Here is a 144,179-nt window from a genome sequence, read left to right on the forward strand (position 1 = left end):
TTAAAAATTTATTTTTTTAGAAAATAACAAACTTAAAGTTCAGTTTTATGTTTTTATCTTATAAATGACTTTTTTAGTACATTTTGCAACATTTTTGATAGAAGAAATAGTGAGAAATTTTAATTATTTTCATAATTACAGTAAAAAATGGTAAAAACATAAAATTTTTCGAAATTTTGGTATTCAAAATTCCGTATTGAGATATAGGTTCTTCTCAAAATAAGTTTATTTGTACATGTACGAAATTTCTGCATCAAGCTATGACAAAATAAATCGATTAAATCAAACAAAGGTCGATTTATAAGTCAAATTTAGCGTACAGGTAAAACTCCAAAATCTCATGAAAATAGAAAACTTCAAAACGCAATAAAAAAAAAATCGAGCTAACTTTTAAAAACCCAGCGAGGGTTTTGCTATTGAATAGGTATATTTTCAGAAAAAAAAGGTCCGGTGTGGTTTGATTTTGATGACCCCAAAATTGTCGCACAGTGTAATCTATGGTATTGATATTTTCTTTGAGTGATTGACAGAAACATTGTAAGATATTTATCTTCATACAGTACTTACGCCAGCTGGCCACAGATCTGCTCTAGATAACTGTCTATCATAACTTGGTCTTTGAACTACTCAAGATCATTTGTCACACTTGGAAATTTCATGTTATTGCTTTAGCAACGGGCACGAGCTTTGCCATAAACGAAGTAGTAGAGTATACCTTTCTTTCAAAAACCGGTAAATATACCGTTTGTTTGGGTATCGCTCTTACACTGCTTTTTACAGCCTTAGGTGTACTCTTGGGCTTGCTGCTTTTAACAATTTTACTAAGCTTTTGCCGAGTAAACTTTCGATTTACTACTAAATCACCCCTGATCATATTTTGACTATTTTATTTAGGTGGCAATGCCGGCATCTTCTTTAGTGTTTTAATTTAATTTATTTGGTTATCTTTCCGCCCCAAGGGCATTTAAACTTATCCCCTGACTTGTGAGCGAAGGAATCGCACAAAATGCCCTTGCATGGTACCTCACAACCCTCAAACCCTCAGTTATTCAGGGTTCTCCTCGCCAAATTTGAATCGGTACACAGAGTTAATCAGACTTAATTCTTCCCAGTATTTCCATATCGGACAGGTAGGTGGCCCCTCCCCTGATCACCTCATACTTTTCTATGGCAGTGCGAGGAATGAATTAAGGGTTTAATACAAATTTGTTTCAGTTCTTTATTTAGAACAAACTTCTTTGCACCGAAACCCCAATCGCAACAGTAATGCCAATATCTGTAGTTTGAAGATGTCTAATGAGTTGGTATAAGTTCATACCACTTTTGACCCTGAGGTTTTTGAACAAATCACATGCCGAGGTGTCTACCAACAAAAAAAAATTACCCCTTTGGGTGCTCTGGATATACAGTGTAAAAGTGAGGCTCTAATCCTCCCATGTTGTCCAAGTTGTATTTTACAACCAAAAATTCAATATATCTTGTTTGACTCAATGTCATTCATTTTCTATCATAACAATACTTGATTTCGTTCCAAAACTTTTCATTGCGAATTTCTACATTAAACTAGCTTTAATTTCATCTATTTTGTTTTTGTTCCTTTTTTAAATGCTCTTTTTGTGAAACGCTCTACCTACCTATTTCTGAACAAATTAATTCTGTACCCTCTTCGACTGCTTTAACATCTCTAGCATTTATTATTTTGTTACAGTATATCTCTCTGATAAGCTATAAGATCAGATAGAAAAGCTATTAGAAAATGTTTTCTCTTTAAATGTACACAAAAAATCACTATATGTTATAAGCATTCCGCTATTCGGAGTCGGCTTAAATTTGTAGGTCACTCCATTTTTGGCACAACATTAAGACGCACGCCACACATAGGAGGAGGAGCGCGGCAAACACACAAACAGGATGTAAGCGCCAATTACATATATACATATATATATTTATATATTATATATAACTCAATAGGTCCATGAATTCTTTTTTCTTATAAGACTTAGGCTCAAGGCCATCTTTAATTAGCAAATGCACGATCTGGTGGCTCATTTTAAAAATTTTGGCGAGTTTTCGTACCGAGACGGTGCACTTTCTACGAATCCGTTTACGCACAGTTTTAATAGTCTTCTTAGTTCGTATGGATCATTTTCGTCCGATTTTTTTCTTTATGTGCACACTTCCGAGATCGACAAATGTCGAACGATCCACTACAAACCTTTTGCTCACATTGAGTATTTTTATGTACTTTACAATTTCATAAGGTGTCTTACAAATGCAGTTCTAAAACTAGTTCACATTCATGCTGCACAATGAAATGTGAATTATACAATTAAAGCTTATAGTTTTCAATAAGTGGGATAAATTCTTGGGACGAAAAAACTTTTAATTTTCGACTGAATGCTCATAGCAGTGAGACCAACACACATTTGAAGTCATAACAGCAAATAAACACGCAAAAATAAGAGGAAGAATATCAGCGATAGAATGGCCTCCGTCTTCTTCAGACTCTAACCCATTCGATTATAGCAGTTGGGGCTATATGCTTATATGATATAAACTTGGAAACTTAAACAACATATCTTTAGATAGTTTCAGAAATAAGGAACCAAAAGGAAAGGAAAGGAAGCAAATTACCAAATAAAGTAGTGCCTGAGTTACGTCACATGAAACGCCAACCACAATTCCCATCAATTTGGAAACATAAGAAAAGAAATTCGAAACGAAAAGTATTGCAATAAGTGTTGGAAAGAAATAAACAAATAAGAATAGCAACAGCAGCAATTTTTATTTTCTTATTAGCATAATTGCAATGTTTGCTTTTAGACAATAAAATAAATTCGAAACCAAAAATATTGCAATAATAGCAATATCAGCAATTTTTATTAGCATTATTGCAATGCTTGCTTTTGGAGAATAAAATAAATTTGAAACCAAAAATATTGGAATAAGCTTAAGAAAGAAAAATAAACAAATAAGAATAGCAATAACAGCAATTCTTATTTGTACAAGTGCGTTTTGCAATTTTACCAACATAGAAAATAAGTATTTAAGCAACCAAAAATAAATTGTAGTCAGTCGATAAGTAGAGTTGAATAAAGTAACTCTTAAAATTAAACAAGTGAAAATTGTTTTTTTTTCGAACGGCTCGGCTCGGAAGACGTTATTGGCGAAGTCGGTAAACCTCAAATCCGAAGATTTTAAATAAATAAAAAAAAAATATATATACATCCTTCTTAACTAAGGACTAATTTTAAATAAAAAAATAAAAACGCGAAGGGAAATACCATTTTTAAGAAAATTTGTTTTCCTCATGCCCAAAGTGCATAAACAAAAAGAGAACTCGAGACCATACGGTATTCTCAAAGAGAACGATTTAATTGAACAAGTGATAAATATAAAAAAAACATCAAATATGCAACAAACAACGAACACACAACCTACAATTGCATTAAGCATACCATCTAGCGAACTAATAAAGGAAGCCGGCAGAATTAGAGAATTCAGGGGAGACAACGAATATGATTTAACATCGTTTATTTGCGAAGTAGAAGTCATCCTCCCTCTGTTCGAGAGCAACCCAGCGCTGCAGCTCTTCATATTTCAAAGGTACATAATAAACAAAATTCAAGGCGAAGCCCTCAAAAGCATTCGGACATTAGGGAACAACCTTACATGGGACCAAATAAAAGAAGAACTCATCAAGAATTTCGGAATCAAGAATACTTACTTTAAACTACATCAGAAGGCCCTATATTTAAGAAATTTCAATAATGTAAGTGATTATTTTAACAAACTAAAAAATATGTTAGATGATTTAAACACAAAATATGAATTTGATACACATTAACCAACTGAATTCTCGCCAAAAGCAAACGAAAGTGCCATTCTTAGTATATTTTTATCCCTCATTATCAAGCATTATACATAGTAGGAACATTAAAACATTTAGAGAGGCATACCACACATTAGAACAAACTAACGTGCTCAGATACTTAAACAAAAAATTTTACAATGAGAAAAATTATAAAGGGAACAACTCTTTTAATCTCAATCACCATCAAGACAATCCACATATTCAACATAAAAACCCACATTCAGGCCCTTCCCAAAGCACAAACGATAGAACAAACGCTAGAAATAACCAGTATAACGACAGGGTACGACCAATAAAAACACCTCAAAATAACTACCAACAAAATCGTAGGGAAAATTCTACCCAATCCAAACAAAGCTTTAATAGTCGATCAAGACAAACCAATCGCTATCAAGATACACCCCAACCAATGGACGTAGACCATATTCAAACACACCTCGACTCGAACGAAAACGATGAGACTAATAACAATATTTACACGGAGGAAAATTTTCAATTGCCAAGCCAGCAACAAATTTACCGGTAGTCGAACTGACGGTAGTAGATGAAAAAATAAAATGTCTAATAGACACAGGGTCGACAACGTCACTGATCGATGAAAACAAACTACTAAAATATAAAAGACTGAATTTAAAGACACCCATACATTTCAAAACACTTAACGGACTAACCGAGATATCAAAAGAAACTATAACTGAACTACCATTGGAATTTAAAGAAAGAAACTTAATGAAAGGAAAGTTACGAAACTTTCAAACAAACCTTTTGACGCTATAATAGGACATAATATCCTTAAACCAATGGGAGCAGTAATTATTCTTACAGATGAAGTCGTAGAAACACAAAAATTGAATTTATTAAGGCTTGGCCTTATGATATAGATCAAATCTGTGAATTGGAAAAATGTCAACCAAATGATGAAATAATGAAAAAACTTATTCATCATGAAATGAATAAAGAAGAAATATTTCAACTGGAAAAGATAATATTATATACAAAAATACCGACCTATTCTTTAAAAAAGGCGATAAACTTACTCACACACACGAAATTCAGCATGAAATTATTACAACAATTAGTAAACCAGTTTACGCGAAAATATATAGATATCCACAAGTACACGAAGCAGAAATAAAGATGAAAATAAACGAAATGTTAGAGCAGGGAATAATCAAGGAAAGCAATTCACCATTATTTATTTATTTATTTATTTATTTATTGTCTTTAAATGGATACATTCTAACAGACTATATTAAGCTGATGTACAATAGTTTAGTAGTTACTAAGAAAAGAACGATTTAAGATGATTGACTAAGATCCCATACGGCCACGTAAAATCAGCATCGGAAGAATTGAAAAACATATTTAAATCTGCACATGCCCTAGGAATCGGAGCATTCACCCCATAGTTGGTTCTCGAGAAGCCAATTTTAAAGGTTTCGTACTGTCGGAGCCTCATATTGGGTATATTAAATTGAATTTTACTTAAAAGAGAAGGACAATCAATAGATCCAGAAATGATACGAATAATAAATGAGCACGATAGAATAGATCGTCTGCTATCAAGAGGTTTTAAGTCAATCAATAAACATCGAGAGCGGTACGATGGTACAGGTTCAGAAAAGTTTAAAGATCGGAGCGCAAAACGAAGAAATACTTTCTGAACTCTCTCAATCCGATTAGACAGTCCTATTTGGTACGGTCTCCAAATAATAGCGGCATACTCTAATCTTGATCTAACAAAAGCACAATACAATGTTTTGAGAGTGTATGGGTTAGTAAATGCAGAACAATTTCGGCGTACGAATGCTAGCATCGCATATGATCGTCTTATGACGTGGTTAACATGGCTGGTGAAATTCAGCTTAGAGTCGAAAATAACGCCTAAGTCTTTAATTTCCTCAACGGATTGCAAAGGGAAGCCAGCAATACTATACGAAGTATGCAAAGTATTGTTTGATTTAGCATATTTTACGTGAAAGCATTTGCTAATATTTAGTGACAAACGGTTTAAATAGCACCAATTCCGAACATTGTGCAAGTCAGCTTGCAACTTTTCAGAGTCACTAAGACTGTTAATCACCGCAAATATTTTTAGATCATCAGCATACAACAAGTGTTCTGCAAACGAAAAGCAAGAACCAATATCGTTAATAAAAAGTATGAAGAGAAGGGGTCTTAGAATACTTCCCTGTGGGACACCAGAGGACGCAATAAATGCACGAGATGTCGTATTATCAACGGCTACAACGCAGTGCCTGTTGGACAAATATGATTTGATCCACGACAAAAACGTGGAGTGTATACCCAATGATGCAAGCTTCGACAAGAGTATTCGGTGCGATACTTTGTCAAACGCTTTAGAGAAGTCTGTATAAATTGTATCAACTTGGGATCTGTTCTGGAAGGCTGAAATGCAGTAACCATTGAAAATAGATAAATTAGTGACAGTGGAGCGACTTGCAACGAAACCATGCTGGTTGGTAGATATTAGGCCTTTGACAGCAAAATATAACTTATCATTTACTGTTATCTCAAAAAGTTTTGAGACAGACGAAAGCTTCGAAATCGGTCTGTAATTGCTAACATCGTTTTTATTTCCACTCTTAAATATAGGCGTAACGGAAGTAAATTTCCAATCGTCAACAAAGATACCGGAGGATAACGATTTATTAAATATAATTGTAAGAGGTTCAGCGAGACACAAGCAGTTTTTCAGCAAAATGCCAGAAAGGCCATCCGAATCAGTTTTCGTTGTAGACTTGAGCTTCATAATACCCTTGACGACATCGGTAACAGATAGGCACAAGGTCCCAAAATTGAGAGGTGAAAAACTGTTAGAGGGCAAACTAGAATCGAAGTCTAAATCGGGTTCAAGTTAGAGCAAAAAAAGTCGGCAAATAAATTGGCAGATTCTATGGCAGAATTTGCATATTTACCATTATAAAAAACATTGTTTGGCACCATTGAGCAAGACTTTTTTGATTTGATGAATTGCCAAAAGGCCTTCGGATCCGAAATAATATTGTTTTCGAAATTCAAGATGTAATTTCTATATAAGAACTTGTTCAAACAGTTAAACTCTTTAAATGGCATTGAAATTTTGAGTAGTGCATTGGGTCTCCAGACCTTTTATACAGTTTAGAAAATTTGTTTTTCAGATTCTTTAGATGCTTAAGCCGCTTGGTATGCCAAGGTGTCTTATATACTTTCTTGTGATAAATAGGAATGTGCTTCAAACACAGCTCAGAAACCTTAGTCTTAAAAAAATGAAAACAGGAGGTAACATCATTGTCGAGGAAGGCATTATCCCAGTCAATACTTAATAAAATTTCGTTAAAAATTGTGAAGTCGCATGAGTTATAATTAAATTTGATGTTAGGTTCATCGGATACCTCAGAAAATTCATAAAATTCCAACTCAAGAGAAAGAGGAACATGATGTTTATCAGTTAAAGATATGGGAGCAATGCCTTCCGACAACGTGTAGTTGATGTTATTTGAAATAAACACTAGATCTAGGATTCTATTAAGGCTATTATAAAAACCATTAATTTGTGACAAATCAATGCTTAAAAAGCTATCAATGACATGCATTTCGCCTGAAGAATTTACGTTAGAAGCCATAAAAGCAGCCGAGTTTCTAAGTGGGGACCAACTCAGGCGACATAAATTAAAATCACCGAGGACACAAAGATGACTGTCACCGGCTATGCTTGATGATAATGACACAACATTGTCAGCATGTGCAAAGTATAAATAATCCGGACTATTCGGCGGAATGTAGGATGCACACACATAAACTGTTCCAGATGAGCCATAAACACGAACACAAAGCTGATCGATGAGTGTGTCAGAATTGGTAAGTGTAACCAATGATGCCCGAAATTTTCTCCGAACAGCAATGAGAACACCACCTCCTCTGGAACATCCAGATTTGACAGGGTCACGGCCTTTACGGAAAACGTCGTACAAATTGAGGTCAAAAATTTCACAGTCAAAGAAATTTTCATTCAGCCAAGATTCAACGAGTACAAAAATATCAAAGTCTAAGATAGAACTTTTCATATACACCGAGGAACATTTAGTTCGAAGTCCAGATATATTTTGAAAATACAATTTTAATAATTTACTACTAGCGATGGAGTTAGCTGCAGAAGTTACGGATTTAGAGGTGGAGTGACGTCTTTTTGAAAAAAAGTAAATGGCCTAATTTTTACGTTCGTAGGCCATATATCCGCATTTAAAAGCTTATCATAGGAAAATTCAGATACGCCTAGCTTAAAATTGATTTTCTTGAAATCCTTTACGAGGGTATCTTTTTTTATAAGCATATAGCAGGAAAGAAATTTGCGGTCAATTTCTGCATGTTTCGCAACATAGTCCACAATATCGGCAGCTGTCACAGTGTTTGAGAAGGACGATATGTGCAGCCACTTCATGTTAGGAACTACACTTAATTCACTATTCTGGTTTGAACCGATAACTAAAGGTTGTTTAACCTTTTTTCTGTTAGCTCTAGTTACGGTTTTCCATTCACGTGTACGATTTGATGTAGGTGCCAGAGAAGCCGGCATTGCCGACGCTTTTTTGCAAGTTGATGTTGATGGGAGAACGGACGTAGTAGCAGTAGCGCAGCAATTGGCGTCAGCTTCACTTTAGCTGTATTAGTAACAGCAGCGCTGTAAGAGAGCGGCGCATCGCCAGCAGCAGCATGAGAGTGCGAAGCAGAGGAATACGAATTAGTCTCACCAAGCGGAGCAGCAACAATAGACGCGTTTGCAGGCGACGTAGCAGCAGTCACTGGTAGTAGTGGCTCCTGTCTCTTCGATTTGCTTTTCGCATTTTTTGTGTTCCTTGCATGACACTCACATGCAAGAACACAATCACTAAGGTACTTCACCTCAGCGGTTAGCTGTACCAGAGCAGAGGAGACATCAACCGTTTGATGTTTTCGTAACTCCTTTACTTCTGCACACAATTCACTTATTTGCGAAATCAGCAACTGCTTATCCTCTTTGAGAGAGCTAATTGCAGCCATCGCACGAGCATTTTCCGATTTCAGAGCAGCAATCTCTCTGATAATTGTTTTCAGACTGATATCAGATTTGTTTACGTCATCAGCTGATGTTGATTTCGGCAGTTGTTGATGTGGTGATAACTGTGCACTTAGATTAGCTGGATTCACAGGTACATTATCAGCAGAGGCAATATCGTCATCCAGGTTGATGGGAGTTGATGGTGCTCGAAGGGATTGGCGTCGAACAGCGGCACACTTATCACAGATAAATTGCTTACCCGTTTTAAGTAAAAATTCCAATTCAACAGGTTGTAGGTTGACACAATTTAAATGATAAAAATCATTGCACTTGGCGCACTGCACTTTCTCTTGTGTACACTCAACCTTGATGGCACAGAGACACGGCATTGTTAGTTCGGTATAATGAATAAATGTAATAAAATAGAGTCACTGTCTCATAAATGAAAATTACACAATTTTTAATTTAAGATGGCTTAGGTTCATAATTAAAACTTCGATAGCGGAGCAATCAAAAAACACGACCGTTCACGTTGACATGCACATGCATTTCTGATTGTACCAAAGAATATGGACAATTCTGGGAAAAAGAATTCTGCCAAAACATTGAAGGAATTCTCGAAAAGCTCGGAAGAGCCCAATATTTCACAACGCTCGACCTCGCTAAAGGCTTCCATCAAATCCTTATTAAGGAAGAAGATAGAAGAAAAACTGCATTCTCAACACCCCTAGGCCATTATGAGCTTGTAAGAATGTCGTTTGGTCTGAAAAATGCACCGGCAACCTTCCAAAGACTCATAAACTCAATACTCAGGGACTATATAAACAAAATATTAGTAGTATATCTTGTCGTCATACTAATTTTTGGCCCAAATATCCAGGAACATACTGAGAATATACAGAAAATATTCAATAAACTAAAGGAGCATAATTTGAAAATACAAATAGATAAATGTACATTTTTTGCTAAGACAACAGAATTTTTGGGCCATACTCTGACGCAGGACAGTATTAAACCAAATATGGAAAAAAATCAAAAAAATACTGAAATTAAAATTGCCGGAGTCAACAAAACAAATTAAATCATTCCTGGGCATAACAGGATATTACAGGAAATGCATCAAAGATTATGCCAACATCGCTCATGGGATGACAAAATATTTGAGGAATACATATGTGCCTTCGAAAAACTTAAACAACTTCTGACCAATCCTCCTGTCTTAAGATATGTCGACTTTAATAAAAAATTTAAAATTGCTACAGATGCAAGCGACTTTGCAATAGGCGCCGTCTTAACACAGGAAGAACATCCGATAAGTTAGGCCAGTAGAACACTTAACGATCACGAGATTCTATACCGAATTCTACAACCGAACGGGAGTTACTTGCTATCGTTTGGGCTCTTAACTATTTTCGACCTTACATTTATGGCAAGCCATTTGATCTTGTAACAGATCACCAACCACTAAGGTGGTTCCAATGTAAACAGGACGGAAGACATAAACCCTCGACTACAGCGATGGATTTTAAAGTTGGGAGAATACAATATAAATATAAATTATATAAAAGGAAAAGAAAATAACGCTGCAGACTTCTTAAGCAGAATCAACACAGATACGTTCGAAATAAACACTGGAGCACAATTTGATAACATGAGTACCTGTGCAACCATTCACTCCCAAGAAGAAGAACAGAACGATCATTTTCCAATCTTATATACAACAGTTAACAGATTTCATACCCAACTAATACTGACGAAAGAAAAAACATGGGAAATCGACATAATCAACAACAAACGAAAAACTTACAAGAGCCCCGATGACATACAAAGTAATTTTATGACAGATATATTTAGGCGTTATTTGCATAAAGGTAAAATAGGAATACATTCAATACTCACCGAACATCAATACCAGCTAGTTCAACAAAAATTAATAGAACTGTTTGACACACAATTGAAATTTCATAAATGCACATATCATGCTAAAGGCATGGCGAATGAAGAAGAAACTCTAAAATTCATAAAAATGAAACAGGACATGCAGGTATAAATGAAAATTATAAGAACTTAAAAAGCATTATATATTTTAAAAACCTAAAAACAGTAGTCCAAAAATGTATTAATAATTGCGATGTTTGTAATAAAACGAAATACGACAGAAACCCATTAAGGCCAAAATTCAATCTTACGGAAACCCAAATGACATCAATCAGATCGTACATGGCGACACATACACCAATAGCAAACATCGCTTCTTGACATTTATTGACAGATTTTCGAAACATGCGATCACACTTCCGTTAACGGATAGAAACAGTATAACCCTAGTAGAAAAAATCAGGACCTTCTTATCCATAAAAGATCAAAAGCCACAACTTTTGATATTAGACAATGAATTTAATTGCGTCAACATAAAAGAAATTCTCAGACAGAAATAAATAGACGTTCATTTTACTAAGCCAAATAGTCATACAGGCAATTCAGATATCGAAAGATTTCACAGCTCAATCGGAGAAAAAATAGGTATTTCAGAAGCTGAAAACTCACGAATTACTATAACTGAAAAAATTTAAAAAAGTACCGAATGGTATAACAAATCAATACACCCAACCATTAATGCTAGACCAATTGACGTAGTAGAAGGACGAATAGACAAACAAAAACTTCACGAAAAATTGAAAAATGATAAACAAAAGAGAATTTCAAAACAGAATGAAAATAGAGAAGATTATCAACAATCACAAGAAGAAGGTTACGTAAAAAATTACAAAGCACTAAGGCACAAAAACGAACCGAAATACAAGAAACTAAATTTAACAAATATACACCCAATAAACATTAAACGACCAACAAAATTTTCAGGTGCACTGGATACTAATAACTATGCTAACGATAAAGATACAACAAATAACCGGTAACGATGGATTCGCGCAAATAAAATTAAATGACGTCGATATTATAAAGGAATACGACATTGTTTTACACCTCATCGATCCAAAAGAAATATACACTATTTTGACATCTATAGAGGACCTATTTTTGACACTAAATTAATAGAATATAAACCTTTACTCGAGAGTGAAATTAAACGCATCAGGATGAAATTACACACAATTGTACCAAACAAACAAAAAAGGGGACTTACAAACATATTAGGAACCGGTTTGAAATGGTTATACGGGATAATGGATGACAATGACAGACAGAATATCGAAGATCATTTAAAAATTATAGACGAAAATACTCATATGACTATCTCCAACATTAACAAAAATATACAAATTAGCAGCCATTTCAATGAAACTTCCAAGAAATTAAAAACCGCTACAGAAGACGACAGAAAAAAGATAATAGGTAAATTTAACGAAATTTAAAAAGGATACACTAATCTGAGTAAACAGTTTATCTACCTTGATACTTTAATGAAAATAAAAATGTTAGAAGACAATGTCGAACACATACAAAACAATATAGTTTCCGCAAAATTAAACATTATGTCAGACAATATACTCACAAATGAAGAAATAATTAAATATAACATAGACATCAATAAGTTACAAAATATAAAATTAGGAACAGCCCGATATAGGGAAAATAAAATAATTTTAGCAATTAAAATTTCTTATAAAGCAATAATAGCAAAGATATCAATTTTTACCCCTATAAGAAATGATAACTATGAAGAACTAATTTTTGAGCAAGAAGATGTTATTGAACTGAATAATACGAGTACATTTTATAAACACGGAAAAGATTTCTACAAAAACAATTTAAAACAAGCTAAACTATGTATTTTTAACAAAAATTGTAACAAAAGAAAAAATAATAGAAAGGAAACAGTAAGCATAGAAAACGGCTTGATATTATTAAAAAACCATAAAAATAGCTATATAGAAAGTACTTGCGACGAACGAAAAATGTACATAAAGAAAAATTATCTAATACTCTTTTACGATTGTGAAATATATATTAACAATGAAACATATAAAAACCTAAATAGGAACTTTAAACTAAATTTCGAACTAAACAATATAAATTTCAATATTAATAATACAAAACTGAAACCAACTTTTGATGAAATTATTATAAAACAAATAAAGCATTTTTCAGTAAGAGCGCTTCAACTTTTGAACTTTTTTGAATAAAACACAAACGGTTTGACTTTTTTAACTAATTTTTTTTTTATTATCGAGTTTGAACATATACATTTAAGTATGAAATTCGATTTCTTTGCATGAACCCAATTTTCGACCACTCTTTTGCATAAATCGGCCGAAATTCCAGCAATTTCGCGTTCAATATTGGCTCTGAGCTCACAAATCGTCGGCGGCTTGTTACTGTAGACCAATGACTTCACATAACCCCAAAACAAAATAGTCTAGAGGCGTCAAATCACATGAGCGCGGCGGCCATTCGACCGGTCCATTTCTGGAAATAATGCGCTAATCGAACTTACTCTTCAACAAATCAATTGCAGCGTATGCTGTGTTTCTTGTGGCCCCGTCCTGTTGAAACCACATGTCGTCTAAGTCCATACCATTTAATTGCGGCCAAAAATAATCGTTTATCATGTCGCGGTATCGATTTCCATTCACAGTAACGTGGCGATCGTTCTCGTCAACGAAAAAATATGGGCCAATTACGCCGCCGCACAGTGCGGCCGATTCCCGAAAAGCTGGCCAAAATTCAAAAAATTAAGTAATTGATTCAAAATTTCTTACTCGGGGGTTGTCGGGGTGGCTGATTACGAATTTGATCTTAAAATTTTGAAAATCCACCCCCTTCCACCTCGAACGAAGGTCACGTTGCGACTGAAAATACAGAGGATACTTAGGGTACAGGACGTTGCTATGAACGGTTTTCACTACTCAGGGCATTACTGTAGCCAACCCAAAGACAAAAAAACTCTATCTAGAAACTTTTTTTTTCGACTTTTGGCCAGCTTTTTGGGAATCGGCCGCACTGTGCGCCGGCATGTGAACCGCACCAAACAGTGATTTTTTCGGGATGCAACGGTGTCTCATGAATCACGTGTGGATTGCTTTCTGCCCAGTAACGCATATTTTGCTTGTTGACAAAGCCATTGAGCCAAAAGTGAGCTTCATCACTGAAGATGATTTTTTGGAAAATTTATAAATTTTCATAAAAAATTTGCACGATTATTTTCATAAAAACTTTGCACGATTTGCAATCGTTGCTCAAGTGTGTAGCGTTCCATGATGAAATGTATACTAATAAAGTTCACAAATGACAAGCGAAAAATAAAAAATATTGCGTCGTTCGCCCTACCTATTGAAAAATGCTGTACAAAATATCGAGAAAATAGAAGAACTACAATACCACAAAAAAATTCACACAACTTATAACTTACTAGCATTTATTGCAATTCTGACAATAATAACAATTTTAGTACTTTTAATCACTTACCACACAAAAAAGAACAAAAAATTTGCATAAATATAGCTCTGAAAACTCAGGAGAGTTCTCAATCAAAGAAGGGAGGAGTTACGTCACATAAAACGCCAACCACAATTCCCATCAATTGGGAAACATAAGAAAAAAAATTCGAAACGAAGAGTATTGCAATAAGTGTTGGAAAGAAATAAACAAATAAGAATAGCAACAGCAGCAATTCTTATTTTCTTATTAGCATAATTACAATGTTTGCTTTTAGACAATAAAATAAATTCGAAACCAAAAATATTGCAATAAAAGCAATATCAGCAATTTTTATTAGCATTATTGCAATGCTTGCTTTTGGAGAATAAAATAAATTTGAAACCAAAAATATTGGAATAAGCTTAAGAAAGAAAAATAAACAAATAAGAATAGCAATAACAGCAATCCTTATTTGTACAAGTGCGTTTTGCAATTTTACCAACATAGAAAATAAGTATTTAAGCAACCAAAAATAAATTGTAGTCAGTCGATAAGTAGAGTTTAATAAAGTAACTCTTAAAACTAAACAAGTGAAAATTTTTTTTTTTCGAACGGCTCGGCTCGGAAGACGTTATTCGTGCGAATGTTTTTCAACGTTTTTAGCAAAATACAAAAAAATCGAAGGTGAAATAATTGAACTTAATGGGTCTTGTTTTAAATAATATACATACCTATGTAACATATTTAAAAAAAAATTTACACGCTAAAGTATAAATATGCAGAACCCAGTGCATGGACCAAAATTCAGTATAACTGTTGATTGGTTTCTGTGCACTTGAACATTGTTGCATGTACATATATTTATTTTACATAAAATTTATTTATATTTAATTTTTTTTATTTAATTGAAGCAGTCGGTCGTTTCATAACGAATAATGTCTCTAGCTACTTAGAACTAAGTAACCAATTGAGTACTGTGGAGATAGTTGATAAATATAGATATGTTCTCCCCGAGAATTTACTTGTACATTCATAAATTTGTTGTCAAATAAATATTTAAAGTGTAAGTGTGAGTCGTTACATTGGCGACGAGGTAAATTTGGGAAACAAATAATAATAAAAAACAGCATATATACATATATAAAGCGGAAAAAGAAAAGAGCAACTGGCATGCAGGGGAAATGCCAGCGAGCACCACAGTTGACATAAAAAAAAAAAAAATAAAAATACGCAGATAACCAAACAAACTGGCATATAGAGAGATATGCCGGCGAGCAACACAAATGGCATAAAAATTAAACGCCAACAACCAAAGCAACTGGCATATAGAGAGATATGCCGGCGAGCAACACAAATGTCATAAAAATTAAACGCGGGCAACCAAGGCAACTGGTATACTTAAATACAGGGCGAATTCACTGCACAAGCTGTTATTGTAATAGCAATTGGTTTTGACTTTGAGTTTCGAAAGAAAAATAAGGAAATACGAACAAATGTTATGTTGAGGCGAATTACAACTTAATGAATTTCGCTTAATATGTTTACTATCAGCTGGAGTGAACTCGCCTTGTATGAATGTGTGCAGGTGAGCTAAAAAAATAAAAAGGGGAAAAGAAAAAGAATGAGAGAAGATTAAATTAGAATTGTAATAAACATGCGTTAGCTGCTACTAGGAAAGGAAATAATATTTGCTTTCTTCTATCGGCAGAAATAGGAAGTTGCAGCATAGCAATACAGTGATTTAAGTACCCAAGCATATTGGAAAAAAGCAAAATGATGAACGCAACTGGAATAACACCATGCAATTGACAAAGCACTCATCAGATCGGAATGGGAAAAGTGGCACCGCGCTTTCTGTTTATACCTGGAAGCCGAAGACATCCAAGATCCCGTGAAAAGGAAGAACAAGCTGTTACATTTAGGGGGAATGCAACTTCAAGAAGTGGTTTACAATATACCTGGTGCGCTTGTAGATGCGAAGGAGGGGATCGATGTGTTTAAAATTTTAGTTGACCAATTGGACCAGCATTTCTCTCCTAAGAGGAACTCCACCTTTGAACGCCACTTATTCCGGGCGCTAAAACCTGAGGAGGGAGAGAATCTTAGCAAATTTATACTCAGACTACGAAATCAAGCCGCTAAGTGTCAATTTGGGGAAGCGAAAGAAGAGGTTGTTCAAATTAACTTGAAAGATAAACTACAAATGTAATTTTGTAGGCCATTTTCTAGAATGTGCAAGACAAGGGCTCACAAACGGAAACAAAATGATGAAAACGGAAAAGAAATGACGCAACCAAAATCCACTTCGTTGCCGAAGAATGTAAACCGTATTGTGATCATAGCAGATTTCATGAATTTGATTGTTTTAAAGTATCAGATGACACCATTGGAAGGTCGAATGAACTTATAGATTGTTTCGTTGGTGGTCAGGAAATTTCGATGTTAATAGACTCTGGCTCGCGAGTCAATTTACTCACGGAAAATGATTGGAATTATCTGTGTAATAAAAATGCCACAATATGGAACATCCGGGGCGAATCAGATGTACAATTTCGGGCGTACGCAGGAAGCGACCTGCTGAAAGTAAAACTGGTATTCGAGTCTGTTATTGGTACCGATTTAAACTCAAATACGATTTCTTCATTCTATGTTATTGAGAGTGGTAGACAATCATTGCTAGGTAGAGATACGGCTATAAAACTAAAGGTTTTAAGGCTAGGCATAGGGTAAATGCTGTTAACAATGTGGTTCCTTTTCCGAAAGTAAAAGGAATACAGATATCGTTGACCATCGACGAGTCGGTGAAACCAGTACAACAACCACTCAGAAAAATTAGATCAGAAGTTGCGAGAGGCGTTGGCAAAAGATATTATTGAATCTGTAACAGGCCCAAGTGCATGGATTTCGCCCGTGGTAATTGTATTTAAAGAAGATGGTGACATTCGTCTATGCATAGACATGCGTCGTGCAAATAAAGCCATCCTAAGGGAAAATTAAACGTTACCAACGTTTGATTCATTTATGACACAACTCAAAACAGCAAAGTATTTCTCTAGGTTAGAACTTAAGAACGCCTACCACCAGTTAGAATTAGATGAGAGTAGTCGGGAGATAACCGCTTTCATTACAACAAGGGGCCTTTTCAGATACAAGAGACCTTTGTTTGGGGTGAATTCGGCTCCTGAGATTTTTCAGCGAACTATGGAAAATATATTAGCCGGGCAGAAAAACGCCCTTAACTACCTAGATGATACGTACCTTGGGAAATTTCTGCCAGACTTGGCTGACACCACTGAGCCACTGAGGAACCTGGTGAAAAAGGACGTAAAATTTGCTTGGGGTCCACAACAAGATAGCGCGTTTGAAAAGTTAAAGCATAGCCTTGCAAAAATCCCGACATTGTCATATTTTGATCCGAAGAGACGTACTCAGGTAATAGCTGATGCAAGCCCAGTGGCGTTAGGAGCAATTCTCCTGCAATTTCAAAATGAGTTACCTGAAGTAATTTCATTTGCCAGTAAGTCGCTCTCTGAAGTGGAACGCCGATATTCGCAGACTGAGAAAGTTTAGCGTTGGTCTGGTCAGTTGAGAGGTTTTATTATTACCTGGCAGGCATAGACTTCGAACTCGTTACCGACCACAAGCCGCTGGAGGCAATTTTCAAAACTACATCGAGGCCCCCAGAGAGAATAGAGCACTGGGTTCTCCGGTTGCAATCGTTTAAATTTAAAATAGTACCGCCCGGGAAAATACAATATTGCTGACACATTTTCGAGACTATATGTAGGGAAACTTTCGAACACATTCGATCAATACGGAGAACAGAGTATTTGTGCCATTAACAAAAAATCGGTTCCGCGAGCCCTCACAATTTTGGAGATATGTAAGTGTAATTCATCAGATCCTGAACTATTGGAAGCAATAACATTGTAAAGAAGATACCTGGGGTGGTGAGTCTATAAATAAGTTTTCTCCTTATCGGTTGGAATTGTGCACAGTTGGAGACATACTTCTGCGAGGAACAAAGATTGTTATACCCATGCCATTGAGGGCTCGCGTTCTTGAACTAGTCCATGAGGGTCACCCCGGGGAGACAGTGATGAAGAGAAGAGTTCGGTCCAAAGTTTGGTGACCTCTAATCGACCGAGATGTTGAAAAATTCGTCAAGAATTGTCGTAGTTGTTTGCTAGTATCAAGACCCAACAATCCAGCTCCAATGAACAGGCGCGCCTTGCCAAAGGGGCCATGGTTGGCAGTCGCAATGGATTTGCTAGGCCCTCTACCAAATCAGGAGCATATTTTCGTTGTCATTGACTATTATTCGCGATATTATGAAGTAAAACTTCTGAAAAGAATAACTTCGACAGCCATAATAAATTTTCTAGACAAAATATTTTCAAGACTCTGATACCCAAAGTCCATAACGGCGGATAATGGTCGACAGTTCATAAGTGAGGAGTTGAAGAGTTATTGTTCAGAAAATGCGATTGAGCTGATAATATCTCCACCGTACTGGCCACAAGCAAACAGGGAGGTAGAGAACTTAAATCGATCATTACTTAAGCGCCTGCAAATCGCCAACGCACAGGGAGCAAACTATACGAAAGAACTCCAAAAGTTTATTCTTATGTAAAATGTAACTCCACACGGTACAACGGGAAAATCGCCATCATAAATGTTATTTAACAGGTGTATACGAGATAAAATCCCATCCTTAAGAGACATTGAAGAACCTGCCTTAGATTCAGAAGCCAGAGACCTAGATTTGCACAATAAAGAAAAAGGGAGGAGGAAAGGGGATGAGGACAGTGGAGCTAAAGAAAGTGGAATTTCGGTTGGAGACAAGGTGCTGGTACGTAATGCCGTACTTTCAAACAAGTTATCGACGACTTTTAATCTACAAGAATTCGAGGTTATCAAACGAACAGGAAATGATGTTGTAGTGCGTGGAGGTGGTAAAGAGTTTAGGCGAAACGTGAGCCATTTAAAGAAGCTACCTGAACCGGACACGACAGGAGGTGGTAAAGATGCAGCAGAGCAGGAGGCTAATCCACCGTTGAAGATGACTCTGAAAAATATAGGAAGGATGTGGAGATCTGGCAACGCAGTTGGTTCTGACAGCAACGGGAGCAAGACAGTGTAAGTGGGATTGTAAGAGGAAGAACGAATGGATTGAACGGGATACGAAATAAATGTGTATTAAAATAAAGAGTGTTCTCTTATTATTCGGCTATTGATAATCTGGTGGTAAGTGTGAGTCGTTACAGTGCGCATAAAGACGGGTCTCCTCGAAAAAACAATGTCGTTAGATTTAATTGAATTGGAGTGTCGACTTGACATTTTGAACTCTCATAGCGAAAAGCTTATGAAGTGTCCGTCGAAAATTTAAGAAATCGACGAGGAAGACATGGCCCGTTAGGGGCCTAGTAGTGGAAACTAAGTCCGTTATAAAATCTATTTTGGTGAGAAATAAATCGTCAACAGCCGAAACATCTTTTGTTGCACCTCACAGCTCGTGACTACCGAAAATATCGCTATCTAAATTAAAAAAGGGATATTCATAATTTAAAAATTGTATGAGCCTGTTCGAGAGTTTAGTGCACAACGATCCTACAATCCCAGACATCGAAAAACTTAATCACTTGGTTAACTGTTTGTCTGGTGAAGCTTTGGGAACGAGAAAGGCCTTCCAAACAGCCGGTGTGTTCATGCTGTAAATCAAAGGATCATAGTATATCCGCGTGCTAGAACTCTCTCTGCTCAGCAGCGATTTGAGTTTGCTAAATCAGTCCCCTTATGCATAAATTGTTTGCGAAAGGGGCACTCAGTTTCAAAGTGCAAAGCTGATCGGTGTCGTGTTTGCAACCGTTCGCATCACACGTTGCTGCACCAGTACCCTGGTGCGCCAAATCGCGTTTTTGGCTACAGCTATAGTCCACGTAAAAGATAGCTCCGGAGAGTACCTTCCAGCACGAGCCTTGCTGGATTCTGGATCCCAGGTGAATTTCATGAATGAGGATTTGGCGCAGAAATTACGAAATCGTCGCGAAAGTACGACCTTAAATATTATCGGCATCGGAAATGCAACTAAAGAAGTAAGGGCTAAAATAAAATCCGTTCGTAAAATCGCGGGCCACTAATTACGAGTTTTCGTTCCATTTCAGCCAGCTATCCAGATCGTAACGTAAATATTAATGGCTGGAAAACTCCTAAAAACATTAGCTTAGAAGACCCAGAATTTTATAGGGCTCAAAAAGTAGATCTTCTTTTGGGTGCTGAAACATTTTTCGAGCTTTTAGCTGTAGGCCAAATCAAGGCCTGTCCCAATCACCCAACATTGCGAAATACACTTTTGGGCTGGGTTGTGTCTGGCAAATACGCCACCAACCAACGTCCTCCTCCCACAGTCATACTGAAGAAGATGTAACAAATATAGATTCCATTGTCCAAAGTTTCTGGGCGATGGAAGAAATACCTTCAGAGGCTAGTTCCACAAAATTCACACCTGAACAAATAGGTGGTGAAAACTTTTTCTTAAAAACTACTAAAGTTTTGCCGGCAGGAAGGCTTCCACTTGGTAATTCCTAGGAAACCGCGGCTCGGCGGTTTCAGGCCCTGGAGAGAAAGACCTTGAAAGATCCAAAATTTCTTCAAATGTGTCTGGACTTCATGAATGAATACATCGAATTTGGTCACATGAGCCAAACAAATTATAAGATCCCGAATGAACCACACGACTTCATTCCGCATCAATGCGTCTGAAAGCACGACGACTAAATTACGTGTTGTTTTCAATGCCTCAAATTGCAAATTCAAATTCCTCTTCTCAAATCGCGTTGAATGAAATCTTGACCTTCAAGAAGAGCTGTATTCAACACTTCTTCGTTTTCGTTTGCATAAATATGCATTTACGGCGGACATTACTAAAATGTACCGCCAAATTCTCATGCACGAAGAACACAAAAACTTTCAACTTGTAGTGTGGAGACGGCACCCCTCTGAGCCACTTCAAATCTTTCGAATTCACACCGTAACATACCGCACTGCGCCTGCTCCATTTCTTGCTACACGGTGTTTACAAATGTTCAGAGATGCCAATACAAATATGTATCCACTCGGTTCAAAGGCCATAAAAAGAGATTTTTATGTCGATGGCCTGCTTACAGGATCCGAAAATTTCGAATCTCTAGATCTTATTAGAAGTGAGGTAGTCAAAATATTAAACTAGGCAGAATTCAATTTATCTAAGTGGTTTTCAAGTCACCCATCATTTTTCGATTGTGAGAGTTCTGAGAAGGCTTTAAACTTCAATGACACACACTCCACAAAAACACTTAGAATCCATTGGTAGCCGAAGAAAGATTTGTTTCAGTTTGCCTTAGGTGACAACATTACCCGTTCACGAGCCACTAAGCGAAACATATAAGCAATTTCGGCTCGGATTTTCGATCCTCTTGGTTTACTTGCCCCATTAGTTATAAAAGCAAAAATCTTATTTCAAGAGCTTTGGTTGCAAAAACTAGATTGGGATGAGTCGATTCCATTGCGCCTCGACACCAGCTGGGAAAATTTCAAAGCCAATCTACTGCAGCTATAATCAATAAGCGTTCCTCAGTTTGTACATACCGAGTCGAGTGCAAGCTGCTAAATTCATGGCTACGCCAACGCCTTAATACGAACGTATGGCTGCTGCGTATACATACGTAGACAATCGGCTGGTGGAACGAAATGTACGCTGCTTACTGCAAAGTCTAGAGCGGCTCCGCTGAAGACTAAATCTCTTCCGCGTTTAGAGCTCTCGGCAGCCCACTTGTTGGCCAAATTATGGTCACGAATAGCGCCAATGTTGAGTCGTCCAATCGAAAATATAAACTTCTGGACAAAACGCATCTATCTGTACTGCAGACTTTTGTTGCAAACAGAGTGTCCGAAATCCAAGAGTTGACGGATACTTGGGATATGTGCCAACTTAGCAAAATCCCGCGGATCAAGTGTCTCGGGGTTGTAACGTGGACGAATTGAATAATTCTATTTGGTTTAGCGGTCCACAGTTCCTCCTAGAAGACCCTGCGCTATGGTTGACAAACACCCACTTCCAGCTCTCTCCAGAAAACGAAGTATTAGAGAATGAACGAAACGCAACAGTTTTAGTTGCTCAACCAAATGAATCGCATCCAATTTAATTTTTAATTTTGTAATTTGTTTAATTTTCTAATTTACTCTGATTAGGAGGCCACCTATTAAAAGCGCCTCTCTTATGATGCCAATTTCCCACTGCTCTTAAGCAAGAACTGGCACTTCGTTACCACATACTTACGGTAGCTACATTTTCGAAATCAACATATTTATTCTGGTTAAAATTTATATTTTAAAAAACTTTTAACTTATAATTAATTAAAACAAATACACATGTGTAGGGACATCCACCTGCACCTTCAACGAACCGACGACTACTCTTTTCGAATGTCAACCAGCGAATGCCCTTTCACATGCAAACTATCGGTGACAGCCCGGCCTTTCCTGACATTTCGTCCTGCATGGACGAATCATCGTCGTCGTCGATACCATCAAGTTCAGGAATTAATGCACACCACGGTTTTATGTGATCTACACTTCATATGTTGCAATAACGTCTTTGTGTATGCGTTGAGTCTGGTAGATCTTCGATAATGTATCTGTCGTAGTTAAGTACTTTCGTAACAATATATGGTCCTTTAAATGCGGGATCCAGCTTATGGGGGAGACCTGTTTCATTTGGAACATGATCAATGACCACTAAGTCGCCAACATCATATTTCGTTGGAGTTTGATGTCTTTTGTCATAACGCTCTTTCCACTTATTTCCCGCTGCCATGATATTGTTTGCTGCTTCACCACGCTTCACCTCGATATCTGGATTACCTTTATCATCATCGTTTATAGCTTGTATCATTCGGTTGTATGTTACATTTCTAGGATTGAAATAAAACACAAGTTCATTAGGCGTGTATTTTGTTACCTCATTACGTTGGGAATTAATCGTCCATTGGATGTTTGGAAGCATTTTATCTCATGTTTTGGCCGTTTCGCTCATACATTTCAAAGCGTTGATAACTGTTTTATTTACGCGTTCGGCCTCTCCGTTAGGCCTCGGTGTTCGTACTGCAGTTTTGTTGTGTTGAATATCATGCTAGGAAATGAATTCTTCAAATTGTTTCGAAGTGAACGCTGTACCTCGATCTGATGTTATTTTAAGTGGTTGACCAAATATGACCATGGATTCTTCTAATGCTTTTATGACTGGTTCAGTTTTCGTAGTTCTGACTGCCTTTAGTATTACGTACTTACTGAATCCGCATACAACTACTAATATGTACGAAAACCCTGATTTGCTGCGTTGGAATGGACCCACATGATCCATAAAGATGTGCCTAAATGGGATCGGCAACACATCGCTTAAGTGCAATTGGCTTTGAGGTTTATCTCCCTTCATTTTATTTAAGCAACACTCTTCGCAAGCTGCTATGTATGATTTTATATACCTCCGCATGCGTGGAAACCAAAAATATTTGCATAGTCGCTCTAATGTTTTTTCTAAAGAAAAATGCCCAGAGTCATAATGACATGACTTAACAACTCGCAACCTTACTGCCTTTGGTACTGCTAATTTCATTTCGTCTTTAGCCTTTCTAAATAATCGACTGTTATGCATCGTATAATCGGTTTTCATTTGCTTAATTGTAGCTTCATCTGCCGCTTCTTTTCCTGTAATTATATCGCTTATTCGTTTTAAATTTTCATCTTGAAGTTGCATTGAGTAAATCCAATCATTAGTTGTGGGGCCTCGGTTAAGGTTCAATACCTTTTCTGCAACAGTGTTTGTACTTTTCGATATTTCAATAGGCGCTCGACTAAGTGAGTCTGCGTGCTGCATCTTAGACCCAGGTCGATATTTACATGTAAAATCAAATTCTTGTAGTCTTAGCCACCACCTGGCAATGCGCAGCTTCAATGCTGTAGTGGACTTAGTTGTTGCAATTGCATTGCAGTCCGTTCGTACAACAAATGGTGTGCCGACTAAATAAACTCGTAATCGTTCAAGTGTCTCTACGATCGCCAATACTTCTAATTCATGTGATGGATACGTAGACTCAGCTGCATTACATCGTCTGCTGTAATAGTGTACCGGCTTCCAATTCTCGCCATCTAGCTGTAACAACACTCCAGATAGCCCTACGGAACTAGCGTCGGTGTGTACTTCGTGGCTCTTTGTTACGTCAAACAAAACTAACACCGGCTGAGTGCAAAGTGCAAGTTTTAATTTTTCAAACGCTGTGGCATGTTCGTCTCTCCACACGAATGTTTGTGCCTTCTTTAGTAAAGTTGTTAGCGGCGTAGCGGTACTACCATAATTTGGTATAAACTTCCTGAAAAAACCTGTTAAGCCAAGGAATCGACGTACTTCACTTACATTAGTGGGTTGAGGAAAAGCTTTAATTGACTTTGTTTTCTCCTCACTAGGCTTAATACCATCTTGGCTTACGACATGGCCTAAGAATTTAACATTTCTTGACATAAAAGTACATTTACTTTGTTTTAGCGTGAGACCAGCATTTCGTACTGCCTCCAAAAACTCGGCTAGGACATCAATACCTTCACTAACATTCTTTGTTGCAATTATAACCTCGTCAACGTAGCTTATAATTTTGTTTCGGCTTCTCAAACCACGTACAAGTTGAATAATCATCTCCTGAAATACCATTGGCGCATTTCGAAGTCCAAATGGCATTGCATTATACTCAGGCGTCAAAAACGCTGTGAACTTCTTACTCTCCTCATGTATTGGAATTTGATAATATGCTGCAGTCATATCAAGGGTGGTGAAAAACGTATTACCCCCAAGCTTTGACAACTGCTCTTCTACTATTGGCATTGGAAATTGTTTTTTTATCGTGACCGCATTCAGTGCCCTAAAGTCAACGCACATTCTATCTTCCCCGTTTGACTTCTTCACTATTACAACTGGAGCTGCGTAAGGCGATGAGCTCTGACGAATTATATTGTGCTTAAGCAAGTCGTCAATTATCGTGGAAAGTACAGGCCTTTGGATGAAAGGCAGCTGATACTGCCTACCTGTAATTGGTTTCTCGGTGCTGACAAGGATTTCCATAGTTGTTGTTTTACAACGTCCAAGCTTTCCTAAATCTTCTGCAAAACAATCATCGTATTTTTCAAATAAATGAAGTACTTCATGCATTTCATCTTTACTTAATGATACGTCCATATTAAAACCGTTTGCACTATTTTTCTGTATTTACATATTTCTGTACTGTATAACTAATGAACAATCTTTTTGACACAAAACATCTCGTCCAATGAACGCCAGGGTGGGCAAGGAGGGAATTTTTGGTCCCACAGTCGGAAAATTCAGCCTACACAACGAAACATCCGGTAACGGACAGAGGCTGATCGACTTCGCCGGGGCCCGAAACATGGTAGTCTGCAGCACCAGATTCCAGCATAAAAAGATACACCAAGCTACCTGGCTGTCCCCTGATCGAAAAACGCGAAACCAGATCGATCATGTTGTGATAGATGGAAGACACGCTTCTAGTGTATTAGATGTACGTACGATCCGAGGACCCAACATTGACTCGGATCACTACCTTGTTGCAGCCAAACTGCGCACGCGCCTCTGTGCAGCAAAAAACGTGCATCTACCTACGCAAAGAATGTTCGACCTCGAAAAGCTGCAATCACAACAGACAGCCAGAAGATTCGCCACTCGACTCTCACTCCTGCTCTCAGAGAGTACTGCCCAACAAACCGGCATCCACGAACAATGGAGCAACATTTCTCGTTCCCTACGTACCGCCGCCGAAGAAGAAATCGGATTCCGGCGAGCCCGAAAAAACAATTGGTACGACGAGGAATGTCATGCTGCCGCAGAAAGAAAGGATGCCGCCTATAGAGCCACGCTGCGATCGGGCGCAACGCGAGCCATGTGGGATCGCTACAGAGAGCTGAAAAAGGAAGAGAGACGTATTATCCGACAGAAGAAACGAGAGGCCGAAATACGTGAGTGCGAAGAGCTTGAGATGCTGGCCAACAGGAACAACGCCCGAAAATTCTACCAGAAAGTTCGGCGGCTTACAGAAGGTTTTAAGACCGGGGCGTTTTCCTGTAAGAACAAAGACGGCGAACTGGTGACCGACGTACAGAGCAATCTTAAATTATGGAGGGAACACTTCTCGAACCTATTAAACAGTGACAGCTGCGCATGTCACCGAGAAAGTGAAGATCCCGATACCCCAATCGTTGACGACGGAATTGTCGTTCCGCTACCCGATCATGACGAGGTGAGAATAGCGATAACGCGGCTAAAGAACAACAAAGCCGCGGGCGCCGACGGACTGCCGGCTGAGCTAGGTGCATGCATCAGCTCCTATGCAAAATATGGTCGGATGAAAGCATGCCTGCCGATTGGAATTTAAGTGTGCTCTGCCCAATCCATAAGAAGGGCGATCCTGCAATTTATGCCAATTACCGCGGGATTAGTCTTCTAAATATCGCCTATAAGGTTCTAGCGAGCGTATTGTGTGAAAGGCTGAAGCCCACCGTCAACCAACTGATTGGACCTTATCAGTGTGGCTTCAGACCTGGAAAGTCTACCATCGACCAAATATTCTCAATACGCCAAATCTTGGAAAAGACCCATGAAAGGAGAATCGACACACACCATCTTTTCGTCGACTTCAAAGCTGCATTCGACAGTACGGAAAGGAGTTACCTGTATGCCGCGATGTCTGAATTTGGTATCCCCGCAAAACTAATACGGCTATGTAAGATGACGTTGCTCAACACCAACAGCGCCGTCAGAATTGGAAAGGACCTCTCCGAGCCGTTTGATACCAAACGAGGTTTCAGACAGGGTGACTCCCTGTCGTGTGACTTCTTTAACCTGATGTTGGAGAGCATCGTGCGAGCCGCAGAACTTAATCGATCAGGCACAATTTTTTATAAGAGCGTACAATTGCTGGCGTATGCCGATGATATTGACATCATCGGCCTTAACAACCGCGCTGTTAGTTCTGCCTTCTCCAAACTGGATAAAGAGGCAAAGCGAATGGGTCTGGTGGTGAACGAGGACAAAACGAAGTACCTCCTGTCTTCAAACAAACAGTCGGCGCACTCGCGTATCGGCACCCACGTCACTGTTGACAGTTATAATTTTAAGGTTGTAAAAGACTTCGTCTATTTAGGAACCAGCATTAACACCGATAACAATGTCAGCCTTGAAATCCAACGTAGAATCTCTCTTGCCAACAAGTGCTACTTTGGACTAAGTAGGCAATTGAGTAGTAAAGTCCTCTCTCGACGAACAAAACTAACACTCTACAAGACTCTCATCATGCCCGTCCTAACGTATGGCGCAGAAGCTTGGACGATGACAACATCCGATGAAGCGACGCTTGGAGTGTTCGAGAGAAAGATTCTGCGTAAGATTTTTGGACCTTTGCACGTTGGCAACAGCGAATATCGCAGACGATGGAACGATGAGCTGTATGAGCTTTACGACGACATAGACATAGCGCAGCGAATAAAGATCCAGCGGCTACGTTGGCTGGGTCATGTCGTCCGAATGGATACAAACGCTCCGGCTTTGAAAGTATTCGATGCGGTACCAGCTGGTGGTAGCAGAGGAAGAGGGCGGCCTCCTCTGCGTTGGAAAGATCAGGTGGAGAAGGACTTGGCTTCACTCGGTGTGTCCAACTGGCGCCGGTTAGCACGAGAAAGAAACGACTGGCGCGCTTTGTTAAACTCGGCCAAAATCGCGTAAGCGGTTATAGCGCCAATTAAGAAGAAGAATGACCTGCACAACTCTCCTTGTTGGACCCTGACCTACAACGTACGACAACATTTTTAGGTTATCGTTGCGCTTCTGAGAATACGTTTATTTAATTTGACCGCGTTGCTCTGATAATAGCGAGCAGACTGAGCAAACCGTTCGCGAGTGGTTGTGGTTTCTAAGTCCACGCAGATCTGATTACTATAACTAGCCTGCCTGTTTTCCTCTAATATCGAATATTTCTCAAACTCTTCCAGAGTTGAATCTTCTTCTACTTGCTTAACTACCTTACTATGCATGCATGGATGTGTATATTAAGCTTTTCAATAGGCACGGAGTATTGAAATCGACATCCAAGCATACGATTATCAGTTTATGTATGTACAGTGAACCAAAAAGAAACTGAGACACTAATATTTAAAAAAATATTCACAGATTTATAAGAAATAATAATATTGACGGTAACTCCGTTTATTTTTTCTTCACTGTACATACATATATGGAGACATAATAATAAATTAATTTACTTACCCAAGTTTAAAGTTGGAACCGCTCCATTCTTAAGATATTTTGGTCCCACGGCATCCTCCTCAAAATGTTTAATGCATACAAATGAATTATGCATTGGCATTTGCATTGAGGGTGAGATCCTCAAATTCTCCTTCCACAAATTTAATAATTCCCGATTTTTTGGAATTGGAAACGAACGAACATTTTGTTCACTATTACACTCCCGAACACGACATTTCGAAGCTTTAGGCATTTTTTTCTTTTATTAATTACTTATTAACAATTTCAAAATGTTTCCTTCACCGCGCACGTGCACTTACAATTGCTTTTCTTTTCGAATTAAAATTCAAACCAAAGTTCAATTGGTTACAAGCAATCATAAGAGCTTTCCAATATTTGGCGCAATTTTCATATAAACCTAATATACATATGTCCTTTGCTAATATATATATGTACATATATAAACATGCATACATACATGCATTTCTTTTCGAATTAGAATTCAAACCAAAGTTCAATTTGTTACAAGCAATCATAAGAGCTTTTCAATATTTGCCGCAATTTTCATATATGTAAAGCTAATATACATATCGCACCATAAATACAAAAGGGTCACAACTCAAAATGTACTTCTGCTCAAATATGAACGAGACGTTATCAATAAAACGGTCCGCGGATGACATATGGCAAAAATAAATTTTTTGTTTTTTGGTAGGACTGTTATAAGCTTACATGGCAAATTTCAGCGTGATATGTCACATAGTTTGTTTTCTGTGCTACTGTAAACAAGTCAAGCTCGAGTGTGGAAAATTTTGAGTTGTGCCCCTTTTGTATTTAGGGTGCGATATGTCCTTTGCTAATATACGTATATAAACATGCACACATAAAATTTCGCGCAATTTTCATAACTTAATTACATACATATGTCCTATGCTAATGTATGTATATAAACATGCATACATACAATTTCATTTTCTTACCCGTATTTTGTTAGAGCCCAAAATGAGGAACGGGCCGGGACTGCGCCTTCTCTATGAATTTACGTTCTCTGCAACTGGTTTACTTAAATACAGGGCGAATTCACTACACAAGCTGTTATTGTAATAGCAATTGGTTTTGACTTTGGGCTTCGAAAGAAAAATAAGGAAATACGAACTAATGTTATGTTGAGACGAATTACAACTTAATGAATTTCGCTTAATATGTTTACTATCAGCTGGAGTGAACTCGCCTTGTATGAATGTGTGCAGGTGAGCTAAAAAAATAAAAAGGGGAAAAGAAAAAGAATGAGAGAAGATTAAATTAGAATTGTAATAAACATGCGTTATCTGCTACTAGAAAAGGAAATAATATTTGCTTTCTTCTATGGGCAGAAATAGGAATTTGCAGCATAGCAAAACAGTGATTTAAGTACCCAAGCATATTGGAAAAAAGCAAAATGATGAGCGCAACTGGAATAACACCATGCAATTGACAAAGCACTCATCAGATCGGAATGGGAAAAGTGGCACCGCGCTTTCTGTTTATACCTGGAAGCCGAACACATCCAAGATCCCGTGAAAAGGAAGAACAAGCTCTTACATTTAGGGGGAATGCAACTTCAAGAAGTGGTTTATGATATACCTGGTGCGCTTGTAGATTCTAAGGAGGGGATCGATGTGTTTAAAATTTTAGTTGACCAATTGGACCAGCATTTCTCTCCTAAGAGGAACTCCACCTTTGAACGCCACTTATTCCGGGCGCTAAAACCTGAGGAGGGAGAGAATCTTAGCAAATTTATACTCAGACTACGAAATCAAGCCGCTAAGTGTCAATTTGGGGAAGCGAAAGAAGAGGTAGTTCAAATTGACTTGAAAGATAAACTAATAGACGCGTAGGCGACAACTGAGCTTAGGAAACGGCTGCTAGAAAAGCAGTATTCTTTGGATGAAATAATTGACATGTGCCAGGTGTATGAGCAGATTAAAACCCAATCAGAAACTATGGTATTGCCTTCACAACCAGAAAGCATTAATAAAATTTCTCCGGTGGTCCCAGATAAGAAAACGGATGCAGAATGTAGCAGGTGTGGTCGACAAGGGCATACGAATGACAGCGTTGGGTGTCCAGCCAAAAAAGTTAAATGTAACAAATGTAATTTTGTAGGCCATTTTGCTAGAATGTGCAAGACAAGGGCTCACAAACGGAAACAAAATGATGAAAACGGCAATAATGCAAAGAGGAAAAGAAATGACGCAACCAAAATCCACTTCGTTGCCAAAGAATGTAAGCTGCATTGCGATCATAGCAGACTTCATGAATTTGATTGTTTTAAAGTATCAGATGACACCATTGGAAGGTCGAATGAACTTATAGATTGTTTCGTTGGTGGTCAGGAAATTTCAATGTTAATAGACTCTGGCTCGCGGTTCAATTTACTCACGGAAAAGGATTGGAATTATTTGTGTGATAAAAATGCCACAATATGGAATATACAAAGGAAGAGGAATGCCTCCTCTGCATTGGAAAGATCAGTCGGAGAAGGACTTGGCTTCACTTGGTATGTCAAACTGGTGCCGATTAGCACGAAATGAAAACTAGCGCGTTTTGTTAAGCTCGGTAAATCGCTTAAGGGGTTAGGGGTAGTCAGAATTTTCAAAAAATCGATTTTTTTTTTTTGCATTTTCTTAAAGTATAATGTTTTAAAAATATTGTGTAAAAATTTGAAGTGAATCCGACAAATACTTTTCAAGTTATTCAACAATTAACAAAGGGCGCTCGGCCGCTCCGGAGCCGATAGCAAAACTTTAAATGCGTTTTTCTCAAAACTATGTTTTTCAAACTGGTGAACACTGTAACTTAAAAACCGCTACGTAGATTTCAATAAAATTGATACAGCTTTTGAAAAACATAAAAAACTTGTGCCTGATCGAAGGATTTTTTTTTTTTCAAAAATTTCGATTTTTTTTTAACAATTAACTGTTGGTTTTTTTTTCTAAAATCTGGAAAAAATTTTCTGAGGCCGCCATTTCGTTCATTTTGAAAAAAAAAAAAAAAGCTTCGATCCGGCTCGAGATTATCTATCAATAAAAATAATTTTTCTCATCCGATTGGTTTTAGATGAATCTGCAAGGACTTGCGATGTTCACCGCAAGGGACTTCTGGAGAAACGGGCTTCACACAAACAGCGATAACTTTTGCAATTATTAATTTTTTTTTTTGAAATTTTGGTGAAGTCAAGTTAAAACATGATGTTTTTATGTTATGTTTTTATTTTTGTTAAATAAATTAATTAAGTAGCAAAAAAAAATTCGTGAAAATCATCATTTTTTCGGGCCTCTGACTACCCCTAACCCCTTAAGGGGTTATAGCGTCAACCAAGAAGAAGAAGGCGCTCGTTTCGTTCAATTAGAAACCGACAATGCCTACAACTGAGGATTTGAATATATTCGAAGTTCATTTTCATATATGTAAGTATAGGGTGATCAATTTAGAGGTTTCGAAATTAAAATTGAAGTAAGTACATAAAAATTATTTTAAAAATTAAATAAAAAATTAAAAAAAAAAAAACATTAAAGTGAACGTAAACTAAATGAAAGACTTATTTGAAGCATTCGCGACCAGAGTAACGCAGACTCTCCAGACAAAAATAAACAAACTTAAGAACAGAATCAAAAATCTAGAAATTCCATGGCAAGTGCAAGAGTGCAAACCGGTGGCAATCCGACAAGGGGGCTCGTGCGGCGAACCACTTGATATAGTAAAAACGTTACCCGAATTCAATAGGGACGAGACAAAATATGTATGTGCCCTGGCGGCATGCAGCCGCCTGCAGATTGTTTGAGCCTCATGCTGGCAGTTCCAAACACTATCAAGCGACGGCAATCATAAGATTCAAAGTTAGAGGTCATGGGTTATGCTCTTTTTAGCATCATTTAGCACCACCTCAAATTTCTACGCAATTATAGCGAGACTTGACTTCTCGTTTGCGGATAAGCGGCCAATTTATTTTGTAGAACAAGAATTGTCTACACTAAAGCAAGGCCGTTTGAGTAATGATAAGTTTTATGAGTCAGTTGAAAGAAAACTGACTCTAATAATAAATAAGGTCGCAATGACAAATGACGGCAATTGAGCTTTAATAAATTCGTTGGATGAAAAATATAGGGCGAACGCACTTTGTGTGTTTATATCGAGCTTAAATAAACCGTTGTGTAATATTTTATTTTCATCAAAACCGAATAAACTGCCTAGTGCAAATCACAACCGTTTCGCGTTCGCTAGTGCCTTTCATAATAATGATTATAGGTCAAAAAAATGAAATGTTTCCTGAGGTTATCACAATAAATCCAGTAATTCACGTTAAGATGCATGCATAAATCAAGATCCAGCCCCCATGGAGGTAGACCCCAGAACCTTAAAATATAGAACCAATATGAACCGATATTCGGGCTACAACCCTCGGCTCAGTAGAAATAGGTCTAACGCTTTCCGCAAAGTGGAGAACCCCCCGATGCAGGCAAAGAACAGATCAGATGTATTTAGCAATGTGGCGATGACTCCGACACAAAGCTCACAACAAGTAACGTCTAGACAACAAGGAATAAACTATGATGAAACTGACGAGTGTATTTTTTCTAGGATCGGGTTGCAACTGCCAAATACGCGAATGACAGACCGCTTAGATGTACACGCAGTACAAAGAACTATATAAAATACTAATCATTTTTGAAAGGAGTTAAGAAACTCGAGCACCCGTTCATGTTAAAGACAATTAACAGTAAATTCATCATAGCTCAAAGATGTCTAATAAATTTGTTTTATGAAAATACATTATTTTAGCCCGAACTAGAATCGTTTGAAGGCATTATAGGCTATGATCTTATGAAACAGTTAGATGGGATAATACTTGGAGATTACCCCTGTGGGTCAGGGAATTTGCCCGAGGTAAGGTGTGCCTTTAGTAAGAGGAGACTAAAATCTATAAATCCCCTATCCAAGAGGGAACAGCATATGCCGATGGATGAGTGGCTAGGGGGTATCTAGTCGCTAATATGCGAACTTGGAGCGTTCAGGCAAGAAGGCATATCCCAAAGTTCTGCTTCCCATGCCCGCAAGGAAGACAGACGCATTAAGCCACGTCCAAAGCGGCAGACGTCTACATCCAAGACCGCAGCAATAACAGAAACAGCAGCTTCAAAACAAGCAGCTAACAGTGCCACCACATCCCTCAGGAGGCAGCCCTCTGCCTCCTACAAGGATGTAGTGACAGGTGTCAAAATGGCAGTGCTCCCAAGGGACTATCCCAATACGCCCCTAACAACAGAGCGAATGGAATCTAGAACATGAAACCGAAATTTTTGGGTTCGGTCTACACAGCAAGGTACATAGTCCTGCAATGTAAGGATGGCGCTTCCACGGACTGGTTAAAAGAGCTATCACTGAGCCGATACCATGGAAGGGTGCTTCACTGTAGGCCAGAGAGGAATCAAAGATACCTCTCACACGGATCGCAGTGGGGTACTTTATAATTACAATTCCCAGTTCTTGGAAACCACGAAGATACCGGGCTTTTTGCAGGGGCAAAATAAAGGCCTCCACATCGACATCTGGCGTACACTAAGAAGAATTGAAAGAGGCTCAAACGTAAAACTGGTTCTAGCAGTATACCACAAATCAGCAGCCAGTTTGATGGAGTAAAATGAAAGGGTAAACTACCGTTTCAGTCAAATTAGCCTCTAGCTGAAGGCTGCACCCGGCAATGCATTGGCGGAAAAAATGGATGATGTTTAGTTGGATGCAGAGGACGAAAGCACTCCATGCAACCCTAACCCGACAGACAATACATGAAGTGTACCCTAGCAAATTTCCATCACGCTTAGGCCGCATCGGCCGAACTTAGCATGAGGTTTCAACTTTTGAACTTTTTTGAATAAAACACAAACGGTTTGACTTTTTTAACTAATTTTTTTTTTATTATCGAGTTTGAACATATACATTTAAGTATGAAATTCGATTTCTTTTGCATGACCCCCGCGTGCACGTTTTACGAAGTCCAATCGTTGAACCCAATGTTCGACCACTCTTTTGCATAAATCGGCCGAAATTCCAGCAATTTCGCGTTCAATATTGGCTCTGAGCTCACAAATCGTCGCCGGCTTGTTACTGTAGACCAATGACTTCACATAACCCCAAAACGGGACGGCTTGTTAAATGGACCGTAAAATGGCCGTAATGCTCTTAAAGTAGCAGCAACAGAACGATTATTTTCATAAAAAATTTGCACGATTTACAATCGTTGCTCAAGTGTGTAGCGTTCCATGATGAAATGTATACTAATGAAGTTTACAAATGACAAGCGAAAAATAAAAAATATTGCGTCGTTCGGCCTCCCTATCGGAAAAAAGTTGAAGCGCACCTATTAAAAAACCCTATAATAGTAAATATGCAAATTCTGCCATAGAATCTGCCAATTTATTTGCTGAGTTTTTTTGCTCTAATTTTGAACCCGGCGTAGACTTCGATTCTAGTTTGCCCTCTAACAGTTTTTCACCTCTTAGGTTAGGTTAGGTTGAAGCGGTTGTCCTATGGGACACACTCAGGCTCATAGCCCATTGTGATGCCGCGTGGGGAGCTTGCCCCTGTCTCTCCTAAAACCAGTGTGGGCTTTTCAAAAAACTTAAAATATCTCTGATTTCTGTAGAACTGAGGTCTTCCAACTCATCAAAAAATTGTTCACCCAGAATAGTAAACCTGCGCCAAGATGGAGCAGGACTGTGGCACAGTAGGTGCGAGATTGTCTCCTCCTCGCCCTCATCCAGGCAACTTCTGCAGAAGTCATGTGTTTGCACACCCATCCTTTGGGCGTGCCTACCTATTAGGCATTTCCCCGTTATGACTGAGATTAATGTGCTAAGACTGTGTTTATTTTGGCTTAGCAGAGATTCTGTGCGTTTAGCATTTAGAGTCGGCCACAGTTGACGGGCGATTTTGCAGGTGGCTTCATTGGGCCATCTTTCGGGGAGCCCAAAACTGATGGAAATCCCCAGATGTTCGGAGTATAAACCTCCGCCCACCCTGCCCTCGAGCTTTGACCCATCTGTGTATACATGGATGGACTCGCTCTGTCTCACATCGTCCCGTTCCCACTCTTCCCTTGAGGGTAGGAGGGTCGTAAACGATGTAACGGCAAGTATAGGCGGGAGTGCATAGTCCACTAGTCCGGGAAGCCCCAAAGTGCCAGCCAGGATTTAACCGTGACCATAATCCGTGTTTGACCACTTATTTAGAGTGTTCAGAATTATTGCCGCACTGCGTGCGTTATATATTGCCTGCAGTTCTACCGAAAGTAGGTTTAATGTCACATATAAAGCTTTCAATGGTGTGGCTGACATGGCGCCGGTTATCAAAATAGATGCTAGTCTTTGAACCTTGTCAAGTTTCTTGATGTTCACACCCTTCTGAAGGGCATCCCACCATATTACAATACCAAAGTAGAGAACTGGCCTAACCACTGCTGTGTAGAGCCAGTGTATCATTCTGGGTTCCAATCGCCATTTCCTCTCAATAAGCCTTCCGCATTTGCTGTATGCATGTAGGGAAGCTGATAGTTTGTCGTTAATCCTTCCTTTGATATGTACATCTAGCAACCGCTCTAAAGATTTTAACAAAAAGGATGATAGGCTAATTGGCCTGAAGTCCTTCGGTTTCGTATGTGTGGTTTTCCTTCCTTTGGGAATGAATACCACTTTTACTTCTGCCCATTTCTTGGGGATATAGTTAAGACGTATTGCTGCCTCAAAAATTAAGGCGAGTGTTGGTGCAATCATATCTGTTGTGTGTTGCAAATCAGCGGGGATGATTCTATCAGGTCCCGGTTATTTGTAAGGTTTGAAGCTGCCAATGGCAAATTTTATGTTGTCCTCCGTTATAAAATCTATTAGGGGATTCTCGTAGTGAACTACAGGGTGGGTTCTACTGTCTTCGTTGCAGAGACAACCTGGAAATTGCATCTGCATTAGTAATTCTAGTGTTTCTTCACTGCTGGCTGTCCAATTGCCATTCTCTTTTATGAGGTAGCTAGGATTACTGGGACTTGTTGGTACTACTTTCCGGAGTCTACTGGTCTCCGAAACACTTTCTATATTTTGACAGAAGTCTCTCCAAGACGCCGTTTTTGCTGCCCTTATGGCATATTTAAATCTACGCTGGCATTCTTTGTATATGTCCCACGAGTTGGTTCTCCTCGCTTCGTTATACATAGTTCTGCATTTCCTTTTAAGGTTTGCTATATCAGTGGACCACCATGGAGGTTTCAGTTTTCCTCTTCTCGTTCTCTGAGGACATGCTGATTTCGCAGCTTGTTGGGTCGAGCTGTGTCTCGGAGTTTATTTGGTATGTCGCGTCTGCGGTTTGTAACCGGCTTACATTGTTTAGTTGGCAATGAAATACTGTACATTAAGTACCTATGATCTGTGAAGGAGTTGTCTGTAGACACTTTCCAGTCTTTTAAAATTTGGGCCTCTCGTTCATCGACACACATGATGTCTAGAACTTCACTTCTCGTAGTTGTTACAAAAGTAGGGGTATCACCTTCTTCTTCTTAATTGGCGCGATAACCGCTTACGCGATTTTGGCCGAGCTTAACAAAGCGCGCCAGTCGTTTCTCTCTCGTGCTAACCGGCGCCAATTGGACACACCAAGTGAAGCCAAGTCCTTCTCCACCTGATCTTTCCAACGCAGAGGAGGCCGCCCTCTTCCTCTGCTACCACCAGCTGGTACCGCATCGAATACTTTCAAAGCCGGAGCGTTTAAATCCATTCGGACGACATGCCCCAGCCAACGAAGCCGCTGGATCTTTATTCGCTGCGCTATGTCTATGTCGTCGTAAAGCTCATACAGCTCATCGTTCCATCGTCTACGATATTCGCCGTTGCCAACGTGCAAAGGTCCAAAAACCGTACGCAGAATCTTTCTCTCGAACACTCCAAGCGTCGCTTCATCGGATGTTGTCATCGTCCAAGCTTCTGCGCCATAAGTTAGGACGGGCATGATGAGAGTCTTGTAGAGTGTTAGTTTTGTTCGTCGAGAGAGGACTTTACTGCTCAGTTGCCTACTTAGTCCAAAGTAGCACTTGTTGGCAAGAGAGATTCTACGTTGGATTTCAAGGCTGACATTGTTATCGGTGTTAATGCTGGTTCCTAAATAAACGAAGCCTTTTACAACCTTAAAATTATAACTGTCAACAGTGACGTGGGTGCCGATACGCGAGTGCGCCGACTGTTTGTTTGAAGACAGGAGGTACTTCGTTTTGTCCTCGTTCACCACCAAACCCATTCGCTTTGCCTCTTTATCCAGTTTGGAGAAGGCAGAACTAACAGCGCGGTTGTTAAGGCCGATGATATCAATATCATCGGCATACGCCAACAATTGTACGCTCTTATAAAATATTGTGCCTGAGCGATTAAGTTCTGCGGCTCGTACGATGCTCTCCAACATCAGGTTAAAGAAGTCACACGACAGCGAGTCACCCTGTCTGAAACCTCGTTTGGTATCAAACGACTCGGAGAGGTCCTTTCCAATTCTGACGGCGCTGCTGGTGTTGAGCAACGTCATCTTACATAGCCGTATTAGTTTTGCGGGGATACCAAATTCAGACATCGCGGCATACAGGTAACTCCTTTCCGTACTGTCGAATGCAGCTTTGAAGTCGACGAAAAGATGGTGTGTGTCGATTCTCCTTTCATGGCTCTTTTCCAAGATTTGGCGTATTGTGAATATTTGGTCGATGGTAGACTTTCCAGGTCTGAAGCCACACTGATAAGGTCCAATCAGCTGGTTGACGGTCTGCTTGAGCCTTTCACACAATACGCTCGCTAGAACCTTATAGGCGATATTTAGAAGACTAATCCCGCGGTAATTGGCACAAATTGCAGGATCGCCCTTCTTATGGATTGGGCAGAGCATACTTAAATTCCAATCGCCAGGCATGCTTTCATCCGACCATATTTTGCATAGGAGCTGATGCATGCACCTTACCAGCTCCTCGCAGCCATGTTTGAATAGCTCAGCCGGCAGTCCGTCGGCGCCCGCGGCTTTGTTGTTCTTTAGCCGCGTTATCGCTATTCTCACCTCGTCATGGTCGGGTAACGGAACGACAATTCCGTCGTCAACGATTGGGGTATCGGGATCTTCACATTCTCTATGACATGCGCAGCTGTCACTGTTTAACAGATTCGAGAAGTGTTCCCTCCATAATTTAAGATTGCTCTGTGCGTCAGTCACCAGATCGCCGTCTTTGTTCTTACAGGACAACGCCCCGGTCTTAAAACCTTCTGTAAGCCGCCGAACTTTCTGGTAGAATTTTCGGGCGTTGTTCCTATTGGCCAGCATCTCAAGCTCCTCGCACTCACGTATTTCGGCCTCTCGTTTCTTCTGTCGGATAATACGTCTCTCTTCCTTTTTCAGCTCTCTGTAGCGATCCCACATGGCTCGCGTTGCGCCCGATCGCAGCGTGGCTCTATAGGCGGCATCTTTTCTTTCGGCGGCAGCATGACATTCCTCGTCGTACCAATTGTTTTTTCGGGCTCGCCGGAATCCGATTTCTTCTTCGGCGGCGGTACGTAGGGAACGAGAAATGTTGCTCCATTGCTCGCGCATGCCGGTGTGTTGGGCAGTGCTCACCGAGAGCAGGAGTGAGAGTCGAGTGGCGAATCTTCTGGCTGTCTGTTGTGATTGCAGCTTTTCGATGTCGAACATTCTTTGCGTAGGTAGATGCACGTTTTTTGCTGCACAGAGGCGCGTGCGCAGTTTGGCTGCAACAAGGTAGTGATCCGAGTCAATGTTGGGTCCTCGGATCGTACGTACATCTAATACACTAGAAGCGTGTCTTCCATCTATCACAACATGATCGATCTGGTTTCGCGTTTTTCGATCAGGGGACAGCCAGGTAGCTTGGTGTATCTTTTTATGCTGGAATCTGGTGCTGCAGACTACCATGTTTCGGGCCCCGGCGAAGTCGATCAGCCTCTGTCCGTTACCGGATGTTTCGTTGTGCAGGCTGAATTTTCCGACTGTGGGACCAAAAATTCCCTCCTTGCCCACCCTGGCGTTGAAGTCGCCAAGCACGATTTTAATGTCGTGGCGGGGGCAGCGCTCATAGGAACGTTCCAAGCGTTCATAGAAAGAATCCTTGGTCGCATCGTCCTTCTCTTCCGTCGGGGCGTGGGCGCAAATTAACGAGATGTTAAAAAATCGCGCTTTGATGCGGATTATTGCGAGACGCTCGTCCACCGGAGTGAACGACAGTACTTGGCGACGAAGTCTCTCTCCCACAACAAATCCGACACCGAACTTGCGCTCCTTTACATGGCAGCTGTAGTAGACGTCGCAAGGTCCTATGTTTTTCTTACCTTGCCCCGTCCATCGCATCTCTTGGATGGCACTGATGTCAGCCTTTACTCTCACGAGGACATCAACCAGCCGGGCAGAGGCACCTTCCCCATTAAGGGACCGGACATTCCAGGTGCATGCCCTCAAATCGTATTCCTTATTTCGTTTGCAGGGGTCGTCATCAGTGTTGGAAGTTCTCATCCGAGGCTTTGTTGCTGTTTTCATTGGGGGGGTTTTTTTAGTGGCGGGTCCCAAACCCAGCGCACAACCAGCTATGCTGGGATGCTTCGCCTTCTCACTTTAGCTCACTCCCGGGCGGGTGTTCGGAAGCTAACCAGAGGATACGTGGGCTAATCCCGGACGTTGTGAGCTGCTTGGACCATATGTAGAAGAATCGTCCTGGCCACTCCCAAGGGAATGGCGATCAGTAACTTTCCCCACTTGCGTGGACTTCTACACATGGAACCATCCTCCAGGGGTATCACCTATGTTACTAATATAAAGATTGTTGCACATAATGAAATCAAAGATATACTCACCACGTGCGTTTGTGTCTGAACTCCCCAGAAATTATGATGTGCATTAGCATCTGCTCCCAGTATGGATGGGGTGCCACACCTCGATACTTTATGAACTGCGTCTCTTATGAGTGGTGATGGAGGAGGTAGCTTATTATTGTATTAGTAAATATACATTCATACATTTCCCATTATTGAAGGGCAGCCGACCACGGTTTGGTCTGCGTTCTCTTCATCGGATGTAGGGGGGAGAGACTCCTCATCCTCCATAGCAGAGAGATCGGAGTATTCCCCTCCATGTCCTCTAAGGTACCCCTTTCGAAGTGTTCGCCTACCATGCCCGAGTTGGAAACCACCTCATCGTTGTCTGCGGAGGTGCTCTTCCTAGCTACATCCTGCCTGTAGACATGGAGAATCAGCGCTTGGAAGCCGTAACTGATCTTCCATTTCCTATTGGCAAGTGGGTCCAAAGATTCCTCATTAAGAGTTATCACGGCCAGTCTCCTCTTGCCGTCCACTTCGCCAATATTTGCTACCTTCCAGTCGCTGGTAGGTAGTTCGGGGTTGCCTAGCTTTATCAGGTCCAGGACTTCCTCTGGATCAGAATGGAAGTTTGGTATCCAGGCTCTAGATCTTGGCCGGTTAGGGATGTCTTCTCGGCGGACCACATCAAGGGGCCCCCCGGCTAAGGTTCCCCTATGCGATTAATCGCTAGGTTCACGGAACGTTGATCAGCGCACCTTATTAATTTGACGCGAGATTGAAACCATCCCGCATCCGAGCAACTGGATGGAGGTCCTGGATTTTCTTTCAGGATGTCCCTGTACACCTTCCAAAGACTCCTGTTTATTAAGTCCCAGTTTGCTTGAGAGATCGGTCCATCATGGGAGCTGCGATCAATCACCGCCCGTATATGGCTTCCTTTCCCTACTTCCGCGAAAGACCTCTTCGTTCTGACATTAGTCACCTGAGTGGCGGACACCTTGGTTCGTTTGGCCTCAGCCGATGTCCCTTCACTCGATCGCTTGCGCTTGCCTTGTGCGGAGTCTATTTTGGCCTTCTCCCGGTGTTCGGTAATGAAGGCTTCAGCCCACGCCGTGGAGTCTGACTGTTCCTCCGTCAGATCCTCTTCTCTAATGTCCTTGAGTCTCTTCAGGATTCTGAAGGCCGATACTACCTTTTTGACGCACTTATATGCTTCCGGGATTGGGTACTACCCGGGGCAGTGATTGTGCCAGAAGGGCAGATATCAGAAGCCATTGGCTGAGCCATGTGGTCCGATGCTGCCAACATTGGTGGGGGTGTTTGTCCTTTCGGAGTTCCCGTGCCACCTGGAGTGACGGAGACAGCAAGGTCTGCTTGTCTTCTGACAGGGCAGCTCTTGCTTCCCAAGGATTTTGTTGCGAGGGGGGGTCTACTGCTGGTATCAGACGTGGATGGTATGTCATCCTCAACTTGTCTTATGACAGGGTGGGGATTGTTGCCAGAAAGAGGTCTCGCTGCCCTAGAGGCAGTCCCTGAAGGGACGGAGCGGAAGTTAGGCCCTGGCTTAGCCACAGGCTTTACTCCGCTTACGTTAGTGGCAGGGAGACCAACTTGATGAGGTTTTCACCTCTTAATTTTGGGACATTGTGCCTATGTGTTACTGATGTCGTCAAGGGTATTATGAAGCTCAAACCTACATCGAAAACTGCCTCGGATGGCCTCTCGGCCATCTTGCTGAAGAACTGCTTGTGTCTCGCTGAGCCTCTTACAATTATATTTAATAAAGCGTTTTTCTCCGGTATCTTTGTTGACGATAGGAAATTTACTTCGGTTACGCCTACATTTAAGAGGGGAAATAAAAACGATGTTAGCAATTACAGACCGACTTCGAAGCTTTCGTCTATCTCAAAACTTTTTGAGATAACTGTGAATGATAAGTTATATTTTGATGTCAAAGGCCTAATGTCTACCAACCAGCATGGTTTCATTGCAAGTCGCTCCACTGTCACTAATTTATCTATTTTCAATGATAACTGCATTTCAGCCTTTCAGAACAGATTTCAAGTTGATACAATTTATACAGACTTCTCTAAAGCGTTTGACAAAGTATCCCATCGAATACTCTTGTCGAAGCCTGCGTCTATGGGTATACACTCCACGTTTTTGTCGTGGATCAAATCGTATTTGTTCAACAGACGCTGCGTTGTAGCCGTTGATAATACGACACCCCGTGCATTTATTGCGTCCTCTGGTGTCCCCCTGGGAAGTATTCTGGGACCCCTTCTCTTTATTCTCTTTTTAACGATATTGGCTCATGCTTTTCTTTTGCTGAACACTTGTTGTATGCTGATGATCTTAAAATATTTGCGGTGATTAACAGTGTTAGTGACTCCGAAAAGTTGCAACCCGGCTTATACAATGTCCGGAACTATTGCCATTTAAAGCGTTTGTAACTAAATATAAGCAAATGCTTTCACGTAAAATATGCTAAATCAAACAATAGTTTGCATACTTCGTATAGTATTGCTGGCACACCTTTGCAATCCGTTGAAGAATATAAAGACTTAAGCGAATGCTCCGATTCGTAGGGCATGTGCATATTTAAATATGTTTTTCAATTCTTCTGGTGCTGATTGTACATGACAGTATGACATCTTAGTCAACCATAATAAATCTTTTTTTTACATTGCATTTACATTACCTTAACAAAGTCTGTAAGAAAGTATCCTTTCAAAGACAAATAAATAAATAATCTGCAGCAGTAGATTCAAATTCCAAAAATGCGAGAGGAACTGAGAGAGGAAAAAACGAGAAGAAGGGAGACAAACACACTCTTTCCCGCCGTTTGGAACTGGTTTATAAACTGAGGACTCATTTGCGAAATGTAGAATTAAACTACAATAAACGAAGAAGGTGGCCGACGCCAAAAAATTATCAGTTTGGATGTTAAAGATGGCACTAAAGGCACAAGAGAATTCGGGAAAGAAATGGACAGCTCTTTGTCCATCTGGGTCTGTGTCGAATAAATAAGCTAGAGTCGACAAACAAGAATATTGGTAAACTGACTGGAGGAGAAGTATCCCACTCAGCAAGCGATCCAATCGAGAAAAAAAAGTACCGATAAAAAATACAAAGTTTCAACAGCGCCCGGACGCTGTACTAACGGGTGATTTTTTAGCTATTATCTTTTTAACCAGTTGGTTTAAACAGCTGACGTACTTTTCGTGTTTTGTTTCACTGCCCAACATCTTCAGTTTGGTCTATAATTTAACCATGAATCGTCTTACAAACGAACAACGCTTGCAAATCATTGAATTTTATTATAAAAATGCGTGCTCTGTTAAGAAAGTTTATCGCGCGCTTCTTCCATTTTCTGGTCAGTTTAATCGACCCACTGAAGCGGCTATTCGAGCTATTGTGACTAAATTTATAACCAAATTTACATTATTGGACATCACACCACCAACACGCTTACGTAGAGTGCGAACTGAAGAAAATATCGCAGCAGTATCGGCCAGTGTTAATGATGACCATTAATTATCGATTCGTCGCCGTTCGCAGCAACTGTTATTGGGACTCTGTTACTGAACAACGTGATGAATGGGCTCTTGGAAAGTTGGCCGAAAATCCACTGTTTTATCGAAAAATTGTGTTCAGCGGCGAAGCTCATTTTTGGATCGATGGGTACGTAAATAAGCAGAATTGTCGATTTTGGAGTGAAGATCAGTCAGAAGAATTGCAAGAGCTACCAATGTATCCACAAAAGGTCACAGTTTGGTGCGGTTTATGGGCTGGAGGTATCATTGGATCGTAATTCTTCAAAGATGCTGCGAATCGTGACGTAACTGTGAATGGTGAGCGCTACCGTGAAATGATATCCAACTTTTTTTTGCCCAAAATGCAAGAGCTTGACTTGTACCACATGCAATACGGTACCACATGCCACACACCACGCGTAAGAATGGACTTGTTGAGAGGCGAGTTCGGTGAACATTTTATTTCACGTTCGGGGCCTGTCAATTGGCCACCCAGTTCGTGCGATATAACGCCTTTAGATTATTTTTTGTGGGGCTATGTTAATGCTCGTATCTATTCAGACAAGCCTGCTTCAATTAACGCTTTGGAAGACAACATTAAAGCATTTATATGTGAGATACCGGCCAAAACATTGGAAAGAGTATGCCAAAATTGGACAAAGCGGATGGACAATTTGAAGCGCAGTCGCGGTTAACATTTGCATGAAATAATCTTCAAACATTATGTTATATGGATTGTACTATCGATTTAAATAAAAATTTCATGCATTTTTCTGAATTTTACGTATGTTTTTTTGAAAAACTTTCCTATAGCTCCAGGAAGCAGAATAACGATTTGGTCTGTGAGAAAATCCAACGTCGGCGATACACTTCTGGAAACTTCTAAGAGTGGAAAGGTGCAAAAACTCTATAACTCCATTACAAAAACATTGAAGGTCGTATATCTATGGAGATACAAGATCTGAATGGTCTTGAAGAAGAACCCGAAGTCGTAGAAGCTATCAGAAAAGCAACTCAGAATTCGGAGGAAGACGTCAAGGTACGCCTGTCAAACGTGAAGAGCAGGAAGCAATGGCGGGCATTCATAGCTTAGTTTTGAACATTTGTCCAAGTGGGTCATAAAAACTACCCTGTGGACACATAAAAGTACCCTGTAAATGACGCGACACGAAGAGTCAAGGGTTATACATGCGATGTGGGGAAATCGGTCATAAGTTAAAGGACGAACGAAAGTGGTGCTTATATATTGAAAAGAAACACAAACCGACTGACCCACACATATACGTACGTGTATATATATATATCGGATGCGCTTCTGCGCCATAAGTTAGGACGGGCATGATAAGAGCATTGTAGAGTGTTAGTTTTTTTCGTCGAGAGAGGACTTTACTACTCAATTGCCTACTTAGTCCAAAGTAGCACTTTGTTAGCAAGACAGATTCTCAGTTGGATTTCAACGCTAACATTGCAATCGGTGTTAATGCTGGTTCCTAAATAAACGAAGTCTTTTACAACCTCAAAAATACAACTGTCAACAGTGACGTGGGTGCCCATTCGCGAGCGCGCAGACTGTTTGTTTGATGACAGAAGATACTCTGTTATGTCCTCCTTCACCACCAGACCCATCAACGAAGTCGCGTGTCCACTCACGGGTGGTGCGCAGGTAAGAGCACCTCTGAAAGTGGCACCAGCCATTGCAAGAATTGCACTGGACTTTTGTCAGGTTCGGAGGGAGCCTGGACTGACACACGGAGCAGACTGTGCGGGGGACCAAGAGCTGTTGGTTTGCCCCCGCACTGGGATAGGAGCAGGAGGGTTGTGGGTCGTTGGGCAAGTTGTGTTGCGCATGAGGGCTCCTTACCCTTCAGGTGCTGTTGGTGGCGGCAGCTTGAAGTGCCGGCGCTGAGGACGGAATCGCCGTTGAGGCAGGGCCGCCTGACTGCGGGAGCAACACGTGGCCACATATCTTGTAAACCACTCCCTGTGAGTCTTAAGGCCTTAACAGGTCTTATGATGGCACCACCCGTTGCACTTATTGCATCTTACCAAGGTGGAGTTCGGGTGGAGCCGTTTGTGGCAGGTGCAGCAGTAAAATACCTCTGGCCCAGGGTTGGGTTCAACGCCAGCCCTAAAGAAAAGTGTTTGGAGCAAACGTGCTTCAAAGTATTGCTCCTGTGACGAAAGATTGGGGGCGAGATACGGTACACTAGACAGGGCTAGTTTACTGGGGCGGCAGCCCAAGTTGTTCCGGACGTAGAACCGGCTGTCATGGGAATGTAGCGCAGTTGCTAAAGCCGATGACGTCAATAATTTTACCAAGCGCACAATCAGCTGTTCTGGGATGCTTCGCCTTCTCACGTTAGCTCGCTCTCGAACGGGTGTTTGGAAGCTACCCAGAGGATACCTCGGCTAATCCCTGAAGTGGTGAGCTGCTTGAACCATATATAGAAGAATCGCCCTGGGCACTCCCAAGTGAATGGAGAACAGTAACTTTTCCCACTTCCGTGAACTTCTACACATGGAACCATCCTCCATATGTATATATAGTATATTTATTTGCCACATATACCCGTTTTGAGTACTTGACCGAGCTCCTCCTACTATTTGTGGCGTGTGTCTTGGTGCTGTTCCACAAATATAGGGACATACAGTTTAAAGCCGGCTCCGAACGGCAGATGTTTTTTATGAGGAGCTTTTTCATGGCAGAAATACACTCCGAGATTTTTTATTCCCTGCCAAGGGCGACCGCTATTAGAAAAAACTTGTTCTATTAATCCATAAAAAGAGTGATACTGCAATTTGTGCCAATTATCGCGGGATTGGTTCTAAATATCACCTCTAAGGTTCTACCGAGTGTATTGTGTGAAAGGATGAAGTCCACCATCAACGAACTGATTGGACCTCAACAGTGCAGCTTTAGACCTGGAAAGTCCACCATCGGCCAGGTATTCACAATACGCCAAGTCTTGGAAAAGAACCATGAAAGAAGACTCGATACACACCCTCTTTTCGTCAATTTCAAAGCTGTCGGAATTTGGTATCCCCGCAAAAGTAATACGGCTATGCAAGATGACGTTGCTCAACGCCAGCAGCGCCGTCAGAATTGGGAAGGACCTCTCCGAGCCGTTTGATACCAAACGAGGTTTCAGACAGGGTGACTCTCTGTCGTGTAACTTCTTTAACCACATGTTGGAAAAGATCATGCGAGCCGTAGAACTTAATCGCTCAGGCAGAGTTTTTTATAAGAGCATACAATTATTGGCGTTTGCCGATGATATTTAAGAAGTACCAGTTATGATTTCGAGGTTGTAAAAGACTTCCTATATTTAGGAACCAGAATTAACACCGATAACAAAGTCAGCCTTGAAATTGATTAGTAAAGTCCTCTCTCGACGAACAAAACTAATACTCTACAAGGCTCTCATCATGCCCGTTCTAACGTACAACACAGAAGCTTGGACGATGGCAAAATCCGATGAGGTATCATTTGGAGTGTTGGAGAGAAAGATTCTGTGCAAGGTTTTTAGACCTTTGCACGTTGGTGACGGTGGATATCACAGCCGATGCAAATTGAGCTATATTAGCTTTACGATAACATAGACATAGCGCAGCGAATAAAGATCGAGTGGCTAAGTTGGCTGGGTAATGTCGTCCAAATGGATACAAACATTCCAGCTTTGAAAGTATTCGATGCGGTACCAGCGGTAGCACAGGAAGAGGAAGGGCTCTTCTGCGTTGGAAAGATCAGATGGAGAAGGACTTGGATTCACTTGGTGTGCCCAACTGGTGCCGGTTACCACGAGAAAGAAGCGACACGGACAAAATCGCGTAAGCGGTTATCGCGTAAATTAAGAAGCAGAATTTATAGATTTAAAGGTTATTAGTTTATTTAACTTGAAGCGTTACAATTTTCAGCCAAGTTATAAAATAACATAAACAATAGGTATTAAGATTATACTAAATGTTGAGATGAAAGATAAAATTGTTATGCATTGTTCAGCTATTTTCATTATGGTTTAGTATAAAAGCAACAAAACACGAACGTAAATAAAAAATACGGTATTTAAAGTTATAACAATTATAATTGTTATTAGAGTATAGGTACTGACTATTTGCTATTAATAGTTACAAAGCGACATAATCATCTAAATGGAGAGTATCGCACGAAAAAATTCCCAAGGAACGGTGTGCTCGAAACCGTGCCGAGGACTGAATGACGCAGGGAATTATAGCATGCGCATCGCCAACAAATCCTCCCTCTCGAATACATCCATGGTATGGGGCGCTGCCGCGGAGGACCTCATTATTTCCCCATTGTAATCGTTGGTTGGGGAATATCCTTACCAGCTTGAGTGAAAACCATAACGTTACATTAATCTGAATCCAGGGTCATTAGAGCATTGCAAGTAATGCAATAGCAGACGAAATGGCAAGAAGGGGATCTTGCAGAATCAGTATTCACACCATTAAGTGCAGTCAAGAATATAATTTCCCTAAAAGACCTCCGAATCGCGGATTGTAGATGGAAAGACCAGACGAAATTCAAAATTATCAGAACGTTATGGTCTACTGACAACCTCAAGCAATAATGGCAGTCATAACTGGCTTTTGGTATGTCGGAGAACAAGCAACCAAAATGGGCATCCCTCACAATACATTCTGTCACAGTTGTTAGCAACCGGAGAAAAAGGGAACATTCTTCCATTTCCTCTGTGAATGCCCTGTCCTATGGAAGGACAGAATATTAACCCTGGGTCAACCGCTGTTCGAGAGTCTCGAACAGTTCTCTGGCTTAGATGTCAATAACCTAAAAAGGTTATTTTACCGCACAGACTTGTAGAGTCATGCTGCAAATAACTGTTAAACAAATTGGTAGCGGGGATGTGGCAACAATTCTGCATTAATCACCACTTTAACCAACCAACCAACCAATCGTTGGTTGTGGAGCTTGGCGGACCGTCAGACAAAGCAACAGTAAGGATCAGATGATGTAAAATCAAAAACAAACCCACAACAAACGAAACCCAAAAACAATAAATTCGTGCTGCGCTGAAACATATTACCTTCCTCAGAAAAGGACAACTTGCTGGCTTCTACCTAAGATACGGCTGTGTCAGTAAAGAGTAAGGAAAGCACCAGCCATAGTACTCCCTTACCGAACGAACAACAACAAACAATTCAACCAAAAACATCACCAGTAGACGGCACTGAGAAAAAGTGCCAAGTCGTAAACAAACCCAGGGCAGAGGGCCTCATCAAGAAGTCTCGCTACACGAAGACGCGATTCATACTAAGCAAAATTGTTAAAATTGAACTCCCTAGAGCAAGTGATAAGCGTATCGCGTTTGACAAAATGAAATGCCAACAGGTGGTAAAAGAGTATGAATACTTCATATCTAAAAGCCCAAAAAAGGAAACAAGACAAAATAAGCTGCAGCGAAAAGCAACAGATCACAGGATGTGATCGATCAGTCACCGAAGAGAGGCAAGGTGTCTAGCAGCTCGTGCAAGCAACAAGACAACGACCGTTTAGCGAGGTGGTTAAAGATAACCTCCTCTTTGCACTAATAGATGAGAACACCAACAGCGGCAGAGCAGTCCTGCAAAAGGGGGGGAAGGTGGAGGCCAAGCTGCCCAAGATCGTACTAGAGATGCCTGTAGTTGAAGCACAGGGTGGTGCTCTCCCTTCCCTCGATTCCGCTGGAGTACTTCGCGGCTATAGGGTTATCAAATGCGAAGGCGGCTGGTCAAGGGTTGTCTTCGAGGAGTACGCAATTGAGATCAGCAGCGCTCTGGAAGGCTTAAAGCTTAATGTCATTGCAGCTAAGGACATACCTTGCCCTCCCTTGCCCTTGCTAATACAGTTCAGATGTGCTGAAATAACTTAAATTACACAACCCTGAGGTGCCGATGAACAACTGGGAAATCGTGGAAACAAAAAATCTGCGTGTTGCAGTTTAACTATGAACGCTAAAATGAACTGTGTTGTGAGAGCGATTTGGATTCGCTTAAATTATTCAAATCAATTCGACTTCCTGACTAAGCCAGCGTTTTCTAGGCAGAACTACACTACAACACTACAAAGAAATTGGTGTAAGAGTAGTTATCTTTTCAGAGAGTCAAGCAGCTGTTAAGGCCTTAGATTCTAATTCCATTTCATCCAAACTATATTAGTTCTACAGTGTAGAGAGGAACTAGAATTGTTTGGTCATAGGCTTCAAATTACTCTAATATGAGCTAGCAAGAAAAGGTTCGGCACCAGACATAACAGATGTGGTGGCAGTAGCTGCCCTATTCAACACAATAAAGACATCCATTAATTAACGAGATAAATGGCATAGAGATAACAAGTTTGCTGATATACGAGTATTTGGATCAGATGAAAAGGATCTAATTCAAACAAAAAACAGAACAAAAAAACAAAGACATCACACGAAAACAGTGGTAGTAAAACGGCGCTAGTCGCTAATTAAAAGTATTTACTCAACCACTTCAAAAACAACAACAGAGAACGGCAAAGAGTAAAAATAAAATATCTATATGTAACATGAAAAGAGAAACAGTGGAAGATCTTCGGAAAGACTTTAACCATAACCCTTCGGGCCTCGGTTATAAGGTTTTTATGAAAACACTTGCAGCAAAGTCACCAATAACAGCACTCAGATGGAAATCGTATTTCCGATGAAGATCGAACGCAAGAACCGGAACAGCTCACTGAAAATTTACCCCCGCGTTTTACGGAAGAAGAACTTGCACGCTAAACAACCGTAAGTTTTCTGGATCTGAGGGAATACTGTCCGAAATACTAAACATTTTTGCAATCAAACGACCTCGTGTACTATAACGCCAATTTGACTGAATGAGTATTTCCTGAAATATGGAAAAAACAAAAGCTTGTGCTTATAAGTAAAGGTAAAGGAGATCTCGAGAGTCCATCATCGTACATACCAATTTGCTTGTGTAACACAGCGGGCAAGCTGTTAGATTGACTTTCTAGGCCTACCAGAGAGACAGCATGGATTCAGACCAGGTATATCCACAATTGGTGACATCAAAGACGTAGCGAAGAGTGTGCAAATCACACGCAGCAAAAATCATTATCCCAGACCCATCGGACTTGCGCCTCTCGATGTTAAAAATGCGTTCAATCCTGCGAAGTTAATAAACATGATAACAGAACTCAAAGAAAGGTTCCAAACTCCGTCTTGTCTCATGAAAATAGTTTGGAACTATGTGAAGGAAGAAGAGAACCACACCGAAAACCCATTACATCAGGAGTCGCCCAAGGATCGATCCTTGGCCTGGACTTATGCAATGTAAGCTCCGACGAAATCCTTCACTTCGACATGCCACTTGACTGTTATCTGTTGGCTATGCAGATGACATAGGGACAGCTATCAATGCACTGAATGCAAAAAAAGCGCAGGATAAACAGAACCAAGTCATGATAAGAACGTAATACTGGCTTGACTCACATGGGCTTAGTCGAACTGAATAACATGGGCATACTGCACAGGATCAGAATCTGCAGCATAAGTCATAAGCGGATCAATCCCGATAGACCTTGTAGCGTTGGAACTCAAATAAAGAAAGAAGCCAGAACACACTAAACTACAGGAAGATGGGCACATCGAAGAATCGGCGGCATTCAACATTGGTGCAGCAGAAGTACACATTTAGTAACCTTTTACATATCACGCAATTTCTCTCCGGCCGCGGATACTTTAGGTAATACTTTTACAAGAGAGGCAAAATGGATTCTCGCAACTTTATATACGGTGACAGTTTATCAGATGACGCAAGCCTCACACTTTTCGAATACAAAACATGGCAAGAAGAACGCGACCGACACCAAGCCGAAGTAGGAAAGGTAAAAGGTGTACCTAAGTCTATAATGAGGAGACTATTTTTTAATGGGTGCGAGTCCCACATACTACTAGAGCGACAGCATCTTTGAGAAGCATAAGGCATTTTTAACCCTTGTGTTGCCACACAAAAAATCTAAATACTCTGCCACCCGGATCCTGATCATGGTCTCCTTGCCGCGGGGATGAGGCTTAAGTGCTGGTTTAGCCCCATATCATGAGGGTTAACGCACCACGAACTAAGAGGGAAGCTCCACATGGGTATTGGATGGCCAACCATCCGGAGAACGGCGGAGGTCAGTCAATCACCATGCGGAGAGAACCCTACCGACGACCTCCCCACTGTTAATCCCTAACCTGGTATCCTATCACCTCCTCTCTTGTACCCCCCTAATCCAGGGTGTTACGCGTCACCGTGCCCAATGGATGGTTTGCAGCCAGGGGTATCCGGCTGTATATTAACGGCACCCTTCTGAAACTGGGTCACCTCAGGAGGTAGAATGACCTTGCCATGCTAAAGGGGACTGACATAGTCGACGCCTCCCCTTTTCCCCCTAAAAAATCCTAGTCCGCCACGCTCGCCACGTCGAACAGTGCGGACGATTATGAAAAATGAGTATGAATAACAAAAAAAAAACCTAACCTCGGACAACCAAGGCACCCAGAAATCAAGACCAAATCCCTCAGGAAGGTCAGGTCTTTCATTAAGGAAGACCATTAACGTAAGTGGAGTTAAGCCTGTGGCCAAGCCAGGGCCTAACTCCCGCTCCGTCCCTTCAGGGACCACCTCTACGGCAGCGAGACCTCTCACTGGCAACAATCCCAACCCTGTCTTAAGACAAGTTGAGGATGACACACCATCTACGTCTGGTGCCAGTAATAGGCCCTCCTTCGCAACAAAATCCTTGGGAAGCAAGAGCTGCCCTGTCAGAAGACAAGCAGACCTTGCTGTCCCTGTCACTCCAGGTGGCACGGGAACTCCGAAAGGAGAAACACCCCCACCAATGTTGGCAGCATCGGACCACATGGCTAATCCAATAGCTTCTGATGTCTGCCCTTCTGGCACTATCACTGCCCCGGGTAGTACCCAACCCCGGAAGCATATAAGTGCGTCAGAAAGGTACTATCGTACCTGGCGATCGGCCTTCAGAATCCTGGAGAGACTGAAGGACACTAGAGAAGAGGATCTGACGGAGGAACAGTCAGACTCCACGGCGTGGGCTGAAGCCTTCATTACCGAACACCGGAAGAAGGCCAAAATAGGCTCCGCACAAGGCAAGCGGAAGCGATCGAGTGAAGGGAAATCGGCTGAAGCCAAACGAACTAAGGTGTCCGCCACTCAAATGACTAAAGTCAGAACGAAGAGGTCTTTCGCGGAAGTAGCGAAAGGAAGCCATGTACGGGCGGTGATTGATCGCAGTTCCCATGATGGTGCGATCTCTCAAACTAGGACTTAATTAATAGAAGTCTTTGGAAGGTGTATAGGGACATCCAGAAAGAAAATCCAGGACCTCCACCCAGTTGCTCGGATGCGGGATGGTTTCAATCCCGCGTCAAATTAATAAGGTACGCTGACCAACGTTCCGTGGACCTATACACCCTAGCGATTAATCGCATAGTGGAGCCTTGGCCGGGGGCTCGCCTTGATGTGGTCCGCCGAGAAGACATTCCCAACCGACCAAGATCTAGAGCCTAGATACCAAACTTCCATTCCGATCCAGAGGAACTACCGAACTACCTACCAGCGACTGGAAGGTAGCAAAGATTGGCGAAGTGGACGGCAAGAGGAGACTAGCCGTGATAATCCTCAATGAGGAATCTTTGGACCCACTTGCCAATAGGAAATGGAAGATCAGTTACGGCTTCCAAGCGCTGATTCTCCATGTCTACAGACAGGATGTAGCAAACAAGAGCACCTCCGCAGAAAATATAACTTCATCTGCGGAAGCGAACGAGGTTGTCACAGACAACGATGAGGTGGTTTCCAACTCCGGCATGGTAGGCGAACTCTTGGAAAGGGTTACCTTAGAGGACATGGAGGGGGAATACTCCGATCTCTCTGCTATGGAGGATGAGGAGTCTCTCCCCCCTATATCCGATGAAGAGAACGCAGACCAAACCGTGGTCGGCTGCCCTTCAATAACGAACAAAAGCGATGGTGAGGATTGTACAAACCAATCCTCACCACAGTAAGGCGGCCTCAGCCGCACTCATCCTCCGCCTCGCAGAAAGAGAAGAGGATATCGTGTTCATCCAAGAACCATGGGTCGTAAAAGATCGGGTTTGCGGTTTGAGCCGCAGAGAGTACAAATTGGTTTATGTCACGGACAAAGGTAAACCCAGGTCGTGCAAACTAGCAAAGAAATGTATTAATGTATATTTACTAATACAATTTAGCGATGTGGATAAATTCATCACGGCGGTGGAGTCCTGCGGAAGGACGATATGGCTTGCCTCCTCTTATATGGCACACGTCGCGGAGCAACCTCCTCCATCACCACTCATAAGAGACGCAGTTCATGAAGCATCGCCACATCTCGATTCATATTGGGAGCAGATGCTAATGCACATAATCATGTCTGGGGCAGTTCAGGCACAAACGCACGTGGTGAGTACATCTTTGAATTCATTATGTGTAACAATCTTTATATTAGTAACATAGGTGATACCCCTACTTTTGTAACAACTACTAGAAGTGAATTTCTAGACATCACGTGTGTCAATGATCGAGGGTCCCAAATTTTAAAGGACTGGAGAGTGTCTACAGACAACTCCTTCTCAGATCATAGGTACTTAATGTACACCATTTCATTGCGAAATAAACAGTTCAAGCCGGTTATAAACCGCAGACGCACAAACTGGGGGATGTTTGAAACCACGTTATCCAGCAATCTCCCAGCAGCGACATACCAAATTAACTCCGAGCCACAGCTCGACTCAGTGGTTGATGAGCTGACTTCAGCATTTCAACAAGCTGCGAAATCAGCATGTCCTCAGAGAACGAGAAGAGGAAAACTGAAACCTCCATGGTGGTCCACTGATATAGCAAACCTTAAAAGGAAATGCAGAACTATGTATAACGAAGCGAGGAGAACCAACTCGTGGGACATATACAAAGAATGCCAGCGTAGATTTAAATATGCCATAGGGCAGCAAAAACGGCGTCTTGGAGAGACTTCTGTCAAAATATAGAAAGTGTTTCGGAGACCAGTAGACTCCGGAAAGTAGTACCAACAAGTCCCAGTAATCCTAGCTACCTCATAAAAGAGAATGGCAATTGGACAGCCAGCAGTGAAGAAACACTAGAATTACTAATGCAGATGCAATTTCCAGGTTGTCTCTGCAACGAAGACAGTAGAACCCACCCTGTAGTTCACTACGAGAATCCCCTAATAGATTTTATAACGGAGGACAACATAAAATTTGCCATTGGCAGCTTCAAACCTTACAAATAACCGGGACCTGATAGAATCATCCCCGCTGATTTGCAACACACAACAGATATGATTGCACCAACACTCGCCTTAATTTTTGAGGCAGCAATACGTCTTAACTATATCCCCAAGAAATGGGCAGAAGTAAAAGTGGTATTCATTCCCAAAGGAAGGAAAACCACACATACGAAACCGAAGGACTTCAGGCCAATTAGCCTATCATCCTTTTTGTTAAAATCTTTAGAGCGGTTGCTAGATGTGCATATCAAAGGAAGGATTAGCGACAAACTATCACCTTCCCAACATACATACAGCAAAGGCAAATCAGTGGAAACAGCGCTCCATGAGCTAGTTCACACAGTCGAGAAATCACTTCATTACAAAGAATTTACCCTCGCTGCCTTTCTAGACATCGAGGGTGCTTTCAATGGCATATATCCGGAAGCAATTACCACTTCGCTAACAGAAATGGGAGTAAGCAATGCAATAGTATCGTTCATAGAACGAGTGCTAACTGGGCGAACGATAAGCGCAAATTTGGGTGACACATTTGTTAAAAATTTCCGATCAGGGGTACACCCCAAAGTTGGGTAATATCTCCACTTCTGTGCAACCTAACTGTCAATAATCTTCTACAAGAACTTGAAAAAATTGGAGGTAAAATAATATCATATGCCGATGATATTGTAATAGCAATCTCGGGGAAACACCTTCCAACATTATGTGACCTCCAACAAAGATCTCTCAACAGACTATCACTTTGGTGTAAAAGTCAAGGACTAGAAGTAAATCCGGAAAAAACGGATCTGATACTTTTTAGTAGGAAACACAAAACACCTGCTCTTCAACAAATATTCCTAGGAGGGAAACCACTTAGAGTAATAGAAAGGGCAAAATATCTAGGACTTATACTAGATAGGAAGCTAAATTGGGGGCTCACAGTCGCAGACAGAGCACGTAAAGCTATGGCCGCAATGTACTCCTGCGGGAGGGTTATTGGAAAGAAATGGGGATTGGAATCCAGAATGATACATTGGCTCTACACAGCAGTGGTTAGGAAAATTCTCTACTACGGTATTGTAATATGGTGGCATGCCCTTCAGAAGCGTGTGAACATCAAGACACTTGACAAGGTTCAAAGACTAGCATCTGTTCTGATAACTGATATGAATATTTTTGGATTCTTGCTTTCGTACGAGTTTAAACTTTTGAGTTTTTGTATCGTCGAATAAATTTGTTATTCTTTTTTCGAAATAAAACATATCATTTTTTAACGTTAAATAAATAGATATTATTATTATATGCATATACGGAATAGTTTTTTATCTTATATATTTTTAATCTAATTTATTTCCATTTCATTTCAATAAATAAATATTTTTATTATATGCATATACGGAATAGTTTTTTAATCTTATACATTTTTAAACTAATTTATTTCCATTTGTGGAACAACATCAAGACGCACCCCCCAAATAGGAGGAGGAGCTCGGCCAAACACCCAAAAATGGTGTACGCGCCAATTATTTACTATATATTGTATATAAAGGTTGGCCAAAAAGTCTTCTGGTATTTCCGCAAGCTTGTCTTTGCAAGCGCGTAGTTCTAGTTGTATTCGTCGCATCGGTTCACGCTAGAGCTTTTTGGAAAGCTCTTTTCACATGCTAACACGCGTTTGATTAATTGTTGTTTGCTTTTAGTCGTTCGTGAGTTATAGCGTCGCAAACATGGAGCAAAATAAAGAGAAAATACGGCATATTTGACAGTACTACTACCATAAAGGCAAAAATGCATCTCATGCTGCCAATAAAATTTATGCAGTTTATGGACCCGATACAGTTTCCATTTCCACCGCACAACGATGGTTTCAACGTTTTCGTTCTGGTGCAGAGGTGATCGAAGATGCGCCACGGTCCGGAAGGCCTGTCGTCAAAAATTGCGATAAAATCGCTGAATTGATCGAAAGAGACCGGCATAGTAGCAGCCGTAGCATCGGCCAAGAGCTGGGCATGAGTCATCAAACCGTTATAAACCATTTGAAGAAGCTTGGATTCAAAAAGAAGCTCGATGTATGGGTGCCACACGACTTGACGCAAAAAAACATTTTTGCCCGCATGGATGCATGCGAATCGCTTCTGAATCGCAACAAAATCGATCCGTTTTTGAAGCGGATGGTGACTGGCGATGAAATGTGGGTCACTTACGACAACGTGAAGCGCAAACGGTCGTGGTCGAAAAGCGGTGAAGCTGCCCAGACGGTGGCCAAGCCTGGATTGACGTCCAGGAAGGTTCTTCTTTGTGTTTGGTGGGATTGGCAGGGAATCATCCACTATGAGCTGCTCCCCTATGACCAAACGCTCAATTCGGACCTGTACTGCCAACAACTGGACCGCTTGAATGCAGCACTCATGCAGAAGAGTCCATCTTTGATCAACAGAGGCCGAATTGTCTTCCATCAGGACAACGCCAGACCACACACATTTTTGGTGACACGCCAGAAGCTCCGGGAGCTCGGATGGGAGGTTCTTTTGCATCCACCGTATAGTCCGGATCTCGCACCAAGTGATTACCACATATTTCTGTCCATGGCGAACGAGCTTGGTAGTCGAAAGTTGTCCACAAGGGAAGCGAGCTTCTATAAGAGGGGCATTATGAAGTTGGCATCTCGTTGGGAACTCGTCATCGAACAAAACGGCGCATATTTGACTTAAATCGCATTATTATAACCAATTTTATGAACAATTGAAAATTCAATAAAAATACCGCAAGACTTTTTGGCCAACCTTTATAAGTTAATTTAAGGTTTTGTCCAACCTTTTATACGGAAAACTGCATTAGCGGTTAGTTAAAACTTAGTTTATCCTGAGAAACTTAGAACATATAGATTTTAAGTTCTTAAATACCGGTCTTACGTTAATTGAGTGCGGTTTGCCATATCTTCACTTTAATATTGTTTTAAATAAATGAATATACAATAGAAACTATTTTTATGAAGAAATTTTATTGTGTGGCGAACTGTAATGGAACATACAAAAATAAAACAATGAGGTTTTTCTTTAGTACAAACATAGATACAATATAAAATACATAACAATGTTTGTTGATAGTGCAACTAGTTACACATAAACTAACGAGCAGTACAATTTTGGTAAAATAAAGAGAATTTTGTGAAGAGATTTTCGTAGTCCCTTCTTTATGCCAGGTCATGTGGTTTGATTCGATGGAGTCGTCGGGTTAGGCCTGAGGAGTTGAGGAGTTTGATAGCTTCCTCATTCACGTGCCTTTGAACCCCGAGGGAGTGGGCTTCTGCTTGTTTTTTTAATTTTTTCAGCGACTGTGGGGATCTTGCAAAAGAACCAAGGTGAGTTGAGAATATTTCGAAGGATTTTATTCAGAAGTCATTGAAGTATATTTATATTACTTTGTTTGGCGCATACTCCTAGGTGAGCGCCATAGGACCACACAGGCTTTATAATTTGTTTATACCTATATATTTTGTTATATTATATATGAAGCCCGAGGGAGTGGGATTCTGCTTTTTTTTTAATTTTTTCAGCGACTGTGGGGATCTTACAAAAGAACCAAGGTGAGTTGAGAATATCTCGAAGGATTTTATTCTGAAGTCATTGAAGTATATTTATATTACTTTGTCTGGCACATACTCCTAGGTGAGCGCCATAGGACCACACAGGCTTTATAATTTGTTTATATATATTTTGTTATATTATATATGAAGCCCGAGGGAGTGGTATTCTGCTTGTTTTTTTAATTTTTTCAGCGACTGTGGGGATCTTGCAAAAGATCCAAGGTGAGTTGAGAATATTTCGAAGGACTTTATTCTGAAGTCATTGAAGTATATTTATATTACTTTGTCTGGCGCATACTCCTAGGTGAGCGCCATAGGACCACACAGGCTTTATAATTTGTTTATATGTCATATTGTGTTATATTATATATGGATAGTTTTGATCTTCATCCAATTAGCCATTTCATGTTTAGTATAATATCTTCAGATGAATTACATACCGTTTAAGTTTTATATACTCCTTCCAACGATGCTTAGCATCGAGCGTTATATTTTACAATGATTGCATGTGGTATTGCGACACCTAGCAGTATTATTGGATACTGATTCACTTTTTATTGGTGAAGTTTACATGAACTGTCGCAATTTGAAGTTTGGCTGCAGCTTCTTCAGTACTTTTTCCAATTGCTAGGGTGGTAGTGTCGCCGGCAAAAGTGGCGATCAAGCTATTCGGGGGTATCGGCAAGTCTCTGGTATATAGAAGGTATAAGAGCGGATCAAGAATGCTTCTTTGCGACACATCTCCATTTGTTTCTTGCAATGTGAGTAATCACCTCTTTTATCAGATTTATATATTTATTGATTCATTTTTAATAAAATTTATTTGAGTTCTTGTGATGCTTTGTTTAGTTTGGTTTTGTCACTGGGGGAACGAGTTTGTTGCCATTTTCGGTTTAATTTTCTTTTGTTTGTGATGAGCTGCTTAATTTCTTTGGGGTAGTTAGCTCCAGTTGTTTTCCTTTTGAAATTGGGTGTACTCATCCAAGCGGATTTGTGAATTTCTTGGACAAACTTTTGAACTTCTTCTTCTAATTGATCTTTGATCTTCCAGTCAGTATTTTTATTATGGAGCGTCAGATAACTTTCTTTCTCGATTATTGTTTCACTGATAGTTAAAAAAATTTGTGAATGATAAAAATTGAGATCAGAATATTGAATAAAATTCGTTGACAGTTTTTGTTACAATGAAAAAGTCGATCAGGTCCAAGATTTATTGACATCAGTTGGCCAATATGTTGGTTTCCCCATTGAAATGAAGTCACATCCAGTTTTTCGCGCTGCTTTGTACAACTCACATCCTTTCACTGTGGTTAAACGTGAACCCACAATAAACATTTTTTGCGTTAAAATCTCCACCAACTACGAACTTAAATTTGTGCGTGTTGATGAGTTTCTTGAATTCGTCTGAGGATATATTGTTATTGCCCATATAGCAGTGATTGAAAGAGGCTTAACAACTTTTACATTGGGGAATCAGATTTGAGGCTTTGATGCGTTCAGTAACAACGATTAAGTGGATGTGCTCCACTTACTTTTACTTTTTAAATCTTGTTGATAACTTCACTTGAATCAAAGGTAACCATAAACATATTTAAAGCTTATTTACTTTTCCATTTTAGCTTGTTGACGGCATTTAAAGCAATAAAGCCTTGATTATTTAGGTCACCTATAATTTCTTCAGGTCCACAAGTGTGGTGCAAGGTTTTCCCCATCACTTTAACTCGCGCTTGCTTATTTTGGTACGAAAACCAGAATACTTCTGATTCTGTTAGCATTTTAGTTACTGACCTATCTTTTGTCGTCACTGTGTGTAACATTTATTTTACACATTGATTCATAATTTTAGTTGCTTAGTTTTAGTAGTTAGTGATATTTGATGCAATGATTGGCAGAGGGCGAGGTTCATATAATATTTTTGGTTGCCATTTTTCGTGGCGGATGGTTTCTCCAATTCTTTTACATCAGTTTCATATGTTATATTGACCTCATTATTTATCGGATGGAAATTGGCGAAGTTAAGAGTAGTGATGGGACAAGGGTAAATACCCAAATGGAAAATTGGGTATTTAAATGTAAATACCCAGGTATTTACCCAAGCACCTGGGTATTTACCCAAAATGTGGGTATAAATCAGAATAAAGAAAAATTTAAATAAATTAAAAGAATTTAATTTTTTATTATGAATTAGATTTTTTAATAACAAATGAAATAATTTTTAAATTTAATCGTAATCGCTGTCGCTGTCGCTGTCCGTATCCAATAAAAACTCATATCGAGTAGAGTGCGTGATTCCTGTTGAGGTTGAAGGGATATCGTCCTGAGTACCTTCCAGTGAAGAATTCATGTCATTTTCAAATTGAGTGGAGTGCGTGCTTTCTGCTGAAGGTGGTAAACTATTTTTAAAAAGCAAGTTCCAGTTACACGGTATACAATATATGTTATTTTTCCTGCTCTTTGTGTTGTTAAACGGTTCCTTTTTTTTGAATGAATGAAGCTGTGGGTGCTAAAAGAACGTTCAGGAGCAGCTGAAGTACAGGGAGCTGTTAAAATTCGAACAGCTAATTTGCTTAATTGCGTGCTTCCACAAATTCCTTTCCACCAAGTTACTGGAGAAATTTCATCCAAACAGCTCCAGACAAAAGTTTTTGCCCAGAAATCATTTCTGGCCTTGTAATTCGCAAAATCTGCCATTACATTTATGTTTAGCGCCTGTGACATTGTGTGAATGAATTCCAATGCATCTACCTCCTCAGAGGGATGAAGATCACTTCCTTGTGCCTTAGGATCTAGCAAATTCGTAGCTAAATGTATCGGTTTTATGGTTTTTTTAAATCGTGTATTCAATATGGTTGATAGCTCAGTTTTTTCGGCATCATTCAGTATCATAGTTGAAGCAAACTCTAATTCAAGCTTACTTCATTAAACGCGAAATATACCCTGTGTATATTAAATTCATTTGATTCGAGCTTACAAATCCATTCTGTAATGCAACCGAATATGTTTGAGCTTAAATTTAATTGCTCCCAAAAGATTTCGCTAAGTAACTGTGATTTTATATCGGCTTGTAGATTAATTTGCTCATGAACTGCTAAGACCTGAAGGGATGCTTTTGTTTTTATTACACTCTGCATTGAATAGAAGTAACTTCCCCACCTTGTTTTGGCTGGTAGTTTTAATTGTTCACCGATTCCTTTTTCTTTCACAATTTTAGCTAAAGTTGCTGTTAGAACTTGGTTGTTTTTAATTGTTTTGATTATATTTACAACATCTAAGTAATTCTTCTGTAAGGTATCGCATTTTAAAAAATCCTGACAAATTAAATGAAGACTATGCGCTACTCAACCCATAGGCACAACATTCGGGTAGGCTTCTTTTACTATTTTGAACGCCTTTTGCATATTTGCAGCATTGTCACCAATTAACACAAAAAACCTTTGTTCACCGTATTCATTCATGATTTTAATAATTTCCTCTGATAAATAGTTAGCTGTATGCCGATTGGCCTGTGTTGCCAAACTTTTCACAAATACAGTTTCTGGCTTTGATATGAGAAAGTTTACAACACCTTCATTACGAATGTTACTCCATCCATCATATTGAATATGTAAAAAATTTGCTGTTTTTAGTTGCAGAGTAATGTCCATACTCATCTCGTTATAAATTTTATCCAAATATGTGGAGGAAATTGCTTTTCTAGTTGGAGTCTTGAAATGTGGATTAAGGTCCTTAAAAAAGTCCTTCCACAATGGATGCTCCACCATAGCTAAAGGAGCGCCGGTTACAAATATAGCCTTAGCTAAGTTGTATTGTGCTAAATTTGAAGGAAGATGCATATGTAAATCAGATGAAGGCGGAGGATCAGTTGCTGTCTGTATCTTGCTTATTGTCACATTGGTTGCAAGCATGTCTTGAACTCGTTGCTTTATTAATAATGGACACTTGATGCACGTTATTAAATGTTTTGCCATTTTATTTACATTTGCAAATTTTTACCGCTGTTCGCAATGTGAGCATGAAACTTCATTGCTTCCTCCGCTTCTGTGAAAATGTTTCCAAACAGTTTCATTTTTTGGTCTTCCCATCATTTAAAATATAATTATCAACCCGCGCACTTTATTTCATTTACTAATCGCTGGGAACGAATATTTAAGAATGAGTGAACGAAATTCTTTTTATGCACCTGATGCTCAAGCTTGGGTTTCGAAACTTTGATCTTTCTAGTTACTTCAGCATTGTTGTTGCCATCGCTCCCACTCATTACATTGAATTGCCATAAGCACACTGATTAGCGGTTCTTATTAAGAATTGTTGTTGTGTTCGATGCAGACAAAACTGCCTTATCTGAGCAAAACGCATCAAGAAATGTATAAACAATTCAAAATAAATTCGAAAATGTTCATATTTCTGTTACTCTACGTGACAATGAGTATTTACCCGAAATTAGGTAAATACCCGGGTATGAAAATGGGTAAATACCCAGCGTTGGGTAAATACCCAAGTCTAAACCCATCTCTAGTTAGGAGTGATTGGCCATAATATGAGAGTTTGAGAATACACCGCGCATTGGAAATTTCTCCTATACCATTTTTTTTTTAGTTTTTCTATACCTATAAGTTGGACTAGGTCTCCATAAAAGAATATTTAGTTTTTGTTTTTTTTGTTACACAGTGTTATTTGTCTTAAATTTATTTATATTGGAACGTAATAATTTAAATTGAAGTGAGTTTTTAGAATTTTACAAAGCCTCTTACATCTTTTTCAACTTCTACTTTTAATTAGCCTTGTGTAATATATGAATACGAGGTGTGTTCAAAAATATCGCAATTTTTGTGCTTTTTTAAAAATTATTTATATATTCATTAATATCTATTTTGTCCCCTTCCTAGTAGTCCCCATGAGATATTATGCACTTGTGCCTACGTTTCTCCAATCTTCGAGGCACTTCAAAAAATCATTTTTTTATCTTGTTCAGCTCCTCCTTCGATGCCGTCTTTATCTCGTCAATCGTAGCGTAGCGTCGTCCTTTCATGGGCCTCCTTAGTTTCGGGAACAAGAAAAAGCCACAGGGGGCCAGATCTGGGGAATACGGTGGCGGTGGCATCATTAGTGTGTTGTTTTTGGCCAAAAAGTCACGCACAAGCAACGATGTGTAAGCAGGAGTGTTGTCGTGATGCAAGAGCCAATTTTTGTTCTTCCATGAATCCGGGCGTTTCTGGCGGAAGAACTTATGATGCACAACGCCCCTGCAATCGAAGAAAACGGTTAGCAAAACTTTTACATTCGACCGAACTTGGCGCGGTTTTTTCGGTCTTGGTTCGTGCGGCAGCTTCCATTGAGATGATTGAGCTTTGGTTTCCACGTCATAACCATAAACCCACGATTCGTCGTTATGCCCAAATCATTGAAAAAAATCGAATGGCACGAGCCAATCGATATGTCTAGGTTTTCAGCAACTTCTATAACGGTTATTCGACGATTGGCCAATACCATTTTCTTCACTTCATCAATTTTTTCGTCTGTTGTTGAAGTGATCGGGCGTCCGGCACGCTTTTCGTCGTTCACATTTTCTCGGCCTTCTGAGAACATTTTGTACTACCGATAAACGTTGCTTTGGTCCAAAGTAGCTTCTCCGTATGACACAGTCAACATTCGGAATGCATCCGCGCACTTAATTTCATTTTTCACACAAAATTTGATACAGGTTCTCTGATTCATCTTTTTGAATAGGTAAAAATCGAAGACGAGCCGAAACACGTGCAAGCAAAGCAGCTGTAAACAATTAACTGAAAATTCAAAATGGTCGAACTCGCCGGCATGAGTGAGAGACATGAGTACCAACATATCGCCACAAAAAAATCGAAATAGGAATATAAGTAACCTGCGAAAATTCAAAATTCGCTATGCTTTTTGAACACACCTCGTACATTTTACATGCATGTAATTTTATTGAAAACTGTGTGTTGGCTTATGTCTGTAAATTTGTATTGTATATACGTAAATATTTTATGGTAGAAAAGCGTAGGCTAGGGAATTGAATTTGGGATTGAGATATTTTACAGAGATAAAGGGTTATTTGCTATATCTTATTGTTTCAGCATTTTATTTTTTGCTACCTATTTTTTATGTATAGTAAAACATCATAATATTTTATGTATTTATTTATACTTATGTTTTTCGTGTTCATTACTTTATTATCATTACCTATATGACTTTTGTATTTCAATTTTGAGAAAATTCATTTACACATAAATTTTTGATTTTTTGCTTATTTATGTACATAATCTGGATTGTGCTTATTTTTTATATGTAGGTGTATACAGGTGATATAAGGCTACTGGGCAACCGCACACTAAATACTTACCTCAATGGTGGCGTGGAATTCTTATGGAAATTTTTTATATTCAAGACACTTGTAAATGCTATTGTGATACCATCTTGGGTTCAGAAGACAAAACACCACCGCGAAAAACTCACATAATATATTATTTGAATTGAAATGTCTTTGCTTGACTGTTTCCCCTTTATTTTGCGATTACTATCTATAAATATTTACGTTATATTGGCGGGGTAAGACCCAAGTAACACATGAACATCATGAGAACATAATCGGTAGATAGCTAACAAAGTGATTCCTAAATGTCTGGTTAGCGAGCAATTGCCGGTAAGCTGCCAACAGAAACTAAAACCAGCAGCTCATGTTATAGAAAAAAGTGAAGTTGGTTTTACCATTTTTTGTGAAGTTTGCAAAGATTTTTTTTATTAATCGACCAATGGGGCAAATTCACCTTCTATCTATGTTAAGAATTCACTTTCCATTTTTTAACTTGTATGAAATGATGAAATGTCTAAAAATCTGGTAGTCGATTTCATGTCTTATCTTTAATCAACTCGAAATTTTTAGGAGAAACAAACAAAAAAGACACATATGGCAGAAAATGGTGCTCGGTATCGCATTTTCAACACATAGTTTTTATGAGTAGTTTTACATGGTTAAAATATACTCGGGATGACGCCCGTGAAGAGGAAACTCTCATGAGTACTGCTATACCGGCATAGCAGTAGCTACACCTGCGTACTTAGCACCTTTTCACTATCTACCACTCTCCCCGCGGAGAGCTCCTACTTATTGTTGACGCCTGCGAAACTCTGCACGTCTTAGATCGTTATGAATCTGTGTTAGATGTGTGCAGATTTTCTTCCAGTTATTAGCTGATTTCAGCATAAAATATATGATATTTTCTCCGATTAAAATTTTAATTTCGGATGCTTTTCGTGGGTATTAACAAGACGTGTTCAACATCTTCTTCCCTCTCCGTTCGGATTGGTTAGTTTGGTGAACTATCATGACCAAATCTGTGGAGGTATATTCTAACCCCTGTGCCCTGAAAGGAATTGAGTAAACTGATATATTAGTTTGTTCGCCCGTAGTTCCTTTTTAACCACGTTGCGAGGGTGAGTATTAGCTCATGCTTCCATCTACCTTTGGGTGACCTATTCCACCGGTCCTGCCAGTGGGTGATGGAACCTTATATAAATTCTTTGCATTCCTTTAGCCAGAATGTCTCCACATAATAACAGTGCAAGAGCCCTGAGTCTTTAGAGACCGCCTCTGTGACTTAAGCACGTTGAAAGGGGCCACGTTATTATATGACAGAAGTTCGAGTAGACCTTATATTTAGTATCACCTCATCTTACTGTGACGGGTTTTTAGCAATTCTGTTACCAAAACCTGGTAGCGGCTGAGGTGTGTTATAGAGATAGACGCGGATAGTCGAAGTTTGTGATTGCATTTGCTTATTTTCCCTGCGAGGCTCTTGAAGGGCCACCACCTGGGAAGGCCACTAGTCTCGTGAGGTTCTGTGAGCAGGGCAATCTGGGCCTTATCATATGTTGCACTGCTAATGCCCAGCATACAATATGGGGCAGCAGTAAGTGCAATAGACGGGGCTCTCGACTATTCGAGCTTATCGCGTCCTTTTGCCTAGCCATATTTAACAAGGGCACACAGCCTACGTTTGTAACTGCTAGAAGGCAGGAGGTGATTGATCTCACCTTATCAAACTCAAAACGTGGGTGGTCAATCAAGAACTGGAGGGTTCTTGCTGAAGATTCGTGCTCAGACCGCAGATACATTGAGTTTCAGTGTGGCAAGGAGGCACAAATGCCATTTCTCTCTAGAAACCCCAGAAAAACAAACTGACAAAAGTTATGGGGGGCATTGCTTTTCTGAAGAAAATCTTCTCTGCATGCCTGGCACTGGCCTACATACCACGCTCCAAACACATTGCGCTCTTGGAGGATGGTGGGGGTCGCCTTCATCCCAAAGGTTAGAAGAGACGACTACACCAGCGCCAAAAGCTTTAGTCCCATCAGTATGAGTTCTTTCATGCAGAAAAGTCTCGAACGACTGGTGGAATTGCGCCTACGTCACAAGTCGCTGAAGGCTCACCCTGTGTCTGCATTTCAGCATGCCTATAAAACTGGAAGATCTTACGAGTCGGCACTGCAAAACCTTGTTGCTAGGGTAGTGCTGGCCATCGACAGGAGAGACTATGCTATGGGTATCTTTTTAGACACACAGAGGGCGTTTGATAATGCCACTTTTGACAGTATGTGTAGCTCTGCTAGTAGGCACGGCGTAGACTGGGTGCTAGTGAACTGGATTCGTTCAATGCTGGCCCAAAGAATCGTCTAGGTGCGAGCAGCGGAAGATCTGCTGGTGTCATCCGGGGTAATAGAGGTTACCCCCAAGTCGGTGTGCTGTCTCCAGTCCTCTGGTGCATTGTGATCGATTCTCTGATCACCACCTTAAGCGACTCGGGAGTCTACGCACAAGAATATGTGGACGATGTTTGCTTGTTTGGTAACAGACCCCTCGCTTATGAACATCTGCAGGAAACTGCAGAAAACTCTGGATATGATTGACACTTGGTGCTGTGCGAATGGGCTATCGGCAAATCCCACCAAGACTGGTATTGTCCTCTTCACCAGAAGGTGGAAGCTTAATGGACTCGTTCTGCCTAAGCTAAAAGGAGTCAGAATACAGCTATCCTAAGAAATCAAATATCTTGGAGTCATCCTTGATAGTAAACTTCTTTGGAAGTCACACGTTGAAACAAGGACGTCCAAAACACTGACAGCCTTCTGGCAGTGCAAGGGGGTTTTTGAAAAAACGTGGGGTCTTTCTCCTTGCAAGGTCCTATAGATCTACTACAACACACCTGAGTGTCAGAATCATGCTTGATAAGAGGTACAGTGTGGTGGTGCCAGAGGCTCAACTGTGGTCAAACTCAGAAAATTAGCCCGGCAAACACTGTTTTTGCATTTTGACGGATAGCTCCAGGACCGAGCACGGCTACCGCTCTGGGGTCTACGCGGAATCCAGAGGAAAAAAACTGCACGTTGCTCTTGCAATGCATGTATTTGTTTCAAGCGGAGGTGTATGCTGTTCAAGAAGCGATGAACTTTGTCGTAGAAAACAGATAGATAGGTAGATCTATATGTGTCTGCAGCGTCAGTCAAGCTGCGCTCATGGCCTTAGACAGCCCCTCAACCCCATTAGAGCTAGTCGAGTCCTATAAATTCAGACTGAACTATTGGTAGACATAATAACCTGTTGCTAACATGGGTCTCGCGATACCCAACTGCAGCTGAGAGAGGCTGTAGATGGACAAAACTGATGTTACCTGTCATGTGGAGAGGAGGATGAGACGGCGGACCACTTTCTGTTCGTCTGCCCCGCCTTCGCTCGAATCAAGCTTGATGTCTTTGGCACTGCTGTGCTAAGAAGCGACCGCCTTGGCTCCTTGGTACTACAAGATCTACTCAGATTTCTTCGGAGGGCGAGTAGATTTAAAAAAAAATTAAAATGGGAACCCGAGTGCAGTACAATGGGCTTAATTGTGTCTAAGTGCTTCACTTGCTAGTCTTTCCCGACAAAAAATTGTTTACTGGGACTAGTCCTGTAATGACGAACGACGGGTCGTCAAAAATTGTGCGGAAGCCGCATATAGTCCGCAAAGCGCTTAGCCGATAGACAACTATTCGTTTTTCGCGTAACTCTTGTTGTTAATTGTATCAGCCCAGATCGATGCCGCATACAGAAGGACCGGACTGACAACACTACTATACAGTATTCTTTTGCTGTGACTAGGGCCCCCGTTGTTTGGCATTATTCGTGCCAGACAGCACACTCGATGCCTTCTTCACAGCATATTCCAGGTGCGTTTTAAAATTTAGACGACAATCAATCTAAACCTCAGTTTACGGTCGAAAAAATAGTTCCCAATTATTCTAGTAATCTAATTTGATCTCAGTAGCTCGTTCTATCAGTAGCACAGATATATGTGTTTACGCTTTACTCGTCTGGATGCGTTGCAAGCTTCTCGTAATCCTTCTATTAGGATTTTAGTTTTATTCTCGACGGAACCACCTATGAGTTGAAATTGCTCGATAATGAATTTAAAGACTTCGCTATCAAGCTTCTTGTTCTTCCACTTTGGACCTGCTAGTTTGCGTGCGACTTTGAGCCTGCTTTTTGTAACAGCCATTATAATAGCCTGATGGTCGCCGTGGGTATAGCTCTCACTCAATCTCCATGTGATCTTTCTAGCAAGAGAATTATGCATAAGTTGACCCGCTATTTAAAATAGTAATGTCAAGCTGCGCGAATGCTTCAAGAAGCAATTCTTCTCTTTTATTTGTTCACCGACTATCCCATTCTGTTGCCCAGGCGTTAAAGTCATCCGTTTTAATTAAAGGCGGTTTTCCGGTAACTTCCAGTACAATATCTTGAAGAAGCCGTTTGTGCTGTCGTTTTGTCAAACTGGGTCTTGCATAACAATTGATAAAATTTATTCCATTGATTTTACAACGCACGAACCCTTCCCCAACACTATACTCTTCCTGCCATTGCCTTTCGAAAGGCGACCGCTGATAGAAAAACGTTTTCTATCATTTGGTGTTTCATGCCCGGAGAATCGAACAATACAACAATGATATAAAAATATCCAAGTATTACGTAAGAAATTCAGATAATTCTGTCACATTCACTGGGAACCGGATAGCGGCTCGCGGAATTCGCTATCTGCATATAAGTTTTGAAGCTTCAGAAACAAACGCGGAGGCACGTAACTTTAATTTTAGCTCGTAGATTACAGATTTTGGTTTCTTATTTTTTGGAATTGTAATTCATTGAAAAGAACAGCCTATGTTAGCAATAAATTTTGTAAAAATCTAATTGATAAATCAATTGAGAGACAATGCAAAGCTAACATGGAAACATTTGGAGAACATTACCGGATCCAGAAAAGTGGAACACGGATCCGCAATCTACGTCCCGAAATTAAGTATACGTTTCTCAGCTCTTTTACATATGTATGTTCGAGTATGTATGTGTAATTTTAGCGATCTCACAGTCCAATGTTTAAAAAGTCTACCTTAAACGGTTAACAAAATATTTTTATACGTGCATACATAGGTGTATAAAACTTTCACTTACATATACGTCAAATATATTTTGCACATTGCGTATTGTTACTTTATTGTATAAACGCACCCTTATTTTTGATTTCACACAAATATACATGTATACATATATAAATAATTCCATATTTCCTACCAAGGCATGCGTCCGGTACCACTGGCGACATTGTTTCATTCCGATGATTTAGCTGTTGTTAGATTTGGTACTTTTATTGTCCATTTGCTGATTTAATACGTTTACATATCATTGTTGCGCTCAACTCAATTGTAAACAATTGGATGCAATGTTATTTGATCGGTAGTGAAGCGTAAAATTACGCATGCTGCTTATTGCTTTATGTATTATATCTTATTATGCATACTATATATTTATGTACATATGTAAATAACGGGTGTTTTTTCGATGCATGGATTTTCCGAGGATACCTGCTAACTACAATAGTTTTACATGTTGACATATGTTAGTATATTATTAGCATTTGCGTTCATTTTAAGCTGGCAAATCATGTTGAACAGAGTTATGCTATGTTCACATTCGTAATTCGCTCTCTCATTCGAAATTCACTTCTTAATTACCAATGCGCATTCATTAAAGGTGGTGGCGCTAGACCAACAACAATGTTTTGTAAGTTTAATTGTCAAAGTAGGAAAGAAAGAATGAATGTTTCATTCTGGGCTGACAACCACATGGACTCGGCGAAAGAAAAAAAACAAATCAGCTGATTTACTCACACCACCTTTAATAGATTTGCCTTGTTAATTACCCAGCCATTTACGTAATTCGCCATATAAAATTTTGGGAGTGAATTACCTAATTTGAAAGTCATTCAGTCCCAACGAGATAGCAACAAATCTTTGTCTTAACTAATTTTTATCAAAAAATCATCGAAAATAGCAGTCAAACAAAAACAGAAGAGCAAACAAAGAAAATAATAACCTGAAATAATAACTATTTCGGCTTCAAAGACAGTGCGGTGAAGCTCATGGCCAGCTACCTTAGTGACAGAACGCAGAAGGTCAAGACCAGTAAATTAACATCTCAGTCTAGATACGTACACACTGGTGTTCCGCAAGGGTCTATCCTTGGTCCACTATTATTTAGTCTTTTTGTCAGTGATGTTTTTAACATTTGTCAGTATGTGAATGTCCATGCGTATGCTGATGATATACAATTGTACTTGTCTAGTCGTATTGGTCTCGTTGAAGATTCATGTTTCAAAATAAACAGCGATTTGTCTGCTATTTCTGTATGGGCTAATGAAAACTCTTTAAGTCTGAACGCGTCAAAGTCATATGCCTTACCTATATGTAATAGTGTTGTGCATGTTGATAATATCCCTAAATTGTGGATAGGTACAAGTTCCCTTACCTTAATGGATAAGGAAAAAAAATTTAGGGTTAATTCTTTACACAAAACTTACCTGTGCTGACCATATAAATAGGGTTGTCACGCCAGAGCAAACGAGGCGCAATTTATTTCTCCAGCTAATTATGCCTCTCATTACCTACTCTGAGGTGGTACACAGCAAACTCGACTACACATCTTGCCATAAACTTAATGTGGCATTTAATAACGCCACGCGGTATGTATATGGGATTGGCAGATATGACCATATCTCTGCATGGCGATCAAGGTTACTGGGCTGTTGCCTTAATAGTTATTTGTCTGCTAGAAATTGCATATTTCTGTGCAAACTTACATTATTCAAGTCTCCTCCCTATCTGACCGAGAAGTTGACACCAGTCAGGTCTCGCAGACACAACAAATTCATCGTTCCAAAATTAAATTACCTACCATGATCTAGATTATTTTTCATTAACGCTGTTAAAGTGTGGAACTAATTACCCGACACTGTGAAGGCTGGACTTAACAGATTTAACTTCAGGGCACAAGTCTATAATTACTTTAAAAGTGTTTGATTGCATTAAATTAGGGCATTAAATTACTCTCTACATTCTCTAATTACTACTTTTGTTCTTTCTTTTCTAAATCCTTTTTTTCTTTTCCTATTGCTTCTTTTCTTGTTATTATAGTTAAGTTAAATATATTGGACTGATTCGTAAATGAACTGGTGTAAAATTTAGATTAAGAAACTTGTATGTTAAAAATATTCCATTTGTTTATAATATTGTTGAAGTACTATTAAAAGACCTTAGTCTTACAATGTACTATTTATATAAATAAATAAATAATCTTCGTAAAAGGTTGTGAAAGTAATTATTATCTGGAGGTTGTGAAAGTAATTATTATCATCTCAAGAATTGTAGAGGATACAAAACTGTCTTTTGAGGAGCTGTCCCACCTCCCAGAGGAGCAGTTGTATCTTTTCAAGCCATTGCATTTTCTAAGAATTGCTGGCTATTCTTCCTATTGTTGGTTAATAGATAATATTAGTACGCAAATATATGTATAAGCATATATATAATTGCGGCTTACACTCTTTTGGGGTGGTTGGCCGAGCTCTCCCTCCTATTTGTGGCGTACGTCTTGATATTGTTCCACAAAAAGAGCTGCCGAAGTGAATGAGGAATTCTCCGTGGAAAGGCAAAAATTATAGAATAAGAGATTGCGCCTTCGGAAATCGCTGTGTCGTCAGGCTGCGAAAATATACAAACAAAAGGAAGAATAATTACTTGTTTGGGGAGAGGAAAAGTGGATACATAAATTACCAAATACAAGAATTTATACATACACATACACACTTTCTTGCCACGAAGTCATCCGCATAAAAACGCAAGGAAACTGCATTTGGGGAGTTTATATTGGGACGGGCTTACTATAATGCGATATGGGTAATTTTAAACCAGGTATAAGTATAATGATTTATTTAATGAAACTTGGTGGAGAAGTTAGGGTGTGATTCAAGAACTACCTTTTTAACTCCCAATATTCCGGAAGTAATAGTTTTGCAATTATTTGCCTTCAAAGTGCCTTCGGGAACTTCACTATAGTTTCACACATTTCGGCACATTATAATGTATTTTTCTCTAAACATCTCTTAAATTCATAAAATATACCATCATACGCGTGTTTTTACTTGCAAAAGCATTTATCAATATTATCACTTTCCAATTTTAAAACAGAATATCAATTTATTGGAACTGACAACCGTATTATGTTGTCTGCAAATGAAAATAAAAATTTAAACACAAATGAAGTATTTAAGTTCGGTGCTGATGATGAGATTATGGTGCCTTATGAGGCTTTAATTTTTAGTTGAATGGTTTTAACTTGAAAAGGAGTAGTCGGAGTTGGACTGATGAGGGTTATCTTTTGAAGCGCGCCCGAAGGTAGCCCTCGCGTAAAGGAGTTCCATGCAAAAAATACTGTGGAAGGCGTATCCTGAGTTGGGCTGATGAGAGTTTTTTTTTTGAAGCGCGGCAGAAGGCTGCCCGCACTAAAATGAGTTCTACGCAAGAATACTGTGGATGGCATATTCGAAGCTGGACTGATGAGAGTTTTATTTTTTTAAAGCGCGGTCGAAGGCCGACCTCGCGTATAGTAGTTCTATGCAAAAACAAAAAAAAAGAAAACACCAGAACCCCTCTGTCAAGTTTATCGAAGCCATACCACACACTTATAAACTGTGCTCTTTTCCATAAAAAACAATGTTTATATTTTCAAAAATATTTCTGAATTCCAAAAACATTTTTCTTCAAACTTCGTTCTTATGTGAGGTGTCTGGTAAGACCAACGCTTAGCTACATTACACAACTTTAACAATAAAATACTTAAAATCTATAAGTCTCCGAAGGGCGTTTTGCAATATACTAGATATTTCCCTATATATAATATTAATTTATGCTTTCACAATTTAACACGCGACACTTTTCGCGGGCTTTCACTAGTTTGCTTTGTTTAAATCTCTCAAATCACAATATCTCCAAGACATTCACTGAATTTTTATGTAATTTCTCCTCCTTTCGTTGTTTTTTTTTTTTTGTATTATAAAGGTGTCTGACGTCAGACTTGTCAAAATCGGGAAAAATAAAATAACTGGTTCGGGAAACGGCACTTTCTGTATTCGATTCGCTTTCGTAATTCGAGAATTACTTACAGAATTTATCATAGGAATATAGCATTATGTACATATAAACAATGTTAACAAGTCGTGAAAATTTTTTATTTACAAAATTCACATTACGAGCGCGCTAATTTACAATTTGATTATAAACTCCTGACCTTTTCATGGAACTGATTTCCATCAACAATGATTAAAACCATGAAACACGGCTTATGAATAGATGGGAGCGTGATGGAGGACGCCAATTCGTTCCGATCTCTGGTACAGAAAATTTGAGCGTCAAATCATTGGTCCAGGCGGTTATCCACGATTAATTTTATTTAAGATTATTATATATATATTAATTACATTTTATTATATGTTCTTTTACTTTGCAACGATTTGTTTGCTGTTTGACAAAGGTTCATTCAATATAATTCTTTGTGCTCTACAAAACTGTGTTAATTGTATTTTTGAGTTATTTAATTTTCTTTATTAGTTTTGAGGCTTTGAAATGGAATACCCAGAGGCAAAATTCAACTTTTTCGACACCTGCTCTTCTTTGCTTTTCATCGAGGTCAAAAAAATGCCGGCGCGGCCCGCGACATTTGCGACGTGTGTAGAAGGTGTCATAGGCATGTCTACAGCTCGGAAATGGTTTGTAGAGTTCAAAAATTCTGACTTTGACGTCTATGACAAGTCCCGCAACGGAAAGCTTTCTGAATTCGGTGAAGAACGTCCCAAATCACTTTTGAAGGAGAACGGTCGCCAAACCAGTCGTGAATTCGCGAAAAAAATGAGCTGCGAAATATTGGAGGTCTGGGTGCCCCTTGAGCTTAACGAAACAAACCAAGTTTGTCGCCTTTAAATTGCTTCACAGCATCTTGCCCACCATGGAGTGACACGCGGTCATAAACAGTGATTTTTGTACCGAATCGTCACGGGAGATGAGAAATGGTGCCTTTACTTCAATATGAACCAAAGAAAAGAATGGGTGGCTCCAGGAAGCCAAAGTCTAGAGTCAAGCCGAATCTTCATCCAAAGATGTGTTTGGTAGGACTGGGAAGACATGTTGTACTGGGAATTGCTCGAAAGGAAAGCCACGGTCAACAAGAAGCCCTTTGCTTATTTGACTGAAAAGACTGACAACACCAGGCCCCATGTTTCACAAGTCGTTAAAGCCGCACTTTATGAGCTCGAGGTCCTTCAGCATTCGCCTTATTCTCCGGACCTTGCATCCTACATAGAGACAGCCGCATCGCACACAGAGATGCCACTTAGACCACGAAATGGGTCCGTTGTGAGCCGCAGGGACTGGGTTACATTTCCCTTCCCATATTGAACCATCCTGCGCTTTTGACAAAGCGTAAAAGGTTGTTGATACCTAAAGTGTATAGATGATCTATATTCATTAAGAAGTAGGATCTTAAATATTGCTTCTGGCTACAGACGGACATGTGCAAAAAAGGTGTTGAGTTGTTTCCAACTCCTGCAGCTACAACAGAAATCATGCATGTAAACGCCTAATCTCCTTGCATGATTTCCTATGAGACTATGTCCTCTGAGGGCCCCTACTAAGGTCCTAATTTGAAGAGTACTCAATTTTATAATATTCTTGTACAGACGTTAGCCTTGGCCATGTTTGCCTCACAGGTATTGACACTAATCCATCTTTGATTTACGGAACTGATTAGAGCGTCCTTAATAAGAAGCTTACAAGTTGAGAGAGGTAGCCCCCTAAAATTACTTATGTTTGGCATTCAGGTACCTTCTCTTGCAAGTTGGTCAACTTTAGAGTTCCCTGCATTTTCTCTGTGGCCTGGAACCTCGCATAAGATGATACGATATTGTTTGGCCATCTCATTAGCAGATTGGCGACATTGTAAGATACTCCTTGATGTTATTTTGAATGCATCCAGGGCCCGTAGAGTAGCTTGGCTGTCTGATAGAATGCAGATATCTGCATTGAGAGGAAATAATGGGAAGAGGGGGGCTTAGGAATAAGAAGGGATCTTCGTCGGTAGGGTGATCTTCGTATAGTGATTAGATCGACACCAATTTCGCCGTAAAGCGGATTGATCGCTAGCCACTCCCCATATGGATCTTTCCTCTTAGCTCATATTGAGTTGGCCCCCATGAAAGTGAGTCAAACCACCACTTAAGCCTCATCCCCGAGGCAAGGAGGCCAACATGATGAGGAACTTATTGACATAATTATAGTTTTTTGTTTTGTAATAAAGGCTACGAACTTATTCCCCAACCTAATAATTATAGACGAAGCAGAATGCAAAGAAGTACCTGATACCCTTTGAGCTTTTTTGTCGGGACAACTAGCAAGTACAGCACTCGGACATAATAAAGTCTATCGTATTGCTCTCGGATGCTCTTTTCATTTTCTACCTGACCTCCGAAGAAATGCAAGTAAATCTGAATGGTGCCAAGAAGCCAAGGTGGTCGCTTCTTCACAAATCAGTGCCAAAGACCTCAAGCCCGATTAAAGCGAAGGCCGGTCAGATGCACAGAAAGTGGTCCGCCGTCTCATCTTCCTCTTCACAAGCTGTCTGAGATGCCTACCCTTTCCACGTGATTCGCCCACAGAAAGTAGCCCGTCATCAGTCCAACCAGCCGGTTGCAGTCATTTCGACTTAATGACAGGAGGCTTTGCGACAGTCGGTCTGACATGACAGGTAACATCAGTTTAGTCCATCTGCAGCCTCTCTCAGCTTGCCAAGCTCGCTTGTGGGTTATAGTAACCCATTGGCAGGGAGTGGCAGAACCGGCTATGGGCCAATAAAGTTGGCCTCATAGCTCATCCGAGCTAAGGAGTCAGAGCTCACGTTACCTACGATACCCACATGTCCCGGGACCCATATTAGCTTCAAGCTATTATGTCTACCGACATGGTTCAGCCTGAAGTTACCAGACTCAACTTAGCTTGATGTAGTTGGGGGGTTGCCTAAGGCCATGAGCGCAGCTTGGCTGCCGCTGCAGACACATATATACACATCGCTTCTTGAACAGCATACTCCTCCGCTTCAAACACAGTTGCATGCATTCCAAGGGCAAAGGGCAGTTTTGTCCCACTGGATTCCACGTAGACCCCAGAGCTGGAGCCAAGTTCGGTCCTGGAGATATCCGTGAAAATGCGAAAACAGAGCTTGACCACGACTGAGCCTCTGGCAGCACTACACTGTATCTCTTTTCAAGTACGATCCCGTAGCATGTAGTCAAAGGGCACGGACAGAATCGTAGGATCGCAGTCAATGCCTTCTCTGTTGCCCAATGCCGGACAGGACACGTACCTCTTCCAATTGTGTTTCAGCCTGCAGGTGGTCTTCAAGGCCTGCCCTTGAATGAAAGCATCAAGTGGTGGTAAACCAACCAGAGCATCTAATGCTGGACCTGAAGTAGTCGGAAAAGCAGCATATACTCTCAGCGCGTTGTAGTCTCGATAAGGGCCTCCTGACTCCCAAGAGGGGGAGTCTGCGCATCCAGACCACTAGTGCATAGGTGATAATAGGCCTTTTCATAGCCGTGTAGATCCATAGGACCTTGCTAAGAGAAAGACTCCACGTTTTCCCAAAAACCCCCTTGCACTGCCAGAAATCTGTCAGTACTTTGGATGTCTTTGTTTCAACCTAAGATTTCCAGGGGAATTTACTATCGAGGACTACTCCAAGATATTTGATTTCTTTAGATAGCTGGATTGTGACCCCTTTTAGCTTAGGCGGAACGAGTCCATCAAGCTTCCACCTTCCCAGTTTTGGTGGGATTTGCCGATAGCCCATTCGCACAGCACCAAAAGTCAATCATATCCAGAGTTTTCTGCACTTTCCTGCAGATCTTCATAAGCGAGGGGTCTGTTACTAAACAAGCAAACATCGTCCACATATTCTTGTGCGTAGAATGCCGAGTCGTTTAAGGTGGTGAGCAGAGGATCGATCACTATGCACCAGAGCAAGGGAGAAAGCACGCCGACTTGGTGGTAACCTCTATTACCCCGGATGACACCAGCAGATCTTCCGCTGCTCGCACCTAGACGATTCTTTGGGCCAGCATCGAACGAATCCAGTTCACTAGCACCCGGTCTACGCCAAGTATACTAGCAGAGCTACACATACTGTCAAAACTGGCATTATCAAACACCCTCTCTATGTCTAAAAAGATGCCCATATCATAGTCTTTTCTGTCGATGGCCTCCTCTACCCTAGCAACAATGGAGAGAGTGGGTGAACCTTCAGCGACTTCTGACGCATATGCAACTCCACTAGCCGTTCGAGTCTTGGCAGCATGAAGAAAGTCATACTGATCGGTCTAAAGCTCTTGGGGCTAGTGTAGCCATCTCTCCAAACGTTAAGGATGAAGGCGACCCTCACCATTCTCCAAGAGCGTGGTATATAGGCAGGAGTCAGGCATGAAGTGAAGAATTCTTTCACGGCAGCAGTCACGGACTATATACCTTCCTTCCTTGTAGCCGCGCCCAGATTCGATGGCAAGTCGAATGGCGGTTCCATTCACCACATATCTGGCAATGTACCTATCATTCCGAGAAGGTGTAGCAGCTCTGAAAACAGCCTCTTTCGTTAAGGGCTGTTGCCAGCGAATGCTTATCTAATTACCTGGAAAGTGAGAGCCCATCAGAAAGCTGAGTGTCTCACTTTGCTTCTCTGTGAAGGAGCCATCAGATTTCCTAAGTGACCCTAACTTTGCGATTGGATCAATTTTCAGGATCCTAACCAACTTTGCCGTGTCACTAAGAGATTCAATACCGCCATTTTCTACTTCCGAATTAGCTTCTTGTAGTTCTTCTGGAGGACGGCTTCATATGTAGAAGTCCGCGCAAGTGGGGAATGTTACTATTTGCCATTCACTTGGGAGAGGCCAGTACGATTGTTCTACACATAGTTCATGGAGCTCAAAACTTCCGGGATTAGCTGAAGTTTCCTCTGGGCAACTTCCGAACACCCGTTGGGACCCGTCACGTAAAACTGCCGTTCAATGAAAACGAAGCTTTGGATGGGAACTATCTATAGTGATGGCGAAACCTGCAAGCGAACTAAAGACTTAGATTTGAGGGCTTACACCTGGACTGTCCGGTCTTTTAATGGAAAAAGTGACTCTACCGGACTGGTTGATGTCCTCGTGCGACATCACTGCCATTTAAGAAATGCGATGGACGGGGCAAGGAAAGAAAAGCGTAGGATCTTGGTGTTGATTTATTATGGGAGAGAGACATCATCGCCAAGTACTGTTGTTCACTCCGGTGGATGAATTTCTCGCAATCACTCGCATCAAAGCGCGATTTTTACCATCCCGCTCATTTACGCCCATGCCCTAACGGAAGAGAAGGAGCGCCTGGGGCGTTTCGATGAGCGCTGCCCCGCCAAGACATAAAAGTCGTCCTTAGCGACTTCAACACCAGAGTGGGCAAGGAGGGAATTTTTGGTCCTACAGTCGGAAAATTCAGCCTGCACCACCGGGGCCCGGGCCCGAAGAATGGTAGTCTGCAGCACCAGATTCTAGCATAAAAAGATATACCAAGCTCCTGATCGAAAAACGCGAAATCAGATCGATCATGTTATGATAGACGGAAGACACGCGTCTAGTGTATTAGATGTACGTACGATCTGAGGACCCAAGATCGACTCGGATCATTACCTTGTTGCAGCCACACTATGCACACGCCTCTGTGCAGCGAAAAGCGTCCATCTAACTACGCAAAGAATGTTCGACATCGAAAATCTGCAATCACAACAGATAGCCAGAAGATTCGCCACTCGACTCTCACTCCTGCTCCCAGAGAGTACTGCCCAACAAACCAGCCGCCAAAGAAGATATCGGATTCAGCCGAGCCCAAAAAAATAGTTGGTATGACGAGGAATGTCATGCTGCCGCAGATAGGAACAGCGCCCGAAAATTCTACCAGAAAGTTTGGTGGCTCATAGAATGTTTTAAGAACGGGGCGTTTTCCTGTAAGAACAAAAAACTGGTGACTGACATCCAGTGCATACTTAAGTTGAGGAGGTAACACTTCTCAAACATGTTAAATAGTGACAGCAATAAGGTGCATGCATCAGCTTCTGTGCAAAATATGGTCGGATGAAAGAATGCCTGCCGATTGGAATTTAAGTGTGCTCTGCCAAATCCAAAAGAAGAGTGATCCTGAAATATGTGCCAATTATCGCGGAATTAGTCTTCTAAATATTGCCCTTTTAGCGAGTATGTTGTGTGAAAGACTGAAGCTCACCATCAACCAACTGATTCGATCTTATCAGTATGGCTTTAGACCGGAAAATACCACCATTCAACAGACATTTACAATACGCCAAGTGAGGAAAAAACCCATAAAAGAGAATCGACACGCACCATCTTTTCGTCGACTTCAAAACGGCAGTCGACAGTACGAAAAGGAGTTACGAATATGCCGCGATGCTTGAATTTGGTATCACCGCAAAACTAATACGGCTATGTAAGATCACGTTACTCAATACCAGCAGTGCCATCAGAATTGGGAAGGACCACTCCGAGCCCTTTGATACCGAACGAGGTTTGAGACAGGGTGGCTCGTTGTCGTGTGACTTCTTTAAGAGTGTTGGCGTTTGCCGATGATATTGGCGAAGAACTTTGTGTCAATAAACAACAAACAATCGATTCAATTTTTATACTGTGCGTATCGGACGTGTTTTACTGTCGATCCGTGTTAATAAATGTTTTTCTGAACAAACTCAAAGTGCATTATTGCTAACAAGATATAGGACTCATAGCAAACTGCATAGAAAGTGCAAAGTGCTTTATCAAGTGAAACTCGATAAGCAAACAAACATTATAATTAAAAAAAAAAGAAAAACTAAAACCAAGCAAAGCAGCTTGCAAAATAAATAAAAATAAATATGAGTGTGTTACGTTTTCCCCCTTGGGAGAGAACAGAATCCAGACCATTGAGATGAAAGTTCTTACTCCACAAAAAATGCCGCTACATACCAAAAACTCGTTCTCAATGCCGCGCACGAATTTAGCACAGAGCGGATCAAAAGCAAACGAATTTATTATAGGTGAGAGCAACCACATATAAGTAAAACCCTACATGTATTTGTTGTTGCGTTTGGTACAAGCATCAAGTCAAAATACAATACAATATGAATGTAAACATACCAATACATACAAAACAAAGCATATCATTTTGACGTAAGCCATATCTATGGCGAAAAATTCAGCTGGGTGAATGCTGTCACCTATAATAAATCCACCTTGGGTCAATACAGTCAGCTCCCATAAGCTGCAACAACAATATGCGCTCTACATTATCGCCATGGAGCGCAGAGAGCATAAGCTCTCATATCAGCAGTCCCGTATTCTCTGCATCATGCGTGGGCACAACTGGTATGCCTACAAATACATCTACAACTTGTTCAACCGTCTCTTTAAATGCTACAACAACAACAACTGCATCAACAGAACTATTGTTAGCGACCCATTTGTCAGCGTCCACGCAATCAGCTGCACCAAAAACGCAACCTGTGATTAAAAGAGCACGAAACTCACCCACAAAGGTCTCAACATTGACTGCTAGTAACAAAAAAATAAAAGCAACATCAACCCTCAATCAAAGTAAGCTGCCAAATTACTGGCTGAGTGGAACTGCTTCTGCAAACAAACTTGCAGCTTTAGATATGGATGATGGAGAAGAATTTACTCAAACTGCAAACAGTGGGCAAATTAAAGATTCACTGTCACAAAATTTAAACAAAGACGAAAAAGAAAAAAATAATAAGCCACCGCCAATATATGTTCAAGGTGTAGAATGCATAAAACCATTAAAGAGTGCTTTAAATCAAGTAGCAAATAACAACAAAATGAAGTTCGCGTTCAAGCAGAAAATTTAGAAATATATAACAGACTAGCGGACCCTCACCCGCTTCGCTGGGTGAAAGAAAAATATAAATGAAAAGTGTTCTTTGTTTTTTTCTTGTTTCATCATTTAATTCATGCTCGGCCATTATTTTGTGACTTATTCTAATAACAATGGTTTATTTATTTTAGTGACTTACTCTAATGATTGTAAACTAACAACTTATTGTAAAGCCTTCTGATACACAAAATTTTTGGTTTTATTTTCATGCGGTGTATAAATATAAAGTAACGATGGTTTCCCTACTCGAGAACATCCTACATACAGTTGCCCATGTCCAAAGCAGGGATAAGTTAGGTCAATTCCAGATAATTGAAGTGTTTGACCTTGAGACTTATTGATTGCATAATAGCAAAAGCAAGGCGAATTGGAAATTGAAGTCGCTTAAAATCAAAAGGTAAAGCTGTTGAAATCATTGGAATGCGCGGAATCAACACATCTGCACCTTTAAATTTGCCTTTCAAAATTGTTGCTTCAATTACATTGTTCATTGTCCGTTTCACTGCTAATCTTGTCCCATTGCATAGTTTCGGCTGATTGATATTTCGCAACATAATGATCACTGCGCCGACTTTCAATTGCAAACGATGTGGTGGCAAGCCAGGCAAATTAATAGAATTCAAAAATTCAATTGGATAATTCACTACATCGTCGGGATTAGTGATTGAATCAATTGATTTATAGGTGACAACTTCACCTGGAATTTTAGTCAAAATACTGGCATTGATTTCATTGACATCGACATTTTTGGCAGCTAATATAGCTCTCTCGCTTAGCCAATCTTGATTTCGATAGTTTTGTGCAATATTTGGGAATACATTTTGCACTAATTGTACTCTTGATTCTGTTACGGTACAAAAATTAGTTGGAAGTGTGATCATGCCTGTATTCTTATCAATTGGCTTTCGCCCATTTCCAATTTGCAACAAATGTTCGGAAAATTCAGCAGCTGTTGGATCATTTTGTAACAGCACACGAACTGTAGTAGTTAATGTGAGTTTTTGAACATATCTCCACAGATTAGAAGATTTAAAGCACGCTCTCAATTCATCAGCTGCTGTTGATTTGGGAATAACAGGCAAAGTTTGTCGAAAATCACCGGCCAATAGAATTAGTGCACCACCAAATATGTTTGTGTTATTTCGAAAATCTTTCAGTGTTCTATTTAAGGCTTCCAGTGATTTTTTATGAGCCATCGTAAATTCATCCCATACAATAATTTTACATGTTTGTAAAACCTTTCCCATTCCAGAATTTTTAGAAATATTGCAAGTTGGTTCTTCATTTACTTGCATATTTAATGGTAACTTTAATGCAGAATGTGCAGTGCGACCGCCGTCCAATAAAGTTGCCGCTATTCCAGATGATGCCAAAGCCAATGCAATATTATTCTGTGATCGAATGGTGGCCAAAATTAACGACAACAAAAACGCTTTTCCAGTCCCACCTGGTGCATCTTAGAAGAATATTCCTCCTCTTTCATTTGCAACATTGTCTATAATTGTGTCATATGCCTGCCTTTGTTCTGTGTTTAATTTTGGTAGGTTTGTTGTTACAAATGTGTTCAGATCATTTCTATCATATTCTTTTTCACGTCTTAACTCTGCATTGTATGCATCATGCATACCTTACTCACTCAAAGTTTTATTTGCAATCATCAGGCAAAAGTCTTCGATTTTAATTAATGCCTCGTTATATAATTCATCTGTATAATTCAAATTTGGATTTGCAGTAATGCGACGTACTTGATGTAGGATATCTTCTGTCATGTATTCTTGGTAAGTACCCCACAATTCTTTTGGGTTTGCTGGGAAACATGTAGCAATAATGATGGCAAATAGTGTTCTTATTTGGTGTGGAGAACTTGTTGCACATGCATCCATAACAGTTGCATCCCACTGATTATCATTTTCAAGCAAATTCAATTCTTTGCATGCTTGCTGATAAGTACAACAAAGATGACCATTAACTCGTTTCAAACTTTCGAATGATCTTGGGCCGGGAATATCAACATTCCACTTTATTTGGATGCACAGTGTAAAGTCGTCCGATTGCATCACCCAAATGAACACCTGAATATCTATCTACAGGTATTCCTCGTTGCCTTCGTACCCAGGACCTTGATGATGCATTCCAAGCACAATATTTAGGAACATTTGAATAAAGCAATGTTCTTGCAAATGAATCTGTTTCACATAAGTTGAAAAATGCAATTAGTGTTGTTGCTGGTGGTCGTTCGGCCATTTGCTGAGCAGTATTTTCAGTCAAATAAACACTAACATTTTCTAAATGGACTGACAAATGAATAACAGCTGTATGGCGATCATGAATCGGAAATGATAATATTCTCCAAACTGCTTCGTTGCTACTAATGTATCTTCCCATTTGGTAATTAGTAATTTCATCATTTCGATTTACAACTCCAAATACTGCCATGTCACTTCCTTTATTGATATATTTGCATATGTATTTGATGGATTTTACGGAGTTACAATATTCAACATTTATATGTGCGTTAAATGTTTTCGATAATAATTTGGAATACGGAACTATTCAACGGTTATCGATCTCCACATCTTGATTATTTATTTTCACAGTGACTGTTTTTCCATTATCTTCTGGTGATCTTCTATGGTACAATAGATATCCATCATTTCCAGTCATTGTTTCAGCAATTAATTGCCTTGGGTAGTTTTTTGAACATTTACTATCAACCATACATGTAGAATTTTGATTTAACGTACCACACGGTTCATGAATCATGTTTTTGGTTACAGCAGTATGTAATTCTGGATCTTCATTTATATCTGGAATTTCAGCACATATAATATGAGCAATTTTATCTGTGGTTAGTTTTTGTGTTAACCAAATCAAAATATGCGCATTAGGCAAGCCTCTTTTTTCCATTCCACAGAATACATGAAACATTGTACATCTCCGTAAACTTTAGGTTTTACAATGAAATCCATTAGAGACTGTAGCTTTCGTCTAAACACTCTCGCAGTAATGTCATGCCTATCAGTAGCTGATTGCCCAGTAGGTATATAAATGATTCTTAATATCATCCCATTTCGGATTGCATGTGAAAGTTATGAATAAGTCGGGTCGACCATAATTTCTGACATAACACATTGCATCTTGGGCGTATTCATGCATATGCCTTGGACTGCCTGTATACGATGAAGGTAATATTACCATTTGACCAATGTTATTAACGTTAGAATCGTGGTTAATTGCATCTCGTAAATGTATGTATTCGTCACAGCGTAATTTTCTTTGGTTGAATCTAATGTCATTCAATCGTTCTGTTTCTATTTTCGCATACATATCAACAAGATACTGATGAAATAATTTACGACATTTTAAAATGTGATTCTCTTGATTTTCTCTTATCATGATTCTGTATGCATAATAATTCATTGCGCTTACAGTTTTATTTGTTTCTTGACCATTTGCTGGATTTATTTGTTTTATACCAATCGAATAACCATCTTCACCGCGACAGAACATAAGAGGATATTGTAATGCATCATATTTTCGATGCGTTTCATTAACGCGTTGCAGTGTATCATTTCTTCTTTGCAAAACAATTTTTCTTGGTTGAAATTCATCTCCAGATATAACAATTGCAACCTCGTTGCTTGAAGTTGGTTGATTGTATCTTCCACGATGTTCGCCAGCAGGCGTTTTATTTGCATCGATTTTAATTTTATGATTATCAGATGACAATCTTTCGATTGTTGTTTTAAAACTTTGCACCAAAACATTGTGTGTGTGTAATAAATCTTGTAACTCTCTCATAATGACTGTTCATATTTCTGGAAAATGCACACCGTGCTTCAAGTTCATCATCGTTGTCATTAATGAAATAAATTTGCAAAAATTTTGGCTCTTGATCGGGTAGTGGTAGTAATGAACCTATTAAGTGATATGCTTGCCCTTGAATCTGAAAAAAGCCATAATTTGTGTCCATAAAATCTAATGATTCATTAGATGTGTCAGCGAATGTTGTTGAACGTTGAAGTTTATGTATTACCTTGAACGTTATCTTGAAGTTATCGGTTATAATTTTTCGGGGTGATGTTCCCGATAATAATGGAGCTAATGGTTCGAGCGGATATTGTATGTCTGGTAAACGAACTTTTCCTGCAGCGCAACACATGCCTGGTGTTTCAGTTTTGAATTTCAATGCTTGACAAAATCCGCAAATTTTATCCATACTTCCAATGACGACGTATTTGTGAGATGAATGTTGTGGATTATATTGAAATGCTGCACCATTCAAATTTACAGAATTGATATTTATTGGCCGATTTGGAGAACGTGACCTAGTACGATCTCTTTGTTGACTTAATCTATCAGCATGATTTACCTCACTTTCATTTTGTCTGTGATTTTGCACATTTCTATTGTGACGTGTATTACGTTCGATGTTAACATGTCTTCTACCTCTTGGCATTTCTTTTACCGAATCAAAGTGGTCTTCTTTATGTCACTCTGAGCTCTTGATTGCTACTTTTCTTGTTTTTAAACTGGAATTCAAATTAACATACTGTTAGCGCCATCTTTTAAAAATATAATTGAACTGTGAGCACGCGTTGAAATGAAAATTACACAGAACAGAAATGGGAAATGATCAGCAAAAATAATATATATTTTTGAAAATTTTCTTGAAAATATCTACGGAAAGTGTGAAAACAATCTCTTTTCTTAAATATCTTAAGTAAAAACTTGTAAAATATTAATTATTTTTGCCGATTTCGGTTGTGTGTATTTTTCACACCATTTATTCACTGTTTCACCAGAGAACGTTAATGCAATGAGAAGGTGCAAATGTTACTGTGAGCTTTTTTTAGTACAATTGAGATTTGAAAGATTTGAAGTAAGGAAATTTAGCACACCGAGTTTATAGACACCTCACTGACTTTTGCCCACACAAAAATTAGAAACACCACACATCTTTCACCTCAACACACAACACATTTCTCACCTCGACATTAAACCAATTAAATTTTTACTATTTTCGTATTTTTGAAATAATAAGCGAATACGTAAAATTTATTACATAATTTTTTTTTTCAATTACATTAAAAAAAACGATTTAAAAAAAAAAAATTTAGAAAAAAAAGTTTGCGCCGGGAATTGAACTCGAGTCTAACATGTGGCGAGGAAAAATAGGCGGTGCGTTTATTTCTTCGACTGCTTATTTTTTACCATTTTGTTACTTTTGAAATGATAAGCGGATACATAAAATTTATTACAAATTTAAAACAAAGAAAAAAAAAAAAAAAAAATTTATACACGAAAAAAAAAAAAATTTCCACCGAGAATTGATGGCGAGTCACGTGGGGAGGATAAATACGCAGAGCGTGTATTTCTGCGCCTGCGTTGTGAACAAAAGGTTTTGTGCATGCGCGCGACGCGAATAAATTTTAATAAAGTTCTGAAAGTAATTCATGAAGTTTTTCATTACACACATATGCACATAAATGAACGTACATATACTTTATATGTAAATAAATGATGGTATATCATAATATACATAAGTACATAATATGTATGTACATATCAATAGGAGGTATTTGCATTCAGAAAAAAAGAACGGTTTAAGATAAATCAACACTTATTTTATATTGTATGTCAATTTATAGTTTATGTATTCGACAGCATTTACATACATATGTATGTATGTACATTTGTATATGAAAAACAATAATGCACAAGCGCAAGAACATCATATCACATATGCAAGTATGCCCAAATAACCTTGACTTATGTATGTACACATGTCATACCACATCACATTCTTACAAGAAATCAAATACACATGCGCACTAGTGAACGAGTTTCTTCCTAACAAGTGCAAAAACAATTCTGCTCTATGTATGCATATATACCGACTTTATGTCCTAGCATACATATATACATACATATAGGAGTATACCTACTTGCCTTCTAAACTTCCTACAAAATAATTGTATTCATATGTTACTACATTCATGCACGTTCATACATTCAAGCATACATATATGCGCGAGCACAGCGCTCCCTTCTTGATTCCGTGTACTTTTGTCTTTCACCAGTCGATACTCCTAATATTGTACTTACAAAAACACAATACTTTGATAGACGCAAATGCAACAGCAAGCGCAACGCGATGGCCGCTTTGCCACCACACATTCTAAAATGTTCTAGAGCACAACAAAAACACATACCTCACATGCGCATGTCGCCCGAAGCTAAAATCTAAGCCTAGCGACTACAAAAACAAAATACATTCGTAGACGCAGTCGCAGCGGCCATGATTCTATCAGCGACGGCGCTGAACAATTTAGAACAAAAACAAAAAGTTCATTCATAAGTTGGAGCTCATATTTCAATTTCATTCATAAAACAAGCCGCCCATATGCCTATTTTCGCGACCATTCGAAAATAGTCAATATTTGATAAATCTTGAATTTTTGTCATGTCGAGTGGCCGCGGCTCCGTATGTATGTATGCACCCTTATATGTATGTAAATATGTCTTCTAACTGTTCGACAGTCGCGAGTTAATGCGACTTAGATTCCTTGAACAAATCCAGCGAATCACACATTTCTGTTCGCAAAGCCGCATATACACATAGTAGAAAAAGTCTGCCTTCACCTATGCAAATATTCTTTGCATTAGAAAAAGTTCAAAACAATAAATATTTCAGAAAATTTTTTTAATGAGTTTTATTTAGTTCACTTAAACGTAACTATCACACATAATTCGCTACTAATAACAAAATCAAATTTAAAATGAGATCACATAAAACTAAAAAGGCCATTCAAACTAAACGGAAAAAGTTTGCGTTCACTTCAATAATAATAAAATAAAAGGCTTAAGATCATAGAAATGTTTTAAAACTAATAGCTAGTTGGATATCCACGCCTTTTTATGACTTCTAGAAGGCGTCTGTTCATTGATCCAACTAGTTCGGCTGTTATTTCTGGACTTATGGCTTCCCATTCCTCTTTAAGCGCGTTCTTAAGCATTTCCTTGCTAGTTATTGTACGCTCTCGTATTTTTTTTTCTAGAACGTCCCATAAGTGCTCAATGGGGTTAAGGTCAGTTGATTGTGCGGGTGTGCGAAGTTGTTTTGGAACATTATACAACAACCACAACCTAACAGTCTCTGCTGTGTGTTTCGGGTCGTTGTCCTGTTAGAAAACAAATCTTTCACCGAGTCTCAGTTTGATTGCACTTTCTCTCAAATTCGTTTTTAAAATATCGAGATAATCATGTCTGTTCATTATCGACTCAATAAACTATATATTTCCAACGCCCGAACTAGCCATACACTCCCATATCATGGCACTTCCTCCCCCATGCTTTGCCGTAGGTACCAGATTTTGCTTTCCAAGTGCCGTTCCGTTTTTTCTCCATATAATTTTCCGACCTTTTATCCCGAAAATGCAAAACTTGCCCTCATCTGAAAAAATCACACTATTCCAAAACTCAGGTGGCTTGTTTACGTATTCCTTGGCGAAAGCCATCCGCTTAAGTCGATTTACTCGCGATATGAAGGGTTTTTTTCGGGCCACTCTGCCGTGAAATCCGATTTTTTTTAGAATTTTTCTTACTGTATCTGGATGTACTTTCTTTTGGTATTTTACTTTCATGTCTTTTGAAATTTGGCTTGCTGTTAGTCGTGGATTACACTTCACAAGAATAGTTATGTTGCGTTCTTCCCTTTCCGTCAGTTTTTTTGGACGCCCAGAACGAGGCTTAGACTCCAAACAATTCGTTTGCTTGAAGTTGTTTATCACTCTTTGGACCGAGGAGTATTGGCTCCCAACAATTTTCGCGATTTCTAGATAGCTCCTACTATTTTGCCACAAACTTACAATGATTTTCCTTTCACCAATATCTATTTCTTTTCGCCTTTGGTCCATAGTAACAAAAAATGTATTTCTAATGTCAATTTTTCCCTCTTTAGATTTGTTCTTAACCGCGTCAACTACATGAATGATTTGAAATTAAATTTAATGTAATTGCCATGCAAATAATCGTCACTATTCGAAATGAACGCACACTTTTTCTGCTCAGCCTATTTTAGTAACTGTACTACAATACAATCCCGTTATCTGAACACGACGCAGCTCAAACTCCAAAAAATTTTGTTCATACCCTCTACGAATTATTTTCTTTGAAATAAGTTAAAAGAAATAACTGAGAGTTTTAAGATAAACATGTTAAATTATTTTAATACTTTATAACAGTGGGTGAACGCAGACTTTTTCTACCATGTGTATGTACCCTATGATCAAACAGTACCGGGAATGTTTAAATAAAACATAACAGAGTTAAATTTCAGGCAAATTTATATTATCTCCTTCAAAATATGACCCGTCTGAAGCAACACACATGTGCCAACGTTTAACCCAGTCCTCCAAACACCCCCGTCAGGCCGACATGGCCTTCAGCTCCTTCGTCGTATTCTCTGTGATCAGTACGATGGCGCGTTACCATCACGCAAAATCCAAGAATTGTTTGCTCACATTTCCGGCCGTTTGCAACATACAGGATAAATAATATTCTTTATTGACTGTCTGGCCCGATGGAAGGTACTCATGGTGGACTATGCCTTGGCAATCGAAGAAAACAGTCAACATCACCTTCCCGGTTCTTTTTGCTCATAGGGTGCACATATCCCATCTTTTCACTGACGGACAAGAAGATGGTCGCAGTTGTTGTTTTTTTATATGCATACATTTTGCGTTCGTTGAAGGTTTGTATATATTTATATATATTTATATACATATGCGTGCATGCGCGTTTGGCTTTCTGGATGGATATTAGAATATTTTCTCATCAATATGTGTATGTAAGTAGTTCAGATTTGACTGAAGAGATTAAATACATACATACATACATATATGAATGCATATTCATATGCATTGCCTTTATGGCTGTTTTACATATAAATCAATTCAAAAGAAGTATGAATAATGTTATATAGAAAATAAATTTCTAAATAACAGGTATTAGAAAACCTGTAAAAACAGGTATTAAATCAATTCTAATTAAACCAAATACAAAAAATTAAATAAAAATATCGAACAAAGAAAAGTGTGCACAGGATTTGATTTGAACCTGAGTCAAATATGGGACGATGTACTGCATACACGACACGTCTTTCACGATTGCGCTAAACTATAATTACTAATGGAATTTTCTAAATCACTCATTTATTCGATTCGCAGTTTTATATGCACATATTCTGCGTTAGTTGAAAGTTTGTATGCGTAATTATATGCATATGTATGTGTGTATGCGCGTTTGGCTTTCTGGACGGATATTAGAATGATATTTTCTCATCAATATAATTTGGATTTGATGAAATAGATTATAGACATATGTACATATTTTCTGTTTTGATTGATTTATATAAAAATCAGGTCATATCCAGTATGAACTATTTTATACCAAAAAGAAATTTCCATTTATGAAATACAAAAAAAACAGTATTTTAAAGAAATTTTAATTAAAATAAACTCAAAAATTTTACCAAACTTTCCTGGCTTGAATTGTTAAAAAAAATGTGCAAGAAAAAAAATATGACTTCAGGACTTGAACCTGAATTAAATACGTGCCAAAAAATAAAACGAATAATTCCGCCGACTTTAGCTTATGCACCACAAACTAACTGCCGAGCGGTCTTCTTAATCGCAAATTTATTCGCTTCGCTGTGGGCATGAAATAAGTCGATTTCCTTAGTAGTGTGCCGAAAAATCTTATGAAATTCCTCAGTAGTTTGGTAAACGCAGAAAAAATCTGAATTCCTGTCCTAGCGTGGTAAGTCAATATAGAAACCCTCCACTCGCGTCACTCGCGTGGTAAATATCTGCAATTCCCCACTCGTGAGGAAAGTTGAATTTGAAATTACCTTATTATGAATCTACAAATTAGAACTCGAAAAAAGCTCATTTAACATTTGCTCCTTCTCATTGCATTAACATTCTCTGGTGTTACGATTAATTATTGCAGGCGGTCAGCTACTGCTGTGCCTGCTAATTTGTATGTTTCTATTTTATGCGAATGCAGGCGTGCAGCCACTGCTGTATGAATATATGTATATGTATGTATGTTTGCATTCCATTGAAATGTATGTAATGGAATGAAAACTTAGGCATAAATACTGCGTTAACTTGTACATATGTGAGTAAAATGTACGCTCCATGCAACCGTTTACAATAACAACCACACGCGTAAAAAGAACGCTACCTCGTGTATACTGTATGTTGACGAAGAAGTAAAGGAGATTTTAACCAAACATAGTTACAAACCTTCTCCACATGTGTCTCTTCAATGTGGCAATGTTTGGTTAAAATCGGTTGAGCCATTCTCCGTAAAGTTCATCACAACGCGAAAAACGGCTGAATTTTTATATATGTATAAAGAAGATAGATGTTGTGATTTTCTTAAGGGGTTATACGCAATTATAAAGCAAATAAAAGACGGGTTGTCAAGGATTTATCCTGAAGAAACTTCAGAATATTTTAATTTGAAAATTTTTGGCGGTTATAAAAGCATCCTTCAAGAACGTAACAAAATTTTTTATTTATGAAAATGTTGATTATAGAGCGCGCTGCAGTCGATTTCTGGAACCTCCTTTAAAAAAAGACGATTTACGGTGTACATCGTAACTCAGGATTGGATTATCTGAAATCAAAAAACCAAACAAATTTTGTTATATTAATATAGTAGATTATCTAGTAATTCATCGTTCGGCTTATCAAAATAGTGAATTTTCACAAAATGGCAGCTTTTAAAAGAAATGATTTAGATTTTTACGTTAAAATTTGGCCGTAAATTGATTATAAAATGGAAAATAAGTATCAGATTTACAAAAGGAACGATTAATTACTAGAAAATGTATCTTTAAAGATTGAGTTAAAACGGTTGAGCGATCAAACAAGCCGTTTTCGAGATATCGTGTACACCGACTTGAAAAATGCCGTTTTGAAAAAAACACGTTTAAAGTTTCAATACCTACCTTAAAACGTGCCGAGGCATCTCTACATATTTAGGTATAACTCCGAAAGTATTGCTTAGATCTACTTCAAATTTGGTGCGTATACTTTTGAATATATGTACATTACAAAAATGCTATAAAAAAAATCGATTTTTTTGAAAGTCATAACTGCGTATAACCCCTTAAATCATCTTTTTTGAAAATTTGCATGATAAGACTATTAATTTTTTCATCAAAGTTGCGCATTTTTCGTGCTCTTCTTTTGCATCCTTTAACAATTTCTTTTGTTTTTTCATTTTTTTTTTACCATTTTTTTCACTCATGGTGTATCGTAGCTTATCGCATATGAACCGAAAAAATAAATCCACAAAACATAATTTCATTTGAACATTCGGATTTCACATTAAATTCTCAAATTTCGTAAGAAATTATTCACTGTTCCAAAATCCACTCCAAAAAAATTCACAAAAAAGGTTTACACACTTTGCACTTACATCTTCTCCTTATGGCGTCCAAATCAGAAAGAAATATTGACACATTGTAACTCACACTGTCAATTTGACAGTTCAGTTCCGCCCCAAGCGTTAAAAAAGTAAACGACATTATGGCTGGTTCAAAAGAAAGCTGCACGCGTTGCCGGTGTTCCGAATTACAACCAAACTTTACGAAACCCATTTTCAATACTTACTTAACAATGTGTGTAAGTTATATCTCAAGACCCTAGTCACGGAGCGGCATGAAAATACTCTGTACTAAAGCATTCCCCAACACCTTCCATTTGATATCCATATTGTACAAAAACATCCTAGGGTTACCCGGGACCACGTTTTGGCTTATATCTCGAGCCCCTAGTCGCGGAACGGTATGAAAAATACTCTATACTATAGAAATCATCAACAGCTTCCATTTGCTACCCATATTATACAAACACATCCTAGGGTTACCCGGATCCACGTTTTGGAGTATTTCTCGATACCCTGGTATCCGATTCTTAAAATTTCAAAACACAAACCTTCTCCACATGTGTCCCTTCAATGTGGCAAAGTTTGGTTAACATCGGTTGAGCCATTCTCCGTAAAGTTCATCACAACGCGAAAAACGGCTGAATTTTTATATATTATATATAGAATTACACCTCATGCTAAAAGAAAAAAGGAGGAAACTGTATACATTTAGTCCAAAAAATGAAAGAGGATTTAAAGTAGTCTTACGAAATATGCACCAATCTACAGACCAAGAAGAAATTAAAAAAGGACTAAACGAAAAAGGCCACAAAGTACTTAACATTACTAATATAATACAAAGATCAACGAAAAAACCACTACCATTATTTTTTATCGAACTACAAGCAAGTGATAACAACAAAGACATTTACAATATAAACAAGCTAATGAACTGCATAGTCATTTTTGAAGCACCTCACCATAAGCACACCATTTCACAGTGCACGAAATGCCAGAAATATGGGCACACAAAAAATTATTGTGCAAGGGATCCAGTTTGCGTGAAATGCGCTGGTAGACATCTTTCAATGGAATGCAAAAACCAAATAAAGGAGTTAAATGCGCATAATGTGGAGGTAAGCATACCGCCAACTACAAAGGATGCGAAATTTATAAAGCACTTAAAATGCAAAGATTTCCACCTCTGCGTAATAAAGAACCAACAATAAATACAAATAAAAATAATACACCAATAACAACAGCCGTAACAAACATAATTCCCGGAGTAAGCTATGCTGATGTTGGCCCTAAGGCCCTAAGAGATATGCAGTGACGGGCGGAGTACCGCAGGGATCTGTGCTGGGCCCGATCCTATGGAATGTACTATATGATGGGGTACTGCAACTCCCAATGCCGAGGGAAGTGCAAATAATAGGATACGCAGACGACATTGCGTTAACCATAGTCGCCAAAACAATCCCTCAGATTCAGAGTATCTGCAGCGAGGCCACAACGAAGGTCAAACAATGGCTAACGGCGATTAAACTACTGCTAGCAGGGCAAAAAACAGAAGCAGTTCTCATTACGAGTAGAAAAAAGTTAGAAACGACCACACTAAACATTGATGGGTTTAACGTCACAACACAAGCGGCACTACGATATTTGGGTGTAATGATCGATGCTCGACTAAGCTTCAAGGAGCACATTAAAAAAGCATGCGGAAAGGCAGCCATGGTGACGGCGGCACTGTCAAGAATCATGACCAACATCGGTGGTCCCACTCAGAGTAGAAGAGCGCTCCTGGCTAAAGTTACCCAGTCTACACTCATGTATGCAGCACCCATATGGGGTAAAGCCCTGATACAGAAAACATACGCGAAGAAGGCGGAAATAGTTTTTAGACTTATTTCCCTTAGAGTTGCCTGTGCTTTCAGCAGGTGTCGTTTGAAGCAGTATGTGTCATATCGGGTATCATGCCACCAGATATAATGGCCTCTGAACTGGGAAGAGTGTACGACAAAGCCAAAAGCCTAAACAGGAGATTAGAGCGGAAGAGCGTAAAGAAGAAAGACTGGGGAGCATAATTGAGTGGCAAAATCGCTGGGACCTAGCGACAAAAGGGAGATGGACGCATAAACTTATCAGAAGCGTACAGGCTTGGGTTGAGAGAGGACGTGGTGACACGGATTACTACCCCACACAGTTCCTGACGGGGCATGGATGCTATAGAGAGTATCTCCAAAGACTCGGCCACGAGGACGCAAATGCGTTACAGGAACTGCGAAAAAGGGAATGGGAACGCAGTAAAGAAAGAAGACAAAGAAATAATGAAGGGTAGACGGAGAGGGAGATATAAGTGAAGAGATGGCTAGCTTGGCCCTGCGATGCAATGCTTAAACGGCGGTACCGCAGGGCAAACTAAAGCTACAGAAGTCGGAGTTAGGGTTTAGTACGTAGGTGTACTGTTTCGCAAGTCCAGTTTAGTAGTAATACTGACTGTGCATGCCATCTATAGTGACGGTATCTATGTAAGATTCCCCCTTCGGATAAAAAAAAAAAAAAAGACTCACCGACAAAAAGGGGCGTATTCTTATTAACGCAATTAACAAAAGCAATTGCAGATTTATAAGTACCGGTAGATCCTACCTATTAACCAACTGACGTAAAGAAAATTCCAGACTTGATCGATTTCTGCATAACCAAAAACATAAGCCATAACCAATTGACAATTCAGTCGTGCTATGAACTTTCTTCTGACCACTCGCCGATATTACTTGAATATGTAAGTCATATAAAATCTATAGATACATCTTTTCGCATACTTAATGACAGAACCAACTGGGAAAAATTCCACCACCATATTGACGATCAACTTATACCAAATGTGATATTAAAAACGCAACTTGACATTGAACATGCCATTATCCATTTTAATGACGTAATACTAGAAGCAGGGATCAGATCGGCACCAAAGCAAGCGAATAGAACAAATACACCAACAACTGCCATTACCATTAAAATGCAAATTATAGAAAAAAGAAAGTTAAGAAAAAGATGGCAAAAAACTAGATCACCTGACGACAAGAGAAAACTAAACCTAGCCACAAAAATTCTTAAGGATACCTTAAATAAGAGAAATAACAAAGAAATCGAAAACTATTTGAAGAATCTGACTCCCTATCAAAGATACAAACTACTCTTTATGGAAATGTACTGAAAAATTAAAAACTCAAATAAAACGTCAACCACCACTAAAAAAAGATGACAATTCATGGGCTGTTACAAAAGAGGAAAAAGCGAAAACATTGGCAAATTACTTCGAAAAAGTTCTATCAAATGACGAAGAGAAGAAAATCAACAACCAAAACAATTTCCACTATGATTTTACAAAAATAAAAAGGACGAATAAATATATATAATATAATATATAAAAAAGCACCCGGATATGATATGATACGAAATAATAGCTTGCATCAAAAACGGAATAAAACATAAAAAAGCACCCGGATATGATATGATAACAGGAAAAGCATTAGCGGAGCTACCAACCAAGGCTTATATATACTTGCGAAACGTTTTTAATGCAATGTTTCGCTTATAATACTTTCCGAAGCTCTGGAAAGTGGCAGAGATTATTGCATTGCGAAAACCGGGTAAAGATCCAACTACCGTGCCATCATATAGACCAGTGGTCGCCAACTTTTTCAATGTGTTGAGCTACTTTCAAGATTTTGAAATAAACAGCGAGCTACTTGCACAAGCCAACATAAATTAAATAATACACAGTTATATTCGACATACAATACATGTATTTATTTTACTAATATACGTTCTATATACAATAAACTTATGACTTAGAGTGCTCATACTTATGCAAAACTACATCCATGCTCACACCTATCAATCGTAACAAAATTTTTTGCAGTCATAATGGCAAATCACAAGCGACTTAAAAAAACAACAAAACAGTAATAGTACATTATTATATAAATAAAATATGGGCAGATAAAAAGAGCATATTTAATGAGAAGGTTGACATTCTGCCTCATCGATAATTTTTTTAATATTTGCAGTATAATTTGATACAGTCATTCGAATACAGTTATCCAAATGTATATCTGTAAGCCGATTGCGGTATTTATTTTTAATAAATTTCATATTGGAGAAAGAAGATTCACAAAAATAAGTTGAACTAAATAACGCTTTCACTTTCAACGCAACACGACATAAAACTGAACACTTATCTTTACTTACTAAAGTCCATATACATTTTGTATTTGAACCTAAAGATTTTAAAGTCAAGTCACTTTGAAAAGCAATCAGTTTCATTTCTGTCACAGCAATGTCTTCGCCAAAGTTGTTCATAACACAAGTTGCAAACTGTTGTATATCAATGTCCATGAAGGGTGAAACAACAAATTGTGTCACTAAAGCAATTTTGCTGAAATCCTTGAAACGATTTTTGAAGTTTTCCTTCAAGTTAGAAACTATTTCCATATGATATTTACTGTCATAGGGCTCTAATAGATTTTTGGATATCTTTTCGGAAAGAATAGAAAAATGCTTAGTATCGCGGTTTTTTAGGTTTGTCGTTTCCGCTAATTCTTTATCCCTGCCTTGAAGCTGCAAGTTAAGCTCATTTAATTTCTCTGTAATGTCCACAAGAAAACCAAAATCTCTGAGCCAAGTCGAATTTTCCAGTTCAGGAATCGGTTCATCGCGTTCTTTGAAAAATTGGAGTATAGCAGGCAGGACATCATTGAAACGTTTGAGCACTCGTCCTCTGCTTAACCATCGCACTTCAGAGTGAAGAAGTAGCTCTCCGTATTGACAGTCAATTTCATCAGCCAAGATTTTAAATAATCTTCTTTGTAACGCTTGAGCTCTAATCTTGTTCACAATTTTCACCACCAGTTTCATAACGTTGTTCAATTTTAGAAAATTTCCGCATAATGCTTGCTGATGTATAATATAGTGGTAACTAAGAAATTGTGGAAAACTTTCATTCTTATGACATAGCGCCACGAGCCCCTTATCACAACCCACCATAGCTGGAGCACCATCAGTTGTCAGGCCTACCATTTTTGATATTGGAATTTTCTCAGAAGAGATGAGATTTTTTAAATGAGAAAACAGCTTTAGCCCAGTAGTATGTCCTTTGAGTGGAATAAACTTCAAAAGATCTTCTTTAATTGTAAAATCACTAAAAGCCATCCTGACAAATATGGCCATCTGTGAGGTGTCAACCACATCTGTTGATTCATCCAGTTGCAGTGAAAAATAAATACAGTTATCTAAGTCACTTCTTAACTGTAAAAAAATATCATTACTTCTACTCGCCTCATCACTGTATTAAAATTCGAATGTACAGTTTTATGAAGCCTCTCAATATTTCCTTTTTTAGGAACTGACACAGATGTATTACATAACAAACAAACACTTTTGCCTTTAACTTCTGTGAAGAAGTATTGTTCTTCCCATTCCGAATGGAAATGGTATGTCTTCGCCTTCTTACTACTGCTTGCCATAATGTTTCGAACTCTAACCCAACCGCTGCACGCAGAACGTTTATAATGCCGTTCAGTATTAAACTGAGCGCAATGTCGACATGCATTGCGTATATATAAAGCCAAAAAATTCTCGAACACGCTAATCGGTTCCAGCCGATCCTAGAACGGAGACGCGACTTCGCATCGTGTTTGTCGGCGCGAAATCGCTTACCGCAGTGTTGCCGCTGTTTATCTATTTATTATGAAAATTTCTGAAATTTGCTAATACTGGTATGATTTTCAGACTTTTGGATTTTTTGCAACGTGAGCAGTGCGAGCTACCAGAATTGCCTTTGAGAGCTACCGGTAGCTCGCGATCGACGGGTTGGCGACCACTGATATAGACCAACAAGCTTATCACCGACAATATCTAAAATTGCTGAAAAATTACTGCATGATCGAATAAGCCAACTTCTAGACCAAAAACGTATAATACCTGATCATCAATTTGGATTTAGAAAAAAACATTCGACTATTCAACAGATCCATAGAATTACAAATAAAATCCAATCAGACCTTGAAAACAATCGATACTGTACCGCAGTATTTTTGGACGTAGCTAAAGCGTTTGACAAAGTGTGGCACAAAGGATTACTCCACAAAATAAAAAGAATGCTACCTTTTGACTACTATCTCATCATAAAAACCTATCTAACCGACCGAAGCTTCTATATTAAATATGACAATCAATGTTCAGATATTCATCAAATAACTGCTGGAGTTCCGCAAGGAAGCGTTCTTGGCCCTCTACTATATGTTTTATTCACCGCAGATATACCACCTCCTGACGAAACTAATTCTTCAATCGCTACGTTCGCAGACGATACAATACTATTAGCATCAGACAAAAGCTTAATTATCGCTACTGAAAAACTGCAGCGATACACAAACGCAGTTAAGGAATGGTTTGATAACAGGTGCCTAAAAATAAATGAAGACAAAACCGTACAGGTTATATATACTAACAAAACAAAATTTACCGCAGTTCCAATTAAAATAAATGATAAAGCAATTACAATAGAAGCAACTACTAAATATCTGGGAATTCACTTGGACTCCAAACTAAATTGGAATCACCACATAAAGCAAAAGGTCAAACAAATAAAAGAAAAACTTCGACAACTTCATGGGTTAGTCTGCTCCAAATCCAGACTCACTATACAGAACAAGCTGTTAGTGTACAAAACTATCATTAAACCAATCTGGCTATATGGACTACAGGTGTGGGGAACGGCTAAACAAACTCATATAGAAAAAAACCAACGACAGCAATCTAAGATTCTTCGAATTTTGACTATGTCTGACAGGCACACGAAAAATGATGACATCCACATGACTTTTAATATAGCAAGAGTAGACGAAGAATTCAAAAAGATAACAACAAGGCATTTTGAAAAAATACACACACACAGTAATGCAGAAATCAACAAACTTCTTGAAAGGGAAAGAAACGCCGAAAGGCGTTTAAAGAGAACCCGACCAAGCGACCTAGTATGATAATTGCAAAAACCATAAAAATGTAAAAAAAAAAATTAAAAATAGTTAAAATAGTTGTAAGATGTAATCATGTAAAGTGAAACTTGTGCTGTATTACACTGTGGAACAAATTCAGGTTAGCAAAAATTAGGTCCATTCTGAGAGTGGCGGGTGAAAATAGAGGCGAAATTAGAAGACCCGTATCGCGCCGTTTTTTTATGTTAGTTCGAATTTTTTTTTAATCGGCCTTCGAAGTTCGAAATCGGAGCAAAATTGTTTATATGGTTTTTTGGCTATAACTCGTCGACTAATTGATATTTTTTCAATCTGTAAAAGCCAAATTATTGCTAGAGACCTGTGCAACAATTACAATTTTTGAAAAAATTGATTTCGAAAATTTTTGTGGTATTGTACTTATGAAACAATATACTGAAAATCGGCATTTGACTGCAAACTTCGAAGACCGATTAAAAAAAAATTCGAACTAACATAAAAAAACGGCGCGATACGGGTCTTGTAATTTCGCCTCTATTTTCGCCCGCCACTCTCAGAATGGACCTAATTTTTGCTAACCTGAATTTGTTCCACAGTGTTATTTGACTTTTTTACATTCAGTTTCATGTTCGGAAAATGAATTTTTAGTAAAAATAAACAAAATAAACCAAGAAAAGAAGCTATTTTTCTTGTTGCGGTACAATAATTATTGTATAATATTTAGTTGTATATTATTTCGTTTATTTTAATTTTATCGCTTTTGACACTGGCCATTAAGGGATGTATATAAATCCTGACAAAATTGTTAAACAACATTTTTTTTTTCTTTTTTTTTTTTGTCGGGACAACTAGCAAGTGCAGCACTCAGACATTAATTGAGTCCATTGTACTACGCTTAGATTCCCTTTTAATTTTCTTTAAATCTACCCGATCTCCGAAGAAATCTGAGTAGATCTTGTGGTGCCAAGGAGCCAAGATGGTCGCTTCTTAACACATCAGTGCCAAAGACCTCAAACCTGATTCGAGCGAAGGCGGGGCAGATACACAGGAAGCTAAGGAGTCAGAGGTCTCGTTATCCGCGATACCCACGTGTCCCGGGACCCATGTTAGCATCAGGCTATTATGTCTACCGACATAATTCAGCCTGGATTTACAGGACTTCACTACCCCTGATGTGGTTGGAGGGCTGTCTAAGGCCATAAGCGCAGCTTGGCTGAACTGCATACACCTCCGCTTGAAACACAGATGCATGCATTCCAAGAACAAAGTGCAGTTTTGTCCCGCTGGATTCCACGTAGACCCCAGAGCCGGAGCCACACTCGGTCCTGGAGCCATCCGTAAAAATGCGAAAACAGTGTTTGCCGGGCTCATTTTCTGAGTCTCCCCACAACTGAGCCTCTGGTAGCACTACACTGTATCTCTTTTCAAGTACGACTTTTGATGGCATGGAGTCAAGGGGCATAGAGAGAATCGTTGAATCGATGTCCGTGCCTTCTCTGTGTTCCAATGCCGGACAAGGGATGCCGTACCAGTTCCCACTGTGTTTCAGGATGAAAGCATCAAGTGGTGGTAAGCCAATCAGAGCATCTAGTGCCGGGCCTGAAGTAGTCGGAAAAGCTCCGGTGCAACAGATGGCCACAGTGCGTTGTAGTCTCGATAAGGTCCTCCTGACTCCCACTAGAGAGAGTCTACTCATCCAGACCACTGATCCATAGGTGATAATGGGTCTTATCATAGCCGTGTAGATCCATAGGACCTTGCTAGGAGAGAGACACCACGTTTTCCCAAAGACACCTTTGCACTGCCAGAATGTGTCAGTGCTTTGGATGCCTTTGTCTCAACGTGTGATTTCCATAGAAGCTTACTATCGGGAATTACTCCAAGATATTTAATTTCCTTGGAAAGCTGCATTGTGACTCCTTTTAGCTTTGGCTTAACGAGTCCATCAAGCCTCCTCCTTCTGGTAAAGAGGACAATACAAGTCTTGGCGGGATTTGCCGATAGCCCGTTCGCACAGCACCAAGTGTCATCCTGCAGATGTTCATAAGCGAAGGGCCTGTTACCAAACAAGCAACATCGTCCGCATATGCTTGTGTGTAGACTCCCGACTCGTTTAAGGTGGTGAGTAGAGGATCGATTACCATGCACCAGAGCAATGGAGACAGCACACTTCCTCGGGGGCAGCCTCTATTAACCCCAGATGACAGCAGCAGATCTTCCTCTGCTCGCACCGAAACGATTCTTTGGGCCAGCATCGAACGCAGCAGAGTTACACATACTATCAAAAGTGGCATTATCAAACGCCCCCTCTATGTCTAAAAAGATGCCCATAGCGTAGTCCCTCCTATCCATGGCCAGCTCTACCCTAGCAACAAGGTTTTGCAGTGCCGACTCGCAGGATTTTCCACTCTGATAGGCATGCTGAAATAGAGACAGAGGGTGAGCCTTCAGCGACTTCTGCCGTATGCGCAGTTCCACCAGTCGTTCGAGACTTTTCAGCATGAAAGAGGTCATGCTGATGGGTCTAAAGCTTTTGGGGCTGGTGTAGTCGTCTTTTTCAACCTTTGGGATGAAAGCGACCCTCACCATCCTCCAAGAGCGTGGTATGTAAGCCAGTGCCAGGCATGCCGAGAAGATTTTTTTCAGGGCTGCTGTCACGAACTCTGCACCCTCCTTCAGCGTGGCAGGACATATGCCATCTGGTCCGGGCGACTTGTAGCCGCCAAAAGATTTGATGGCAAATCGAATGGCGGCCTCATTCGCCACAGATCTGGCAACGAACCAGTCATGCCGAGAAGGTGTAACAGCTCTGACAACTGCCTCTATCAATAAGGGCTGTTACCGGCTGATGCTTATCTGATTACCAGGAAAGTGAGATTCCATCAGCAAGCTGAGTGTCTCACTTTTCCGCCCCGTGAAGGAGCCATCAGATTTCCTAAGTGACCCCAGCTTTGCAGTTGGGTCCCTTTTCAGGATCCTAACCAATTTCGCCGTGTCACTCAGAGATTCAATACCTCTGCAGAATTCCCTAAATGAGGCTCTTTTCGATTCCCGAATAACCTCTTGTAGTTCTTCTGAACATCACGGTATCGCTCCCAGTCCTCTGCAAGGTTAGTCTTGATGCCTTAATACTTAGAGCTCTCAATTCCACCACGGAACGCGAGTCCGATCAAGGATAGGTTAAATTAGACAGGCTGACACAAAACATTCAGATAGAGCAGCGCTGAGTTTCTCAACAGCCACCTCAATACTCTCTTCTTTCCGAAGTCTTGGTGGCGTCACGGCAAAGGCCCGCAACGCCCATTAATTTTCTGTTTTTCTGGGATTTCTATATGGCAATGGCATTTGTCCCTGCTCGCACACTGAAATTTAATATACCTGTGGTCCGAGCACGAATCTTCAGCAAGGACCCTCCAGTTCCTGGTTGACCACCCAAATTTTGAATAAGATAAGTTGAGGTCAATCTCCTTCTGCCTTCAAACAGTAACAAACGTAGGCTGTCTGTCCTTGTTGTGTATGTTTAGTCAAGAGGAAGCGATAAACTTGAACAGCCGAGAGACCCTCTAATTGCATTTTCTGCTGCCCCAGCTTGATTGCTTTGCATTAGCATCGCAACAGAGAACAAGACCCAGATTGCGCTACTCACAGAACTTCACGGGACTGGTAGTCTTTCCAGGTGGTGGCGCGTCCAGGGCATCGTAAGGAAAATAAGCAATTGCAATCACAAACCTCATTCACTTGCTTCTACCCTTATAACACACACCAGGTCTTGGCAACAGAATTGCACACAGTGAGATTGGATGGTACCATAAGACCGGTCCTAGGTCTACTCAAACACCTGTCATATAACATGGCCCCTTTCTACGCGCTAAAGCCACTGAGGCAGCTAAAGACCCAGGGATCTTGCACTGCTGTTATGTGGGGTAGTGTGTGCAGCTTGCCAATTCGTCTACTTAGGAGTACAGTAGTGGGTTTGGGATCCTGCAAGTTATTCTGTGTCACCGCGGAGGGTCGATAATAACAGAAACCACAGTTTGAGCTACTCATTTGGGATAGACATGGAAGATGACAGTCCTAAAGAAGAGATTCAGACGTTTCCTGTACCAAAAGCTCATGACATCAACATTGGCCTCATCCATTCACACCTCAAGAGAAGCCCCTTCCTTTCCTTCCCGATTGCTACCTTTGGTATGCAAAAGGCCTCGCAAAAGCCTCGTGTTGATGCCCGGATTGTGGGCACGCAGGCAGGACAGATGACCTTCTTGAGAGATACGCTCTCCTCGGTGTAGACCGCGAAGCGAGTTGTCCTCATGGGGGCCACGTTATTAACCACGGTCCTGATCCACTTGAAGTTGGCCAGAGGCGCATACGTCACCAGCCGGCTTTTGCAGTATTTGATTTCTGCATCAGTCAGCTGATGGTCAGACCCCAGTTTTCTGATCACAGCCACAGGTCGCGGACCAGCAGCCATCTCTCTATAGGATAGCTTGATCACACCCTAAGATGTGCTCGGGTGAAAGTCCAGCTTACCATCCCCCACTAACGAAACTTTCGCCGGGCGGACAGCTGAGTTGGAGCTGCTATCGAGGCGGTTGTCAGACCTTGTGGCACATCGAGAGCGAGACGATTTGAGAGCGCCCGTGCTCACCAAGGACTGGGTAGCTTTTATGGGTGTCACTTCCGCCGATCGAGGCCTTTTGGAAAACACAGGCATAAAAAGGCCGACAGAGCCACATGAAGATTTTTCCTGCATGAGCTTCCCAGCCGTAGTCTCCTTTCCGTCCACGCCTTACTCTTCAGTTTGTCAGCTTCCTTGGGAGGTCGAGCAGCCACACAAGCCCTCTCCGCCCTGAAATGGAGGATATTGCCATAGCAACCCGACCCCTCCAAGATGCGCTCTCGTTCATAAAGGCGATAGACTTGGGTAATGGTTGGGGCGGCCAGACTCCATGCTCCTGCCGTCGAAGCGGGTGGATTGCCACTTGTGTGGGTTCCACCTAGAGTAATCAATCCTTCGTTTTCCATAATCTTTATTAGGTTTTCGTTCGGGACTCTAACTAACCAACCTCCCTAGCCAGTTTGGTGCACGGATGGCACCCTGATTCTATGCCAAATTTGAGTCATCAAACGAGTGTGGAAAGCTAACCCAGCCGGGAAGGCTACTATTCTGATTCGAGGACTTGCCTATCCACTACTTGGGACGCCCCCCATCGGAGATCAGGCAACATTTTTGATCTGAAACCTATAACCTATAGGTTATATGGTACACTAATTTGTATCCCGGGGTGGACTTATCATACAGCGCCTTATGGGCTGCCACAAGGCTGATAAGGCTTTCGTCATCCATTTGTTTGTTACAGAAGATTAATTATTAATTAACACATCCCTAACACATCCTGCATGCTACTCCACTCTAGCCGCGTCAAATCTCAATTCCGAGATGTTAAATTGGTATCACCCAGATGAACAATTCCCGACAACCAGCTGGTACCGCATCGAATGCTTTGAAAGCCGGAGTGTGTGTATCCATTCGGACGGCATGACCCAGCCAACGTAGCCGCTGGATCTTTATTCGCTGCGTTATGTCCATGTCGTCATAAAATTCATACAGCTCATCGTTCCATCACCTGCGATATTCGCCGTTGCCAACGTGCAAAGGTTTAAAAATCTTACGCAGAATCTTTCTCTCAAACCCTCCAAGCGTTGTTTCATTGGATATTGTCATCGTCACCGCTTTTGCGCCATAAGTTAGGACGAGCATGATGAGGCCCAAACTGGTGCTCGGGCCAAAACTGAATCTTAAAAGGACAAAATGTCTGCATGGGCTCAACAGATCAACTACCAGCGTCCTCGTAGGTGTTACAACGGGTCATCACACTATTGGCACCCTAGCCAGCAGAATGGGTGTAACTCACAATGACTTCTGCAGGAGCTCTGGAGATGAAGAAGAAATTGAGTCCCTACAACACCGCTCTGTGAATGTCCCGCACTTTACAGAAGCCGTGCCAAATATCCTGGCGATAATTTCTTTGAAGACATAGGAAATTTGCAAAATGCTGGACTGGATGGACTAATTATCTTCTTAAAAAGATATAAGTGGTATAAGTAAATTAGTTAGGGGAAGGGAAACAAATGCAGGCATCACAATGGGTCTTAAGGTCACCAAGTGTCTTGTGTTAAATAAGCAACCTGACTAACCTCACCTAACCTAGCAGGTAATATAAATTTCTATAGCACTATTAGTTTCGGTGACTTTCAAATGATTAGTGATCAAAAGTACTTATACCTTAAACAGAAAACCGTTACATTTTGTTTCAAATGCCCGGGGAACAGTTATGAGTGATATGGCAAAGGTAAAAATGAAACATTGCATTCAAAAGATGTACATATTAAGAGCATTGCTGAAAAAATTAGTACAACCAAAAAAGTTGTTACGATTAGAAAAAAACTCACCCATGTTTGGTAAAAATAGAACTGCGATACACTCACTTTTAACGAGTCGACAATTGTTATTTTTGTGTACAGTATTTGCCGTTTGCTCTAAACATCTGCCTTTTTTTATTTATTTAAAGTGAAAAAGTGGCATCATATTCAAATTAAATATCAAAATGAGCGAATAGTTGCGTGTTTGAGTGTTTCTTCAATTATATAATATGTACTTCCACAAAGTAAGTAAAACAAAATAATTCTTTATTTGCAAAAAATATTCACTTAATACTTTTATATACATATGTATTGCTTTAGGATACCAAAGAAGCCGCGCAACAGGCGAGCAACTCAACCAAAACTTTCTTGTAGCGCTTGCCGCTCCACTTGGGTCATAGGAAGCAACACCCTTGCGCAAGCCATGGAACGGTTGATTGCTTATGTTACACTATTTATGCTTCGGCTAATGGACGACTGGCTCATGGATATTCCCCACTGCTCCCCTACTGGTCGTTGACAACATGAAGTTACAAAAAATCGCAATGCAGCTAGAGCCGTGTGTAATAAAGGCAGAATTTAGAATTAAATTAGCTTGAAGATGGGCTGTAACGCAGATCGCCTCCTTATGGTGCACCCTGGATAGCGCTAAATGATCTGCGGCTTTTCCGACCTTTTTCTTTTGACAACCTGAACGGTGACGACCCTTTGCTTTCGCTTTTTACTAATCCCACTTTTATTTACGTTTCGGAACTTATTTAAGTTTAGTACACAAGGGGGACCCTGAGGGGGAAGTCGGAACCGACTTCCGGCACGACTCTGGGGGTTAGGGGGATGTCTCTTCGGCTTAAATGGCAGGCAGGACGAAGCAAACGATCCTTCTCAGACCTTCGCCTGGCTACCAAAATCTTGGAGCGATATGGCGACCAAAATTTCTCTCAGCTATCTGAGAAGCATTCTCAGACGCTTAAGAGGGCCAGGAAGGTTCTTGGTGCGGCGGAGGAAGGCAGAGGAAATAGAGTGGTTACGAACACGCCACAACCGGACTCGGGTGTAAAGAGGCAACGTTCTCAAGAGGAGTAGGTTTCCCTCGCAAAAATAGCCAGGACAGATGGTAGTCTGCCAAAATCATGTAGCGAAATCGCTAAACCGGCAGGGTCTATCATTATTAGAGTCATGGACAGTGATATGGAGGACGGCGCCATTTCCACAGAAGAATGGAAGAGAGAAGTGTCCGCCATCTTTGCCATTTTCATGAGGGTGGTAAGGGAAAACCCTGGACTCCCCCATGCTGTGAGTGTGCCGGATAGCATTACGGCACCTTTAAACGAATAATTTGCGTTGACGAACGGTCGGCTACTATGTACAGGGCGGTGTGAGAGGTATTGAAGGGAGCTAAGCTGAAGGCGGTGGACAAGAAGGATCTACCTATGCGTCCGCAGGCAAGTGTCTGGCTCCCTTCCGAACCCTCTACTTCAGAGGAAATGGAGGATATCCTCCGCTACTGCAACCCGAAACTTCCCACGCACAATTGGAAGGTGGTTAAGGTGGAGAGGAGTGAGGGAAGTTATCGGCAAGCGCTGATTTTGCTGAATGCAGAGTCTCGTGGCTGAGAGGTTTGGGCTTCAGGCTCGACCTCACTTGCGGACACTTAAGTATCCTCAGAAATGTTGGGTTCATCCCTCCGATGGTGGAACTTACTCCCAGGTGGAACTTACTCTACTCATATCCAATTAAGGGAGGAGTGGGTCTTTTGCAACACTTGGGAACAGGGCCTGGTTAACCTGTTCACGGAAAGCTCAAAGTTGGACGGTAGGGTTAGAATAGGAGTATTCTGCAAAGATCTCCCCAGCTGACTCAAAATCCGGTTACCGGATCACTGTAGTGTGCTCCAAACAGAGGTGGGCGCAATAAAAGAAGCAGCTGATGGGCTACCTACTTGCGAATAAGCCGTTAAGGAGGTACACAGCTACTCCGATAGCCGAGCGGCAATTAGGGCCCTGGGCTCTATTCTGGTGCACTCGAAGTTGGTCAGGGAATGCCTGGTTTCACTTTCGACTGCATCCGAACTCCTTGACATAATGGTAACCTAGGTGCCTGGTCATAGTGACATTGCGGGAAACTGCGAAGCGGACGAGCTGGTCAGACAAGGGACCTGTGAGGTATTGTCCCCACGAAAGGAGAGAAACTCCATGACAACCTGCGCTCTATTCCTGGAAATATGGGCTTCGCGTCAAGTCAGCGAGCGCTGGGTAAGTAAACAAACATGTAAAGTCGTGAAATCCTTCTGGCGGTCGAGGAATATTCTGAGGATGACACGGGGCACTATTTGCGCCTATACTTTCGATGAGACTCGGAATTACTGCAAGTCCTTTTTGTGGCAGCTGTATGGAGGATGAGGTGAAATCATCTCAGCATCTGCTGCTTAGCAAAAGATTTAAGCATCTTGTGGCTAAAAGAGTGCTAATTAGTCACTGTTCGTAATCCACAAATACCTCCTCTCTCTTTCGAAGTTCCGTCTTCGTGCCAAGGAAAATATTTGTGGAGTCTACACTTTGCTTTTATTGCTTCCTGTTTTATCTTAAGATCAAGCATAGCATTTAGGACTTCGCTGGAGGTTGTACTCATCCCAGCCTTTGCATAGTTCACGAAGTTAGGACTTAACCATAGTTTGTCGCCACCTAACCACAGAGGCATAAGTGATGATTGGTCTAATAAGTAATGTTTACTTATATATCCGCCAGACCAAAGCAGGTTTCAGATCCCAGGTTTTGCCAAAAGGTAGAGCATGGCAGGTAGACATTGTTGAAAAATCCTTAATACGCGATCCAACTTCAGGGAAACATGTGTCTCCCTATTCAGTCATATGTTATCCAGAATTCTCTGCACTTTTATGAAAAGCCTTCTTAGGTCGTTCTACTAGCAGAAAATGGGTTTCAAGTAGAGCATAAATTTCTATAAGATTCAAGTTTGGCTTGCCTCACTTTTTTCTTGTATTCTATCTATGTAAGTCGATGATTGGATCAATCCACTTCTGTTTGGGTTTTTAAGGCCTTATTAAAAAGTTTTCTCAACCGTACACGAAGTTCAGCAATCCACCAAGCTTCTGCGCCATACGTTAGGACGGGCATGATGAGAGCCTTGTAGAGTATTAGTTTTGTTCGTCGAGAGAGGACTTTATTACTCGATTGCCTACTTAGTGCAAATTAGCTCTTGTTAGCAAGAGAGACTCTTCGTTGGATTTCAAGGCTGGCATTGTTATAGGTGTTAATGTTGATTCGTAAAGTCTTTTACCACCTCAAAATCATAACTGTCAACAGTGATGTGAGTGCCGATACGCGAGTGTGCCGACTGTTTGTTTGATGACAGGAGGTATTTCGTTTTGTCCTCGTTCACCCCCAGACCAATTCCCTTCTTTATCCAGTTTGCATAAGGCACAACTAACCACAGGTAGGACAGCCCCTTATTAGCCCCACATTGTTGGAGTCTGCATACTGGATTACTTCTATTAACTCCCTCGAAGAGTATGTAAAGAGCAATAGATTAAACGATATCTTTTGAGAATAGCTCTTTTGTCATTGTTCGATCCACCTTGCCATGGTAATACGTGCTCGTGGGCTCACATTCACCCGCAATGAAGAATTTGGCTCCACGACATATAGCCTACACCAAAGATACGCTTGAGACATACCCATGGATTTGCGTGAATATAACTTCAGTCATCAATCTGAGTATATTTACGCATTGTCCACTGCCTTACCCTGGACTCGAAAATGGATTCGCCTTAGATGTAGGTGAGGACGACACTCGTGCTTCGACCTCAGTGTGAAGACCTTCATTCTGAGCACGGGTGCGAGGAGTTCTTTTGGACTGCAGGAAAGTCCCGAAATCCAGACACTCGCTTTTACTAGCCTTTCTTTGCTACACTCAACAGGAATGAACTTGTTGTTTTCGCAGGCTGGAATTTTGGCTATTATTTTTTCCAGCCATTCTCAGGAAAAAGCATTGGAGTACTCACTTTTACAATGCTGTTACGCATGCTTTCGCCCCGCGTCTTTCGACTTACCGATGGCTTTCTAAAGATAGTCAAGTCCAAAGGTCGTCGAGGTAGTCTTGTTAACCATTGGACAATAGTCCGTCTAGTTTTTGGGTATTTATCTCTACCGTCATTGACTAGTCCGGCACTCTCGCGAATGATGCGCCAGACGTTGACGGAAAAGTGTCATTTGACATTTGAGGTCACGCGACCTTCGTCTATTTTGCCTTTCTCCTCTTCCCGGTCTGAGCTAATGCTTCGGCTTTCTTTGCACCTGCATTGGAAACCCCAGTAACTTCAGCCTTTTTACCGGTACTCTTCTGATTCGCTCCAGGTCCAATCGTTCTCCGAGACTTAGTCGGTACCAGAGATCCATTTGAGTCTATTGAGAGACTCTCACTCATTCGATTCTCTACTGACATAGTCAATGTACAGAGGAATCATCTGTTCTTTTGCGCTTTCCCGTTGCCATTACAGGTGTCGAAGTCGAAGGAGCTTGAGCACTTGCCTTAGCTAATGGTTCGGCTTTCTTTGCCTTCTGTCTTCTTCGTTTGATCTGCACCTGCATTCGAAACTCCAGTAACTTTAGCCTTTTTACCGGTACTCTCGTGATTCGCTCCAGGTCTAATCATTGTCAGAGACTTACTCGGTACCAGAGATCCATTTGAGTCTATTGAGAGATTTTCCAACATCTCCACATACTCCACAGCTTGTTCACTTTCTTCGTATGTATTCGACAGAAGTATATCTCTCTCACTCATTCGATTCTCTACTGACATACCCATCGTTTTGAGAGCAGTAGGATAGCCTTAAAATTATGTTGTAATCTGGTTATAGTTCCTAACTCCGGAATTACGTTCGTGTAAGAGGAATTTCACAATGGGCCAAGTGGACAACATTTGAAGCAGCAAAAAGTCCGAAGGTGAAAGTCATAGAAGATTACAGCAGTAAAACGTAGGTTCACCCGCAAAGATCATCTCTGAAAGCTATTTAAAGTTTTGGGGTAATTTAGCGTTCGGAGGAGCTGTTGCTCCTGCAATGGACGAATGTAGCCATTGGGAAACACTATTTGACCGTGCTCTGACCGAACTCCGAAGGATTCAGCGAAGGTACTCTGGTACTGTTTACAGCCCGCAAAGAAAGAATGGGACTTCTAAAAAGTTGCAGGCATACTGGAAAGGCCCATACAAGGTGATCAAAAGGTTGAATGATGTGGTGTGTTATATACAGCAATGTAAAACTGGACAGGGGAAAGTCAAACTAGTTTACCTGGAGAGATTTGATCCATTTGGATCGAAGAATTCGGTGTCTTATTGGGACGATCAAACCAAAGGGCAATGTAGCAGCACACGAAATTTCGTCAACTGATTAGCAATTGCGGCACTCCGAACGAATGAGATACTAAAACAAAAATGTGAATTCGACTTCACACCAGATCACAAGGCAAAACACGGGAGACAGACGTCGCCACAGCTTACGAGTTGCCAAATCTAAAAATTATGATCGTTCTAAACACTTGTATGTATATAAGCAGAGGTACTTTCGCATCGGGTATTCAGCTGTAAGTTAAACGTGTAAGTGAATAAACGAAAAGTAATAAAGTGATTCACTAAAGAAGCAAGTGTGTTGGCACTAAGTTGTGACTTTTATTTGACAATCTAGTGATCAAACTCAGAGTACTTATAGTAAGACATTTTATGTGGATAAAAACGTAACAAATTCGTCATAATATATATACATGAAAATATATATAGATATACAAGTGTGAAATTTCTTGCACGATTTTACCCATCGTTTTGGGCTAAGCTTGAAAGTCGAGCTAAAAGGAAAATAGCTGACCCCTAAAGAAATTTCCCCGCCATTGGTAGCGGTTTATTTCGCCACTCAACATTGACAGAGGTAGATAAGTCCATATCCTACTGTTATCCATGGTAGCGGTCCTAAGTGCAGCGGCAACGCCAACAACTAACCTACCAAGAGCAGGACCTCCTACAACATCACGACCTACACTATTGTCACCAACATCTACACAATCAACAATGACTTCCATAGCCATAAAAACCCCAATATTTGTATTAGTACCATCGCAAGGCCACCACCGCAAAATCGCAGAAAACGCAGTTTTCAAGATACGATTGTCAAATAAACCACATAGCATGCCGCTAAACTGGCTTAGAAATACTACATTTACATTTGTTTATATATTTTTTAGTTTCCTATTCCCTTCAGAGTAGAAATATTACAAATTGTGTTTTATTGCAAATTTTCTGCTATTTGCAGACGTTGCAATTGAATTTGTGTCCTCGATTTCAATTTCCTTAATGATTTTGTATTTTTATGTATGCGTCAATGTTCTGACAGATTTCAAAACTTAAGATCCCTTAATGGTTTTGCAGCACTTGTGGCGATATTGAAATGAGATATTTGGCTACTGGTATACTTCAGGATTTAGAGCAAGTGCGCTAGTAAGCAAAACCCGTCACTACAGAATTATCCGACGTAAGGATTTCAGCAACCACTTTCCAAACACCTTTCGTCGGCATGACAACTTTTGGCGAAACGAATTATATTATACCTATCTACCATCTCACGATAACTACAATTATAATCCCGTACTTAATGACCACTGATCAATTATTGTCCTCAAGGAATGTCAACTTAAAAAATTAGCAAATGCACCTAATGATCGATATTTAACTCATGCATACAAAGACACACAATACTCGAAGATCCGGAATGGCTCGCGCCTCAAAACGTTTCGAGCCTTGGCTGTGATGAAGATGCGTCTGTGTGATACATACGACATTTCTGTACTTGTTTACGCTAACGCTACTTTGGTGGATGAAACGAGCATGAATGTGTTGCCGCAATCGTTATGCACAAAGAGTTAACGGCTCATTACTTGCTTTTGAACATAAACGACTGATCGATTAAATGATCAAGTATACACAAAATCTAGGTATTCGCCGCTGCTATCCGATTCTTATCTAAAGATGGAAGTAATGTTTTGCAGCTTGCAAATAGTGTAAACACGATTTCCATTAAACAGGTAGTGGAAACAGTTGGCAATTCTCTCAAACCTAATTGTCAATTCTCTCTTGGCTTTGGTGCAAAATAATTTGTAGGAACACAAAAAACTTACGGTATATGGCAGTACAATTTCTAGTTCTTTGCACGCAAAGAGTCCGGTCAACGAGTCCAAAATGTTAATGTTGTTCTTTTGAAACGATTGGTCCGTCGTATTTGGTCACAATATCGCTATGCACTATCCATGGATCGACACATTGCCCTATTATTTAACTTAAAATCTTGCGGCAATTTGTTAAAGTGCAACTTTTATATTTTCCGAAACTTTGACGACCTTTCAAGCTATACGAAAGATTTGCTCCAGCATCTTGAAAGGTAACCTTTCCAAACACTCAGTCATCATATTTTTAGACAATGCAAAACACTATGTATGCTCACTTATGTCAAAAAGGAACTATTTTGAACACTATAGATTAACATCATGGTTCTTATTCGCTTTTAAATTATCATATTTGAAATTGGAATAGTTAACTAAATTAAATCACCGATGGTTTATAAAACAGTGTGCAAAATAAAGTAGTTCTAAATAAGGCGGAACTGAAAGAAAAAACATTTCAACCCCCTCTAATTAAAAGCGCTTTTGCATTTTCTATTTCTATTGGTGGTAAATGTAGCACATTTCTAGCACGGTAAAGTGTATAATATGTGGCATTTAAACACAACCCTAATATCGTAAAACCATAGCTTGTTAAAGTATACTCACATCTTTACAATACTTTGAATACATCTGTATACGCATACGCCCACGCCCACAGTTGCCATGGCAAATTGCGTGGTGAAAATTTAATTATTTTTAAATAGGATTTTATTTTCATATATTTGTACATATGTTAAAATTTTCTGCCGAATACAACCAATATAAATACGAACTCAGAAATGGCAATGCAGTTATTTGCACCAAAAAGCACTAGATTAAGAATTAAACTCATATCAAGTGGGCTCTACCTCTACCTCTAATACCATCTGCTGGTATTATATTGAATATTCTAATGGCTAAAAATTGGGATTATCTCGCAACTTAATACCTACATATGTGCATACGTATGCAATACACAGGTTTACCGGGAAAGTCATCCTTGATACTTAAGGACATTATTATTAAGGTAATTTCTGAATAACTTGGTTACATGAAATAATGTCCGAGGCTAAACCGTTTTCGAGATATTCGATTTTAAAGATTATTTTAAAAAAAGGGTGTAAGCGCCAATTATATAATCATATACATATATATATATATATGACAATCGTAATATCGGCGTAAAATGAGGTGAAAAGTTCTCCGAGAAAAGAAAACACTATGAAATGCTTGTTTATATACGACCCCGCCTACATCAAGCCACCCACTTGCTGCAGCCTCAACCACGGATAAGCTTGAACGGCACAGTGCTTTCGTGCGCTATGGTTTTTGAAATTGTTCAGGCGTTGCAGGCAATAAATGTAGACAACAAACATTTGCGGACGTTGTAGCAAATTGTTAGTTATTGTCATATTATGGGTATTTGCCACTCTTTATTTATATTTAATAATAAGTTTAATTCATGTTCCATTTTTAACGTTAAATATCAAATAAAATATTGAAGCGAACAAATGGCCAAAATGTGGGAGTGTAATATATATAGAAGAGCAAAATCATGGTTCAGATCCATAAGTAAAAAAAGTATCAAATTGCCAAATAAAAGCAACAAATTAATGGCAACACCACCTGCTTTAGTGAATCACTTTATTTACCTTTAGTTTCCTCGTTTAACTTAAGGTTTCATACTCTATACTCGTTCACCTCGGCTTATATGCATATGCTTAGTAACTATCGTTTTGCTACACTGCCTTCCGCTTATGTCTGATCGTCCCGATTAGTTACCAAATTACATACAATAGGGCCACTCCCTCCCGATAAACTACTTTGACTGTCCCCTGTCCAATTCTACATTGCTGTATACGATACACCACATCATTCAACCTTTTGATTACCTTGTATGGACCTTCCTAGGACGCTTGCAGTTTTGGAGAAATCCTTTTCTTTTTTTGCAGATTATAAAGAAGTACTAAATTACTTTCGCTCAATCCTTCGGAGTTCGATCAGAGCACGATCAAATATTGAAGTGTTTCCCAATGCCTACATTCGTCCATTGCAGGACAACAGCACCTCCGAACGCTAAATTACCCCAAAACTTTAAATCGCTTTCAGAGATGATCTTTGCGGGTGAACCTACGTTTTACTGCTCTAATCTTCTTGTCCACTTGGCCCATTGTGGAATTCCTCTTACACGGACGTAATTCCGGAGTTAGGAACTATAACCAGATTACAACATAATTTTAAGGCTATCCTACTGCACTCAATATTCTTCAGCCACAGGTCTTCCCATAGCCGTTTCAGTTTTAGATGGTCTCCTCCAGCGTCTTTCGCTTCCATGATCTTTTCCAGGTCATGATCAATCAATTGACTTCTTTTTATCGCACTTAGTTTTCACTCAGCCCGATAACTGCAACTTCATTAATCTGATTTCAAATATCCCTTCAGCACTCTCGACTTTGGAACACAGCTTACACTCTATAGCAAAAGGTCGCCGAGATAGTGCATCGGCATTTTCATGTTGTTCGCTTTTGTATGCTCGATCTCGAAGTCGTAATTTTGTGGCGTTTCGATCCACCATGCAATTCTTCCAGATGCTTGTACTCGAGTAACCTCAATACCGCAAGGTCTGTTCTTAACTGGAGTCGATCACCGCTCAACTATTAGTGGAAATTCTTTACGCACTCAACCACAGTTAAGAGTAAATCATTTTCGGCTTTCCGAGAACTCTGTTGCATAATCCGAATGGCATCACAGAAAACTGCCACAACCCATCTCCTACTATGTTTAAGGCTGTCTTCTCACGATCACAATCTTTCATTTCCAGCTGCCAGTAACTCCTTTTTAAATCAAGCATGGAAAACCATTTCGCGTCGGATAAAGTGTCGAGAGTGTCTTCTATTCGTTGTAATGGGAGCCTGTCGTTTTTAGTGACTTCATTCGGCTTTCAATAATCCATACAAAATCGGTTGCTGCCATCTTTCTTTTTACCCAGCTCCACGGGCGTATTGATGGCTCAATAACTCCACTTTGCTACATATCCTCGATTATCTGATTGGCTTCTTCGCGCTTTGCTAGTGGAGCTCGGCCTAGAACTTGGCGAATTGGCTTTGCATCTTTGTATTTATTTGATGTTTCACCATGATAGACTTTCCAAAATCGCCATTGAATAGGTAGTTTTTGCGCATTCTCTTAACTTTTACCCTCTCTAGCCCTCTTACTTCCTGTAACCAAGTCCTTATGATAACGAAGGTTGTTCTTCCTGCTTCTTGGAGCTCTTTCCTTTCCTGTTGTGATTCATCGCAGTTAACTACGGCTTCTACAGCCCGACATTTCCCAATTACAGCTCCTTTACCCAAAATAACCGGTGACTTGAGATAATTTAGGACCACTACTGGAACCCTCTTGTCTTTTTCGGACATCATTGGTGTCCTTTCTACGATTATGTTTGCCGTCTCCTTAGCAGCTTCTATGGCCCTCATTGCGTCTGTCCCACAACATCCTTCCACATTAGCCGATATGACTGCTTCGGATTTCGGTGGAACCCGTTGACGATGACTTAGGGTTACCTTTCTGGGCTGCTCACTCGGCTTATACCCGGTGCTCAGCGGTATCTCCATATTCCGGCACGATAGAAACCTTTTACCACAATCCAACGTAAATCCGTGGAGCTGCATGAAATCTACACTTTGATTCCAGCCAGTAAAAATGTGTGAACTACTGGCAAAGGTCCAATACCAACTTCGCAAACTACCTTTCCGGAAATCTTCTGCTCTCTCTCCTGTAGCTGTTTGGAGCTTGTAGCTAATCAGTGGTCCCACATTACCCTTTACCAAATCTGACCGGATGATCGAGTTTGGGGCACCGGTGTCTAAAGTATGCGCCTGGGATCGACCATTTACAGTTCCCCTTGTCGTCATCTTGTTGCTTTTTCGTCCAAATTGCGAGACAGAGACAGCATTCAGTTATGGGAACCAGTTTTCGACCCTTAGAACTGGTTCGTTTTAGTTTACCGGCTACTGTGTATCGGGAGCGCTATTGTCAGCTTGAGCGCTTCGCTTTCTTCCTTCTGGTTTCGTCTTTGGTTGGCTGCGTGGTATACTGCAATTGCAGGCCATATGCCCGGTCTTACCGCAGTTGAAACACTCTAAATGCTCTAAATTCTTCGTGCTAACTGAGAAAAGGACTCATTTGTTAATTTCCTCATGGCTTCCTCCATTGAGGTGGGCTCTTCAAGACAGCGGCTGTTTCCTTTGTCACCGCAAATGACGCTGTTTCAGCAAACGTCCCCCTCGGAGTCTGCAACACACGTCCTCTGCCCGTTTCGTGTCCGGATCTCGTATACCTCTTATAAATGCCTGGCACGTCATGTTCTCAACGAAGTCTGCTGTTTCTTTCGCATACGCCAACCGCAAGCTCTCATTTACCTTCTTAGCAATTCGTCTGTTCCACCTGGAACATTTGATGCCTGTGGTCATTCTCATAACGTCTCTCTATTGCTGCCATGAGACTCTCGTAGTTACCCCGATCGACTTCTAGAACTGCCTGTAGTACTTCGGCGGCGGAACATTTGAGCGAGACAACTAATGCAGCAACTTTATCTGCAGTACTCCAGTTATTTGTTTTTGGTGTTGTTTCGATCTGGAGCGTAAAAATTGGGAATGGTACAGTACCGTCGAATACTGTTTTTACTTTAGGACCACGGATTAACATATTCGGACGATTCAGTTGCAATTCACAGAGGCGAGTCTTCACTACATTTACCTCAGCCTCAGTCGTTTCCAGTTTCGATCTCAGATGTGCCTTCACAGTATTTACCTCGACCTCAATCAGTTTTTAACTTAGATATACGTGTATCCTGTTTTTCCAGTTGCGCATCTAACTTCAGCGACTCGGCTGACATTTGTGACACCTTTTGACCTTGAGACATTTTCGATTCCATTTGTGAAAATCCAGCCATAATCACTCTCATGTCTATATCTGGTGAAGATCCTGAAAGCCTTCTCCTCAATTTTGGTTGATGACTCTGCAACTCCTAGCTGGAGCACATATTCGTCCACATCGACACCCTCTGCCTCAATAGCCTCGCGCAACGTACTTGTAACTCTGCCTTGTTCCCAGTAGTTAATATGCCATGCCTTCCAATTCTTTCTTAGCTCCTGAACTTTGAGTTCGCTCAACTTAACGATTTTCACGATCCTGTTCTTGGCACTTTATTCAACAACCCCATTTCTGACACCAATTGTTACGAATTTTCTTACGAACGAGTGAAAACTTCCGAAGAGCGAGTGATGCAAATGCAATATGCAATGGGGAAATTGCATTACTTAAGACTCAGCTGGATGAGTGCCAAAAGTGATCTCATCATCAACGGTTTGCGCACATGAATGGTGAGAATTTTGAAAATATTTTTGGTAACCTGTGTCATTCTCTTAATATGTATGCTTCACAAGTTTGCTCCGCCTTTTGACTGCGTAAGCAGAGCAACTCCAATGCGTGTGCTGTTATTATTGAGTTATCATCTCCTGCTGATCGCTCCAGAGTATTCACATCAGTGGCTAACTATTGCAAAGCCAAAAAGCCGCCACTGTTACTCTGTGACGCTGGGCTCAAATCACAATAGAAATTATACATACACGAGTGTCTCACAAAAAGCAATCGCGAGCTAACGCGTTTTGCAATGCAGCTCAGGAGAGAACAAAAATCACAGCTGTTTTCTCAATTGGTACATACACATATGTATAGCGTTTTTCAATAGGTGCGCTTCAACTTTTTCCGATAGGGAGGGCGAACGACGCAATATCTTTTATTTTTCGCTTGTCATTTGTAAACTTCATTAGTATACATTTCATCATGGAACGTTACACACTTGAGCAACGATTGCAAATCGTGCAAATTTTTTATGAAAATAATCGTTCTGTTGCTGCTACTTTAATCCAGATTTTTTCCAAAAAATCATCTTCAGTGATGAAGCTCACTTTTGGCTCAATGGCTTTGTCAACAAGCAAAATATGCGTTACTGGGCAGAAAGCAATCCACACGTGATTCATGAGGCACCGTTGCATCCCGAAAAAACGAGAACGATCGCCACGTTACTGTGAATGGAAATCGATACCGCGACATGATAAACGATTATTTTTGGCCGCAATTGAATGGTATGGACTTAGACGACATGTGGTTTCAACAGGACGGGGCCACAAGCCACACAGCATACGCTACAATTGATTTGTTGAAGAGTAAGTTCGATGAGCGCATTATTTCCAGAAATGGACCGGTCGAATGGCCGCCGCGCTCGTGTGATTTGACGCCTCTAGACTATTTTCTTTGGGGTTATGTGAAGTCATTGGTCTACAGTAACAAGCCGGCGACGATTTGTGAGCTCAGAGCCAATATTGAAGGCGAAATTGCTGGAATTTCGGCCGATTTATGCAAAAGAGTGGTCGAAAATTGGGTTCAACGATTGGACTTCGTAAAACGTGCACGCAGTGGTCATACAAAAGAAATCGAATTTCATACTTAAATGTATATGTTCAAACTCGATAATAAAAAAAAAATTAGTTAAAAAAGTCAAACCGTTTGTGTTTTATTCAAAAAAAAAGTTGAAGCGCTTTTACTGAAAAACGCTTTACATGTTCGCCCTACATGCAGAGCGGTTAGGGTGCTTAATAATGAGTGTATTCAAAATGTATGATAGTTGCTACAGCTTCGTAATGAGCTCTTTTTAAAACTATTCAGCATTTTTAATATGTTGTTTATGCTCTATGCTGATGTTCTATCTACATTCTTTTATTTTATTCCCTTATTTTACTGCCTTTCTTTTACCTTCCCACATCTTGAGGTACTCGTACTTCCTAATTTTCTCTGTTCTTTTAATAACTGCAATTTTTCTGTCTATTGCTTTTCTATCTTTGTTTATGCCATGCAGTTTTACAAGCATACTTACATGTACTCTATTTTGTTCATTATTGCTTTAATTTATAGGTCCGTCCGGTAAACTGGGTTCCAGCGTTAATGAAAATAAGAAAATTCTCATTGATATTATATGCAAACAAAATGATGGCTTTAACAAGGTACATTTTACTTCACGTAGCTAAACCCAAGAAAAACTTGATTTTACTAGATGCTCTTTCGAAGATTTTGCAGTCGATGTAATTTGCATTTCTGTGACCTGGTTTCACAGTGACCTCCCTGAATTCTACCTTTCTTTCAACGGGTACAATTTATTGAGGAACGATCGTAATCTTAATAAAAAAAGAAGTGTACTGTAAAAAAGGCTCAAATTTAAACTGATAGCAAAGTCAAATAACTGCGAAAATGAATACTTGTTTATTGAAATATCTGATGGCATGAATAAACTTTTAATTACAATCTTGATACACTATTTGTTGACCTGTCTGAATTTGTCTTAAACTACGGGCGGATCCTGTTGTGTGGTGATTTTAATACAATATAAACTCTTTAAGAAATGAGCCTAGTAGTAATAAACTATTCGACCAGTTGTCAAAAGCAGGACTTTGATTATTTTATAACCTGTGACTTGTTACACATTCTTAAATTCAACCAAGCTGATTTTATCCCCGGCCTTGACATAATATTTTGTACCTTAAATGCTGTCATGAATCGTCAAGATTTAGGTGCTACCTACGAGTAGCGTATCCTGTTGCGTGGTGATTTTAATATAAACTCTTTAAAAATGAGCCTGGCAGTAGTAAACTACTATACACGACCAGTTGGCAACAGCAGGACTTTTGTTGTTGACGGAATTACACCAAAGAGATATTCAAATAACTCCCAACCTAGTCTTCTTGATTTTTTTATAACCTGTGACTTGTCACACATTCTTAAATTCAACCAAGTTGATTTTATCTCTGGCCATGACATAATATTTTGTACTTTAAATGCTGTCATGAGTCGTCAAGATTTAGGTGCTACCTACGAGTATCGAGATTTTAAATCGTTGAATGTTAATTCTCTGTATAGTCCATTCAAATTAGACCAAATCGTATAGGTGAAGCTACGAAAACTCTTAACAAGCTGAAAATGGATGAAATTGTTCAAAACATACGTAAAAATAAAACTTTAAAGCTCCCAATCGATCCGACCGGGGAGAAAAAATGACTCGAGGGGAAATGTTAATAAAATGGGGTTTTCGTGAATTTCTCGAAAACGGCCAGTTTTATCGCAAAGTTAACACAGACAAAAATTGTAGATCATAAAATTATATACAAAAAAGGTATCTCGTGAGCGAGAAGGCATTATGTATACCTATACTACACTACCTTATACTTGCTTAGACCAGTCGTACGTCTGTGTAATATACGCGTTACGACGCTCATAATAGCAACCGCGTGTGCTGTATTGCGTCCGTATTTTTATATTCGTAAATATTTTCATTTTTAAATATTTACCGCAATTATGCTGAAAAATAATGCAGAAAAGTGTCGTGAATATCGACAGAAAAAAGAAAATAAAAGTAAAACAGTTTTAATTGTGGCAATTTATATTTCACCGAATCAATCAATAAATAGCATCACGGGATTCATTCACGAAAATTTAATAAAGTATACACCAGAAGTATCGCGGATACTTAGAAAGGATTACGATAAAGTTTCAATGATTTTAAGTGGCGATTTTAACGTAAATTTTGCATTGGACACAGCGGTTCCTTTAATTGACTTTCTCAATACAACATTCAATTTAAAAATGTGTAACAATCGCACTGAATCGACAACACGATCAAAAACAATAATTGACGCGGTATTTCAAAGATATGTTGACAACATCGAAACCAAAGCATTTGTATCATATTTTAGCTGCCATAAGCCACTCGTATCATTTGTTGAAATTGAAAACATTGGGGATTAATAATAATAAAATGAAGAAAATAAAATATGAACTTTATAGCAATATTATAATGAACCTATAATTATCCCGCTCCTAATGCTGCTTTCGTCTCATTCTCTCTCAGTTTGTTTTACGGAAGGTTTCACATCTATCGGGTGTAACCGTTAGACTGGTATTTTTTTTTTAACGTGGTTTCCCCAGTAGGCCTATTCCACGGGTCTGTTGGGATTAAAATAAAACAAACGGAAGTAAAAAATGGATTTTCCGGATGTAAAACGGAATTAAAATTAAAAAATCGTAGATAAAAAATTTATTATTCTAGGTTACAGTCATATATGTTACAGTTTTCTTCTTCTTCCTCTTCTTCTCGATTTTCTTCTTCTTCTTCATCCTGTCTACAAATTAATTGCGTCAATAACGAAGTATCGCATGCCAGTTCGTCGGAGCCGAACGAATCTTCAGCTCTTGGGGATTCAACATTAGAACACGATCGGCCTTGACAATTTGTGCACGCCAGAGACCAATACAGACCCACTTTTTTGCAACCACATTTGGCACTGCATCCTTTTTTACAGTTGCAAAAAATCGTGTTTAGTATTTTCTCTGGTGCAGTTGGCAGTAAAGTCTGAATCGGTTCTAATGTATCATCGACCAACCTCCAACCCCAATCTGTTGGGTCTAGCTGATTACCAAGCCATACTTGAACTTGGTAGTACACCCGGAAAAGATGTTGATGAGCACCGACAGACGTTGGAGGAAGACAAGTTAAATGCACTTGTTTTCTATTTCGAGTATTCTTAACAAAACATGCATATAGATATTTATCTAAGCAGCTAGTTTTTTTAAGCGCTCCGTACATACAGAGAAGAAAACGAATTTCGCTGGTAACTCTTGTAGAGTTGAATCAACTTTTTTGAAAACTTCAGCACATTGAACTAAATCCTGCTTTTTAAACATTTTAAAGACAGTCGTTTTACCTGTGCTGTAAATGCAGATGTTGTGTCACAGCCAGTTATTGCGTGTAAAAATAATATTATCCGTTATTTTGACACTTCACAAAAGTTGATAGACTTTTGGATGAATATATTTCCGACTGACCTTGAGCTTTACCTGGTTTTAAGAAGAAAACTGTTTTTTCAGCTGGAATTCGAGCAGTGAGTAATAATTCACCAACAACAATATTTGTTTTCGTCTAACTAAATTGCTCTATTGCTGTTTAAATCATACCACGTTCGACAGTAACAGTTCCACTTTCAGTTAAAAGTTTAGCACAAATAAAACAATATTCTGACATTTTTATAATAAAAATTAAAGCAACATAAAATAGGTTAGAATAAACATGTGTTTTCTCTACGGAGTGACGCTCAAGACTAACGCTAGTTCATTTAGGGGGAATTCTCACACAAAGCAGGTATACGACCGTAGCCACGCACACAATTGAACAGATGGGCAGCTATCGTTTCAATGTTACACTAGCATATAAAATAAGGGACTGGGTTTCATTATACCTAATATTCTGAGAATTATACTTATGTTTATGTATGTTTTAAATTTAGTTAAAATCACCGATAGAAAATGATGTTTACTTATATTACAGGTACAAATATGTAAATATATACGTGGCGTGCTTATGCATATTATTACACTTGCAACTCTTTACTTCGTTATATCTTAGTCTACAATTTTTGTCCGAGTTAATTTTGCGATAAAACTGACCATTTTCGAGAAATTCACGAAAAACCCCATTTTTTTAACCTTTGACCTCGAGTCAATGTTTTCCCCTCGGCCGGATCGATTGGGAGCTTTAAAATTTTATTTTTATAGGGTTATTCAATAGGTGCCCTTCAACTTTTTTCCGATAGGGAGGGCGAACGACGCAATATATTTTATTTTTCGCTTGTCATTTGTAAGCTTCATTAGTATACATTTCATCATGGAACGCTACACACTTAAGCAACGATTGTAAATCGTGCAAATTTGTTATGAAAATAATCGTTCTGTTGCTGCTAACAAGTTTTATGCGGAGAAAAAGCTTGACGGATACTTCTTAGCACCGGTACAAGGAAATCCGAAATGAAACCACTACAATAACACTGTGGAACAAATTCAGGTTAGCAAAAATTAGGTCCATTCTGAGAGTGGCGGGTGAAAATAGAGGCGAAATTAGAAGACCCGTATCGCGCCGTTTTTTCATGTTAGTTCGAATTTTTTTTTAATCGGTCTGATATGTTAGCAAAGAAAGAAAAATATATAATATAAGTAAAATTAACAAAGATAGGGCAGATATAGAATTAGAAGAAGGAACCTATTATGTTAAAGAAGTGAAAGGCGGGAAAAATTATAGAAAATACAGGGAAATTAACGCTGATAAGATAGACGATGATGATACAAACTAACCGGACCAGACACATATACTACAAAAACACATCAAGCCCAAAAGAAAATATCAAGACAGGGACAACCCTAACAACAATTGATAAGCTAATCAATTTTCTTTCAGATGGCAAACTTAGTACTTATTCTGACATTTCTCACAAAAATATACTATAAATACCTTGAATACAACGAACGCCGAAGCAAAGGCTTTATAAGATACGACGAACAAAAACTTCCTTTTACTTGCAGCTAAAATAGCAAGAGAGAAGCTAAACGTTGGTACAGTTACTCAAGACTTAATTCGCCACTTCCACCAAGAGAAATGTGGCGCCACCTAAAAAATTTAAAATTCATGGCAAACCAAGTCCTGAATGTGAGATTGACCTTGATGAACTTAATGACTACCTTTTTAAAAGATTCCTCATCTTGTGCTTTTCTAAAAGAACAGCTTCGTTTTTTTTTTTCAATTGTTTGTTTATTCATTTAGTAACTCTAGAAATACAATGTTTCTTACGGACTGCATAGGGCTAATAGTGTTTGTAAGTATTATATACGTACATGTTTCGATACTACTTAAATTTAGATAGCGATAAATAAAAAGCCAAAAAGCTTGAAATATAGTTGAACACATTCAATGTCCTAAACAGATCTAACCCTCTCTAGGAAGAATAAATCATTTCACCGAATATTTATGTGAAAATGAATGCGCTCTAAGATTAAAGCAGAGTCAACTATCCCATTTATAATATCAAACACAAAGCAGAGTAAAAGTAAACTTCTTCTACTTTGTAAAGGTTTTAAGTTTAGTAACGCACACCTTGCATTATATGAAGGAATCGTATCAATGATGTTCAAAGATCTGAGTGCAAAACGAAGAAATTACTTTTGAATGCGTTCAAGTCTATTGATGTGGCGCTGATGATAAGACCTCCAAATAAAGACGGCATACTCCAACTTGGATTGTACGAGTGAAGTAAATAGTGACTTCAAAGTACAAGAATCCGTAAAGTCGGAAGCAAACCACCGAATGAAGGCAAGTGTTGAATGCAATTTGGCGATGACAAAATTTATATGACTAAGAATCAGTAATTTCATTAAGAGTATTTAGGCGCGAGTTTATTATAAAATATGAGATTTCTTATTGTAATATTTAATTGAAGTAGATTCCTATCACACCATGCCACGACGTTGTTGAGGTCTGATTGAAGATCATATGAATCAGACAGGTTTCGTACAGTTTTACAATTGTTTAATTGGTTTGCATTTAAAAGAAACTCGTAGAAGTGAAAACATTCAGATTTGTCATTAAGAGAAAAATTATAAAGAACAAAGGCCTCAAAATTCTGCCCTGAGGGGCACCGGAAGAGTTAATAAAAGGATGAGAAGATACATTATCGATAACAAAGAGTGAAACCCAAAACTTATTAGTTTAGAGATTAAGGATGAGTGGTAGACTTTATTAAAGGCCTTGGAAATCCTTATAAACCGCATCAACTTGAAGGCTCTTATTGAAAGCCGACGTACAAAAATTTGAGAAAACATATTAGCGCTAGGTAGGTAGCTGAAATGGTTGAAGTGCACTTGTCACTCCTCAAGTAGCACTAAAGTGCCATTTTGATATCATTATGAAACCTCCAACAGGCAGATATCTACACATCTAGGCTGTCGAAGGAAGAAACTCCTAGTGACCTTAGTCTTCTAGCTGTCAAACCCGGACATTTACACAGAAAATTCGCTACGGTCTCCTTCTCTGAAAGGTCCCCAGAGCTTCTGCAATGGGGGTTAAATAGTAACCCTAGCTTTTCCGCGAGTGTGCCGATCGTCCAGTGACTGGTAAACATGAATGAAAATTGAATGGCGAGGAGTCCAAAGAACTTTCTGAGTCCTTCGTATATCGTATTGGGGCCAATGGGTTTTCGAAATAGCACATGAAGAAATGGAGCTCCATCTTTTCTGTGCTTTCCTGAGAAATAATTTGTGCAGTTCCCTTTTAACAACCATCAAGGGATGCCGTTGACCGTGTAAGAGGTCTCTGAGGCCATTTCAGTCCCTTTCCTGGCAAGCTCATCAGCAATTTAATTTCTCTCCATGTTCCTATGTCCCGGAACCCAGATCAGAGAAATGTTGCCTGCACACCAAAGAGATTTGACCTCCTCTTCAGAGAAGTTTACTAATTTCGTTTTGCACCATGGCGTCGTCAGAGCCTTAATCACGGCTTGACTGTTAATATCTCCCTCGCTCCCGCGTTCCGTAAGCATTTTGCATGCCCGCATGATCTGTTTGAACAACACTAGCAGTGCTCGGCAGTTTAAAGGAGATAGATAAATTGACTGATTTAGAGAAAATCCTGCTCCGACTCCCGATTCCATCGCAGAACCGTCAGTGAAGACACAGGTGCCAGGTTCGGTGCAGATTTTCCCCTCGATCCAACCCTGCCTATTTGGAAAGATTGCTCTAGCACGACCCTGAAACTCTAGTTTGCGGATGGAGAGATCTGTTCGAAGTTAAGAGAAATACGTTGTTAACTGCCCGAAAATGCTACCATGTCCTTTGAGAGAATGTCTCCAGAGGCCAACCTCCTTTAACCTGATTGCACTTTCAGCTGCGATGAAAATGACGGAAAAGTCGATGGGAAGTAAGTGCACAAAGGCATTCAGGGCAGCACCGGGCAAGTTTTACATGCTCCGGTGATGTCAATGCATGCAGCGCTCTGCACCCTCCCCAGTTTAGTGATATATATATTATATATATTGGCAAAACCACTACGTTGTACATCCACAGCTCGACCTGTGGCTTGAGTCCCCATTTTTTACTGAACATAGATTTGCGGGAGTAGAAGGCTATACTGGCCCTCTTGAACTGATTTTCAATGTGTAGCTTCCAATGGAGTTTGGAGTCAAGTACTACTCCAAGATACCTAACTTCCTATGAGAGCGGTAGAACGTGGTTGTTTAATTTGGGAAGTCGAAAGGGTAGAGGTTAATATTTTCTGCTAAATAGCACCAGCTCCGTTTAGTCAGAGTTGACTCGGAGGCCACAAGTGGCAGCCCAGCGACTGAGTACAGACCTTCCCAAAATCTCAGCCGTGACTGAGGGAAACGGTGCCCATATCATCAGCACCAAGCCATCGACGTTTGCTACTACCTTAACCCCACCCTTATTTAGCATTATCAGAGCTTCGTCAATTACAACTAGCCAAAGTAGGGACGAAAGGACACCTCACAGCGGCGTCCCCCGCATATTAGCTGTAATCATTCTGGTTTGTAGCATAGAGATGATCCAATAGCTGATACAATTTTCCACCCCTAAGTCTATTAACGCCCTTTGGATAGCATCAGTGCTATGTCTAGAAAAGCTGCAATTGTATACAGTTTGTTAACAAGAGACCTCTCTATTGTTCGGATTACTTCGTGAATCTGTCCTCGTAGATTTGCCTTTGAGGTAAGCGTGTTTTGTAGTTTATATACTAGAGGTCTCCAGCGACCTTCTAATGTCTATGTCTCAAACCCGTTCAACTGTTTTTAAGAGGAAGGACGAAAGACTGATTGACCTAAAGTTCTTCGATGATCCATGCCCCTAACAAGCTTCCAGCTTTTTGGAATATAGCCTAGGTTTAGACACGCTATGAGAATTTCCATTAGGCAAGGTAGGATTTTTTGCTATATTTAATTAGACACGACGATTTGAAGGCACTACTAGTATCTGCTCCAATGTTGTAACCCTACTCCCAACCTATTTTTCACCACATTTTTGAACTTTTTCCAATTAGTTCTTAGTGGGTTTCGTTACGGCGTTCAGCTCTGGTCGCAGTGCGTAATGGCCTTCTAATAATAATAATAATACGGTAAGGGTGTAACCACCCTCAAATCCAGCTCGTAAAGGATCAAGCTATTATCCGAGAAAGAATTTTTGTTGGAAACCCTCCATTTGTCTACCCTTACTGAACTGCTTTCGGACAGTTAAGTAGCATCAATCACTTCCGCCCATTCCCTACAGTACTAGGTAAGGTGAAGGTGGGTGTATTACCTCTGTTAGGAGGTATTACCGTCAGGTAAGTATTAATATTAAGAAAGAGGATCACCTCGATCGTGCGTGTCCGAGCTGTCCCATAGAGAGTGCCTCGCGATGGCATCACATCCGAGTAGCAGGTTTTTGTTCTGAGCTTCAAGTACAAGCCGACGAGCCTCCCTGGATTATGCTGGCCGATCATGTGCCATGTAGATGGAAGCAATTGTTATGCCGACATCGTCAGCGGCTTCCACCTCAACAGCAGTCACATTCTATGAACAATATGATGGGATTAAAATTATATTCAAATGTTTCTTAGCTTCAATACAGGATCTGGAACTACCTTCAATCCGTTTGTAGATGAGGTTATGGTTGTTTCCAGTAAAGCCCTTCACCTCGGTGCTCTGCATCCAGGTTTCCTGGATTAATGTGATGTTGAAGTCCTCCTCCGCCAAGAGGACGGTTAGGTGTCCGTTGCATTCCGCGAGTACTGCAGGTTTATCTGGACACCCTCGAGACCCATGTTACTGGTCTTTTAACAGTTTATTGACGTCGTCAAGTTACACTGCCGGAGTGCCATAATTTTTGGTAGAAACTTGTTGGCGTCGTCAACCTTGTCCGCCAACTATCTGAGGCGTCGTCACGCGTCAACGATTTTTCGAGACCAAACATCAAAACAGAAGAAGATCAAGCAGGGTGTTCTGCAGGGTGGGGTCCTCTCACCCTTGCTGTTCAACTTCTATATCTCGAAACTCCCCCAGCCACCAGAGGGAGTATCCCTGGTCACATACGCTGACGACTGGATGACAATGGCGTCGGGCAATGGCATTGATGGCCTGTGCTCCAAAGTGAACAACTACCTCACCGACCTTTCTCGCTTTTTCACTGCGAGGAATGTCCAATTTTCCCTCACTAAGTCCACGGCGACCCTCTTCACCACCTGGACAAAGGAGGTCAAGCTGCCCCTCAAGGTAAAAGTTGATGACCCACCAATTCCGACTGTAAAGGATCCCAACATTTTGGAAGCACCCTTCGGCAGTTTGCTCTCCCTCTCTGCGCACACAACCACAATTGCCACTAAAGTCCAAACTCGCAACAAGGTCCTCAAATCGTTTGCCGGCAGCACTTGGGGCAAAGACAAAGATACCGCCATTCGGACAGCGATGGGCTGCCTCCCGATGTCAAACAACACCTTCACAACGAGGCCAATATGCTACCTTTCAAGGGGCATAACAAACTGCTCAGCAAGCAGTTCCTGTTAGGGCGCTACGGTAGGTTTCACCCTTGCATACACCTGCTTGAGCCAGAGCCGCCTCCCAGGCACGTCAGGAGACATCTACTACAGTACGCCGACGAGATCCAGGACAAAACAAACAGAGACCTACTGGACCGGACAGTGTTTAAGCAGACATTAAACGACAATCACCGGGAAACTGTTACCATCTTCATAAGCTCCCGTCCAGTGAATGTCGTAATCGGAGTCCAACCACCACCCATTGCAGATCAAGAGCTCCAGCTTCCCCGTGAAACCCGCGTAACACTGGCACAATTATATATACTATATATATATTATATATATATATAATTGGCGCGTACACCCGTTTTGGTTGTTTGGCCGAGCTCCTCTTCCTATTTGTGGTGTGCGTCTTGATGTTGTTCCACAAATGAAAAGGCTTATCATAAGAACTGGTATTGTAGGAGGTTAATCTCCTACTTATCCAGAATTGACCTTGACATACCTAACTTATGCCCGACATGTAAAGGCACCCCGCACGACACTAACCACCTTTTCACATGCCCCTTAAAACCCACTCATCTAACTGCTACAACAATAACAACTACCAGAAAATTAACACCTCAGCCAAGTTATGTGCACACTGGTGTTCCGCAAGGGTCCACTTTTATTCAGTCTCCTTGTCAGTGATGTTTTTACCATTTATCAGTATGTGAATGTACATGCATATGCTGCTGATATACAATACAATTGTACTTTTCCAGTCGTATTGGTCTCATTGAAGATTTATGTTTCAAAATAAACAGTGATTTGTCTCCTATTTATGTTTTGGCTAGTGATAACTCTCTATGTTTGAATGCGTCAAAGTCATATGTCTGACCTATATGTAATAGTGTGGTGTATGTTGATAATATCCTTAAATTGTGGATAGGCACCGGTACACTTTGCTTTACGGATAAGGTGAAGAATTTGGGGCTTATTCGTAAGACAAATCTTACCTGTGCTCACCATATACTAGAAACAGGGTTATGAGAAGAATGTATATACATATGCTACATTGCGTAAGTTGAGAGTCCCTGCAACATTCACGCCAGAGAAAACGAATCGAAAATTAGTTCTCCACCTAATTAGTACTCTCGTTATTCATGGCAGATCCCCCTCTTGCCAGTTCATCCGCTTTTTCGTTACCTTCAATATTCCGATGTTCCGGGACCCAGATTAAGGTAACAGTATGGTTTTCACTCAAAATGGAAAGGCTATACCTACTTTATTCCACCACCATAGAGGTTGTTGTAGCTGAATGCAGTCCATGGATTGCAGCTTGGCTATCTGAAAGAAAGGCGATATTGCCCTTAAAAGAGAAATCTGCGATTAGTAGCCTACAAGCTTCCCCAATTGCCAGTACTTCCGCCTGAAAGACACTGAAGGCATTGGGGAGACGCACAGATTTTTCCATTTAAAGTCTATGAGAATATATACCTGCTCCAACACCACAATCTATTTTAGAACCACTTGTATAGAGTGTAGTGTCGAAGTTGTTTAGTGAGAATCCCTTATTCCATTTCTCCTTAGATGGAAAGAGAGTGGCAAAAGTCCTATTGAATGTTACCGCCGGGACGATATAGTCAGTCCACTCCGAGGTTAACTGAGTTTGTCGTCGATTGAAATAACGTGTGTCAGTGCGTTGAGAGACTCCCTAGGACATGATCTGATTGCACCGACCGTTATTGCAAATGCTAATCTTTGTATTCTGCCGAGTAATTTGGTACTGTAATCTCTCCTTAGAGCTTTCCACCAAACTACCGAACCATACTATAAAATTGGTCGTATAACCGCCTTATACAACAATAATGTATGCTTGTGTTGAAGATCCCATCTTCTTCCGAGCATACGTTTACAGGCATATAAAGCAATTTTTACTTTCTTCGACGATGAATTTCCAGCTAAGTTTGGAGTCCAAAATTACCCCTCAGTACTTTGCACTGGGTGAAAGTATGAGGGTTTGTACGTTAATATTTGATAGGGTAAAGATTTGTACCTTATATCTGGTGGTAAAGAGCATGAGTTCTGTTTTACGCGGACTTAAACTTAGACCACAGCCTGTGGCCCAAGCATTAAGCTCGCCTAATGCCCCTTGAATGGTCCCACTGGTCGTATAAGGACACAGTCCTGACGCCATTAACACCGCATCATCAGCGTACGCCACCGCTTTTACACCACCTCTATTAAATTTTTGCTAATCACACATACACAAAGAACTGGAGATAATATTGCCCCCTGTGGAATACCGCTATGGACTCTCTTAGTTATGTGTAGAATTTTCTACCCCTAAGTCTATTAACGCCTTTTGGATAGCATCAGTGCTATTATTAAATGCGCCTTCTATGTCTAGAAAAGCTGCCATTTTTTTTTTTTTTTGTATACTGTTATACTAGAAACCCCTTTATTGTTCGGATTACCTCGTGAAGCGCTGTCTCCTTAGATTTGCCTTTGAGGTAAGCGTGTTGTGCTGTTTATATACTAGAACTCTCCAGCGAACTTCTAATGTGCATATCTAAAAGCCGTTCAGAAGTTTGTACAAGGAAGGACGATAGACTGATTGGCCGAAAGTCCTTCGCTGATTCATGTCCTCTTCTACCTGCGTTTGATAAAAGACGACTCTAACGAGTTCCCAGCTTTTTGGAATATAACCTATGTTTGGACACGCTTCGAAAATTTCCATTAGCCATGGTAGAATACTATCAGGAGTTTCCTCTAACATCTTAGGAAAGACCTCATCAGGGCCTGGAGATTTGAAAGGTGAAAATGATTTGATTGCCCATTCAACCTTCTCTTTCGTAACTATTACATCGACAAGATGATGTGGGTCATATCGGCTCCACCGAATTCTCCCAACATCACTGTCATGGGCGCTACATCCCGGAAAATGAGTATTTAAAAGAAGTTCTATAGACTCTTCTGCCGTAGAAGTCCAAGTAGCATCTGGCCTCTCGACGCAAGAAGCCTTTGAAAGATCTTTGGACAAAATACGGCCAAGTCTCGCAGAATCTCTGGAGGATTCGATAGAAGAACAGAAATCTCTCCAGCTTTCTTTCTTGGTGGCCCTAATTGCCTTCTTTTATTGCCTCCGACTTTCTCTGTTCAATTACCAATTACCTGTTGAGTAGCTGAGATTGAAATTTGATCTGGCTTCTTCCGTTAATTTTGAGAGCTCATTACTCCACCAAGGAGAATAGCATTTTTTGCTATATTTAATTGGACACGACGTTTTGTAGGCCCTACTAAAAGTCTCCTCCAATGTTGTGACCCTACTCTTAACGTTTTCTGTGAGAGTGATTTGATGGATCGGAATCCTTCCTATCCTGTTCCGTACTGCATTTTTGAACCGTTTCCAATTTGTTCTAAGTGGGTTACGATATGGTAAGGGTGGATCTACCTCAAGATCCAGGTGATAGAGGATTCAGCTATGGTTCGAAAATGACGTTTTGCTTGATATCCTCCAATTTTCTACCCTCACTGAAGTATTTTCAGACAGTAATGCTATATCTATTACTTCTGTCCATCCCCTAAAGCATTCCGTCAGGCGGTGCTGGTTGATGATATGTCATATAGACGGGGGCAATTTTGATTCTGACACAGTCAGCAGCCTCCATTTTGCTGACATCCAATGAGCTATAAGAGCTATAATTAATTAATTAGTTAATTAATTAAATATGATTAGAAGTGTTTTTGCTGCAATACATGCCCTGGGGTTACCCTGGGTCCGCTTATATTACAAGTTGTAGTTTTTGCACTGCATCAGTGCGATGTCTACGTCTTCCTCCGATTGGACAACCTTGAGACCCATACTTATTGGTCGTTTTTAAGGGTGTGAAGCTGCATGCCCGTATGCTGCTCATTAGCGCCGTCGTTTTTGGTAGAACCGGCTTCTTCAAATTGCATGCACATGGACACCTCATTAGTGTCGTCAACCTCGTCCAGCTCATCCTGCGGATTTGCAGAACGGAATAACTTCAGATGCCCTTTCCTCACGCCAAATCGAAGTTTGTTGTCCACTTTTTCCAGTGGCTCAATACTCTTCTCCGAGATTTGGAGAAGGAAGGACACACTATTCTTTTGCGGAGCCTCCGCTTTGATGATGCTCCAGTCGTCCATTGGAACAGTTGTGTGCGTGTAAATATGGTATTAACTGCTTAGCTTAGAACTCCATGTTCGGTATCCAGATACGAGCCCTTGGTCATCGTGGGATCTCACTGGCTGGGATCAGTTTGAGCCTCAAGCCTTCCCAGACGCTCTGGATTTTACTAATAGCGTTTTGCAGGAAATCAACCGAGAACTGATCGTCGCATTTGATCACCCTGTATCCACGAACCACCTCCATTGAATCATATCCTGGCACTTGATCCTCCGGGCTTGCCATGACGTAATCAACGACAAATCGAGACAGCCGTGCCTCGACGTCGGACCACCTTTGCAACACAGGTTTACCGCAGTTCGTTAATTCGTCCACCAGCGCCGTTTGCAGGTGATCCCATGCCACCTCGTTAAACGCGCGTTCGGTTGGTGTGGGCTTCAAAGCAGTGTGTGACGTCTTATGTTTTTTCGCAGTTTAATCGCCCTCGTTCTGCGAACGATTGCGTTTTACGGCTTCTGCCTTCTGGGTGGCCTGGAACGCCAGGTGCTCATCGGCACCTTGACTTATAGGCTGCGTCGACCTCAATTTTGCTTATTCTGCCGAGAATAGTGAGAGACCTCTGGTAAAGCTTATACCTAGACGGACCTTTTTTAAGTTATTGACGCTTTTGCCCCTTGGCATCAGCGGGTGTAGAAGGTTGATTTAGAGATGATGGCGTTCTGTGGTCCACAGCTTTGCCATCAGCTGTCTCTTGACTAGAAGCCAAGAGCTCGTCCTCTGAGTTCCGAACTTCCTCAGCTCGATTGTGTCCATCCGTTTGTCTATCCGACTGTCCATTAGCTTTGTCTTTGTGTTGGTCCGTTTGCCCGTCTTCTTGTCTGTCCGTTTGGTAGCGTTATCCGAATTTTTTGTTTGTTGTTGTTTATTCACATATCTGTTTCTTACGATCACCTGCCTTTCCGGAGGGCTGCCCATGTCGCCATATGCGGTAACCAATGCGGATAAAGGGGAAATAAACGGTCCGCCATGGCAATGCCCCATATGGTATGGCCACCGTTACAACCTGAGGTGGCCAGATATCAGGAGGGCTCCGTTAAGATACAGCCTAATTTTATCCCCCGGCTGCCAAACCCACCCAATAGGCACGGATCGCGTTGCACCTTGGGTTGAGGGAGTTTTTTTTAACGAAGTTTACGTCTTCGTCCAATGGGGTTTGCGGAAGACAATATGATGGGATTAAAATTATATTCAAATGTTTCTTAGCTTCAATACAGGATCTGGAACTACCTTCAATCCGTTTGTAGATGAGGTTATGGTTGTTTCCAGTAAAGCCCTTCACCTCGGTGCTCTGCATCCAGGTTTCCTGGATTAATGTGATGTTGAAGTCCTCCTCCGCCAAGAGGACGGTTAGGTGTCCGTTGCATTCCGCGAGTACTGCAGGTTTATCTGGACACCCTCGAGACCCATGTTACTGGTCTTTTAACAGTTTATTGACGTCGTCAAGTTACACTGCCGGAGTGCCATAATTTTTGGTAGAAACTTGTTGGCGTCGTCAACCTTGTCCGCCAACTATCTGAGGCGTCGTCACGCGTCAACGATTTTTCGAGACCAAACATCAAAACAGAAGAAGATCAAGCAGGGTGTTCTGCAGGGTGGGGTCCTCTCACCCTTGCTGTTCAACTTCTATATCTCGAAACTCCCCCAGCCACCAGAGGGAGTATCCCTGGTCACATACGCTGACGACTGGATGACAATGGCGTCGGGCAATGGCATTGATGGCCTGTGCTCCAAAGTGAACAACTACCTCACCGACCTTTCTCGCTTTTTCACTGCGAGGAATGTCCAATTTTCCCTCACTAAGTCCACGGCGACCCTCTTCACCACCTGGACAAAGGAGGTCAAGCTGCCCCTCAAGGTAAAAGTTGATGACCCACCAATTCCGACTGTAAAGGATCCCAACATTTTGGAAGCACCCTTCGGCAGTTTGCTCTCCCTCTCTGCGCACACAACCACAATTGCCACTAAAGTCCAAACTCGCAACAAGGTCCTCAAATCGTTTGCCGGCAGCACTTGGGGCAAAGACAAAGATACCGCCATTCGGACAGCGATGGGCTGCCTCCCGATGTCAAACAACACCTTCACAACGAGGCCAATATGCTACCTTTCAAGGGGCATAACAAACTGCTCAGCAAGCAGTTCCTGTTAGGGCGCTACGGTAGGTTTCACCCTTGCATACACCTGCTTGAGCCAGAGCCGCCTCCCAGGCACGTCAGGAGACATCTACTACAGTACGCCGACGAGATCCAGGACAAAACAAACAGAGACCTACTGGACCGGACAGTGTTTAAGCAGACATTAAACGACAATCACCGGGAAACTGTTACCATCTTCATAAGCTCCCGTCCAGTGAATGTCGTAATCGGAGTCCAACCACCACCCATTGCAGATCAAGAGCTCCAGCTTCCCCGTGAAACCCGCGTAACACTGGCACAATTATATATACTATATATATATTATATATATATATAATTGGCGCGTACACCCGTTTTGGTTGTTTGGCCGAGCTCCTCTTCCTATTTGTGGTGTGCGTCTTGATGTTGTTCCACAAATGAAAAGGCTTATCATAAGAACTGGTATTGTAGGAGGTTAATCTCCTACTTATCCAGAATTGACCTTGACATACCTAACTTATGCCCGACATGTAAAGGCACCCCGCACGACACTAACCACCTTTTCACATGCCCCTTAAAACCCACTCATCTAACTGCTACAACAATAACAACTACCAGAAAATTAACACCTCAGCCAAGTTATGTGCACACTGGTGTTCCGCAAGGGTCCACTTTTATTCAGTCTCCTTGTCAGTGATGTTTTTACCATTTATCAGTATGTGAATGTACATGCATATGCTGCTGATATACAATACAATTGTACTTTTCCAGTCGTATTGGTCTCATTGAAGATTTATGTTTCAAAATAAACAGTGATTTGTCTCCTATTTATGTTTTGGCTAGTGATAACTCTCTATGTTTGAATGCGTCAAAGTCATATGTCTGACCTATATGTAATAGTGTGGTGTATGTTGATAATATCCTTAAATTGTGGATAGGCACCGGTACACTTTGCTTTACGGATAAGGTGAAGAATTTGGGGCTTATTCGTAAGACAAATCTTACCTGTGCTCACCATATACTAGAAACAGGGTTATGAGAAGAATGTATATACATATGCTACATTGCGTAAGTTGAGAGTCCCTGCAACATTCACGCCAGAGAAAACGAATCGAAAATTAGTTCTCCACCTAATTAGTACTCTCGTTATTCATGGCAGATCCCCCTCTTGCCAGTTCATCCGCTTTTTCGTTACCTTCAATATTCCGATGTTCCGGGACCCAGATTAAGGTAACAGTATGGTTTTCACTCAAAATGGAAAGGCTATACCTACTTTATTCCACCACCATAGAGGTTGTTGTAGCTGAATGCAGTCCATGGATTGCAGCTTGGCTATCTGAAAGAAAGGCGATATTGCCCTTAAAAGAGAAATCTGCGATTAGTAGCCTACAAGCTTCCCCAATTGCCAGTACTTCCGCCTGAAAGACACTGAAGGCATTGGGGAGACGCACAGATTTTTCCATTTAAAGTCTATGAGAATATATACCTGCTCCAACACCACAATCTATTTTAGAACCACTTGTATAGAGTGTAGTGTCGAAGTTGTTTAGTGAGAATCCCTTATTCCATTTCTCCTTAGATGGAAAGAGAGTGGCAAAAGTCCTATTGAATGTTACCGCCGGGACGATATAGTCAGTCCACTCCGAGGTTAACTGAGTTTGTCGTCGATTGAAATAACGTGTGTCAGTGCGTTGAGAGACTCCCTAGGACATGATCTGATTGCACCGACCGTTATTGCAAATGCTAATCTTTGTATTCTGCCGAGTAATTTGGTACTGTAATCTCTCCTTAGAGCTTTCCACCAAACTACCGAACCATACTATAAAATTGGTCGTATAACCGCCTTATACAACAATAATGTATGCTTGTGTTGAAGATCCCATCTTCTTCCGAGCATACGTTTACAGGCATATAAAGCAATTTTTACTTTCTTCGACGATGAATTTCCAGCTAAGTTTGGAGTCCAAAATTACCCCTCAGTACTTTGCACTGGGTGAAAGTATGAGGGTTTGTACGTTAATATTTGATAGGGTAAAGATTTGTACCTTATATCTGGTGGTAAAGAGCATGAGTTCTGTTTTACGCGGACTTAAACTTAGACCACAGCCTGTGGCCCAAGCATTAAGCTCGCCTAATGCCCCTTGAATGGTCCCACTGGTCGTATAAGGACACAGTCCTGACGCCATTAACACCGCATCATCAGCGTACGCCACCGCTTTTACACCACCTCTATTAAATTTTTGCTAATCACACATACACAAAGAACTGGAGATAATATTGCCCCCTGTGGAATACCGCTATGGACTCTCTTAGTTATGTGTAGAATTTTCTACCCCTAAGTCTATTAACGCCTTTTGGATAGCATCAGTGCTATTATTAAATGCGCCTTCTATGTCTAGAAAAGCTGCCATTTTTTTTTTTTTTTGTATACTGTTATACTAGAAACCCCTTTATTGTTCGGATTACCTCGTGAAGCGCTGTCTCCTTAGATTTGCCTTTGAGGTAAGCGTGTTGTGCTGTTTATATACTAGAACTCTCCAGCGAACTTCTAATGTGCATATCTAAAAGCCGTTCAGAAGTTTGTACAAGGAAGGACGATAGACTGATTGGCCGAAAGTCCTTCGCTGATTCATGTCCTCTTCTACCTGCGTTTGATAAAAGACGACTCTAACGAGTTCCCAGCTTTTTGGAATATAACCTATGTTTGGACACGCTTCGAAAATTTCCATTAGCCATGGTAGAATACTATCAGGAGTTTCCTCTAACATCTTAGGAAAGACCTCATCAGGGCCTGGAGATTTGAAAGGTGAAAATGATTTGATTGCCCATTCAACCTTCTCTTTCGTAACTATTACATCGACAAGATGATGTGGGTCATATCGGCTCCACCGAATTCTCCCAACATCACTGTCATGGGCGCTACATCCCGGAAAATGAGTATTTAAAAGAAGTTCTATAGACTCTTCTGCCGTAGAAGTCCAAGTAGCATCTGGCCTCTCGACGCAAGAAGCCTTTGAAAGATCTTTGGACAAAATACGGCCAAGTCTCGCAGAATCTCTGGAGGATTCGATAGAAGAACAGAAATCTCTCCAGCTTTCTTTCTTGGTGGCCCTAATTGCCTTCTTTTATTGCCTCCGACTTTCTCTGTTCAATTACCAATTACCTGTTGAGTAGCTGAGATTGAAATTTGATCTGGCTTCTTCCGTTAATTTTGAGAGCTCATTACTCCACCAAGGAGAATAGCATTTTTTGCTATATTTAATTGGACACGACGTTTTGTAGGCCCTACTAAAAGTCTCCTCCAATGTTGTGACCCTACTCTTAACGTTTTCTGTGAGAGTGATTTGATGGATCGGAATCCTTCCTATCCTGTTCCGTACTGCATTTTTGAACCGTTTCCAATTTGTTCTAAGTGGGTTACGATATGGTAAGGGTGGATCTACCTCAAGATCCAGGTGATAGAGGATTCAGCTATGGTTCGAAAATGACGTTTTGCTTGATATCCTCCAATTTTCTACCCTCACTGAAGTATTTTCAGACAGTAATGCTATATCTATTACTTCTGTCCATCCCCTAAAGCATTCCGTCAGGCGGTGCTGGTTGATGATATGTCATATAGACGGGGGCAATTTTGATTCTGACACAGTCAGCAGCCTCCATTTTGCTGACATCCAATGAGCTATAAGAGCTATAATTAATTAATTAGTTAATTAATTAAATATGATTAGAAGTGTTTTTGCTGCAATACATGCCCTGGGGTTACCCTGGGTCCGCTTATATTACAAGTTGTAGTTTTTGCACTGCATCAGTGCGATGTCTACGTCTTCCTCCGATTGGACAACCTTGAGACCCATACTTATTGGTCGTTTTTAAGGGTGTGAAGCTGCATGCCCGTATGCTGCTCATTAGCGCCGTCGTTTTTGGTAGAACCGGCTTCTTCAAATTGCATGCACATGGACACCTCATTAGTGTCGTCAACCTCGTCCAGCTCATCCTGCGGATTTGCAGAACGGAATAACTTCAGATGCCCTTTCCTCACGCCAAATCGAAGTTTGTTGTCCACTTTTTCCAGTGGCTCAATACTCTTCTCCGAGATTTGGAGAAGGAAGGACACACTATTCTTTTGCGGAGCCTCCGCTTTGATGATGCTCCAGTCGTCCATTGGAACAGTTGTGTGCGTGTAAATATGGTATTAACTGCTTAGCTTAGAACTCCATGTTCGGTATCCAGATACGAGCCCTTGGTCATCGTGGGATCTCACTGGCTGGGATCAGTTTGAGCCTCAAGCCTTCCCAGACGCTCTGGATTTTACTAATAGCGTTTTGCAGGAAATCAACCGAGAACTGATCGTCGCATTTGATCACCCTGTATCCACGAACCACCTCCATTGAATCATATCCTGGCACTTGATCCTCCGGGCTTGCCATGACGTAATCAACGACAAATCGAGACAGCCGTGCCTCGACGTCGGACCACCTTTGCAACACAGGTTTACCGCAGTTCGTTAATTCGTCCACCAGCGCCGTTTGCAGGTGATCCCATGCCACCTCGTTAAACGCGCGTTCGGTTGGTGTGGGCTTCAAAGCAGTGTGTGACGTCTTATGTTTTTTCGCAGTTTAACCGCCCTCGTTCTGCGAACGATTGCGTTTTACGGCTTCTGCCTTCTGGGTGGCCTGGAACGCCAGGTGCTCATCGGCACCTTGACTTATAGGCTGCGTCGACCTCAATTTTGCTTATTCTGCCGAGAATAGTGAGAGACCTCTGGTAAAGCTTATACCTAGACGGACCTTTTTTAAGTTATTGACGCTTTTGCCCCTTGGCATCAGCGGGTGTAGAAGGTTGATTTAGAGATGATGGCGTTCTGTGGTCCACAGCTTTGCCATCAGCTGTCTCTTGACTAGAAGCCAAGAGCTCGTCCTCTGAGTTCCGAACTTCCTCAGCTCGATTGTGTCCATCCGTTTGTCTATCCGACTGTCCATTAGCTTTGTCTTTGTGTTGGTCCGTTTGCCCGTCTTCTTGTCTGTCCGTTTGGTAGCGTTATCCGAATTTTTTGTTTGTTGTTGTTTATTCACATATCTGTTTCTTACGATCACCTGCCTTTCCGGAGGGCTGCCCATGTCGCCATATGCGGTAACCAATGCGGATAAAGGGGAAATAAACGGTCCGCCATGGCAATGCCCCATATGGTATGGCCACCGTTACAACCTGAGGTGGCCAGATATCAGGAGGGATCCGTTAAGATACAGCCTAATTTTATCCCCCGGCTGCCAAACCCACCCAATAGGCACGGGTCGCGTTGCACCTTGGGTTGAGGGAGTTTTTTTTAACGAAGTTTACGTCTTCGTCCAATGAGGTTTGCGGAAGACCTACTATCTGGGAGGTGGTCCCCTATCCGCCGCCAGGCGACGCGCCCTATGGAGATAACAGGTTCCCCCAAGGGGGGAAGGATGGACTTACAGGGCACAAGTTTAATTACAGGGCACAAGTCTATGATTACATTGAAAGTATTTGACTGCATTGAAGTAGGGCATTAACTCTTTCTATGCATTCTCTAATAACAATTTTTTTTTCTTAGTCTTCCTTTTCTTTTCCTACTATCAAAGACTTATCTTATTATTATAGTTAAGTTATATATATTGATTTTTTAATGTTAAAATCATTCTGGTAGTATATACTAATGTTAAAGTACTATTAAAAGACCTTAGTCTTACTCTGTACTATTGATATCAATAAATAAATGAAAGGAAATAAAATTCAAATAAATCTCTTACAATAACTCTCTGAGTGCGATCACTGGATTGTTGATTACTTTACTTTATTTTCAAAACTTTACTTCTAACTGTATACGTTCAGCTTAAGACTGAAACATTCTATTACTTCACGTTCATTCTATCACAAGTTTTATTCCCAACTGAATACCCCATACGGACGCACTTCGGCTTATAACCATCGTAATTTCTAGATCTGGCAGCTCGTATCTTCTGGCAAGTTCTGTTGTAGCACCAGTTTGTTAGTAGACCCAAAAAGCGTGCACTGTCTCGCTATCAGCTATCACCATTAGGGCTAATCCATGTCTTTGTTTGCCTCTCGTTCGCTATTGTTGCCAGGTGGTTCGCGAAACTTCACCATTCGCTACAGGATTATCTATTTGAAAGAGTTACTTGCACCATTGGGTAAGTAATCACATATAGTCACAATCTCGAACAAAAATTATTTTGTATGTGGAGTACCAGCACGGGCATCTCATTTCCAATCAAATAGGCAAGTACTGTTCGTTTCCTTTTTACATAAAGATACAGAAATCATCGCGCACTTGACACACAGCAGCTAAAACAATGACTTTTCGCTACGACTGTCGCCATTTAGAACAAATGTTTACATACATATGGGTATGCATACATATACGAAGATGCAGGCAGTTGCCACGACAAAAAATTTTGATTCACCAAGTATTTTTGTCTTCCTCGAGAAAAATAGACTTATGGACAGCTCAAGCCCTTACTTTGAGATCTATGTATCTAGTTGCGTTTTATGAATGAAATAGTTTTTGTTGAATTAAAGGACAGTTTAGAATGCTTGGCGGCGAAGCGGCCATCGCGCTGTGCATGCTCCTGCTTCTGCCCTTATGAAGGTATTCTGTTTTTGTTAGTACAATATTTAAAATATCGACTTGGGGATGGCAAATTTCATTGAATAAATAAAAAATAAAGGATATTTACTTATTGTATTTTATACAAATATGTATGTATATACATATGCATGTATATTTATGTAATATGCTCTAACTCCTCCCAAGAGAATCATAGTGCTGATGAAGGGTATGTGCAATCCAAAATAAATGGAATCAACTTCGTCAGTTGCTACGCAAGACCCAGTGTGACAACAGTGTAGTAGGAACAGCTTCTTCAAAACATTGTACTGGAAGCTAGTGGGAAATCGTCTTTAATCATAGCGGGTGATTTTAACGCCTGGGCAACCGAATGGCGCAGCCGGAGCGCAAACAAAAGAGGA

Source organism: Anastrepha ludens, chromosome X (assembly GCF_028408465.1).
Source record: "Anastrepha ludens isolate Willacy chromosome X, idAnaLude1.1, whole genome shotgun sequence".
NCBI lineage: Eukaryota > Metazoa > Arthropoda > Insecta > Diptera > Tephritidae > Anastrepha > Anastrepha ludens.